This window comes from Mustela putorius, unplaced genomic scaffold, assembly GCF_011764305.1.
Source record: "Mustela putorius furo isolate JIRA1106 unplaced genomic scaffold, ASM1176430v1.1 tig00003845_pilon_pilon_pilon, whole genome shotgun sequence".
NCBI lineage: Eukaryota > Metazoa > Chordata > Mammalia > Carnivora > Mustelidae > Mustela > Mustela putorius.
In genome coordinates this window covers 57,294,518-57,438,696 of record NW_025421998.1, presented here as the reverse complement: position 1 = coordinate 57,438,696, position 144,179 = coordinate 57,294,518, and the positions used below count along the sequence as shown (strand labels likewise).

Genomic DNA, 144,179 nt, shown 5'->3' with positions numbered 1-144,179 from the left:
TAAATGACTAATAACTCATAGTATTTTCCAGCAAACATTTGTCTTTTAATGGGAGAAATAGTTGGCAAAAAGTCATTAATTGTCAAATTTCAATCATCAATGCATTAGGAATATTACTTTGAAATCAGGCAACTGAAGAGGCCAACTGGAATCCCTGATATACACATGGTATGTGCCTCAGAAGCGTGCGCCCAGCTCTTTTCCTTCCAAATGAAAAAGCAAGAGTCCTTGCTTACACCAAAAAACTATGAGATGAAAATACAGACGGCTGTCTTGGTCACCCGCTTAGGAGGTATATATAAGGAGGCTTTTGAATTATTTAGGATTTAAAACTCACCTACTTCCCAAAGGAATTTTAAAACACTGGATGAAAACTCAATTAGGGGCTGGCTCAGTCACAAGAGTGGGCAACTCTTGATCTTGGGGTTGTGAGTTAGAGCCCCACGTTGAGAGTAGAAATTGCTTAAATAAATAAAACTTTTTAAAAAGATGTAAACAGGGGCCTGGGTGGCTCAGTGGGTTAAGCCTCTGCCTTCGGCTCAGGTCATGATCCCGGGGTCCTGGGATCGAGTCCTGTATCGGGCTCTCTGCTTGGTGGGGAGACTGCGTCCCTTCCTCTCTCTGCCTACTGTGATCTCTGTCAAATAAATAAATAAAATCTTAAAAAAAAAAGATGTAAACAATCAATTTTTTAAAAACACAGAATAAAAACAGTGTGTAGTGTCTGAAAACAGATATAAAGATAGTGAAGCAATGAATTCAGTTTACATTTTCCTTCTAGAACACAGTATTATTTTTTACCTAACAAAAATTGACTGATTTTATCTCTCATAGCACTTCCCACAGTAGGTGTTTAAAATGAGCAAATTTAATCAAATTGCATCAACTTCAAGGTTTAAGAAAATTATGGCAATCAGTACATAAATTATGAAGTATTTGGTAAATTCCAAAGCAATAGTATATTCTGATAATTGTTTCATTTTTCCACTTAGCCATTTAAAGCATCTCAGACCTGAAGTACATTATGTGCATTAAGTGCTATCGCTTTATAATGTATTTAGAACTCAACAGACTCCCTTTCCCCTCACCTCACCATCAGATGATCCACATAGGTCAAATTTGGTGTCAAGCAAATTAAAAGTGTTGTTTTATTATCCAAAATAATTGTTTCAGTATTCACAGGCCATTATGCTGAATTGGTTATGCTGGTGATTGTGTCATTAAGAATGTGGGGCTAACTATTGGTTTAGCTGAATGCCCATGTTTGTGAAAGCCTTCTTTAAGCTCTCCTATAGGTGGCAAATCATTCTTAACTGGGTACTCCAAATGGTCTATGTACCACAGATGTATTTTTCTAAGCCATTAACACATTGAAACCCCTCCCCCAATTCCCCAAGCAACCATTAATTAACAGTGTATGAAAAAGAATCAGGCCTCCTGTTGCAATCTGGCTGGGACCAAACCTTTCAGCAATGATCATGCTCATAACTAGACAGTCACTGGATGAGCTCTCTTATTCACATGAAATATGCTGTCGTGAGAAGGAGGGGTATTGGGAGGGAAGGGTGTTAAAACAGTGCTTTTATTAAGAGCTTTTTAAAAAAAGAGTTTATTTATTTATTTGAGAGAGAGGGAGAGAGAGCATGAGCAATAGGAGGGGCAGAAGGAGAAGCAGACTCCATACTAAGCAGGGAACTTAACCCAGGGCTGGATCCCAGGCCTGGGATCATGACCTGAACCGAAGGCAGACGCTTAACCGCTTAACCGACTGAGGCACCTAGGCACCCCATGAAGAGCAGTTTTTAAAAATCTGCTGGCTGTGGATATGTTTTTGAAAGCTTCATGGTATCTCAAACTTGTGAGGAATTCTGAAATGAACTGCTTAACCTGGCCCTCAAGTAGTTCCAATTTCTGAGTGGAGTGCTAGCCCTATGTAAGATGATTCCAAGTACTAAGCCCTATGTAAAATGATTCAGGTATCATCACTGATGCTTACAGATTCTTGCCAGGTTTCCTATTTCCCAGATGGGGAAAAGAAGCTTAGAGAGGAGAATCTGCCCAAAGCCTCATCGCAACCTGGAAGTTACATGGAAGATCCCCTTGGTAGGCTTCTATTGCATACTGACACCCTGAAACACCACAATCTAGCTCTGAGCCTACAGTCAATGCCGGAGGGTGGCACATACCTAGAAATCATATGATTAATCATAAAACCAACAAAACCCACAGAAACACCCAGAAACAAACACAATGCGACACAGGTAAAATCTGTGTTACACACCTACAGAGGAATATTCTCACCTAAGACACAGAATTGTGAAAAAACCAATTCTCCCCCCCAAATTAATCTATATATAAAATGCAATTCTAATGAAAATCCCAAAAGAATCATCTCTGAACCTTTAAAAAATGATTCTAAAATCTATCTAGAAGAATAAACGCTCAAATAGCCAGGAAAATTCCGAAAGTGAATAGTTATGAGATATTAAAATGTGTGGTCTTGGCACAAAAATGCATGGAGCCATCAAATGACCATGGTAGAGCCCGGAAAGTATATATGGACATTTAGTACATAATAAAAGAAGCATTTTATATCAATGGGAATAAGATAAATTATTCAAGAAATGATCTTGGAAAAACTAGATAGCCATTTGGAAAAAATAAATAGAGCTGGATCCCAGTCTCATTCTTTATACTGAGTTAAATTCCAGAGGGATCAACAATTTAAATGTAAAAATTGGAACTGTAAAAGTAAGAGGAGAAAAAATAATAAAGATTTTTATTGCCAGGAAAAATGGCACTCTTTCTTATCATGAGTCAAAGCCAGAAATGAAAAGGGAAAACCTGATACATTTTATTTCATTTAAAAAAAGTAAAATCCCTGTAATAAAAAAAAGCAAATGACAAATAAAAATATTTGCAACAAACATGATTTGCAAAGAGTTAATATCACTAATCTAAAGAGTGTATAAAATCCTTTATATTTTCCAAAAAAAAATCATTTGTATTTTTACAATGAACATATACCATTTTTCTACCAAGAAGTATAATAAAGCAGTTTTTATATGTTAAATGAAATATTTCTTTAACCATGCTGATTTCCTCCAGCATATAACTTCCAATATTTAAAGGAACCAAGCAATCACTTTAGATCACACCCTGGCAACCCTAAGCACAGGTGGTCTCAAAGTTGGATGTGCTTAAGAATCACAAGGGAAGGTTTTACTGCTGATTTCAGGGATAAAGGGTTTTGCCCTTAAAATTTAACAAGCATCTTGATGTGTCTCACCTGTTCATCTCACTTTGAAAACTATCATAGTAGCATCTCCAATCACAGAACCCTTTACCCTGCAAAAAAGTACACTAAGCGACTGTCTTGAATTCAACAGGAGATGAAGAAAGATCAGGTGCTTCTTAAAACAGCTCCATTGGCCATTGAAGAATTGCTTTTTCTCTCTCCTGGTTTGGGTGGCCTCTTAAGATCTGAAGTTAAAATGTTGATGCCAAATAAAACTTATTATGTAGGTTTTATCCTCAAGCTCTCTTACATTTTATACCAGAAATCCAATTCTGGGTATGACACTATATTCTCCATAGCTCTATGATGTGAAGAATGGGCTCTGTCCTCTGTAGTTAAATGACCTTCATAAGAATTCAGTCTTCTGTATATAATTTGAATTTCATTTACTGAAGATGCTATATATGTCTACTATGGTGAAAAAAAAATTGGATTCCTTATTGGAACTTTCCTGCTTTATCTTGACAATCTGTGTTTCCCCCCCAACCCCTCCCCCACAAATTTGGAATGACTTTTGCAAGTTTCTATTGGCTCTTCGTTCCCTCCTCAGTTTTAACTTCAGTGTTAGGAGCTTCATGGGCTTTAAGTGTTGAGACACTAGTACAGTTTACAAAGCATGTGTGATTTATTCAAATCTATTTTGTCAGAACAGAAACTTAAGATTGCAAGTCAATTCATGACATGTCTGGATTTAAATGAGATCTACTCTGAGAGGTCTTCCTATAATTAGGTCTTTTGAAGGATGTGATGGGCGTTAGAAATTGAGCATTTTGGGGGCGCCTGGGTGGCTCAGTGGGTTGGGCCGTGATCCCGGGGTCCTGGGATCGAGTCCCGCATCGGGCTCTCTGCTCGGCGGGGAGCCTGCTTCTTCCTCTCTCTCTTTCGGCCTGCCTCTCTGCCTGCTTGTGATCTCTGTCTGTCAAATAAATAAATGAAATCTTTAAAAAAAAAAAAAGAAAGAAATTGAGCATTTTTTTTTCTCTTTTTTCAACTTTTAGTGACAAGAAGTTAAATCCTACCAACTACATATTTAAGCTTGCGGTCCTTTCTCTCTTCATACGCAGGTACTGACATACGAGGCTAAGAACAGTTCAGTTACTATTTTATATTTTATCTAACATTGAGTCCTTCCTTCCTTCTTCATTCATCATTTGATTAGTTCCTACTGACCACCCAGATATGGTCTGGTTACTTTGCTAGATCATAAGCACGTACAAATTTTGCGACATCAATTCTAGGTGATATAATTTTGTTCTTTCCTAAGCTTCTCCAGAAGGAGTCAAACTCCACAATCACAACAGAGTTTCAGAAATATGAAATACTGGAAATATGCAAATACTGGAAAGTTAATATCAATAATCTTAGTAAATCATGGCCATAAAAAAATTCCAGAGTGATGTCTTAGCATTCAGGCCCTCAAAACTAACATTCATCTGTTGCTCATGGCTCCCAGATGCATCCTTTGGATCTTCTGATTTTTGCTGCTATACAAATACATGAGCTCCAGACACCTGATGATCATGTGCCGGGCTCCGCCAGTTGCTCTGTCTCATACTGGTTAAGGGACACATTTGTCCACAATGACATTCTTCAAAACAATGTTTACTCTCCTCCTTGAATCTGAGAGTAAATCAATATGAAAGACTGTTGTCTGAATGAGGATTTCATGTCCCCAAAGTCCCAACAATGATTAGTGATTGCCACCTACACCCCTATACAGCAAGAATTCTCTCTCTTCATACTCTCAATAACCTTGTGCTTCTGTTTGATATCTGAGAAAATTGGAAATTTATTCTCATCATCCAGGCATTGTTCCCTGTCAATGACAATAACAAATTTGGTCTTGTCAGGAGTTCCTCTTGGAGGTCACTGCAGAGGATTCCACATAGGAGGTGATCTCATGGGAAACTATGTTGGAAATCCCCAACATCAACATGTGGAGCAGACGGCTCAACGCTGTGAGGTTTCAGCAGAGCCTCTCAGACCTCGCGCTTTCATTTGTAAAATTCAAGACACTGAACAGGGACCAGTAGGGCTGACAGAACATCCTTCTTCAATAATTCAATCATTTCATCCAACTCCCTAATCTTGGGCTAGTCCCTGGTCACAAGAGATGTTATTGTGCCACATATTTGATCCTAGGGGAAGTCTGCCTGTGTTTATTTTGTTTTCTTCTAGATGGCCTCAGATACAACGTGGAAAATCCTGAGCCTAAAAATTAGGGGAATTACGTAAAGTTCATCTGGAAGTCAGCACAGACTTAAACCAAGTCTCTCATTCTTTTGGACAAGATGAGCTGGCTAATAATTCTCAAAGAGTACTGGTGTCAGCTTGGAGGGAGGTCTCTAATCAAAAGGTCACAGGGCTCTCTCTGTCTTTAGATGTTGCCTCAGTCCAAATGTTTCCCCCTGCCACAGACGAGGCCATAGATGGCATACTTAACAAATCCTACAAAATTGTTCCAATGTATGAATCCAAGAAACAGAATACTTGACATCCAACTCTGCAATATACTTCAGAGAAACAATTTAAGCAGTTGTCTGTGCAACTTCCCGTAAAGATAGGATTTAGTTGCATCTGAAGAGTAATTATCAAAAAATTTATACTGCCTGCTATTGTTTTGTTTTCTTCTTCATTCTCATTAGTATCTTTTGGGGGGGGGGGGACTACTAAAAAGTGTATGCAGTCTTGAGATCACAGTAAGTGGCCCTGATAGTTAGTTCCAGCCCAATTATAACGAGCCACTAGCTACCATTGTAAAGGAACACCCTGAAGTATCACACAGGGCTCCTTGGCCCACAGAACAAAAGATAAAGTCCTTGCAGGCAAGTTCAAATCTTATAGCTCAAAGGCCACAGAATTTCAGAAATATATTAGAGACTCTGTAGCCTATATGTTCCATTTTACAAATGAGGCACTTTAAAGCTACAGGATTTCCCTGACTTTTGAATGCCCTACTGCAATTCAGACTTAGAGCCTGAGTGAGAACCCCACTTTTTCCTTATACCTCCCTCCCTTTATGCTCCAGAATGATTGACTCTCTGCCTCCTCGTAAGTAGGCATTGCTTTCCTTTCTGCCTCCCTTCCTCCCTGTGAGCCATTCACACCAGCATTCCCACAAAGCTTTACCCTCCTTTTGTGGTTTCCTCTGTCTAGAAGGCCTACCCTGTTGCTATGGAAACAGTTCTCTAATCATCTTCCAAGACCCAGCTCAAAGAAACTTTAAGGAAACTATTTACGCCATCAGAGTTAGTTGCTCATTGTTCATTTTGCCCGTACTATGTGAATATTCAGACTGGTTTACATCTCCCTGTCTCTCCTCTTGTGAGCTGCTGAGAGAATTAAGTGTCCGCCATCTTGAATCCCTAGCCTCAGACAGAGCCACGTATATAGCCAAGGATGTAGAGGATAATAAATGGCCAAATTAGAGCAAGCAAATAAACAGTAACGACAATTAAAACAACCTTAGGCCAGGCCTCACCCCATAAATCTGTAGAAGCCACAAAGATAACAAGACAAAGCTTTTGTTCTCAAGGGGCTTAAAGTCCAATGGAAAAGTCACTTACAACTTCTCAGCAAATATTTCCTGAATGATGAATTAACGTGATTTAATTCCAATTCCCCCATATTGATAGGTTATTATAAAATTCAACTGATCTTGGTGTGTTTTGTGGAGCAATCACTTTTTATCTTGACTAACAGGACTTCCTGCCTTGTGGTCTGACTTCTGCACCTCACTGCATTTATCAGAGCCCCGGGGGCTGGGCTCTCACCATATGGCTGTGCAGAAAACATGTTGGGAAAATTCACTCACACACAGGTGTTCCCCATGATAAACCATTGTATTAGCCTGGTGTGGGAAAATAGGCAAACATACTATTAGCCGGAGGATAAGACAGTATAATCGTTCTATGGGGTACCTGGGTGGCTCAGTCAGTTAAGCATCCAACTCTTGATCTCAGCTCAAGTCTTGATCTCCGGGTAGTAAGTTCAAGCTCCGTGTTGGGCTCCAGTCATGGAGCCTACTTAAAAAAAAAAAAAGAAGAAAAGACAGTACAATCATTCTAGTGGCCAACTTGAAATATGCGTCAACATTTTAAATATACATCTCTTTTTCCCAGCATTTACACTGCTAAAAATTTACCCTATGAACATATTTGCACAAATCTGCAAATGTATAAGTATATGCATTGCAGCAATGGTTGAAATAACATAAAGTTTTAAATGGTCACATCCATACCCTGGAATTCCATGCAATCATTACAAAGAATGCAAGAGATTAAATGTGTTAAGAAGAGACTTTAGATATATTATTAATTCAAAATTCAAAGCATTGAAGGGTATTGTTTAGTATTATCCCATTTGTGTAAACAAACAATAGATACATATAGTTGTGTGTGTGTGTATATATATGTAGATATAAATATAACTAAAAAGATATACCCAAAATATTAACAGAGGTTATAACAATGAATGGTAAAGAAGTCAGAAAGAAACAAGAGAGTTTTATTTTTTATTTATTTTTAAGATTTTATTTATCAGAGAGAAAAAGAGAGAGAGAGCACACAAGCAGGCAGAGAGGCAGGCAGAGAGGCAGGCAGAGGCAGAAGGAGGCTCCCTGCCGAACAAGGAGCCTGATGTGGGACTTGATCCCAGGACCCTGGGATTATGACCTGAGCCAAAGGCAGAGGCTTAACCCACTGAGCCAACCAGGGGTCCCAAGAGTTTTATTTTTTAGTTCATATCTGGCTGTGTTTGAATTATTTTACTATAAAATATATGATGTTTATGATTTCTAGAAGAGTCTTCCATCTTCTTACCACCTGCTTGTTTTATCTATTTCGGTTTAGCCAACTAGATTTTCTCAGGACTGAAGTTATTTTTTCCATATTTACTCGAAATTCATATGCATCTCCCAAATTTCCTCTCTCTAAACCACTTTTTCACTTTAAATATGACCTTTCCAAGGTCTTTAGCTTATTATTAACCAGATGAAACCAACAGTACGTGGACTCCACCCCCCCATCCAGGTATTGAACTGCAAAGTACATTTGGGGGGGGGGGAGTGAACTCAGTTACATCAGTGCAAACATCAACAAATGTTAGCAATGCCACGGAGTCATGATGCAGGAGGTCAAAGACCCATGCACTCTGCACCAGGAGTCACAGTGGGACCTAACTGGGGCAATTTCGGTTCTGCCTCTACTGCTAGGACCAGGAGCTCTCCAATCTCAGTGAAAGTGCATAAGACACCGCCATTATCCCCGGATCATTGCCATGGTAGACCCAAACAACTCCAGTCTATTGTGTCAATGTGTATTTGGGGAGTCTTTAATGCATGGATCATTGGCAAGCTGCACCATAAAGGCCCTGTAGGAGCCATGGCCAAGTGTGGAGTCAGTGCACACTCGGGGACGCCCCCTTGCCTGGATCATTTGCAGCGCATCGTGTCAATGCACACTCGGGGAGCCCTTACCTCGCAGCCTGTGCATGCTGAGGAACAATGTACACCAAAAATCCTTATGAAATAGTAGTTACAGTGCATACACAGTATTCACTCTTCTAAATGGCATGTCAGCAAGTTTAGTGCCCGACAAATAACTCCTAAAAGGCACAAAACACTCCTAGAGGCCCAACTTGACACATGGATGGCTGGTCCATGGAATTGTGGCATGACTGGGACAGGAGCGTGGGGCTCCCTTTAACGTGAACAAAGGGAAAGGGACAGCTAGTTCACGCTAACCTAAGCCTCTGCTTCTATTCAGTGTTTCAATAATAATCCCAACGATTTTCTAATTATTTTCTTGGGTGTCTGATTCTTAAGATCCCAGAACCTTCCCTCTCTTCCTGCCCTGATCCAAAGCACCTGCAGAGTCAGGTGAGAGGACGTGGCTGGAGGAAAGCTGCTTGGGGCTTGAGGCTCTCAACCAGCACTGCCCAAAAGAAATACAAAGTGAGCCCCAAATGTCATTTTACATGGTCTTTGTACTAACACTTTTTTTAAAAAAGGGTAAAAAGAAACAGGTTTAATAGATTTTAATAATATATTTTACTTCACACAAAATACTGTCTTTTCAATATCCAGTATTTTTAAATGATTGGGAGTTTACATTCTTTATTTTTTTAGAGGCTGTATTTTGCACCAACTGCACATCTAGATTTAGACTAGCCACATTTCAGGTGCTCAGTGGCCACATGTGGCCCGTGGCTGCCCCAGCGGACAGCACAGCTAGAGGCCCAGGAAGATGAATGCCCCCCAGTAGCTCTGGCGTTCGCCCACAACGACCTATCTTAAAGTAGGTGTGTGTCTAGTTTCCCCCTCATTTCCTTACCAGTGCTGCCGCACCTGCTGAAGAGCCTCTTCTTAGCAGCCTGAGCGGGTGGACAGGTTTTGGTTTTGTAATCATTAAAGTGACCACAAATACGCATTCAGAAAGGGGAGAGAACTACTTTAGGCCAACGTGATAATGTCAGCAGCAGGTCCTCCTTCTTGGAGAAGGAGATGAAGAGGAAGGGGGAGCGCTGGGGGAAGGAAAAGGGAGCAGGAAAGATGCCAAGTGTGAGGGTGGCGTCCTCACTGCCACTAACTTCTGCCCCAGACGTGCGTCTCGGGGTCTGTGGGGTCCCCGACAGCCGGCCGGGTGGGGTCGCTGCTGTCTGAGGCTGAGTCTTCCCAGAGACACAAAGGGGGTTGGGAGGCGGAGACAAAGGCGCGGGGAAAGAAAGGGAAGAGGGCGAGGGCGGGGAGCCGGGCCGGGGGCGCGGGCCGGGGGCCGCGCCAGGCGCAGCCGCTGCGGGGCGCGGGGCGCGGGACGCGGGGCGCGGGGCGCGGGGCGCGGGGCGCGGGGCGCGGGGCGGAGGCGGGGGCGGTGGCGACCCGCCAGACAAAACGCCCGCGGCGGTCGGGAGGGGATTCGCTCATCCGGGGATTCGCGAGCCGGCCCGCGGCGGGGGCGGGGGGCTGGGCGAAGCGGGCAGGTCTATTTGAATATCAGGCTCTGCCACACTCCGGGCGCCGCTGACAACTTCATTACCTCCGCGTATAAAAATGACTGCCGGCGAATGCAAATGGCCCGCCGGTCTCAGCCGCCTGCCTCCGCTCTGACGGGGGCTGCGGGCGGAGGTCCCGGGAGCCGCCGCCGCCGCCGCCCGACCTGACCGACGGCCCGCGGCAGAGTCCGCTCCTCCTCCCGCGCCCCCGCGCCGCCGGGACCCGGGACCCCCGCCCCACGCCCGCTCCGAGGGCCGCGGGGGAGGCCGGTTTGGGAAGAGAAATGGGGGAGAGGGCGGCTGAGAATTGCTGCTCTACTAAGATGTGCCCGTGAGTGTTAAGCAAAGGCCCTGCCTCTCAACTGCCGTCTAATTAATGTATGGCAATGCCCGGGAAACAGGACTCCGTGGATGGGATTCGTAACCTTGAACCCTGATGGGAGAGATTGGACCCAACTGGTCCCCGACGGCCCTGCCTGGTGATTAACTTGGACGAAAGCATCCCTAATGCCCCATTTGTGCCTACTGAACAAGCAGGGAAGGGACTGTGCGGCTCTCTGCTCCCCAGGCCTTATGGTGCATCTACCTGCACCTACCACCAGGACGGTGCCGTATCAGTGGGCGGAACCTCTCTCCCAGTCCAAGTGGGAATAGAGGCAAGTCTTGGACAGAAGGAAGAACAGTCCGTCCAGAGCCTACCTCCCTCCTTTGGCATATAGAAGGAGTGGAGAACTCACTCCCTAGCAAGAAGTCACCTCCTGCCTTGTGACAGCTCCAGTTATTACATGGGGACCCCTCGTGAGCTCAAGGGCAGGAGCTAGGTCATTTTTATTGATAACATCAACAATAGTAAACATCTGCTGAGGATTTATTGTGCACAAAACATTATGCCCAATCCTTTAAAAAGTAGGTCGGCTCCCCTCCCAGAGCCTATGTTCTCAACCATTCTGCAGTATTTATTTTAGGTGCCTTTCTTGCAGCTGGCACTGCTGTTCTGCACCCCCTTCTTTCAACTCCCTAGCCCATCCAAGATGGTCCTCTCCCTTGTGGCCCAGGAATATACCCCAAATCTGTTACAATCTACCGCTTCTTTTGTTGTGGGCTTGGCTGAGAGAAGAACATGTGAGCAGTCCTGGCCAGTGTCATGGGAGGGGACATCTGCTGGGGGGCGGGGGAAGGGGACCGTTCTGGGGAGTGCTTCCTTGCTCCAAAAAAGGGACACACAGAAGTGATTCCCATTTCTTCTGCTGGATGATATCTGGGTGCTGTGTATAGTTTGATGGTATCTACCACCTGGTAACCATGGAATAGCCAGGCAGCAAAACTACCTTTTGTGGAGATAGATTTGCCAGATTCAGTGGCGGGCAGGCCGAGTCCAAGGACCCAGAGGATGAGTCCCACAGGATCAGCCAAGAGAGTCCCTTGCTTCTTACATGAGAGAAATCAAATGCAAGCCAGAAAAAGTGAAAGCAGTTTATTGAATAGCATGAGTGAAAGAGGGTAGCAGACAGGGTGTCTGGAAGACTCAGGAAGGAAGGGAGAGTGAGTCTCATCATCACTTGGGGTGAGGAGTTTATACTGGAAAGGGAAGGGGTCTAGGGTATGTGTTCCTTCAGGAACTGAGGACAGGGTCCAATCAAAGGCTAGTGTCATGTGAACAATAGGTGTTATTCCATAAATTACTGAAGGTAGGGATGTTGATGCCAGTGTCAGCTGAGGTTTGTTTGAAGCTAATGTCCGGGAGCATGTTAGGGATCTGGCTGTTCTTCCATGTTTGGAAGCCTAGGACAAAACTCGGAGAATGATTAATGGTCTTGCTTCCCCCTGGAAGTGGGAACATAGCTTCCTTGGCTTATTCAGAAGCAAAATATAGAACATGAGTAAGGAGGGCCTAGCAGAACACCAGCAGAGAAGGAGCATTTCTAAAATGGAGTCCCTTCCGCTTCCTGACCTCCTCAGTCCACTCAGTAAGAGAGCTAAAGTTTAGGAAAGTCTCATTTTATTCCCATCTCTACCGGCAGTGAAATCATGCTGCCTCAGGTTTATCAAGGGCTCTATTTAAATTAATTCCTTTTTGGAAGGAGAGACAATATGAAGAAGTCAACAAAGGAAAAAACCCAGAAATTCGGTCATGTGTCTTCCCTGTTCTCTTTCCCTTTCTTCGTCAGCAAAACGACTGAAGACAGTCTGCTCCAGACGCTTAAAATGGAACATCTTCCTGGGTACTTACCTCCAACCTCATTTGGTCTCTAAGCAGCTTTTCCCCAACTCTATTTGCTTTTAAGATGGTCCTTTGCCTATACAGGCAAGACATCTCTTCTCTCCCAGAGCATCCATCTAACTCCTTTGCCTACGCAGGCAGAACATCTCTTCTCTCCCTAGACCCTCCATCTAACTGTCTTGCAAGCACACTTGCAGGTGTCTGAGCTTTGAAATGTTCTCCCCCGGACTTCAGGAAGTCTCTTTAGAGAATTTGTATCTGGTTCTGGCCATTTTCAAAAACAATGGCTACTTAACCTGTCACTTAGTAGTTTCCTTTGGCAGCTGCTTTAAAACAGAATCTAAATTAGAATGGAAAGTTGATTTTTATTGTTTCTGTTTCATTAAAACCAAGCACACTTTCCACTAAAATATGCAAAAAGCAAAGCAAAACAAAACAAAACAAAAAACACAACCCTATACAAAATACATACAATATGCTTTAACAATCCATCCAGAATCAGTATGGTGACAGGCTCCAACAGCTCCCAGTTCCCTTCGCTGAGGAAAAGAAACCCTGACTCATTAGCAAGGCATTCAAGACCCACTGCAGTCTGTATCTAACCAGCTTCCGGCTTATCTGTTTACCATCATATACTCCCAAATCATGCTCTTGCATTTCTTCTTCCATGACATGCACTTCAGTATGTTCATTGTTCACACTGTCTAGAATGCCCTTAAACCCCATCTCCAACTATTCAAATACCACTGCTCTTTCTAGGTCCAGATTAAGTACCACCTCTTCCAAAATTCCTTTCCCATTCCTTGTATTTAGTGACATAAAGTTTTGTTACCTAATGTTTGTTATGAGTAATATTTTGCAGATGTTTGAGTGTATTGACACTGGGTGATATAATAGTTTCTTGTACCTCTTGTTTTCGTTAGGATAACTTGGATATAAGTAATAGAACACCTGTCCCTACAAGTTCAAGCAACAAGGAAAATGTATTATCTCATGAAAGAGGTCTCAAGGTGGCCAGGTGCTGAAGGCTGATTAATTCAGTGACTCCATAATGTTAGTGTTGTCAGGGACCCAAGCCATCCTGGGCTTGCTGACCTTGTCCTTAGCTAGTTCTCCTCAGGGTCTCAAAATGGCTACCATAGTTCCAGGCATCACCTCAAGACATGCTAAAGAGCAACCGAAAAAGTGGGACTGTTTTTACCTTTAATTTCTTCTGAAGAGTAGGAAAATTATATCAGAAAATTATCTCAGATCTTTTCTCATATGTCATTGTCGTATGTCATCCAAGCCAGAATTGGATCCCATGCCTGTCTCTAAACTTTTACTGGCAAGGGAGATAGGATTATCATCACTGATAACTAACAAGGATTTATCTCTGAGTTATACCGGAGAGTGGGGAGAGGCAGGGAATAGCACAGGCAATATCAGAACAAAGATTAAATTTTAGCTAGTCTCAGTCATCTATGATGCATACAAATCCTCTGAAAGATTATTGGCTTACAAAAACTATTTTTCTCAAGGTTCTGGACTATGTGAGGAGAGAGGTGATTCCCACAGAAGAAGGGAGGATTGGTGAATAGGCAACTGAAAGTATCTCTCTCATGCAACTTATGACGGTTTACTTGAAAGTCAGATGTAGTCACATTTATATTATTCTTTTGGTTGTTCTTTCTACAAAAATATGTGTTCAAAATGGCATATATTAATTTGGTCAATAACAAATTGATTGGCTAATTCAACTGATAATTTTCTTAGTGGGTGGTAAAATCATGTTAGCTCTTTTGCTTTGTTTTTCCCTAAATAATGAACCATGTTATGGACTCCACATAAGGGTTTGCCATTAATAACATTAATGCTTGCTGTATTAAGCCATTTCTGCCCTAAATTCTTTAGGCTGTAGACATCTGAGAATTAAGATCAGAAGGATAGCAAATAATTCTTTTAATTTTTCAAATAATTTTGATAATTCACTATGAGAATATTACCCTTTTGAAAACGTGGAGATCACAGAAGCTTGTGAGGATAAAATTATTAAATAAGCATCCCCCCCCCCCTTTTAATCAGGGCACGTAGGAAATCACAACATAACATTCTTTGTTTTGTAAAGTCACTTCTTTGCCCTAAATAGACCTTCTAATTCTCTTTTAACTTTCATATGTGTGAGGCAAGAAATTCTTTAGTGGCAGCTATAGTTAGATTCCTATCCTTTACTAAAATAATACATGGACTCCCTTTTGTGATGATATCTTCCATCTTCTAATAAATGTATAACTGCCTCTATAACAATACCCAGTCAGATGATGAATGTTCGTATAATAATACTACTCTCCCCCCCATTTTTTTTTTCAAGAAGCTCATGGAAGGGCTTGCACAAAATCAGATGTATTTCAGCATCATCTCTGTGAATTGTAGACCATGAGAGTCGGAATCAACAGCCCTCTAATCTGATGAGCAAAGAAAGTAAGGCCCTAGAGTTCAGAGAACTTTCTGGAAATCACCAGGCCAGTCAGTGGCAGAATAGGATCTCATTTTGTTTTCTGGTTGACCATCCTCTCTGTCACACCATGGTATTAATGATTAACCTTAAGGACAGAACTAACTCTAACCAGGTTATCAGGTCAAATTCCAGAGAAAGAGTAGGCTCAGGCGCTCCTGGGCAGCTCTATGGATTAAGCATCTGACTCTTGAGCTCAGTTCAGGTCATGATCTGATCTCAGGATCAAGAGATCAAGCTCCACATGGGGCTCCGCACTCGGTGGGAAATCTGCTTCTCCCCTCCGTTTCCCCTCTCCTTTTGCATCCTCCTCACTCCATCATGCTCTCCACTCCCCCCAGTAAATAAATAAATACATACATACATAAATCTTTAATGGGAGAGTCGGTGGCACCCACTCAGCCAAGTTCCCGCTGCGGCAGGGTCTGGTTATATCCTCCACTTGTACTCTGAACCCCTAGCCCAGTACTACCTACATCCGAACCCACAGGTACGTAAGGTCTCCTCGGGTCCCTGTTTCATCTCATGTCCCAGCAGCCCGGCAAACCCAGGGTTCAAGGACTGTCCTTGACAAGGTGCTTCTCTCCTCCCCTCCCTCTCACCCTGAGAAGAAAGGGACACACAGAGGAGCACAGCTGTAATGCGTTGCTCACCATCATAGTACCATCACACTGAATTTAAAGCTGAATTCGAAGAACAGAATCTTTCAGCTCAATCATGAAAGTGGGTTTTTATTTCTCAATGTTAGTTGTATTTTCCCACCTCCAGTAATTGGATTTAGAAACACTGGACCTGTATTTTTTCAGTATAGAATTATTCCATTTGCAGCATTCACTCAAATCCACAAATTGTTTGTTCAAATCGTACATTTCTAAACACCAGAAAAGAAAATGTGCTCCAATTCACTGATACTTTTAAACAATTAAAGTACAGCTAAGAAAATGAAGCCTAATTTCTCCTCCATAGCCCTTGCCTCCTCTTCTTCTTTGACCAACAATTGCTATAATCCACACTAATGAGGTAGACTGTGTTAAGAATTTTCTTCACTTAACATTTCTCATTATTAATAAATTTTACACTGACAACTATAAAGTGAACACTTTGGATTTATGCACCTAACCTAATTACATATGCTGCATGTACGCATTTCATTATTTACTTGACAGATTCATTCCTTGATATCATAAATAATTAAACAAGAATCAAATATTAACAATCAGATACATGTTAATTCTCCTCAAATCTGTGGAAACAAACTATATTTTTATCTTCAGTTCAACAAGCACTGATTAAAATTTCTTCATTAGGCAAATTTCATAAGCAAAGTTCTTGATCTACTTTACTTTCACTGAAAATTAAACCTGGAACAAATTATTCCAGGATCACTTCATGGGGGGAAAAATGATCATAACGGTATTTCTAGCAAGACATTGGATTCGTAATCTTTCTCAAGCATGGCTGTATCTTATATATAAAACATTAATCTGTGTGTTTGTTAGGAATTTTCAAATATGGGGTTTATTATAAGCCAGGAGACAGCACCATATTGGTTGCTGATAGTATATTACCAGAGCTGCTTGTCTAGTGAGATGATGGTTTTAACCACACGATAATTTTATAACTTGTTTAAAGAATAATATCTAGCCATTCTGGATAATGGTAGAAGCAAATTTACTGGGGCTGAAGATTTACCCCGAGGTCACAGTATAGCTGGTGCTTTTTCTGCTTTAATGAGCTAGGTTTAAATTTCTTTTATTCAAGTATATCAACATCTTCATTGATCAAACTATTCTCACATTTTATCAAATTTGCTTTGGTAGAGCATACCATACAATTTCATCATTTAAAAAATATTAAAGATTCATAGATAGCCACATTATTCATAATACAAGATTAATGCCAGGCTGACAGGTTTTTGTAAAGATCTGACTCTTTTTTTCTAAGTGCATATACCATATCTATGTGAAATGTACCTCTGATGTTGCATATTGATTACTCTCTTCTCTTCTCTTCTGATGCTAAAGAGAGAATATTATGGAATGATTGTCAGGGTTAGTGTGTCTCTGACCTACACATGTACTATTAATAATTTATGAGCTGATTTGAAATACAGCACCAAGAAACCAACCGAGGACCACTGCCTCTGCCTGGAATGACATACACCCGAGGTTGACAGCCATGTGCACCCGGATTTTGAGGTTCCGTTAAAATACACAAAGAGACACAAATGCTCTAAGTGCCAGAGCTAACTGAATGGAAGAGAGCCATGCTTCTTTGTTAGAAACTTCAAGTAGCTACATTTATCTCGTTTCATCCTGTCCTTTCTATGACATTAGATTTCCTCTTTAAATTATTTAATTAGATTGTCAGGTGAGCTCATAGCCTCTAAAAACATTACAGAATCTAAATTCAAGGAATATGGAGGTATATAAAGCAAAAAGATCAGGGCTTTCTTCTTATTTCCCCCATGCGTTCACATCCAGGGGCTGTCTGACGAGTATCCTTCCAGACTGTTCTATGTTCATGTAAAGACAGAAGCAATGGAGAGTTCACCTACCCTCAAAAATGGCATCACACTCCACATACAGTGTTGCGATTTGCTTTTTTTCACTCAACCATCTATTGAAGACATGCCCTGTATCAACACATACATTTGTAGCTCATATTTTAAACAACAGTATACTGCTTCATTTTCTAGAGATTGACATAGTCCATTTATCCCTTCCTTCATTAACAGATTGTTAAACTGTCTCCAATTTTTCAAGATTAAAAAACAGTGCCACATACACTGAACATACACACTTAGGCACTTGCTCAACTATTTCACCAAAAGAGAGCACCAAAAGTGCCTAGCCATTCGCTAGGTCAGTAACTGATTTTTACAATCTCTTTGATCCAAAGTGCCTGGCCAGCTCAGTCAGTAGGCATGTGACTCTTGATGTCAAGGTCATGCATTCAAGCCTTACACTGGGTGAAGAGCTTACTTTAAACAAACAAACAAACAAAACAAAAACAAAAAACTAAACTAAAATCTCCTTAATCCATTAATTAGGCAAGAATACATAACTATTCCTCTTTAGGGTTTAGGTATAACAACATTGCATTAATAGGTTTGCACATAACATTTAAGTATGTGTTCTGACAAGTATAGTTTTTTTTAAGGTTTTATTTATTTATTTGACAGAGATCACAAGTAGGCAGAGAGGCAGGCAGAGAGAGAGGAGGGGAAGGAGGCTCCCTGCTGATCAGAGAGCCCGATGTGGGGCTCGATCCCAGGACCCTGGGAACATGACCTGAGCCGAGAGCAGAGGCTTTAACCCACTGAGCCACCCGGGTGCCCCTATAGTTTTAAAACTGGAATAATATGAAGTAATTTAGGAAAAGATCATCTGAAGTTTTAATTACGTTGATTTCATGTGTGAGTAGCTTTATGCAAAAGCAAACTAAAGTCTAAGTTGTTCCTCGTGTTTTAGCAATATGTCATCAAGCCCCATGTCTGTCTCTATTATTTTTAATATCAACACCCAAAGCAGCCAGTCTTCATTTTAGCATGTTACAGATAACGAACACTTTTAAAGTGTGTTTATGGAGTTGACAACTGTTAAACTACTGAATACTTTTTTAAAAATATTTTATTTATTTATTTGACAGAGAGAGCAATCACAAGTAAGCAAAGAGGCAGACAGAGAGAGGAGGAAGCAGGCTCCCTGCTAAGCAGAGAGCCCGACGTGGGGCTCGATCCCAGGACCCTGAGATCATGACCCAAGCCGAAGGAAGAGGCTTTAACCCACTGAGCCACCCAGGCGCCCCCTGAATACTTTTTAAAAATATATCCAAAGGATTTTAAAACATTTCATCCACAAATTCTAATTAAAAAACAGTATTGTTACATTTATTTGAAACCATCACAAGATAAGTATATTTATAGAATTTTCTGCTTTCCCCCTAAATTGTCTGAAGCTTTCTACAAACAGTGTAATGGTTACCTAGTGTGTCTGTCAAGTTCCATTATATGAAGTAGAATATGCTTTCAGAAAAGATGCCTTGCATCCGATGACAGGCACTTCCTATCTGCTAGGATTCATAAAAATTGGAACATTGATCATTTCATGTAGAGATTTTCCTTTCGCAAGAAGATAAAGGGAAACCTTGTTATGCCAAATGACTTACTAGTCAAAAGTATCCAGGACACTGAAACCTGGAAACTAGTTAATGGTTTGTAACAAGTCAGAAATAAAGATGTTCAACCAAGAAAATGACATTAAGCAGCACTGGCTACAAGAGAAAAGAGCAGCCTGTCAGAATCACGCAAGGGCTATGGTGACAGGTAGACAATAAAATGGGATGGCACCCGTTCCTCTCACGGGGGTGTTTTCAGCAGCTTTCTCTTGAGACTCTCCATGCACTTCCTTTGCAGGAGACCTTCCCTCTAAAAATGGCAGCAGACCCCTTGGAGGTCTTATTAAAATTCTCCTTCTGTGTTATACAATACATTGTATAATGCAGATGGGTGTAGCTGAAGAGTTAATTCTTCGTTGTGTAAAGGAAAGTGGGCACAACAGTCATCCCAGTAAGGGAACTCCTTAGCTGACATATTCCAGCAAAACTGCATGGGAGGCGTCATGGCACGGGAAGTGAGTCAGGGGGAAAATTAGTCCACAGCACCACCTAAAACGGTGGAGAGCACGAATCCAAACAGAAGCAATATGGTACATAATTAATATTTCATACTTAGATCGGTAGCCATTATATCTGCACATGAATTCCACATACTAGCTTAAATTTCCACTGTTGATAGTCCAACAGCAGCATTAAGATAAACACCGTTTTCATTTTTAAGAGAAATTTTCTTTCCTTTTCCTCAGAAAACCACAATGGTAACAGTGTACCTCTACTTATCTCATTATGGGCTATGAAGTCTATGTCATCAAAGAACAGGAAGAAAGCAAAGCTCCCAGCTAGTGCCCAGTGAGTTCAAGACCAGCAATTTCAAGGAATGAATCTGCCTGATCTAAAATAATACTATCAATGTTTTTTACTTAACCCCATTCTACTATAAAGTGATATTATTTCACATGTGTCTATTTAAAGTGTTATAATACCACTGAACTAATTTCCAATAGAGTAATAGCTATTAGAACAGTTCTCTAAACCATTTCTCTTTTTAAAATTCTATTCCCCCAACATATTTTAAGTTGTATGACAAAAGAAACATAGCATAACTTTTCAGCCAATTTTTTTTCCTACTAATGTCATTTCAACCAGTGGGAGGTCTATATTTTCCACCCTGCAGTTCTACATCTAAAATTGTTTCTGATATAGATTAGCTGTCCCTTAGTGAGCTCTGAAAGACAAAATCTTAGTGTCTTTAACCCTGTCTTATTTGACAACAAGCACATATTTACATGAAATAAAAAGCAAATGTGTGTTCTTTTCCTACAGCTGTCAGCACAAACTTGGGTTGTTTAGAAACTTGTTCACACACACAGAATTGGTGTTTAATACACGACCTATGATAAAAGGTCAGCGATAAGTAAAATCAAAGATTATTTAAAAAGTCAAGAGTTGACACACATTTTTGGAACAGAAGGTGATGGTGTTATGCTGTAAATTATATAGTCCATTGACAATGAGAACTTCATTGTGCGTTCATTTGATTGTTTAAGAAAACATAGGTTTAATTTTAGTTGTTCGCTTAGTGGACTATCAACTTTGGGTCTACTCTCAGGGATAGGTATAAGAATATGGTGTTTGTTACCTTAAATTATTTCCAATTAAAGTTGCTTTCAGCCCTTTCCTCCAGGGGACTTTCTAATCACTAATGAGAACATTTTCTGAAGTCAGGCAAGCTGAGCATTCCAGATACTATTGCCACCTAATCAGGGCCCCCCGAGGCACACCACCTCTGGTTACCCAACAAAGTCACTCTCTTGCTTTAAGAAACTGGTAGCTCCTGAGTATGCAAGAGCAGAGACTGACCAGAGGATGCTTTCAGGGGTAAATTTACTTTCCTCCTGCTTCCTCCTGCTTTGCCCTATCCCGAGGCCAAACTTCACTGCCCCTAAAACCACTCTGTTCTGAAGCCCCAAGGACAGAGCTCATTCTTCTTCCTGTGGACAGCGTCCCATCTGCTGAACACACATTTTAATAAGTAAACTCTATTTCCAGGGAAATACCTACTGGTATTAACAAGAAAATAGCATCTCTACAAGCTTCTCTGAAAAGAAATCCTGTCAATGCCACTCATTCTACCTTCAAAGACAAGTCCCTGTAATTACTTTCTCCTCTTCGTTTCCTTGTCTGGATAAAGCAACAAGATCAAGAGAGCCTATCCATTTTCCCCAGATACCTTCCAAAATGTGTGTCTGCTTTGCAGGCTGAGATCAGAAATTTCATTATCTGTATTTGTATTAGTAATTCACTGCACAAAGAGAACAGGGGGCAGAGGAGGAGAGCAAGCATGGAAGCAAACATCAGACAGACAATTGTATATATGCAAATGCTTGCAAATTTCTGCCAGCATCTCCATATCTATAACCAAGCAACATGGAAGCCTATTCATCCCTCATCTTCTTTGCTGCCAACTATGGTTGCGGTTTTGGAGGAAAATATTGAGAAAACGTTGAACTTTCAGCCACCAGGGCTAAATCTAACCCAAAGCCTCACAAAAGGCTAAATATAAAATGCATAAATATAATCAGAGATTTTCTAGAAAGACACGAGATAAGTATCCTCCTGGCGACAGGGGGTGGGAAACAATATGCCCTGGGAGCGGGTAGGGGAAGGGAAAGGTTGTATGCGGCTCTCCTGTTGACAGAGAACCGAAATGTTGCTTCTTGGCTTGTTCTGTGTATTTGCATACGCAGCCTGAGCAAGAAGGGGCATGGAAAACCCGGAATCAGGCATGATGAAGAAAATGCCCCAAAATCAAATTCATAAACACTCCCTTTCAAATGAGAATGCATGGTGATTGAAAAATGACAGCAAGACTCATCATGTATATTGTTTTGTCTTGAAATCAATTATAATAATCGGTATAGACGTTTCTATGACTTTCTTTATTCTTATATATTTATTCTATTCACTGCAAATCAGGAATAAGAGTAATAACTCACACATGCATATTCATTTCCCATGCAGTGATTCAGCTCACCTTCACAGTCATGTTCTGAGGTAAGGTCGGTATTATACTCATTGTACAGATAAAGAAAGCAAGGCTCAGGTGTTCAGAGATTTTCATCACTAATAAATGATGGAACTGGAACTCAAATTCTCATGATCTGCTGAGACCCAGGTGCTACCACACTCTGCTGCTGAGCTACATTACCAAAGAGAATTCATTCCAAAGGTAATGGAAGCCACCATTTTTTTTTTAAACCTCTCAGCCACATCTGACCCTGCTGCCCACCCCTGCCTTCTTGAAACTCTGCTTCCTTTATTCTTGGGAATTGCTCGTTATTGATTTGCCTTCTACCTCATAGACTTTCTCAGTTTTCTCCAAGATTTTCCCTTCCTTGACCTTCTGTCCCCTTCTCTTATTTACCACCATCAGTGAGCAATCTCACCCACTTCTGTTCTTTCATTTATTTATTCAACAAGTACCTTGGAGGCACCTCCTCTGTGCGAAGCACTCGTCTGGCCACATGGGGTAGCACAGTGATCAAGAGCCATCTCCTTGCCCAAATACAGTTTATATTGTTGGGTGGGTATGGAGGAAACAGATAGAAACAAATAGATACTTAACATGGATACAGGTGGTGAGTGCTGGGAGGGGTATAAAGCAGAGAAGAGGGGTAGGAGAGACAGTGAGGGAGTCTGAGGAGACTGCAATTTTGGGGTCAAAGCAGTCCTCACTGACTACACATGTGTGCAGAAATGATCTCTGTTGATCACCTCGCAGATGATTTCCGAATTTCCATTGTGTAGCCCCATCCCGAAATCATCACCTCCGCTCTTGAATTCACGCTCTCCTCCTCTTCCTCCTGCACCTATGTGCTCCCAACTCTAACAGCACCACCCCCGCTTGCATCACAAATACACAGTCGATAAATGTGTAAGGGACACCTTCGAGGCAAGTGCACTCTTCAAGGAGCTAAGAAAAAAGATTGATCAATAGGATCCACTTTCTTCTTAGGAGTGCTGTCTAGGGAAATCATACAAGGAAATGACTTCGGATTTATAAACAGGCCTGTGTTCAATTCCAGCTCTCCCGTTAATTAGCAGTAGGTTCATCTCCACACTGGGATAATGGTACCTACTCCTATTAATGTTCCAGTGATGAAATGCCGTAGCGCCAGGAAATTGAGTGAATGAATGACTGCATCGGTGAGTGGTGCGCTTCCGGCAGTGCTTGAGGTGGGAAGTATTCAAGAGATTTACCATGATGGCATCAAGGCCACTCTCATATATCTCAGCTCTGGGTCTCTCTCTGCAGCCTCATTCTCACGCAGCCTCCCCTTACAGGGGCAAGATGGCGTTCCGGAGTTCCTGGGTTGCATCCTCGCCCAGTCACTCCAGAGCAAGAAAGAGAGTTTCTTTTACCTGTGACTGCATAAAAATCACTGGTTCTAATAGAGTCACATACCCATTACGGAGCCAATCACTTGGGCCAGGGAAATACCATTGCTCTGATTGGCCGGCCAGGCTTGGAGGTTGAATGGGCTCCACTCTGAACTGAGAGCAGAGAGGGGTGGCTCCCGTGGAAAAGCAGACAAGACGTTCTGTCTTACGTTATGGTTAGATGCTTCCATGTGCATCTGCCCTCAGATGGAGACCCCTGAGAACAAGGACTATCTGTTTGCTTCATTGTATCCCTGAGACCCAGGACAATCCTTGAATATAGTACAAGCTCAATAAATGTTTCTTGGCATGAATTGATTCATTAAACTAGTCTAAACTAGTTCTTTTGTTCATTTTAAATTCTGTGGTGTCTCGCTCTTTTTATCACCTGAAGTTACATCAGGTTTAAACACACATACACCTTTTAACACCTTACAAGACAAGAATCCAAAAGCAGAAGCAAATAAGCCATCTTCATAATTTACATATATATTGACTTTCTTCCAAAATCATTATCTCAGCTAATTTTACACAGGTGAGAAAAAAGCAAGATTCTGTGATGTCTTTCTAAATGACTTCATTTTGCTGTTCTGTTTTTGTTCAGCAAATGTTGCATTTGCTAAAAATTCAAGACTCTTGGTAGCCTTTCACAGGGTATCAGTGTGCAATGTCATCGTTCGGTTTTTATTGCGGTCTAGAAATGTCCTTAGTCTTCCCTTGAGCGATTTCACGTCAATCTTTGTGGCCTCTCTCAAGGATCCCCCCGCCCCCCAAATCCTGTGATCTCAAGTGTGGCATTTTCTCCTCTGTCCGGGGCACGCAGCCGCCACCTGGAAGCCCTGCCCAGCCCTGCTTGCCGCTAGATGCAACCAGGTGACTGAATTCCTACCAAGCGATGCAGCAACGTCTGCAGCTTTCAGATCGCTTCTTAAAGGGGGTTGAGATTTGATTTAAAATAATCCATCAAAGGGGGAAGTTGCATTTGGAGGACATAAATGGTGTGATGGTGTATAAGTTCTATCACAGGAAGGTGACTTTGAGTGATGGCCACATGGGAGTACATTTTACTCCATTATCTTTACATGTGTATATGCTTGAGAGTTTCTATTGACAAATAATCGAAATAAATTAAAATGCAATACATTAATTTACTTAATTCATTAAAAGGTGCTTTGCCCCAGTTATTCTCACCTTTCCATCTTATGAGCTAGACCTAGGAGTGAATGGGGCAATGCTGGAAAGCACTCGTGGAAGCTGGCAGGGTCACCCCACCAGCCTGGGTCCTTCCGTGATTTCCTGGGGCAGGGCTTGCCTACCTGTGGTGGAGAGTTCCAGAAAGAGACATCGATTTCTCGCTCATGGGAGCCATTGCTCCTCGGGCTTTCTTTATGACGACAGTGTTCTCTATGTAACTCCAGCTCCTGATTTACTTACATTCTATTTCAAAACAGTCTCCTTTCCCCTAAGAGACAGTATAATTCACCTGCCTTCACCATTCTTTTACTTTTTTCTGGTTCTCTTTGGGGTCAGAAGAGTGGCCCAATTTAATACGTGTTTACCATGGCCACAGTCTTTGCTCCTCTGAGGGGCCAGCTGGACGAGCTCCTTGATGGCACCTAGACAACCTTACATTAAACTGCTCACAATCTACTTCACTGCTGAAACTTTTACAAAAATGTCATGTTTGCATTTAGAGGTCTACTATTTACAACAGTTATGGACAAACTTGATTCTGAAAAGGACCATAAATTATGACAGCAAAACTTAGAATGAAATAGTCATGTTGAGAACATTTCAACTAGAACATGAAACGTTTTTTTGGTTTTCTTTTCACATAAAATATGGTTGTATTCTATGGGGTGCATGGGTGGCTCAGTTGGGTAAGCGTCTGCCTTCAACTCAGGTCATGATCTCAGGGTCCTGGGATCGAGCCCTGCTTAGTGAGGAGTCTTCTTCTCCTTCTCCCTCTGTCTCCCGCTTCCCCTGCTTGTGCTCAATCTCTCTCTCTCTCTCTCTCTCTCTCTGATCAAATAAATAAAAATAAATAAAATAAAAACTTTTAAAAATAAAATAAAATAATTTTGTAAAAAGAGCTGTTAATCCTTGTGGTGGATTACCAAAGGACTCTTTCTCCAGGGGTTCTTAGAAATAAGATTAATTTTCACATTATGGCTTTAGGTGAATTCCCATGAAGGTCAGAGAATGGAATTGGTAAATAGAAAGTAAAAAAGGGGTGAGGAGTGCCTGGGTGGCTCAGATGGTTGAGCGTCAGCCTTTGGCTCAGGTCATGATTCCGGGTTCCTGGGATTGAGCCCCATGTCAGGCTCCCTGCTCCTCAGGGAGCCTGCTTCTCCCCTCTACCTCTGTCTCTCTTAAGAATAAACAAATAAAAATTTAAAAAATACATCCTTATAAAAAGAAGAAGAAAGTAAAAAGGGGATGCAAACTATGTTTGTAATTACTTAGCCTAAAAAATTAGTAGGAGTTTCAGGAAGCTCTATCAGCAGGGGTACACTACAGGGTTCCTCTGCTCACTTCTGTGATGGGAGAAAAATATTTTGTGAGTAGAGCCAGCCAGTCCCCACCTTCATCCCCAGCATACCCACAACCACACCACCACGATGGCCCCCCATCCCCACCCCCAACCCCGCCCCTGCCCCTGCTCCGCAGAAGAAGCCTGTCTTTGCCAGACTACATGAGCTCCGGTTATGCAGGCTGGAATTCGCGTGGGCAGGAACCAAGAGGATCAGAGATTGTCGTCACCAGTTTACACGACAGAAGAGCGAAGGATGGAATTGACAGGATAGAGAAGAGGGGGAGCAAGATAAGAGCCCATGTGGGTTGGAACTGGGAAGTTTGGACAGTCATTGAAGTTGTCAGAAGTTTAAAAAAACTGACAAGGAATGTGAGGGGCGTGTGAGTGTGTGTGTATGTATGTGTGTGTAGAGAGATGGAGACACAAAGTTTGGGGGTTTAAATTAGATTTCTTTGGTGTTTTTTTAGGAGACTTCAGTAAAACTTTAGATTACTTTTTAGTTCCTCTTTAAAAGTCAGTCTGGGCTTCAGCTTTATATAGGGCTGTATGACCAAGCAGCAGACATTTGGAGAAAACGCTAACCTGTCCACATAGTCCAATCTTTCCACCTGAAATCACCTACCAGTTTTAGGATGTCTCTCTACTATAAACACCCTGCACTGGGCACAGTGTCTTATCAGAAACAAGTTGGCCAAAAGAAATATTTTATCAAAACGTTCCATTGAGGGGCGCCTGGGCAGCTCAGTGGGTTGGACCGCTGCCTTCCGCTCGGGTCATGATCTCGGGGTCCTGGGATCAGGTCCCGCGTCGGGCTCTCTGCTTTGCGGGGAGCCTGCTTCCTCCTCTCTCTCTCTCTGCCTGCCTCTCTGCCTACTTGTGATCGCTCTCTGTCAAGTGGATAAATAAAATCTTTAAAAAAAAAAAATTCCATTGAACGGTCTCGTTGATCAATGAAAAAAGTCATCTTAAGCAAAGCATTTCTTGACTGCCCTGCAGACATCACAAATGGATAATTATGTGCCATCTAAAGGCCCACTGAGAAACAGAGGTGCTGTACCAGAGGGTTCTCATACACCCCCAGGATAACCAAAGTTTCCAAGTTCAAGGAGGTGAACATCTCTGAATTACCTGCTCCCGCTCCCCAAGCTCTTCTTCTTCTTTTGCTGGTTCTGCCACAGGAAAGGGGCTTCAAGAGGGTCTGCAGGCCTTTCGCCCACCCCGATGGCAGTAATTCAACTTTGCCTGCAGAATGTAGTGTAGGCTGGTGCTGGGTGGTAGGGAGTAGGTGGCAGAGATGAAAGGCAGTCTTCTCCTTCTAGGAGCTTCTGCCTGACCAGAGGGACAGACAGACGGGTGACCCACCATGCAGAACAGGGGGAGAAGTGCTGCCAGAAAGGCACGTGGGATATGAGGTTGGTCGGGGATCTTGCTGCAGAAAGGGCACCTGATGTGTAGTGGGTGTGGTCAGAGTCAACATCAGTCATCAGCGCTTAAGAGACAGAAAACCAGTCCTGAATAAGTGGTAGGAATGAGCCAAGCAAAAAGGATTGGGAAGTGGAAAAGCAAAGACCCTTCTAAGCAGAGGGAACGCGCAATGACTTCATCAGCACTTCACACCTGGTCTCACGTTGTATCATGCTATAAATGAAGAAACAAATTCCATAAAATTAAGTGACCTATTCCCTGGCCACTTATCTTGTAAGCAGTGAAACTAAGATTCAAAATTAGTACCACACTCCCTGCCTCTTCCTAGAACTGGCTCTCTGAAGGGGAATCCTTCTTAGTTAGTTATCATCACACATTTCTCACACCCTATCTCAGGAGCACCTAGGTGAAAGCAGGTGCCCCTTATTCATTCTGGGAAGAGGTCCAAAGTGTTACAGACTCAAAAATCATAGAATTTTAGATTTCTCTTCTTCAAACCAGTTTAAGGAAACTGCATACAGAAGCCCGCATCCCCACCCCAGCCCCCCTTACACACAAATATCTAAGAAATTAACAGTGTATATTAATATATGAAAGGAACTAACAAATCCTGCAGAAAAATTAATGTGAAATTTTGACACAGTGTGTCTAAAATGTAACTGACCGTGGAAACCTTCAACCTACATCCTTTAAAAACAACAACAACAACAACAACAACAACAAAAACAACAACCCTTATGAACATCTTTAAAGACATTCTGCATTCTGTATTCAATCTTCTCATAGCGGTGATGATGAAACAGCTGTCCAGAGGGCTTGGGGGCCACCTTTGAGTTTGTACTAGTGGCAGAGCCAGAACTCAATTCACTAGACTTCCTTCCAGTCATCACTCTCCCTAACAAATCATGCTTCAATATGTCCATTCCATACTTTCAATACATAAACAGTACACACAGCACGTGAGTTGATAACCTTGTAATTGTCAACTTACAAATTACCCTTGAAAAAAATACAAAGAAATCTGTAGGTGAGAGCTGAGATCATATATACAAGTTTGAAGTGTGTTTATATACACTATTAATCGCTCTTGTCATGGTTTGTATTAGTTATCCAAGTCTTGCTGATATCAACTGTTTATCTTCACAGCCTTCCCACTGAAATAATAATACCAATAACAACTACTTGCTTTCTCAATGAGAAGGATAACATTAATATATTGATGCCAATTTCTAGTGTTTATCTTTATGCATTCATTTAAATGGAACCAAAGCTGAAGAAATCAGTCATTAACAAGATAATCAGAAAACAAATCTTTGTACCCAGTCCTCTGTTGCTAGATCAAATTCCATTATTATTGACTAAAAAGAAAATGTTTTACTTTGCAATTCAGTTGGAATCCTGACAGCACAAAAAGGGAGGACTGGAAATCTTTTTGTTTTGCGAAGATTTATATTATAACAATATTCGTTATATAAAAATTTAAGTTTTGCTTGAATGAAAAATTTTAAAGGCAATATACAAGTGAAAGAATGCAGGCAGTGCCCAACTTTGGAGAGTATTTATGAAGAATAATGTGTTAGGAAAGATCAATTGGGCTTTCTGTCCAAAAGTTAAATATTCAGTGTTTGCTTCTGTATTTGTTACCAAAGGCTTCTTTATCGGTAAAAGGAGGCAAATGATACCTTGAAAATGTTTTAAATGCGCAACTTTGCTTATCTTCCTGTATTAATGATCTCTACAGCCGTTGGTGCATTAACCTTATCACATAGCCCAGCAATAGAGGAAAAGTATTGTGAAAGGAAGGAAAAGAAAAGACATTTAGTTTAATCTGGAGACCCTTTTTTCAACCTCGCAATTTTCTGATTGTCAAGGGGGAAAAATGGAAGTTGGGCTTCTACTGGGTTTTCTTGAAATCTCAAAAAAGAAATTAGGTATTTCCAAAGGGGTGATTCACTAGACATCACATACTGGGAAGAGGACAGAGATTAGATGATCAATGAAAGGCTCATTATGTGAATCCTGGGTTTTGTGAGGCCCACGAAAAAGCTCTGAGCAGAAGACAGTGAGTGGCTCCTGAGAAAGCCAGGCTCTCCTTCAAGGCTCTGAATTGCTCATTTGCGGATATGACATTACAAGAAATACCATTTGCCCCTCAGAGGACTTCTAGATCCTTCTTCATACAGTCTCTGTGTTCACATAGAGGAAATTCAAAGGCTCCGTCTTTTCATCCCTTTTAACTTTGACAACAATACCAAACCCGACCCTGAGACCCCTCTACCTTCTCATTCTTTCACGGTGCTTAGGAAACCATCTAACTTTATGATTGAAATTAATGTTTTCATCTGACTGCAAATGCTGGAGCCCAACACACATACCAGCAGAGTGAACACTTCTGCTTCTTCAGCCAGGTAATACACCTCTTTTTTTTTTTTTTCATTATCCCTTTAATGCAGAACAGGGCTACTGATTACAAAGAGGCAGTTTGACTCCAGCAATAGGTCTTCTTCACTAATCCTCACTGTCATGGAAATTCCAGCTGCTACAAGAATAAGAGGTTCAATCCATATTTGCCAGCTCTAATATGAAATCTGTCAGAGCCCAAATTAATGAGTTCCAAATTCCTTACATCACGATAACAGGTTAAGACTGGTCAATTAATTACATAAATCCTTCTCGATTCATTGTGCGTTTGCAGGCCAGATTGTGTCTTACATTACTCCATGACACAAGGCCTTTTGGCTCCTGTTGTTCTGCAGAAAGGCCCCATTTAAGTGGAGGCTGCCTGCCACGGCAAAATGTTAAATGTCACACGTTAAATTTGCACTTTTCTGTAATTGCTTTTGTTAAAAAAAAAATTAAATTAAACCAGAGGGCTCCCAGTACACCACGATGCATAGGGCTGGGATGGTACTGAACGAATCCCCAGGCATGCAAGTAGTCACCTTTTACCTCAAAAGGTTCACACCGTCTCTGTGCCAGGAGCTTCCCTGGCTGTGGAACTCAGAACGTGCATTTTGTGAAAATAAACCAAGTTTCCCTAGAATCTGTGGCAGCAAAAATATACATTTGGAAGATTCTTTTCTTTATAAAAGATTAAAATAGGATTCTCTACATAGCCAGATTTCCTCTTATCTACCAGCAAAATTAGGTAAGACACTGGTGATCTAATCACCTGTTCAGGAACACACGTTGTACAAGGGAGTGTGTGCTACACTTGTGTAGGTCTTTGCCTTCAGAAAAGATGTTGCTGATGGCTTTGCTATTTGGATTAGTAACTGGTACACATCTACAGAGGGAAAATCATTGAGGATTAAGAAATCCAAGGAGTTCAAAAATCATCCGGGTCAAACGTTTTTCTTTTTAAAACATCAAAATGAGTTTGGAATCACAGCTCATTTGAACTAGACCTAGAACTGTGGACTTCACCTTCCTAGGGCGGCGGGTCTTCACTCCAGTACATTTTCTTATAAAATGGACTTGCATGGGCCTAAGTGCTCTGTATTGGATGGAACGAGTCCCCATGCTTCCTGCGTCATCTTCTCGTTGAGGGCCGGGAGGTTCTGCGAATACTCGAGCAAGAAGACGATACTCCTAAACACGGACGGAAATCTATGCGCGGCGTAGGTTCCTTCCACCAGGAACCCCTAACACCACTCCACCAGGCGGACAACTCGCCAGACCCCAGGCGGCGCGTTCTTGGGTGGTCAGCCGCCGCCACGGCGCTGGCCCGGCAGCGCCCCCCTCTGTCCTTCGGCGGTCCTGCACCGGGTTATATCACCGGCCGCGCGCTCTTTTTTTTTTTTTTTTTTTTTTTTTTTTTTTTTTTCCAGGCGACGAACAGCCCCTCTTCTGAGACTGCAGCCTAAAGAGGCGGCCCACTGGTGTCTCCCCGCCTGTTCCTCACCCCCCCTCCTTTCCCCCGCACACACAGACATTAAACTCCGACCCAGGGCCGTTTCTGGACCCGGAGGCACGCCCTTCTACCCAGAGGCCCAGTCCCGCCACCAAGCGCGACGGTCCCCTCCCTCTCCAAACGGGGGGCGGCGAGTTCAGGCGACCGCGCGTCCGCCCGGCAGGCTTTAAGGTCCTGGGGAGACAGCAGAAGAAAGAGGTTAACTGCTGGGTGCGGTGCGGCCACAGATAACACACACGGGAGCGCTCGGGTTGTGCCCCACCCTCGCCGGACCCCGGGGCGCTCGCGGCCCCGCCAGGCCTCGCCGCCTCCAGGCCCGGGCAGCATGCCATCGTCCCCTCTTGCGCCGGCCGGCTGGGCCGGGGCGGGCAAGGAGGCCGCAGCGCTGCGACCATCTGCAGAACAAAGACTCGGGTCTAGACCGCGCAACCACGGGCCGCCGCCGCCTCCCTCGGCTCCGGCTCCGGCGCGGCCGACCCCGACCCAGCCGCCCCGAAACCCACCGGAGCGGCGGGGTGGCTGCTCCACGCGCGCTCACAAACCCCAGGGGCCCCAGGAGACCACTGAGCCCGGAGCCCCGGGGCGAGGTGTGTGTTGGGGGGGGGGGAGGCATTACCATTCAAAGCTCCCTGCCACACCAACCTCCCCCCACCCCCGCGAGGTCCCCATTCTCATTTTTTTATTATTTTTCAGGCAGCCCGAGTTGTCATTTTCACATTGGGAAGGGAGCCTCGCGGTGCCCACGTTGGCCGCAGGTGGGGCAGGGGAGCAGGCGCTGCAGGTCTCCGCTGTAAATCGCTGTCTTTTTGCGGTTGTTGTTCCCTCTCGCCACCCACGGCCCCCCTCCACCGGGTTTTCTTTCTTTCTTCCCCCCCCCCTTTCTTTCCGCAGCGCAGTTGCTATGGGTTACCAGGGCGGTTGCCATGGGTTACCGGACCGAGGCCGGCTGGCTCGCTACCTGCCACCCAGTCGCCGCCGCAGCCGCCGCCGCCGCCGCCGGCGGAGCTCCGGGGCGGGAGGAGGCGGGAGCGCGCGTGTGCGGGACGCGGCGCGGGGGAGTGTGCGCGAGCCGCCGAGGCGCCGCAGCCAACGGGCGGTCGAGGGTGCAGCGGCGGGAGCGCCACCGCCAGTGGGGTGGGGGCAAAGCTATAAAGAAGACCCGGAGGTAAGAAACTAACAAAAACACAACCACAAGTTACGCCCGTGCTGTGCCTCCACAGCAGCAAAGACTAGCGGTGTGGGGTTTGGGATGCATCTACACTTCTGTGTGGGAGAGAAAGGGTATTTTCCTCTTTAGCATAATAAGCCATTTGTATAGTGTCGTTAGACTAGAGTTGACATTCAGCAGAAAACCGTAGCTTAATTTTTTTTTTCCTCTTCTCTTCGGTATCTTTGAAAAAGAAGTCTTCGGAATTTTAGAGAAAGAGAGAAGGATCATTCACTACCAGAGTTTGCGCAGCTAAAATAAATTAGTGTCCAATGCGGTGTTCATAAGAATGATCTAAAAAAGTTTCCAACAAGAGTGAAGAGCAATTGTGTCTGACTTGAAGGGACAATGGTTACTCGTTTGTGAGATGCATCTGGCAAAGAACAGAGGCAAAATCTTTTGTAAATATTTCAAATTTTGAAGATAATGGTTGCTTACTTCTTCTACAATTTTTGAACCCCCTCTATTACAGTGTATTAATGTCTTATGACCTTTATTTGCAAAGAAAATTGTATCTATGCTTTGAATGTCCAACTGGGGTAATTAATTTCTGATGGCATTTCTTTCTGAAACTGTGTTTATATATAATAAAGTGAGAGAAGGTCTATATTCCAAACAAAAAGAGAAAATTATGTTGAAATAAATGGTTTTCTCCATTGAAAAGATGCTACATTGAATTCATAGGACCAAGCAATTTAAATATTAAGAAGAAAACTATTTAGAAACAGAATAAGCTTTTGTTTTGTTGCTTTTGTCTTAAAACTGTAGAGACCTTTCATGGAAAAGGATCTTCTCTTTTATAGCTGAAATACTGAAAAACGTATTTGTACCACAGTAGCTCAATAATGATGTATCCTTAAGGCACCAAAAAAACATACTGAGTTCGAAAGAGCATTCAGTTTGCTGTTGGATATAACGGTAATTGTGCCTAGGCTAAATGAATTTGGTTATGTTCTTAATAGCCATAAAAGAAATTTTATTCTTTTACCTTACTACAGTCAGGTTATGGCATATCACTTGTTTGTATTTAATTATTCAATAAAATGTGCATTAGACTTGAAAAGCTCCTACAAAATACTTAATATCTTAAGTGTCACAACTACTTAAAGATAAACATTTCTGTTCTTCCTCAGTAATTTTTAAAACTTGAAATTTTAACTGGCCATCTAAATCACTTTCTTCCAAGTGAGATTTTAAAAAAGCCCTAAGTAACAGGTTGTTGACTTTCATTGTCGACACCTCTGGGTTATGTATAAGATCAGTTCTCAAACAAAACACATAAAATGGCTTTACAGGTGAATCATTTGTCCTTTCAGAATTAGCCACGGAGGAAATACAGTTTTGCTGTATGTGAAATCATAAAGCATCCAAGATTAGAATTCCTTACATTTAAGTTCCATTAAAGATAGTTTTAAATAAACATCTATTTAATTTAGTTACTTAGGAATTATGTTCTTTTCCTAAAGAAAGCTTTAGAAAAATACACGAGAGAAATATAAGGGACTAGAAAAAAGCCAAAAAGCCACTGGGGGCTGAAGTTCACCTAAATATCTCAGCTCCAGAAAATCAGTTTTAAGAAGCCAGTGGTTAGATATCACAACCACCAAACCAAGGCTAAAAGCCTCAAATGTGCACAACTATAGTGACTCTTAAACCAAATCCTACCAAAGCTTCTCATTAAAATTTATGGCTTGTTCAAAAACACACTGAATTTAGGTGTAAGTCAGAAGAAATATATCCTCTTGTATAAAATAAGTGATCCAACAAACTGAACTTATTTTTTTCATGTTTAATGTGAAAACGATGATCTTGTGAAGTTTACATACCACAGTATTAGGCATACTTAATATCAATTTTGATGGCTATGTTACATCATCTAAAAATAATATGACAATCGGTGGCACACTACATGCTTTTCAAAAACTGCTGTAAAACAGAAATAATGTGAATTCAAATACATATTGCCCAGGAAGCTAGGGATTGCTCTTAAATGACTGGATGGCAAACTTTACATGTTAGCAAGAGAAAAAGAAATTGCTAACTCTTTTTTCCTCCTGTACTAAAACAATGAGTCTTAGATGATAAAGTAACAAGATACAGGATATACTAAATCAAAATATTCACAAAAGCTCAATAATACTCTGGACCAAACAAAAAGAAGGAAAAAGTAAGATCATTCTTATTTTAAATTGAATTTTTTTCTGTTCTTAGTTATGAGTGTTTCAAAGACTTTTTAATAATATGGTAACTTTTAAACTCCCAGTTAAAATAAAATGAGGTGAGGTAACATTTAATTAAAGCAACAAGTTATTCCAGTTACGTAAAAATATCTTCCCAGTGGTTTCAGAGATATTTCGTACCATTCAACGAAGAAGAAACTTGGATAATTATCTCAAGAAAATGCTGCCTCATCTGAAATTTGAAGTTCAGTGTAGTTTATCTAAGACCTTTTATCTTTGGGCCACTAAAAAAGAAGACATTTTATTAAATGACCAGTCCTCAGGCAGATGCCTTAAAAGAAAGCGCTTTTTAAAAATGAAGAATTCTTAAATTAGCAAGCTGACATTCTTTTCAAAATTATGGGACTATTTATTGATAAACTTACTAATTTTTAGAAGATCCCACTTATAACTTCAAAATAAGTGACAAGTGACCATCATTGACACTGGAAGTTATCTAGTGATAAGAAATTGCACATTTAGTCAGAAAATAGTTAACCCGTAAATTCTAATCACACAACGATAATGAAAACTATTTGTTTCCAGAAACCATGTGTGAATCTGGACCATGAAAATGTATTTCTGCGTCTCTAGATTGCAAATATAAGCAACATGACTAGCGCTACTTCTGTTTTTGTATAAGACATCAACATTATTTTAACATGTCTCTATTCATAAGATGCACTTTCCATCTAAGTGTGACATAAAGTGCTGGAAAGGTGAGACGTCTCAGAATATCTCAAATAACCAAAAGCAAAGTGTCTCTCCCAGGGCAGGGGAGGTGCCCACAAGACGTCAGCCACATGTCTGAGAGAGGCGGCCTGGCCTATGCCGTCAGGCTTCACAGCAGTTAAGATCATAGAGGCCGCGTTTCTGCGAACGCTGTCCCACTGATACAACAAGGAATGCACTCTGAATTTTTAAATGCAGGCTATCTATATAGCTGTCTTTTAAAACTGAGTAAAACCAAGTAGGTTATTCTAAACGTAGCTATCGTTTCATTCCAGGGCAGGATCTTGTTTTTAACCCACAATGTTTGCCTCTCAGGGGGACTTGCATTCACAGGCCTTTTCGCTTTTTACAAAAGCTTAGCCTAAATAAGACAACATAACAACGCCACTAATAAACAACCTGACGTCTTCAAGAATTTAAATGCCTAATGTCATGACAGTGAGCTTTAGGTAAGGATATATTATTAGCAAGCTTTCTTCTCCATGAGTGGATCCCATTTGCTCTTCCTAAGATGGTAACATTGGAATTATTTTTCAGGATTCCTGCGGAGCGGTGCTCATTTTACATCCGTGTGAACTGCTGTCATCACTACTGTGTCCAAACCCAGAGGATGAACTGGAAAAGAAGAGAGGGGGAAAATAATAAAAAGAGGAAATTGGTTTTCACAACACACTCAAAGCCTGAGTAACAGAGGAGAACTTTAATTATCTCCAGTCACAAAGAGAGACAGGAAATTTGGACTTTTAATTAGCCATTTGGAGTGCAGTTGGATATTTTTTTAGCTAGATAATTTAAACACGAATAATTCAAGTCTGACTAAATGAAAGTCACATAATCAGAATGCAGATAATTGAATTTCCACTGCATTCATTAATTCAGTGTGGAGGTGTGTGTGAAGACTGCTATGATGAGCTGTCACAGCTCAATAAAATCTCAGTCAATTAATTTTTTCATTATCTTAGTATTACATCAACAAAAAAGTGAAGTGTGTGTATATCTCTAGACACACGTGTATGTGCACTCTGTGTTACACAAACACATACGCATCCCGTCGAAATGCAAGGAAATACCTTTCCGAATCATAATCTATATCATTCTCTTTTTTTCCTTCTTCATCTTCTTCGGGGAAACGTCTGTTCATCAAGGCAAACTTGTGAATGGCGTCTTCTACGGAGTACTTAGTCTGCCCGGAAACGCAAGCCTCGATGTCTTCCGAACTCAGATGGCTCTGCAGGAAGAGGTGGAGGCAGCTGTCGGAGAGCAGGAGTGCATTCTGCAGGACCCTGGGGCAAAAGCAGAGAGGAGCAATGAGAGGTGGTCGGGGACGGACGATTAGAGGGTAGGGAGAGAACAAAACGTTAGAAAGGTGCCACCAAAGTGGTCCCTCCACTGTGGCAAACTCTGCGTCAATTACAGACTCTGCTTATTAAAAGGATGAAAGCATATGTTAAGTTGTATTCAATTATTTGGAAATTTAGGTGAGTAAAAACACGAAGCTAATAGTTAAGAACATCTGTTAAAAGAATAACTTCAAGGGCATTTCTTCAATTTAAACATCTGCTATGACCATGTGGATTAATTACGGAAAGATTTTGCTTGTAGTCATAGAAATGTATGCTACTTAAAAAAATTTTTTTTTACTGCCAACCAGTAGGTCTGCTCTGTGATCTTTATTGACGACGCTGTCATGAAACATCAAAACTTTCAACGACTATTAAAAACTATATTAAAAAGCCAATACGTCTCTCAGCACGTTTTACATTTTAAAACTTTACAAGTGTGCTTATATACATGTTTACAAGGGCTGATCTGAGAAGTGGCTTTTTTTGAAAACCTAAGATGGACTAGAAATCTCCATAATCTTCTGTGGCACTGTGTTTCTATGTTGTTAAAATAAGCCACCAAATAAAATTGCTCCAACAGATTTTACCATATATCCACTTAAAATACGATAATTTTGTGCTAAGTACATACTAGCCTTCCCACATTCAAGGTCAAAGTTTACAAAGTGAGTACAGACTTCAACCAGTGCATCAGAACTATATGGAAAACTAAAAAATGACTCCAGCAAATCTGTACCTGCTCACATTTATATTAACACCAAATGTAGGCTTCCCCCCCCCCCCCGGAAGTGCATGTCTCAGAACAGGAAATTAAGTCAATGTACACCCTTATTTTTAAATAAAAACTGGTTTTACCTTTCTAGGAAAAATTTTGACATATGATCATTTCTTCTCTATGAATAGTTCAATAATGATCTATTATGAGGCACTCAGACCAGACAGAGGGGACAAAACTAAAACATGAAAACCTGAGAATAATTTTGTCCAACGTGGGATTTTGCCCAGAGAACTCTATGAAACAGATTATATATTTCAGACCAAACGAACCTTCCCTTATATTCTGCATTTTTACACAAATAATTAGAAAAGTAAATCTTTTTTGGCCATTCGTGTCAATTTACTTAAAATCCAAGGTCACTAGAAGATTTCCTTTTCTCCAAAATAAAACAGAGTTGTTTCCTCAAGAAGGCAAAAGTCTACACGTGTATAGGATCACAGCCAAAAATCTAGCCTCAACAGGCTTCCCAAGTGTGGCTTGGGAAAATATTTTTACTGGCCTACTAAAAGGAAAAGTTAAACTTTTGTGCCTTTTAAAAGGGCAAAATCTCCAGCAAAGCAGCTAAATACTTGCCCCGCCCCTCCATGTCCTCTGCCCTGGCTTCTCCCAGAAGATGACCAAATCACATGGTAGAGATTAATTTACCAAGTACAGGTAGTAAAGTAGTAAATCCCTTTTACTGCTCTTTGAGATTTATTTTCTACATTTACAAATGTTTACCACTCTTGTTTTAAATACTTCAAATCAAGAGAAGATTTATAAGGCAACAACCCATTAATATTAACTTGCGTTCGCTGTGAAGTTTGCACGGAGTTTCCCATGTCCTGTCAGTGGTTTTCCTGCCAGCCACGCACAAGTAACTGCTCATAGGATTACGCTCACTGCTTTATTTCTGTTGGAAATGTGTTTTATTTTCTTTATAAAATAATAGGTAATCTTTAAAATTGATTTTAGATGGTTCGAGGCATTACACCACAAAAGTAATGAGCACTAATGCCAATGATATTGGACACAAATTCATTTTAGCTTTATTTCATGTCTAAAGCAATTCTACCGAGCCTTGAACTGCTCACGCGCGGTTATTAACTTGCTAGTAACCTAACACATGGGTACAGCAAACAAAAGTGATCAGAGTCCAGGCTGATTGGGACCTCAAGGCTACTGTCCTTTTTCTTGAGCTATAATTCAATTTCCAATTTTACTGTACATTAGACTCATTATTTCCCAGTGTTTTCTTTTCTGCTTACTGCTGCCATCTGGAGGACATGACGGAGAAAAGCAAGAGGGAGCCCAGCCCGCACACACCCAGCTCACAATACTGACGTGGGAAGGATGTTCCGGTGGCCCAGTGGCCCGTGGCCCAGGGAGACCAGATCTGAACAACCACAGGGTCCTGGAGTGCAAAAATAGGACCCCCGCTAGGCACGGTTTTGGTTACTGGAAGGCTTTCTGACTGGCTGGCTAAATTTATGCTACTGTGCTCCATGGGGATGGGTTTTAAATGAGCAAAGTAAATCTTTTAACATATTCATAATTTTTACTCTCAGGTATTTTATCTCGCAGTTAAAAATACCAAATTTTGAAAGTATTTTTCCATCTGGTTTGGTAAGCATAGCTTTTTTTTTTTTTTAAGGAATATCTGGTTTACTGTATTTCACAGAATGTTGTGACTGCCAGCGTCATAATATTAAATTCTATTTTTACCTTAGTCATATTTGTGCCACATTTTCCACCAATAAATCTAATAGCAGAAAATCAACTTCAAGCTTAATACAAAGAGTACTTTGTAAAACGGTCAATAAAATGTCATCTTTATAAGCTTCCATAAAAGTAAATGTATATAATTTTCAAGGCTTTATAAAAAGAGCACAAAACAGCCTCTAGAATTTTAAAGAAATGTCTGAAAAGATATTTACAACATGAGTCAAAAGTTGTTCCTTTCCCCCCAAACAACTTTAAACTAAACAAAGCAAATCCTGTTTTTCACTTGAACTGGACACAGTTGAAATCTGGTTTTCCTCAACATGATTTTATTAGGTGTATTATATACTAGTTCAGTTGGGAACAATATATAGCTATGCAAAACCACTTAATCCTAACTAAGGATGCCCTGTCTACTGAACCCAATATAATGATATATACATATGTGTATAGAGTGTGGAAGGTTAGCACTGGGATGTAGGGAAAAAAAATTAATTCAGTCTGTTTACCTCTTACCAAGAGAAAAAAAATAAATAAAACCTACAAATCTTCACTGAAGACATTCATGATCTGTGCTATGGTGCCCTCTATTGAACACAAAGACTTATAAAGATGTGTGTGTGTGTGTGTGTGTGTGTGTGTAAGAAACTAGTGTTTCCATGCTTTAAAAAAAAAAAACTATAATATTCCTTAAATTTTTAAGAAATAGAAAACTGTAATACAAAAGTCTACACTGAGGTATATATAGTTATATTAACAGGATGAATTCAGTAAAGAAGGAAAGCTGTCTCCCATCGCGATATGAATCAAACATTAATTAGTAGGACTGCCATGTTTATAGCTGGTGACTTACCAACACTTTGTAATTTTAGTCTATAACTTTCTTTTTCCATAACTATTCATAGAAGAGACTTAAAATTTACAATTAGCCAGGGGGTAAAAATCCAAAAGGGCAATTATAGCCAAGATTGAGAGAAAATGATTGTATTTGAAAAATGTCACCATCATCCTGACCAAATTTAGCTAGCATTTAAGAGATCCACTAATTATAAACTTGCCAGTTCCTGGAATTAATAGATGCCTCCACCTTTCCTATAATTTCCTTGTCTATAAAATCAAGATGATACCCAATTCCTAATATTATTGTAGAAATGGAGATAAAACAAAACATGTAAAAAGCTAAACACAGAGCAAGTGTTCAATAAATGGTATGACTTATTATTTGGTGCCTAGTCAAAGAAACAACTTCCCAACTCCTTTATAAAGACTGGCCTGGATATGTACTTTGTTATTAAAGATATATAATTTCACCTTAAGGTAAAAAAACAAATATATACTTATAAACACACATATGGGCAGAGACAGCAGCATTTTGTTTCAAAGGGTTTGAACATACATACTGTTCTTGGTTCATAACTTCAAAACCTCCATAAAAACCAGATATGAAAAATACATGTTAAAAATCTACAACACAAGCATATTTCCCATTTTAATGTTAGGGTGTCTTCCCTCTCAAGTTCCTAAAGTTACAAAAAAATTGCAGTGTGGGCTATTGATAGTGACCTTCCTTAACGGGCAGCAAATGGGGCCTTGGGGGTATGTCACACTGGGGTCAGGACCCAGCGCCGAGAAGGCAGAGCTGCATGCCATATCCAATTTCCCCAAGTGGGCTGGGGCTGAGGAGGTCCCGGGGGGGGGGGGGCGACGACCTGCAAGGTTGCTACTTCTACACAAACTGGACAGAGAACGGGACCGCCAGGTGTCAGAATGCGGGGGGCATAGAATGGAGGGTCAGGAGGACCCGGAGCAGCCACAGTGTCTACGCCATTTAGGTCAGGCTTCAATCCAAACGGTGGTAGTATAGACTTCTTGCTTCCTTCAAGCTCCAACCATGTAGAAGGACCAGCTTTTATCTTCAATGTGAACCCCATCAGCTTGGAGACTAGCGTTCACACACTGTAGTGGAACAAATAACGACACTAGGGAACTCGGTGTCTGCTCCACGACTGCATTTCTGGGTGACCATCCAGACCTAATTTTTCCCTGACATGGATACAGTACTTTCCCACCAGAATGGAAGCTTCAAGAGAGTAAGGATCTGGGTCCACCGTGTGGGATCCTATTTCCCCAGGACCCAGCTTGGCCCCGAGTAGACAATAAATAGGTTTCCAGCATCCTTTCCAAGTGTCATCTTAATGATCTCAAGCAGCACCTGCGTTTCATGATCGCACTCTTTACAGCAACCTGAGGCAGGACACAAGAATCAAGGGGCTTTTCTGAGGTCAGATAGCCAGAACAAACTTAGGAGCTGTGATTCATGGGAGCCTGGGAATCCAGCCCTTCAAGCTCCTGATCCAGGATCCCTTCTGCTAGGATGTCCACATCGAACGAATGCTGTCCACAAGTAGCCAAGTGGCACAGTTTGCAAAAATAACCAAGCCCACGCCTGCCCGCTCTGCGGCCAAGTGGCCTCACTCAGCCGTTAATTTGGTAGATCAGCTGTGGAAGGGAAGGTCGTTTTCAAAACAGTGAAGTAGGGGCGCCTGGGTGGCTCAGTGGGTTAAAGCCTCTGCCTTCAGCTCGGGTCATGATCCCAGCGTCCTGGAATCGAGCCCTACATCAGGCTCTCCCCTCTGCAGGGAGCCTGCTTCCTCCCCTCTCTCTCTCTCTACCTGCCTCTCTGCCTACCTGTGATCTCTGTCTGATAAATAAATAAATACAATCTTTAAAAAAAAAAAAAAAAAAAAGTGAAGTGATTCCTGGTCAAAAACACATGCCCTGTGCTTAACTCACAGTATAAATACAGAGACACATGCTATCCTTTGACCTCCAATAAGGAGACTTCTCTACAGAAGACAAGCAGCTTCCCAGGGCAAACAGCGACTGCAGGATAGGGCTGTCCCACTCCAGGCCTTATTGCCAATGGCCAGTCTGTGGCTCCCCCGAGCAGCATCTGCACTGACAGGCCGCTTGGCAAACTTGGACTCGTGGGCCACATCTTAAGGGAGACGCCATCAGCCACCTGGGTCTCAGAGAGACAACAATTAAAATCAGAGCTGTCTCCGAAGGGAATGGGCAGAAAAAACTTGACCAGGCCATTGTTCTGTCATGCCTGTGATATCCAAGAGAATACCACTATAACGGATCCTGAGGACTTGGCTCACTTAATGGGTTCTTCTGGTCTCTTGTCATTTTTATTCCTCTGGCTTCTTCTTTTCTGGCCCTTCCTCAATTTATAATCTTGGATGTTTCTGTATGTCTCCACGACCCCTTCCAAAGAAAGACACTATATCAACCTAATGGAAATAAATATTAATATTCATGTGCATACTTAATATCCAAATCCTTTATGAGTGAGCCATATGGGGAGAAGGCATTATATTATTTCAGGTTAGCTCTAAGGGACCATGCAGTGAACGCCAAAGGACATTACTTAAGATCCTGAAGTCAGTAGAAAAAGAAAGGGAGCTTAGGAAACTGGGCCCTGCCTCTAACCAGTAGTCATATGACTCAGCCCATTTCCTAATCTATAAAATAAGAAGTTCAAAAAATTAGCTCAAAGCTATTTCATGTCTAAGTGAATTAAAATAATAATGGTCAAAACCACACATTACATGCCAAAGCGATGTGCGTGCTTTACTGTCATCAACTCACTTACTCCTCTCAACAACTTACGAAGCACATACTATTATTAACCCCATTTTATGGATGGCAAAATGCAAGCACAGAGCAGGTGAAAGACTTGCCCAAGCCCAGCCAGTAAATAGCAGAGCCAAGATTTGAACCCAGGAAGTTCGGCCCGAGCGTCTGAGTGCAAACAATGTGCTGTTTCATGGCATGGGTATTCTAGCATTCCAGAGTGGAAAAAAAGAGAAATTACAGTAGTGCAAATTCGAGTTAAATTAACCACAGTACCTAGCATCAGCAAGCAATCCAGAGTTAATAACCCAGACTATTCAAACACCAGTAACTACTCCCTTATAAAACACTCTCTCCAAAGAACACAGTTAAACTTTTTCCTTAGAAGAGCCCAGGAAAGTATTCACTAGCAGCCCATCATGGAGCTGATTTTGGTCCATCAGTCCCAAGTGTGGTAAATACAGACAGTTTTTAAGAAGTACCTTCTTAATAAGGCTCGTTTGCCTCCTGGCAAATTTTACTTTTGTCAGCTAAACTCCCAAGTAATTTGGCTCTTATTTGCAGCTTCAGGGACTGTACGCACATTTATTACCAAACTCAATTAGCTCATTGTTTTCCTTCTAGAAGATGCAGTCCCGGATGTGCACCGTATGAGATAAGCCACAAGATGGCACTCTAATATAGGAAATGAACTACGGAGCCGGGCTCTAGAAGATCATCATTAGCATTTCCAACCTGGATCTTCTCCCCCACATAATTAAAAGACACTTCACTCATGCAAAGCACTTTGCTCACAACTGCTGTCTGGCCACAAGAGCTTCTGTGCACTTACTTTCTGAGGAAATCTTCCAACCCCTGACGACGCTGATCTACATGCTGGCGATTATTCATGTTGAAAAACAGGTTTTTAGATGGAAGTTCTGGTAGTTGTCTTATGAGAAAGAAAAAAAAAATTTTAAATCATCAAATCAAGGTGGTTTAGTGAAAGCAAATTACGTGTGAGAATTGTCATGTAACTATCAGATAGTTGTGTACGTACAATATGGCACATATAGTTACATAATAAGGATATAAGAAAATCAATTAACTTAAAGAAAAACCCATTTTTAAACATTTTTAGACCTTCCACGGTCAATATCCAGCTGGGGAAATTCAAGTGGTAAATTTTGAATTCAGATGTGGTAGCTACAAAACTAACTCAAGTTATATATTGCAATCAAGAAGAAAGCCTACAAAATCCTTCATATATGATGTATCTTAATGCCCGACAAATTTTTAAATGTTGGCTGTAATAATAAAGTCTCCTCAGTATCTCTTATTTAAATCACTTACACCAGCAATGCATTACTTTGGAGTCTCTGCCTCAGCCACACAAATTCTCGGTATCTTCTTCGCACACAGGATGTTTTCATGGTAAAACACATGCTATTGGTCTGTTTAAAGAAAAAGAAACATTTAAGCCTCACTTAAGGAAAAAAAAGAGTTTTTTCTTACATTTCTAACTCACTATATATACACCCATATGCCTTTTTAATAGGATTTTTAAAAACCAAAAGTAAATCTGTATGTATTTTTGTACTTTTTTTTTGGTACATCCCATCTTGTACAAAACCCACCTCTGAAGACCAGTGGGGTGACATCAATGAGCAGTGTCCTGAGTCCCGAGGTAGCCTCCTGCTCACCTATTAGTGCTTTCAAAGATGAATCATAAAAATTAAACAAATCCTGAAGTTTAAATGACCAATAAAAACTCAGGGTCGTCCCTTCCATTTTAACACCATCATTCCGTCCGTGGCACTGCAGAAGGCTTCGGGAATTAGAGAGCCCTTCTTAGAGCCCTTGACATGATACCACAAGAAGTCATCATATCCTTGATATGGCCACCAGTACAGATCACACAAATCATCAGGCATCCGGAAATCACTTTTGGGGGGGCGGGTGGTAGGGAGGAGTGAAATTACCGCAAGAGCTGCTATAGCACCAACCCAGACATTTTCCTGCACCCAAACCATGTTTATACCCTGAACATTCTCAGCAGACTGCTTCCCTAACTTATTATGCCCAGATTTTCTTCTAGAACCTATCAGTGTCATTGATCTTACTTCCAATGTTCTAACTTGTTGAATGGTGGGTCTTCTCTCTCCTATGTTTATCTTTTGTCTGCATCTTGGGAGGGTCTCCTCTGACTCTGCCGAGCTAGAAGCAGCAGCCCCCCGAGAACCACCAGGATCAAGGCAGACACGCCCACCCCGATGGGATTCTCTCTGTGTAATCATGGTTGTCTGCTGCTGTGATCAGGATGTCTGGGGGGAGTGGGTGCTGGGGGCTGACCACGGGGAGGAGAGGCTGTGTCTACCACAGCAGCTGCTCTGGCCCCCACAGGGGGCCCCACACAGCCTAGGAGTAAGTGGGGGCTGGGCTGCCTATCTGTATGCTGGGGAGCTCTTCGTCCGGTGACCTCCAGGTGCAGAGGGTCACCAGGGTGTCCTGAAATCACTTTTAAACAAGAGAATGCGTCCTCCTCTCCTATGGGATGTGCAAGGCAGAGTGAGGCGTGGTACAGAGGGACAAGCATCTGTGTGGGGAACCCACATGCCAGGCCCGGCTCTGATACGGAGCAGGACACTCAAACTCCAGTTTGCTGAACGGTAAAATGGGGATGGAGGAGGACATACCTATTTCATAAGCACCTGGCAAATATTATCTATTAATATTATTATTAGATAGGAGATGTTGGTTTCCTTCCAACTACCTTACGGCAGACTTCGGAAAAGCCATCTACGACAGAGTCCCCATCCTAAGCAAAACAGCAGTAAACCCAAGACTGAGTATTTAAGGTTTCTCCCTTCTCCTTTGTGCAAACAAGAGACTGGCAAAAATCTGTCTACTGGTTTTTCAAGATCCCTATTCTCTATATTTAATTCAAAATTCTATTTCATAACCTTTACATTGCCAAATGAGAAAACTGCTTGCCCCCAAGAGTTATATCCTTTCAAAATCGCTATTATTCTATCACTTAATAAGCACCCAGCAGTTGTTTTCATTGGCAAATGTAAGTGACTTTGGGCCAGAGTTCTTCAACTGTTCCCGTGAAACGTATGGCACAGTTCCTGCTACTCCTGAGCTTGATAAAGTTAGAAAACCTCAGAAGGCAGAGAGGTAAAAACATTTGCCTCCAAAGCAGCTACTGGTCTGAACCCCAGCACCTTTGACAATATGGCAGCAAACGCACCAGATGGAGTTTGCGGCGCAGTAATGTTGTATGTGTGGATTTCAAAGCACACCAGGGCCTCACTCTAACGAGACCCTCGGGGACGAAGACTGCAGGCCATTGACACCAGAATGGTGCCCTAACAAGGCCTGGGCAGACATCTTCTCAGTGCTCCTGCCCCAGAGAGGACCAGGCCACTGCAGGGAATCCTGACACCTCGGGTAGGGACTCGGTCCATTTCAACTCCCTTTCATTTCATGTCAATAACATGGAAGCCAACTGGAGAGCCATCTGGTACCTCCACCAGACAAAGGTCCATCTGTAAGTCCTTCAACAGCAGGAGAAGGTCAGGAGAGAATATACTGTCCACTAGTTTAAAATTCCCAATAACGCTAAGATTTCAGAGTCACCTGGTATCATTTCCCCTTAAGGTTAGTTGAAATGGGTTAACCCCCAGCTTCTCTACCTGCAAAGCTTTATGGGTCTGGCATCTGAGTGAGGCTCACGAGAGCTCTCCAGGCCCCTCCACCACCAGCCAATAAACTATAACTAGCCTGCCACTGGTCTTTGCAAATAAAGTTTTACTGGAACACAATTATTCATTTATGTATCGTGTATAGTTGCTGTCACCCTGTAGCAGAGGAACTGAAACATTTCAAGAGCAAATACATGGCCCACAGAGCAGAAGACATTTACTACCTGGATCTTTATAGAAACAGTCTGCTGACCCTTTTTCAAGATGATCACAGAAAGCCACACATCACACAACGTTACTTGAAAGATTATAATGAAGTATTACTTCCAAACAAAGTACATCATTTCTAGTTATTTACTGACATTAATTACTCAGAATCTAGACTAAGGCAAAATAATTGCACATGTTCATTTCCTCCTTTCCTATTCTCCATATAAAACCACCACACATCAGTTTTCCAGAGAGCTCTACATCCTTTCAAAACCTAAGATTTATCAGGCAATATATTACCCAGAAATATGCTATAACAGATCATAAAGAAATACCATTAATGAGCTATAAATACTCTTTAACTGTGAATTTTAGATGTATTCACATATTCATACATGAGGGCAATAAACATTAAAATATTAATATTAGCGAAGGTACAAGAAGGAACTCAAATGAGTAATTTTCCAGCTTTAGGAGCCTTCTGACTACTATGTTTGAGATACAGGCATTACTTGTAATCATTCAAATCCAGTTGAGTTAGGAACAATCGGTACAAATTTCAAGTATAAGAGAGTGTCCCATCAGATGCGTGCCACCTAAAAATTGCTATGATCTCTGTCAACATTGACTGCATACTTACATGGATACAGATCTCATAGTCAATATAGGAATGCCAAAAGTCCTCCTTCTGGATCCGAGGGTCTCGAACCCACACGCTTACAAACTCCTGTAAGGGCATCATCAACAAAGAGATGTCTTTCAGAATCGTGAGCAAGGCTGGAAAGAGCAGAGGGAAGTGATGGCACAAAAACAAAACTGAAACGAGCTGTGGTCATGAATTCTTTAAAAAAAAACAAGAAGTAGAGCTAATGAATCAGGCACCGCAGGAAGTCCAAAGGCACTTTTGCCACAAATGGAATTTTTTAAATAATGCAAAACCAAGCCAGGTGCCCTGCTTGGTAGTCTTACAGGTTATGGGATGGTAAGAAAGTGTACTCAAAAATTAGGCTGTCGTTTTTAATCATGAAAAATACGTTCAGATTTTTCTCAAATCTCAAAAGCAGCCACTTCTTACTTTCTTCATCTCTCTACATGAAAATGAAATCACTCCCTCGAACAAAATATAAAAGACTAGCAAAGTTCATATGAGAAGCAAGCAATGGGAGATGAAAATGATTTTGTGTAGGCAGCCAAGCTTCATGAGAATAAGCAGCGAGAACTTATTAAGAGAAGGATGAACACGTTTTACCCCATGCTTTTCTATTTTTAAAAATATATTTTCCCCATAGTAAATCATTTCATCTTCATAATAACTTCCTGTTATAGGTAAAAGTTAGCGATATTAAAAAAAAATTCATGGCAGAATTCATTCCTTTTTAAAGAAATTAAGATTTGGAAATACAGGATAAAGTTTAAAACACAATACTTTCCAAAAAGCGCTCTCTACTAAATAAGCTTAGTTTAAAAATAGGAAAGCATGTACAACAAATGATCACGTATGGCATAATAAATTTTAAAGTATAATTTATTCACTGGGTGATCATAAATTTGCTAAATGAATGAATTATTTTATTTTATTTAAAGATTTTATTTATTTCAGAGAAAGACCGTAGGAGAGAAAGTGAGCATGAGCGGGGGGGTGGGGTGCGGGGGTGGGGGGAGGAACAGAGAGAGAGGGAGAAGCAGACTCCCTGCTGAGCTCAGAGTCTCTCAACCCTCCCAACACCACCCCCCAACCCCATGGGGCTCAATCCTCCCCCGCTCAGCCCTGAGATCATGACCTGAGCCAAAATCAAGAGTCAGGCAATCAACTGAGCCACCCAGGCACCCCTGAAGATTTTATTTTTAAGTAACCTTTACACCCAGCATGGGGCTCAAACCCAATACCCCAAGATTGAGAATTGTGTGCTGTACCGACTGAGCTGGCCAGGAGCCCCTAACTGAATTTAATTTTAACCATTTTAACTTTTCATCTAAAAACGGGGCATCGAAGATGAAATTCTAGACATTTGTTACTTCCCTGTTTTAGCACATCTGAGAGGCAGGCTATGAACTCCAGAGCAGAAGCAGAAGGGAGATGATGGTGTTTTCTAGGCAGAGCACCTCCATTCTGTCACACAGATCATAAAACGGGAATTTTCCAGAACAGAGGGGCTTTTTTTAAAGGCAAAAAAATAGTTCACATTCCCTTTTGCCACCTATCAAGTGTCACCTTCTAAGAAAACATACACTTCGGTCTTGAATTTGAGACTTCTGCCTCATGCCCGCCCTCAGTCTACAGGGATTATAAATTAATCTTCCCCAAAGTCTTACTTTAAAATCTTTTCATTCTGTATTTTTAAAGTCATTTAGAAGACAGATAATAAAAATGAGATAATAATATAATGATGCTCTAAACATTTTTGGCCATTATTTCTCAAAAGCCCAGGAAAGTCTAAGAGAAGCCGCCTAGAGAAACTGGAACAAAATCCGGGCACGATGCCTTTGTCTGTGCACGTTTCATCTCTGTCTCCAGTCGGCGTGCATGTTTAACTCACTTCCCTGAGTGCTCTGCACACACCTAGAGTTCTTAGAAGGAATGAACCTGTCATCAACGAATCAATAAACAGAAGGTCAAACAGGTTAGGAAGAAAAGACCAGAGTCCAGAGTAGACCACACTTATCTTCCCAAATCTACCCCCCAGGCATACACTCAGGGCTGCCTTCAGACTTCCTGGGCCCTAGATACTTTGGCCTTCAAAAGTTTGATCTAAAAGTGCATATTATTTTTCTGATTTTAAAGGAAATTAAAACATTTTCCTGGGCCCCTAAAAGCAGAGCAGGCCCTGGTCACCACTGTGCCTATGGAGAGTCAGTGGAGCCCACACTAAGGCAGAAGGCTGGTAAGAGTGGCCAAGGTTATCCTGTGCCACCCCTTCCCGCCCCGCCAGCTGGAGGCACCCAGTCATCGGGTCACAGGGAACCATGTGCCCTCACAGGGTGCGGACAGCTCCATTTTTCCACTGGAAAGGCAGGAGTGCTTGAATAGACCAAAAGGGAAATTAAGTATTTCCGACTGCTGAATGTTCTACATGAACAGCAGAAGACATGTACCTATTACCGAAACAGTGGGGCTTTACACAGATGAGACAAAAGTGAAAAGAAAAGGAAACCCACTTCTCAACATGCCACAAAATTGTGATTTAAAAAAAACAAAACAAAACAAAACAAGAAAGATTCTGAACTAAAACTATAAAACCCACAGTTACTACAGTATCACAGAACCCCTGAACACTTGACACACTATTCATTGGTGATGGTGGCAATGACAAATAGTTCTGAAAAAAAATCAGGGCTTCTTTCCCCGTTTCGTTGCAACCGACCAACTGTGAACTTGGAAGCTTTGAGTAACATGTCCCTGTTCACGGAAAGAGCACTGACTTATGGTCACAAGACTAGAGATCATTTACCCACTTTCTAAATTACGAACTAATTCATGGAACCTCTGTTTCCACATCTGGAAAATGGGAATAATGCCTGTTCCAACCTCTCTCAGCTGTTTGTTAGGAGTATCAAATCATAAAACACTGCTGAAAATGCTGGGAAGTTTTTCATTTAGTGCTATGTGAATGGAGGGGTGCCTGGGTGGCTCGTTGTTTAAGTGTCAGACTCTCGATTTTCACTCAGGTCACGATCTCAGGGTTGTGGGACTGAGCCCCGTGTCAACCTCCTTGCTGGGTGTGGAGCCTGCTTAACCTGCTTAAGATTCTCTCTCTCCCTCTGCCTCTCCTCCCCACCCACACCCTTCACCCCCACTCCTTGCTTATGCTCTTCCTAAAAAAAAAAAAGTTTAAGTGTTACATGAACATAAAGTATTATCACAAAGAAAGGAAAATGCTTATAAACCCAAAGCATTGAGACCCTCCCACAGACACTGGCAATAAGCAATTAAGCTAACCAACTGTATGTATTTTTTTAAGTACAAACTATTAAGAACCCAGCAGCAGACACTCTAACTCTGTTAATTTCTCAGTGAAATATAGACTGACCTAAAAATTTCATAGCACTTGCTCAGAGCAAGCCCCTCCTAATATTTGTAGAAGGAATGGACAGCATAATGGCAAATTACAGTAAAAGTCTTTTCTTCATCTCAGTGGGTGGGAATTCTCAGACTCTACTACTATTATTATTCATTAGGTCTAATCTTTACATAGGGTAGGGGTCTGTGGAATACATATTCTAAAACTACACTGGGGAAGAAGACTTTCTGCTACAAACAGCAATGAATTTCAAATGCACACTCCAAGTTAACTACAGTGCTAAGACTGCAAATATTTTTTTCAATCTTGAAAACGTTTCACCTGGTAGGAGAGCTAAATGTCACTATTCTTTTGTGGGTGGTGAGCTTTTCCTCTCTCATTCTCTCAAACATTGCTGTGGCCCGGACAGCCACCCCCGGCTCCTGTTCTTCACACCCTGTTGCACTTCCAGGACGATGGCATCCAAGCATATGGCTTCAAGCACCCAGCATGAGCTGAGGATCTCCTCCCGGTCCCAGTCCAGGCATCTCTACACGTACGTACCCAGCCTCTTGCCTCCAGGTCCCAGGAGCATGGAGTTCACACCATCTTGCTCACCATCTCCCTTCCAGCAAACCCGCCAGAAACCCAGTTACCCCAGACTTCTCTCTCTGACTCACCTCCCAAATCCACACTGACCAAGTTCTCAAGATTCACCCTCCCTGAACCCCCACAACTCTATCCCCGCTGCTACTGCTTTGGTTCAAGGACCACTCATCCAACACTAATGCATGGGCTGCTGATGGATCTCTGGGCCTGTCCCCAGTTCATCCTCCACACTAAGACAAGAATGGCCCCAAGGCACACATCTGGTGATGTCATTTTCCTGCTCAAAGTCCTTCAAAGCCTGTCCCATAATCTTCAAGATCAAGCTCAGACTCCTCAGCGAGCACAACAGTCTTTCACGTTTTTCACTCTACTCATCTCCAGAGGTCCCCCTCCATGACATGCCAGTTCCTGCCTCCGTGCCTTTGAACATACTGTTTCCTCCGCCTGGACTGCTGTCCCCAATCCCCTTCGTGCTTTCTTGTCGCCTTCCTCTTGCCTTCATTTTCTGCTAACTCCAATTTCTTTTTCAAAATGCAACTCAGTCTCTGGCAATCCTCTCATTCACCCATGCTGATTAACCTGATCCTCCTCCAGACCCCTAATGCCTCTGGGCCCACCATCGGCACTGTCCCTACTCGGCACAGCTCGCTGGGCTGCCTGAGGCCTGCAGGCCTCCTCTACCAGATGCTGAGCTCCTTCAGGGGAGCACAGGATGGGAGCGGCCTGGCACGGCCAGTGCATTCCGTTAGTATCATTTAATGAAGAAATGAAAGCCTGCAGGAATGAATGATTCAGGAAAAAAAAAATGAGATCAAACTTCAGTTGAAATAAAATCCTCATCCACTTGGGTTCTTGGACTCCGTGAATTAACGATAAGTTATTTAGCAGCTGGTCTAAAGTTTATCTTAATTTAACAAACCCCTTCCTCTAAGGGTGTGCCAATTAACAGCATATGGCTCCATGAGCAATGTTTAAGATCTATGAGAACACACTGTTTTCGAGCACCCTGAAGAACTCCAGAAGCACCTATTTACATAGAAATAATTGAAAATCATTCTGATAGCTTCAATAACTTGGGTCCCCTAAGACCTGTACCAGACAACAATTTGTTTGCCTAGTTGGAGTTAAAATATGTACTTGAAAGTAATAAAAGTACATTTATTTTAAAATATTCTATAATTCAGATGGGCCTCCCCTCCCCCACCCCGCAATTAGTAGGAATTAGTGAAGTTTCTTGGCGCTTCCAGCTATGAATAGCACACCCAGGAAGCCAAGGTTCACCTATAATCTCTTAATTAGACGCATCCCTCACGAAGCTGCCCACCATCCTTCAAAGGAATGTTGACAGCCTGTCAGCCACAGAGGACAGCTCCAAGATCCACACCTAGAATCATATGGATTTCCTATGAAAATTGCTTCAGCAGCAGCAGTTAGTCAATTTAATAACCTTATTAAACACTTTAATGACTTCTTGGGCCTAATGACTATATCTAGTATGAAGGAAGAAGCCAGGCAGAGTAGAATTAAAAATTTAAACTAACAGATCCCTACGGTTCTCCATGTGGGAAAAGGCTTCTGAAGAAAGAGACTGCTAGACTCTTTGAAAAATCTAATTCCTGTGTTCTCTTATAATCATCGCTCTTTGATTTCGGTGCACCCTGTTCCCCACCCCCTGCCTGACACACACCACCACCCCAGGTTCAACCTTTGTCCATTTATCCCTCGACCTTGGCTTCTTTCTTTTCCTTAGCTTGGATATGAGATGAAATTAGCCATAAACATAGCTGTATTGTGTTGTTTTACACATGTTTCTCTTTAATCTTTACAACAATCCTAAAGGGTCAATAACATTATCATCCCATTATACAGATAAGGAAAGTAAGGCTTCTAAAGCTGAAGCAACTGGCCCAAAGCCAAATGGCCAATAGGCTGAGCTAGGTTTCAAACTCCCACCTTGCTCCAAACCTGTGTTCTAACATATCTATCTAGTAGTTCTTTTAGCAATGACAAATCCTAGGTAATTTCCATTTTCATTGCAATTTTATTATTTTGGAGGGGAAAAATTACCATCTTCGCTATTAGCTAAAATACCAGTTCAAAAAACATGGACTTCTCGAAGGCTTTCTATCCCATCCTTACCGCTCTAGCCTCAAGCACAGTGTTAGCACATAGTGAGGCCTCATGAAATGTTTAAGAATTAACCAACCAATTGACGACAAGGATGTTTCAAAAACAAAGGATGTGCAGATATTGTATGCTGAAAATTACAAGATGCAGCTGAAAGAAATAAAAAAAGCATATACTCCCTTGGTCTATATCTATGTGAGTATATGTCTATACCGTGTTCATGAATTGAAAGACTCAACACAATAAAGAGATCAATTCTCCCCAGTTTGATCAATAGGGTTAGTGCAATTCCTGTATAAATCCCAGTTAGAGTTCTGAAGACACAGATGAGCTTATTCTAAAATTTACATGGAAAGGGACCCTAGAATAGCCAAAACAACTTTGAAAAGAACTAAGTAAGAAGAATCCCTCTCCCTGATGTCAAGGCTCACTAGATAGCTACAGTAATCAAGACCATATGATACTGGAAGAGGTACACAGATCCAATGAACAGAACAGAAAACCCAGAAATAGACCCCTACACTGGGGCGCCTGGGTGGCGAAGTCGGTTAAGCATCTGCCTTTGGCTGGATCCTGCCCAGGAGCCCAGGGTCCTGGGATCAAGCCCCACAACCGGCTCCCTGTTCGGGCAGCTAGTCTGCTCCTCCCTCTCCCTCTGCCTGACCCTCCCCCTGCTTGTGCACGTGTGTGCGCATACTCTCTCTCTCTGCCAAATAAATAAATAAATAAAATCTTAAAAAAAAAAAAAAAGACCCATATAGTAATGCCCAACTGATTACTGACAAATGTGTAAAACCAATTCAATGAAGGATAGACAGCCTTTCAATAAGTGGTTCTGCAGCAATGACATATACAGGCCCAAGATGACCTTCTACCTGACCCTTGTATCTTCTACAAAAATCAATTCAAAATGGATCATAGACTTAAATGCACACATGAAACTGTTAGGAAAAAATATAAGAGAAAATGTCTGGGGCCTGGGCCTAGACAAGGAGTTCTAAGATTTGATGCCAAGAGGATAATCCACATAAGGAAATGGTGATACAGGACTTCACCAAAATTGAAAGTTGCCTCTGCAAAAGAACCTGCAAAGAAGCTGAAAAGACAAATGACAGACGGAAAGAAAATATTTACAAATTACACATCCCTCAAAGGACTTGTACCTAGACCCTATAAAGAACTCTCAAAACTCAACATTTTGGGGGCACCTGGGTGGCTCAGTGGGTTAAGCCTCTGCCTTCAGCTCAGGTCATGATCTCAGAGTCCTGGGATGGAGCCCCACATTGGGCTCTCTGCTTGCAGGGAGCCTGCTTCCTCCTCTCTCTGCCTGCCTCTCTGCCTACTTGTGCTCTCTGTCTGTCAAATAAATAAATAAAATCTTTAAAAAAAAAAACTCAACATTTTAAAAAAGATTTTATTTATTTATTTGAGAGAGGTAGAGAGAGAGACAGAAAACACAAGCAGGGGTGGGGGATTGAGGGAGGAGAAAGAGCAGACTCCCCACTGAGCAAGGAGTCCCAGGCAGAGCTCTATCCCCAGGACCCGGGGATCATGACCTGAGCCAAAGGCAGATGCTTAACCAACTGAGCCACCCCTGCTCCCCTCAAAAGTCAACATTTAAGAAAAAAATGAATTCAATTAGAAAAGAGACAGAACACTCAAAGAGCCATTTTACCAAGGAGGACACAAAGATGGCAAGCAAGTGCATGAAATGTGGTGCCACGTCATCAGCCGTCAGGGAAACTCAGCTGGCCACCATCATGTGATACGACGTGCCTAGCACAGGGGCTGCTGGTAGTTCTGCTCTAGCATGTTAGCCACTTTGACAGGTGTGTGTTTTTCCCTACTTTTCACTGTAGCCCAGCTTTATAGTACTGTAAACCTAATCATGTGCTCCTCATAAGAATATTTACTCAGATTACAGGGCGCATGGGTGGTTCAGTGGGTTAAAGTCTCTGCCTTCGGCTCCGGTTATGATCTCAGGGTCCTGGAATCGAGTCTTGTATCGGGCTCTCTGCTCAGCAGGGAGCCTGCTTCCCCCTCCCCTCAGCCTGCCTCTTTGCCTACTGTGATGGATCTCTCTCTGTCAAATAAATAAATAAAATCCTTTTTTTTTTTTTAAAGAATATTTACTCAGATTACAGAAAGATGAGTAAGGGGGACAAGGGCTAAGCAATAAGAAACTCTAGGTGTTAATGAGTATTAACTGTTCAGAGCCTTGATAAGAACTTTCTATCATAAAAATGAAGACTTGTTTCATTTTATGTTCGTTTTCTCAGGATATTTCTTTTTCCTCTATTCCAAAGGATATTTTACACGCTTATGTATTTAAACCAGGGACTTGTTCATTCATTCACTCAATGAAAGAGCGCCAACTCTGTCCACACTGTTCTAAACTGGAGCGTTTAACCCATGTCTTATTCAACAGGGTTCTGTTCAGGACTCCCACGTAACAATCTTAAAACTAAAATATAGCCCATTTTACACACTACATTCTTTGCAAATAACAAGCTTGAAAGCAGAAGGAATGTATTAAGTAAGCTTCCTGTTTCTTAATAATAGTTATGACAAATCACCTAAAAGACATACTACGAGGGATATTACTTGCCACTTTATAGCGTGGAGGGTATTTAAATGCCATGCTCTGGCAGCTTTGAATGATGATTTTTAGGAAAGCTTTTTATTACTGCAGGAGAAATAACAGTGGATGAGATTCACTTAGACCTGCCTTTTATGTGATTTACAACAGTTCATGCTGTTGCAAGCATCTTTACACAAGTATCATCCCAAATTAAGGAGTTACCTTTGTATCTCATAACACCTTAGGAAAAGTGTGGTGGAGAGAGTCATCTTGTGCACTAAGAAGTAACTGCCGGGGCACCTGGGTGGCTCAGTGAGTTAAGCTGCTGCCTTTGGCTCAGGTCATGATCTCGGGGTCCTGGGATCGAGTCCCGCATTGGGCTCTCTGCTCAGCGGGGAGCCTGCTTCCCTCTCTCTCTCTCTGCCTGCCTTTCCGACTACTTGTGATTTCTTTCTGTCAAATAAATAAATTTTAAAAATCTTTAAAAAAAAAAAAAAAAAGAAGTAACTGCCAACCTGTGTTGAACTACACCACAAGGACACAATCAGCAAACTCCAGTTTGTGAAAACCTCTACAAACAAAAAATGCAGTTTCTTCAACAAATAAGTTGCAAAAGGGGAAAATAACAGAATAACAGACTTTAAACAATGTATTAACTAAGTGCAACGTGTGGTCTCTGTTTGAATCATGATTAGAACAATAGAACATAAATATAAATATATATATATACGTATGTGTGTGTGTGTGTGTGTGTGTGTGTATCCCTCCCACCAATAGAATCAGAAAAACTTGAACCCTGACTATTTGATGGTATGAAAGAATTAACTCTAATTATTTAAGGTGTGATAATATGGCTTATTCCTAAGAAGGGCCATTAGTTAGACATGTGTACTGAAATATTTATAGATAAAAATACACAATGTCTAGAATTTGTTTCAAAATAATTCACTGTCTGATCGCAGGAGAAAATGGATAGTGGGGGGGGATAGTTTGGTCATGAATTAATAATGTGCTAATTGTTGAATCCCTAGGTACATAAGGGTTCCTTATATTATTCTCTCTGCTTTATGTTTAAAATTTTATAAATGAAAAGTTAAAACTAGAGAAAGTGAAAGGAAAGAAGGCAGGGAAGAAGGGCAGGGGGGGGGTCCTCCCAAGGAAACCGTTCGTTCCCTTTCAGAAAGGGAAGTCGCAAGTGAAAGCAAGTCAGAAACATAGATCTGATCTGAAATGCCAACCATTTGTTCAGCATTTATTGACACCATTAATGTAACAATAGCCCAATACTTGCCAAGCTTAAAAGATATGATTTTTTCATTATTAGAAAAATAAAACATCTATGCAATTCAGGAAAGATATATAGAAAATTTCAAAAGCAGATGAGTACACCATGAAAATAAAGCCCCCTACCTACTGGACTCCCAGTTTTTTGCCTAACAAAGGCAGGACTTTTATATATTTTTTGTATTATACATATATAATATATATTTTATATTATATCTACATTATTATATATGTTGTATATTATTATATTATATATTACTTATTATATATTGTTACATTACACCTATATTATTATATACATTATTATATTATTATATATTATATATATATACTTTATAACACAAATGAAAGCATAATATAAATACTGTTTTATACCCTGCTTTATTTACTGCACAATCTTTTAAAAAACCTCTAAATGAAGGGCGCCTGGGTGGCTCAGTCAGTTAAGTGCCTGCCTTCAGCTCAGGTCATGATCCCAGGGTCCTAGGATCAAGCCCCGAGTTGGGCTCCCTGCTCTGCTGGAAGCCTCCTTCTCCCTCTCCCCCTGCTTCTGCTCTCTCTCTCACTCTCTCTTTCTGTCAAATAAATAAATAAAATCATTAAAAAACAAAACAAAAACCAAAACCAAACCTCTGTATGTGAACATATATAATTCAGTGTGGTTTCTTTTAAAAAAGAGTGTTCATTTTAGAACAGCTTTAGATACACAGAAAAATCTCCATCTATCCTACATCTAGTTTCCCCTATTATAATATCACGTCACACAGGCAAGGAAGGAAGGAGGATGGAATAACAAAACAATTCATTGTAGCGAGTAGGAGAGTGCTCTGTCTTGTCACTTCCCTTTAAAGTCCCCCACATCAGAGGACCCAGGGGAAGGCTTGCTTATGGGATAGTCTTTAATGATATTCATTGGTTCCAGCCCAGTCAGTTTCCAATCAGTTTCCCAATAACAAAATCAGGCTTTCCTAGAACAAGCCGAAGAGGTTCCCATCAGTCAGCACAGGCATATCCCAAACATGTCAATGTTAAGTTTCCCTCATGTCTGTCCCTGCAGGGTCCCATCTCCTCCCTTGGTGGCAGGGTCCTCGAGGTGCCTGGAATTCCCCTGGGTGCACCTGGGTCTGCTCCAGTCAGTATATCCATTGCCACAGAGCTGAGGGATTTACTGCCCCTAAAGTGTCAGTAACTGGTCGTTGCTGTCCAGTGTGAAGTATGCACACTTTGAAGAAAAACCCTTATCCTAATGGCCCAGATTTCTGGAGGCAGAATTCCACCACCATGACCCAAGACAGCAGGGGAGATATACACCCTGTGCCCAAAACCCACACACACAGAAGGGGTTTCAGCCTACCCTTCCGGTCCTATCACATAGGCAGGGCCATCCCACTGACACCACAGGAGCCTGGGACAGAGGAACAAACCCAGTGCCTTGGAGGGACCAGAGTGTGGGACCTTGTGAAACACGGTCCAGCAGGAGCGAACTGTTTATTTACCCATCACAGAAGAGGAGTTCAATGTAGCAGAAAGCGAGGGTCTTTAGCAATGCAGAAAAACCAGACAGCTTTCTCTGGACATTGGAACATAAAGAAAATAAAAAATGCCTGACTCCACGAAAGACAGCCTGAAACGTGTATCCTGACACAGCCACCTGCATTTCCATTAGGATCCTGGGTTCTGTCTCATTAAACAGAAGAGTTGATTCAGTTGGGTCCATCTAATTATTCTTATTAAAATATGTAACCATAATATTTTAATTGTAAATTAAAGTTGCATGCATGAATGAATCTGAATTCATTTTAATTTTACAATGGCCTAATGCCAAGGCCTTTTTATGGGGGAAGATCCATCAGCTCAGATACTGCTCTCCTGGGAATCCAGACCAATGTGCAAATGGAACGTGTTTAACTAACAGGGGAGACTCTCGCTCCCTGTTCTGCTCTCTCTAGATTTATTACAATAATAAAGCTATTTTAACAAGAGAGACTCCATTTGGTTACCCACCCCCCACATCTATTAAAAAAAAAAAAAAACTTAACCAAACTTCTAGGCTGGAACTACCAGTTAGGTGGAACTGTGTCTCTCCTAGGCTGTCTGAATTTTAAACAAGGATGGTAAATAGGTCTCAATTCATGTGCCAATGTCAAGATTAATTAGCAAAGTCTGCAATGGGCACCGAGTGGAAAGGGGTTTACACACACTGCCTCCTTGGTCTAGATGCTAGGACAATCGGTGATGTCACATTCTGCCCTTACATATGCAGTCCGGTGGGACTGGAGTTATTTCCACTAAACGATAACCAGGCACTAGGATATTTAAAGTCTCAGCCAAAACCTCCTCCACTGCTAACTGCAGCAACTACAGGGTAGGTGGTGAGATAAAAATACCTTTTGTAATTGAGGCTTTAGAAAGGCCTCTTCTTGACTTCTAAGCAGAGGCCTAAGGATAAGCAGGAGTTAGCCAGTCAACAGGGAAAGAAGTCTGGGGGATAAAAGATTATTCCAAGCATTGAGGAAACATCTGTGAAAGCCCAGGGGCCCTGGGCACACAGGGCGTACAAGTCTGCAGAACAAGGTCCAGAATAAGAAGTGAGAAGTGCACCGGGGGAACAGGGAAGGCAGAGGATGAGTCTGGGGAAAGAAGCAGAGTCCGATCACACAGGGCCTTAGAAACCACATTTACGAATTTTGACTTTGTTCTAAGAGCAATGCGTTAGATGCCAGGAGATCATTATGGCCACAGGCAGACAATGGACTGATAGGTGATGAAAAGCACTATATTACAATACAACTACAGGCACGTGAGTGGCTCAGTCGGTTAAGTGTCTGTCTTCAGCTCACGTCATGATCCCAGGGGCCTGGGACGGAGTCCTGCATCGGGCTCCCTGCTCAGCAGGAAGCCTGCTTCTCACTCTCCTACTCCTCCTGCCTGTGTTCGCTCTCTCGCTGTCCCTCTCTCTGTTAAATAAATAAATGAAATTAAAAAAAAAAAACATTAAAAACAATAACAACAACAACAAACTCAACAATAATACATCCAGAACTTAGCCTGACTATGCTGAGCTCTTGCTGACAGAGGATAAACTTCTAAACATTTAATCTCTTTCTTCTTACTATTGTTTCCTTTTTCAGTTGAAGGACTTCCTAGTTTAAAAATTCCTTAATGTTAAAATACTATTATATAATTATTTATAGTAAAAGACTTTTGGGGGCACTTGGGTGGCTCCAGTCAGTTTAGCATCTGAATCTTGATTTTGGCTCAGGTCATGATGCCAGGGTCATTGCGATGAGGCCCCGGGTCGGGCTTCCCACTGAGCACAGAGGATGCTTAAGATTCTCTCCTTTCCCTCTGCCCTTCCCTCCACTTGTACTCCCCCCACCAAGGAAATAAATAAATAAAACCTTTAAATGACTTTTTCAAGGTCAATAAAATACTTTATGTAGTTGGTTAAAATCTGTGTAGCTTTTATTAATTAAAGTGAGCTGGTAATAAAAATGAAGTGATTAATCCAACTGAGCAAAAAATGTAAAAAATTAAAAATTAAAAAAATTTCAAGTAAACCTTCTTCTAATTGGGGGGAAAAAAAGTCTTTGTTGCTTTCATCGACAGTTTTTCCCCATAAGAGAACAACTTTCAAAATGTGCCTTTGGATGGGGTGCCTGGGTGGCTCAGTCGGTTAAGGGTCTGCCTTCAGCTCAGGTCATGATCTCAGAGTCCTCAGATTGAGCCCCGAATCTGGCTCCCTGCTCAGTGGGGAGTCTGTTTCTCTCTCTCTCTCTGACTCTCAAATAAATAAATAAAGTCTTAGGGGGAAAAAAATGTGCCTTTGGAATGTACCATTGCTCACACACCCTCACTCCCCTGGCACGGCCTGCCCAGCGGCCAGGCCAATGTAGATTAGATGTGTCGTGAAGAATTCACCTCACCCAGAGGGAGGTCTGGCCTCTGCCCTCTGCCCTTGGCCTCTGGGAGGTGATCTCCAGTCCCCTGGAATGCCTTGCCTGACAAAAGTACCTTTGCTAGCCCAGGCTTTGGCCACTGGCCAGTCCAACAATGAAAATATGATGGGGGTTTAGGACCACACGGTACCTACTTCAACCTTTGGAGGAACCAGAGACTAACAATATTAGCCTGACCCCAGGTGGAGTGGATACTAAAAGTCAGCCACGCGGGCAGTTTGTGACTGAACCCCAGTAAGAACTAGACACCAGAGGCCCTGCTGAGCTCCCCTGTGCATATCATCATACACAATGGCGGCAGCGTGACTCCACCAACTCTGTAAGGAGAGGACGAGCTGCGGCTCCACATTTGGACCTGGACCCCTCCCCAACTCTATCCTCTGCATCCCTTCCCTTGGCTCATTCTAATTTGTGTCCTTTCCCTATAATAAAGCATAACTGTGAGCATAACAGCTGTCTTTGCAAGTTCTGTGCATCTTCTTATGAATTAGTAAAACAGGATGGTTCAGGGAACCCCTGAAATTGTCATTAGTGTCAGAAGTGAGAGAAGTCATGTGGGGACCTACAGTGGGGCCAACTTCACAGAGAAGGGATTTCCTGAAAGAAACAGCCTGATCCCAGCTTTATTTAATACAGAGACAGGAGAAAAGTCTTGGTATTGTATGGGGTTAGCTCTATAGGGAGGATCGGGGGACTGACTAGAAAAGGATGCACAGTGCCTTCTGGGGTGCTGGGAACATCTGCACCTCGATCCGAGTGGGGTTACACAGATGTACACATAAAAGATAATCTGCTGAGCTATACACACAAGATTAGGACATCTGATGCATTTTACCATATATATGTTATACCCACAAAGTTTAAAAACAAACAAACCAAAACACTGTCTTTGAAAATGGGGGAGCCCCAAAAAATAGTAAAAAGAAAAATAAAATTTAAAAAAATGGGAGAGCCCATCCTAGAATTAAACAGCAGAAGTGGGTTCGATTGATGAGGAGAATCTGAACCCAGAGACAGGGCTGAAAGACACAATGTGGGATCTAGCAAAGAAGCTTCTGGAAGGATTCTCTGAAATGGATTTTTTGAGTTGTACAGTGCTTTAAACCCGGGCAAGGCAAACAAAGGACCATGTGGCTGTGTGCGTGTGGGTGTGTGTATGTGTGTTTACTCCCTAAAAGTTCCTCTGCCACTATTCAGTTTCATTGGCCTCACCTAGTGACAATGTGTGTGGTACAGCAGTAGGTAGGGTAGGACAAATGAGTACTTCCAAGGAGCACCTGGGTGACTCAGTCAGTTAAGCATCAGACTCTTGATTTCTGCTCAGGTCATGATCTCAGGATGTGAGATCGAGCCCCATGTCAGGTGGGTGTGGAGCCTGTTTAGCCTGCCTAAGATTCTCTCTCTCCCTCTGTCCTTCCCCCTACCTCTCTCTCCCTTAAAAACAAGCAAACAAACAAACAAAAAAAACTTTCAAGGGAGGGGGCTACTCAGCAAAGTGCTGGTGTGGTGATTGTCCTGCCCTCCTCCCAGTTAGTTGAAGTTCCAGAAGCTGGGACAAGAGGCCTGGGAGAACCATCAGGCTGGGTTCATTCAGGAAGGGACAGTGTTCTCTGAACTGTGTGGAACCAAGCCAACAGATCGAAGAGGCAATAAGCAAGGTAAAAGTGAAACTAATGGCAGACAGGTCCCTTGGGTTATTACCAGAGGTAGGGGAATTCACGCATGAGGCAACAGAGGAGAAAACCAAGAAAGTCAGAGGGAGGGAGTCAGAGTCTGGGAGAAATGTGAGTCACGGAACAAGATACTTTTATAAGCAGCGGGTGGGAGTGAGCTAAGAGCCAGCTCAGTCACTGCAACCAAGGAACGAGGGCTGAGGACACACCACAGCTGGGGAATGTGGGGGGCGCTGGAGGAGGCAGGCAGGTGTTTTATTTTTTCATCAGCCTTCCTCTAGGAGGCCCTGTAGTGTCTTGACTCCCCACCACAGACTGATGGTTAGTGAATGAAGAACTAACCTGCAGTGAGTCAAAATGCATGGACTATTTATTTTTGGATTTGCGATGACATACCTCTTTCTGTTGTTCTGGAAACATCTTCAGCACAGGACACAATCAATCTGAAAAATAAGACACCAACACTCAGTGATTTGAAAGTTCCAGACTGGAGCAGGTATGTCGCTCGCGGCCTCCCACCAAATCCTGAGAGCAAAACTCTCTGGCTACCCACAGTCTCTGGAAGATGAACCTCTGCTCCTTCTTCCCTCCTGTCCACTGCTGACCAGACCAAGGTGAACCTCAGGCTGCCTGGCGACGGGGAGTCCAAGATGTGGCAAACCCAAGGCAGCTGGATGATGGCAGGCACTCAGACCGAAAGGCCAGGCAGAGTCTGGCTAGAGTTGGAGCTCTGGTGAGCCAGAGGCTGGACGGGGTCGGGAGCAGAGTGGCCAAGAGGGGCTGGTTGGCAAGATAGAGAGAACAGAGATGCCCGGAGAGATCCACCATGGAGAACAGCGCTGATGGCTTTACCAGCAATCAGACCTTCAAGAAACAGGTCATTCCTGTGAAACCTAAACCACTCCAGAGTTCAGACAAGAAATGATGTGGCCCCAAGAGGGGTGCAGGTCAGCACCTTGACTGGAGTCAGTACCACCAACCTGAAGGTTGCTCTCAGGCCTTGACCGTTCCTGGGGTTGTCCACTGTATTTTAAACGTCACTTATTATATGAGCTCGTTGGAGTGTATACCTGGTCCACGTCCAAGAAAATCAAAATCCCCTGACTATATCCATGCGTATGGATTCTCACAAACTGAAAGGTGGCTGTGACTGTATGGTCAATGTCTGTCTTTATTTTGAGAATATAAGTCTGACTCCATTTTCAGGACACTTTTTACCATCCACAAATACTTTTGAGTCTACTAATGTCCTTGGCACTGTAGAGAATATGAGGAAGCAAGAACGTGAGCTTCAGCTTCCAGACCCACATGATGGTACTGCTAAGATGTCCCATAGCAGACAGAGGAAAGGACCTCCTACAGGGAGAGAGTGGACTGTGGGGACAGGCTGCACGATTTCCAAGGGGAAGATGGTTCTTGTCACCTGGAGGTCATGGAAGGACCCACAGAAAACGCAGCAATGTCAGTGTTCATGGAAGGAAGAGGGAGTTTCAAGGGAACAGAGGGGACAATCGCATGCACAATGGATGGAGAAAAGCATGATAGAGAGTCATGAGGCAGTGGGTGGGTCAGTTCTACAGAGGGAAAGGGACAGTGGAGGGGGGACTGGGTTGAATTGTTGCTGCCAGAAAAGATATGTCTGCATCCTAACCTCCAGTACCTATTTGGGAAAAGGGTCTTTGGAGACATAAATAAGAATCTCAGATGTGATCACCCTAAATTATGGGTGTGGGCCCTCAATGTGATGACAAATGTTCTTATGAGAGACAGAAGAGGAGAAAATCCACACACAGAGGAAAAGGCCTCGTGAAGACAGAGGCAGGGCTGCTGAGCTGCAGACACAAGTCAAGGACACCTGGAGTCACCAGAGGCAAGGAAGAACATTCCTGTAGAGCCTCCAGAGGGAGCCCAGTGCTGCCAACATCTTGATTTCAGACATCTGACCTCCAGAACTGTGAAAGAATCCATTTCTCTTGTTTTAAGCCACCAAGTTTGTGGTAACTTCCTTGGGCAGCCACAGCAAGCTCATGCAGAATGGGTCTGCTGGGATCCAACAGGAGAGCTAGGCTGGCACCACAGCTGTGGAGGGGGTGGGAATTCATGCGCTCATGCAGCACTCAACAAATACGGTGCTCCTAGCAGGTGCCGTGTGCTGGGCTAAGAACGGGTGCGCAGCGGAGCATGGCCTACACCCGGAGCTTGTGAGATGACCTCAGAACTATAATGTGGAAGGGACGGGAAGGGAAAGGTCAGCTGTTGCAAGAATGGAGGGACAGAATGGGATGGGGGTGCTGGGAAGGCTTCACTGAGCAAGTGGCACTTGAGTTGAGGCCCAAAGGAGGGTACGATTTAGCCAGGAATGCAAAGAGAGAAACACATTCTCAGCAGAGGGACTGGCGTGTGCAAAGGCTAGAAAGAAGAGAAGCCTGAGAGATGGGTTCTTGAAGGAATTCCTGTAGTGCATAAACCTCAGACTGAGGGCTGTGTTCATCTCAGGGCTGGTCATGTTTCCTACACATGCTGTTCTGCTCTACACACCTGAGCCGCTGCCTTCACCCCTTCCAGATCCCCTGCAAACTCCCACTGCTCTTCCATGATTCTGCTCAGAAATCACTTCCCCTCTCCTGCCCCCACTCCCAGCCCCATCACAGGTCCCCTGCCATCAGCAACCTTGCTTGCATCACAATTATTTGTATTTTCTGTCTCCCCAACTGATTCAATTTCTCCAACACAGCATTTCTGTATTTTCCCGTGTCATTAAATTTTGAAACCATCCTGTGAGGGAGATGCCAGCCTCCTTACTATATGGGTAAGAGAAGAGACAGACCAAGGTGCCCTCACACAGCTCATGAGAGAACTCCAGTCCAAGTTCATCAACTCAAGCCAGTCTACTTCCCAAGGCTGTTCTTTCCATTGCCTGAGGCTGCATCCATGACTGTGTCATATGAAAAAATGGGTCAAAGTTTGGGTCTTAATCCTCCTTAAAGAGCTTGTGCTTTTCCCACATAGGCGGAAGGACACTGCAATCCCAGTAGAGTGCCGGCCACCCTGAGATGTTACAGACCAAGTAGCAAGGAAGTTAGGAAAAGAAAGTTTAAACCAGTTCCAAAACACCACAGAGAACCACAGAGTCGACCTTTACTATCTGAAATCACAGGAAGAGAGGTAGAAGGGGGAGGACTTCCATTGTCTACTCTACAGACTTCCATATTGTTTGAATTTTTCTAGTTAACACAAATTCATTTTATACTTTTTGAAGTAACAACTGTTTAAAGAAAATTAAACTCCATAATTCAATTAGAATTATAACATAAATTAAGATTTTTATTTCATGTAAAATAAATAGCAGATTTGAGTTACAAAGAGATGCTACCTTTATAACACAAAATGTCATCTGGTATGACATCTTGCCATGGCATTTACTAATGAGAGAAGGAAATTAAATGATCGCACATAGTATGATTTGAGATAAAAGGTCAGTTGTGTATAATTACGCAAACCAAAGCTGCTCACCAGAAACTGCCCTCTGAAAAAACAATACCCACTTGGTGGGTTATATATTAGATTTGTTTAGACTTCCAAATTCCCCAGACTAGCCCATGTGTCCGTCATTATACTGTACATAGGGAACTCTTGCCTCCCTGGAAGACCTTCTTCCAACAACTATGGAACCCTGCCTCTAGGTGGCCATCAACAAGGCTTTCTTTGGAGAGAGCACATTATTTCCCCACCACCAATGGGGAACCACAGCACACCTGGATAGTCACCTACTGAGACCCATTATTCTTCCTACTTACCTTCCTAGAAAGAATTGTTAAATCTCAGGGTGTCTGGGTGCTCAGTTGGTTGGTCATCCAACTTTTGATTTTAGTTCAGGTCATGATCTCAGGGTCATGAAATTAAACCCTGAATCAGGTTCCACACTCAGTGCAGAGTCTGCTTATCCCCCCTCCCTCCGCTCCTCCCCCCAACTCATGCCCCCCCCAAATAAATAAATAAAATCTTAAAAAAATATATTAAATTTCACCACCACTCCAAACCACAGGAACGTTGTTCAGGTTAGAACTGTGTACACAGTGATGGCAGATATGGGGGTTGTCCCGTGCTGGGAAACATGGTGGCCACAGAGACTCATCTGACAGACTCAATGTATCTTCACAATTCTATCACTGCCTTCAGAAGATGATGTGCCCAAACCAGAAACATCAGGAAGAAACTGCCTTCATTTTCCCTCTTGGAATATTTCTTTTATAAAATAGAAAATGACTGTGAAACAAAGAATTCTATAGAGCGGGGCTTGGCAAATTTTTTTCTCTAACGGGTCAGATAGTATATATTTGAGGTTTTGCAGGCCAAACGGTCTCTGTTACAACTATCCAAGTCTGCAATTTGTAGTGAGAAAGCACACAGATGCCCAGTGATCTAATGCAGACGGCTGTGTCCCAGCAAAACTTTATCTACAAAAACAGGCGGCAGTCGTTTGCAGACCCTATCTAGGGAGCAATCAAGTGTTGTGTTTTCAAGTCTCTAACTTAATAAAGCTCTTAGATCAACAGGAAAAAATTTTCACAGTGTTAAGCTTGGTCTGTCTACCTGAAGGCGATCTCCACTCTGACAAGCAAAGTACTGCCTGAGTCTGTGGCCCATACATGTGGGTGGACAGAGAAGGGATTATGTACTTCTCCCAGTGGCAAATAAGGAACACAAGTGCAGTTTACATCATTCTCTAAAGTGAAAATGAGGGTGGGGGGTAAGCTTTCAACAGCAGAGTTTTGGGTTTCCCTACCATCCTGTGTCAAAGGCTGATTAAGGTGACTTGTTAATCATGAACTAGATTGGAATTTATATCAAAGCCACAAGGAAATCCTAAACAGAACAAAACTGGTTTTATCAAAGATCTACAGAGTTATTGATTCGCCGTAACAATACACAACTTCATAAACCGAACAGATGTTTCTCTGTATTTCCCACACCAAAGCGAAGAGAGATGCCATGCGCTCCCAGAAGAACGTGCAGGAAATCTTTAACTGACCTCACAGTGGACAGAGCTTTGTGATAGTAAGGGGACAGGTTTCATCAGGAAACCACTGCTATAGCTTTCTTGGTTTTTTGTTTGTTTGTTTGTTTGTTTGTTTTACTGTGTGAGGAGAAGTAATTAACCCTCAAACAACATACACTTAACCTCTTCTCTCTTCTGGAGATATGGCTGGATTCCAGGAGCTGGGGCCGGAGCCTGGAGACCGGCCTGCAAGCCGTATGCGGAAGAGCAAGTAAGCAAGTATGAAAGGTAACACCCTTCCGTTAGATGTCGCCACGTCTCACCATCTCAACTGGATACCTGGGTTCTTCGGACGCATTTCCACCTTCGTCTTAGGGCCTTACAACAATGCGCTACCACTGTAATGTGGAAGAGACGCTGCTCTGGGTCAACTGTATTTTAGGAAAGGCATCCGTCCCCATTTCCTTTTCTTTCTTTCTTTTTTTTTTTTGTCAAAGATTGTATTTGTTTATTTGAGAGAGAGATTGAGCGAGAAAGAGAACACAAGCAGGAGCAGGGGCAGAGGGAGAAGGAGAAGCAGGCTCCTTACTGAGCAGAGAGCCCGATGCAGGGCTTGATCCCAGGACCCCGGGATCATGACCTGAGCTGAAGTCAGATGCTTAACCCACCGAGCCACCCAGGTGCTCCATCCCCACTTCCTTTCCTGTTAGGATTCTACCTCCAGAGAGGGCTTTTATAAGAAAGTTAGACAAAAGCCCTGGTATTGAAAGGGCTTTCCCAGTGAGTACTGGAGAAGGATCACAGGAGGAGCTGCCTGAAGAGCCTGGGTCAGGTTCAAAGGTATCCAAGAAGGTGACAGGAGATGGAAGGATGGCTGCTTTTAGGAGTACCCAGGAACGTGTTGATCTGCCGTTCCAAAAACCTTACTGCCCGTCCTTCAAGTGGAGACTCTCTTCCTACCTACACGCCCCCTGCAGTGTGCAGGGAGGACGGACGGGGCAAGGTTCTGTCTATACCTGGGCCTCGCCAGCTCACTGCCCAGCCGGGGCTAGGCTCACCAGGGCAGGGGATTGATGCTGTGGCCATTGTGCTGCCCTGGGAAATGCCCCAGGGTGCTGAAAGCCCCAGAGAAGGCTCTGGAACCCCTAGGATGATGGTTAGTAAACACCTCCCCACCCTCATATACACAAAAAATTGGAAAAAAAAAACTTGAGCAAACAGTGATAGACATGACTGTATGAAAATTTAAACCTGTTGTATGTTTCAAAGGGATATAAAGACAATATTATATAGTACTATTTATAATACATGACAAAGGATTAATATTTAATTTATGAAAAGCTCTTATAAATCCGTACCAAAGAATATTTCTGTAGAAAAATAAGCAAAGTTAGGGGCACCTGGGTGCTCAGTTGTTAAGCCTTTGCCTTCCTTCCAGGTCATGATCCCAGAGCCCTGGGATGGAGCCCCACACCAGGCTCCCTGCTGTGCGGGAAGCTTGCTTCTCCATCTCCCACTCCCCCTGCTTGTGTTCCTTCTCTCACTGTATCTCTCCCTGTCAAATAAATAAATAAAATCTTAAAAAAGAAAGAAAGAAAGAAAACTAAGCAAAGTTATCAATAATCAATTCGCAAAACAAAAATAATAAAGGTCAAACTCAACAACGAAAAAAAAAAACAACCTGATTAAAAACTGGACAAAGGATCTGAATAGACATTTCTCTAAAGATGACATACAAATAGCCAAAAAGCACATGAAAAGACAGTATCACTAATCACTAGGGAAATGCAAATCAAAACCACAATGAGTTATTATCTCACATCCAGTTAGGAAGGCTACTATCAAAGAAACAGAAAACAAGTACTGGTGAGGATATGGGGAAACTGGAACCTTTGTGCCCATGGGAATGAAAAATCATGTTGCTCCTTAGAAAACACTATGGAGGTTCCTTTAAAAATTAAAAATGGGGTGCCTGACTGGCTCAGTTGGAGGGGCATGAGACTCTTGATCTCAGGGTCATTGAGTGTGAATCCCACATCGGGGGTAGAGATGACTTAAATAAGTAAATTTTTAAAAAATTAAAAAGAGAACTACTCTATAGTCCACAATTCCACTTCTGGGTTTACATCCAAAAGAACTGAAAGCAGGATCTCAAGGAGATATTTGTACACCTGTGTCCATAGAAGCATTGTTTCAAAAGCCAAGAAGGGTGAGCAACCCAAGTGTCCACTGACAAACGAGTGAGCAAGACGTGGTATGTACACACAATGGAGTATCAGTTAGCTGCTTCTTTTTTTTTTAAAGATTTTATTTATGTATTTGACAGAGAGAGGTCACAAGCAGGCAGAGAGGCAGACAGAGGGGGTGAGTGGGAAGCAGGCTCCCTGCTGAGCAGAGAGCCCGATGCGGGGCTCGATCCCAGGACCCTGAGATCATGACCTGAGCCGAAGGCAGAGGCTTAACCCACTGAGCCACCCAGGTACCCCTCAGTCAGCTTTTAAAAGGAAGGAAATTCTCACACATTTTACAATATGGATGAACCCTGAGGACATTAAATAAAATGATCAGTCACATACACAAAAACCGGATACTTTATGATTCTACTTATTTACCTAAGGTTTCTAAACTAGCCAAATTCATAGAAACAGAAGGGAGAATAGTGGTTGCCAGGGGAAAATGGAGAGCTCTTGTAAATGGGTGCAGAGTTTCAGTTTGGCCGGATGAAACCGATCTGGAGATGTCACACAACAACGTGAATACTAGTGAACTGTACACATAAAATGGGCGAGCTGATAAATTTTATATATACTTAGCACAATTAAAAAGTTTTGGAAAAAAGGTCAATGATCTATTTAAAATGTTCAACCTTGCTATAAACAGAAATGCAAATAAAAAATAAGATACCATATTTGTGTCTATTAAATTAGAATGGTTTTTTGATGATAATATCCACATTGGCAAAGATCATAAGAAACAGAACTGATTGCAGCTGGTAGGAATGAGAGATATTTCAATATTCCAGAAAGACAATTTGGCCATATGTTTCAAAAGAATTTCTAAATTGCTCATGTTCTTTGACTCAATTATTCCACAACTGGGAACTCAACCTAAAAAAATTAATCTGACATGTGCAAAAACAGTTCTGTATGTAAGAATGTTTCCAATGCAGGGTTGTTAAAAAAAAAATAGATCAAATAAAATGGAAACCTAAATGTCCATTAGTAAATTAGAAAAAGTGAATGATAGTAGAGCTGAGTAACAGACCAGCTTGTACCACTAGAAATTACATTATAGAAGATTATTAAATGATAGGGCCTTTTGAAGAAGTATTGTCAAGTGATTTTTCTAAGTATGTATCTTTGTTGTTGTTGTTGTTTTAAGATTTTATTTGTTTGTCAGAGAGCTCCAGAGTACAAGCAAGCAGGGGAAGCAGTAGGCAGAAGGAGAAGCAGACTCCCTGCTGAGCAGGGAGCCGGATGCGGAACTCCATACCAGGACCCTGGGATCACAACCCCAGCTGAAGGCAATGCTTAACCAACTGAGCCACCCACGTGTCCCAGTACGTTTCTATTTCTTTACTTATCTGAGAACGGGAGCCTACACAGGACAAATTAACAGTGGTAATTTCTTTTTTTTTTTTTTTTAATTTATTTGACAGAGAGAGAGAGACAGCTAGAGAGGGAAACAAGTAGGGGGAGTGGGAGAGGCAGAAGTGGGCTCCCCGCTGAGCAGGGAGCCTGATGAGGGGCTCTGTCCCAGGATCCTGGGATCATGACCTGAGCCGAAGGCAAGACGCTTAATGACGGAGCCACCCAGGAGCTCCAACGGTGGTCATTTCTGAATGGCTGGAATTCTAATCATGTTTTTCTGTATTTTTCCAGAAGTTTACAATGCATTTGTTACTTTCAAAGTCTGAAAAAGCTATATCACTTTTTTAAAAAGTAAAACTTTATATGCTCAGTTACCTTTATATTCCCATTTCCAAGAAAACAAACAACTACATTAATTTCACTGTGTTTTACTTCCTGCTATGATGTTCAGCAACTTTTCTAAATAAATGAAAACCTACTGACTTCTTACTTTCATCTCATAAAGATATGCCTCCTTGGGGTGGTTCTAGAGTCAAAGTTGAACTCCGTACCAGTTTTTCTCATACTTGTTCTCAGTACCACCTATGTCCTTCATGCTGCATTGGGCAGGTCTGGGAGGGGGGCTATGGGCCCCCAAAGCTCCTCGAGGGGAAAGCTGTCAGCCAAGGTCCTAAGGGAGAGGCAGCTCTACAGGTATCATGGCAGGGGAGGGGGAATTCCTAGACACAGGTGAGGCATCAGTGATAAGCATCGGACTCCAGTGAGGCCAGTCCACAGGTTAGTGAGGCGCCCGAGGCACAGCCTGGCACCAAAAGAAGGGCTGGGCACCCACTCCCTCCCATATTTGGTCCAGGAAGCACTGGAAGACTTGGCAGTTCCCTGAGACCTGAAGCTGGGAAATGACAAAAGAGAAAGGGAGGAGTAATGATGTCACAGCAGGAGTTCTGAGGGACCAGAGCTTGCACTTAAACAGAAGCCATGAGGAAGATAAAAGTTCTTGTGAGATATTAAAGAAACTGGCCACCAGAAAAGCTGAAGTATGGTGCTGACTTCAGCTGCTGACATCCACAGAGATGCCTGGAGCCAGTGCCTTTAGTGCCCAGTGGCTCAAGGTTTCACGCCTCCTGGGTTCCCATGTACCCCTTTACTCAAGGTAGCTTGAGGTAGATCCCAACGTGGACAATCAAAAGAGTGCTTCCAAAATGAAAAGGAAAGACAAGCATATCCTCCTTGAGAGAACACAGCTGCTCTACTGTGGTCCAGTTTCCATTTTGGTACAGTTTATGCAGAACCCCCCTATAAAGCCCGCCAAGCTCTTCTCAGTCTGAACTTAGAACTTAAGAAAGACAAACTGAGGGGCACCTGGTGGCTCAGTCGGTTAAGCATCCAACTCTTGGTCTCAGCTCAGGTCTTGAACTCAAGGTCATGAGTTCAAGCCGCATACTGGGCCCCAGGCTGGGTATGGAGGCTACTGGTAGGTATTTAGGAAGGCACATATTGCATGGAGCACTAGGTATGGTAAACAAACAATGAAAAAAGAAAATAATAAATAAATAAATAAATTTTTTAAAAAAATACCAAAATGAAAAAACAAGCAGAAATCTGAGGTTCAGTTAAAGTTGGATGCATACGGGGCGCCTGGGTGGCTCAGTGGGTTAAAGCCTCTGCCTTCGGCTCAGGTCATGATCTCAGGGTCCTGGGATCGAGTCCTGCATCGGGCTCTCTGCTCAGCGGAGAGCCTGATTCCTCCTCTCTCTCTGCCTGCCTCTCTGTCTACTTGTGATCTCTCTGTCAAGTAAATAAATTAATTAAATCTTAAAAAAGTAAAAAAAATAAATAAAGTTGGATGCATAAATAAAATTGCCATTTAAGTTTTCTGCCATTTATCACAAAAGATAAAAATTAAAGAGGATAAGACATTGCTTCTTAAGGTTTATTAGCAGTCTAAAAATACTGATTCATCATATGAAAAACAATGAAACCACTAAGTTGTTATTCTCAACAACATAAGGGTTCCATTAATGGTTGTGAAGATGATGTTGGCCAAACTGGGGGTTTAGAATTCAGGAACAAGAAACAACACATCGAATTTTAGCCTCACAACTATTTTGGTGTTATTTAGGAAAAGTACTACCTTAGACTTAGCCACTCTGGACACATAGACATGCATGTGGTGGGCCTGACCTCTACTTCCCATCATATACGAACTCAGGACAGCCACCTGAGGGACAGCTGGGGGGTGGGGGAAGCACAGAGAACATGACCAGAAGAAACAGAATTGAAGAAAAGAAGCCATTGAAAGCAGATGTAGGAGAGAAGCTGGCACTAGAGCAGACACACAGGTAATACTAGACTTCCTAACTTGTAACATCCTCTCTCCCCAAAACAAACCTACCCTCCCAGATCAAACCCAAGAATATTTTTCACATTTTCCAAATGGTCTCCTCCTTTTTCTATGCTATTAAGGTTCTTCTACATAATAATATGTCTGGGCTACTCCTTTTCCTCTTCTAGAAAAGCAGATAAATTTGAAATGGGGGGGTCAGTAATTTAAATATTAGTGTGAATTCATCCAATCAGATTGCATTCCTGTTAACCAAAAGCTGTCTACAGCTATTCACTCCCCTCTCCCACCCCATCACCACGCAATTTGGATTAGGATGAAAAAGAGGGGAAACCATTGGTACTTGGGGGTGTAGAGTTCTTTGGAGGTTGATGCATCCCCCAGTGCCATGTCACAGAATCATGAAAGACATGAGAACACAGCCCCTTGAAGAACAGCAGAAAATGCTCTGCTCTTCTTTCCTGCCAACGGTTGGGAAGACATTTTTTTCTCTAGCCCTTCACCTAGTAAGGGGGCTTTGCAGAACTACTACCATAATTTCCCATCAAAACACTACCTGAACAATAGCATCAAAAGGATAAAATACCAAGGATTAAATTAACAAAATAAATACAAAGTGTATATTCTTAAAATTACCAAAGGACACTGAAAGAAATTAGAGAAGATCTATATTAGAGAAGATCTAAATAATTGGAAAAAACATCCTGTGTTCATGGACTGGAAGACAACATTGTTAGGACAACAACTCTGCTCAAACTGATCTATAGATTTAATGCAGTCTTTATCAGAATCTCAGCTGACTTCTCTGTACAAACTGACAAGCTGATTCTAAAATTCCTCTTTAATTGCAAGGGACCCAGATTAGTCAAAACAACCCTGAAAAAGAAGAACATAGTAGAAAGATTCCCACTTCCTGATTTCAAAACTTACTATAAAGCAATAGTACTTAAGACAGTGTGCAAGTGTCACAAGGATAAACAAACAGATTAACAGCAAAGAATTAACAGTCCGGAAGTAAATCCATACATACCTTCATGGTCAACTCATTTTCAACAGGGTGCCAAAACAATTCAATGGGGGAAAAGGTCTTTACAACAAATGGTTCTGAGATCAGAGATGGCAAAAGATTAAAGCTAGAGGTTTACCTACTTTATACCATTTATAGAAATTAATTTGAAATGGGGTGACTGGGAGGCTCAGATGGTTAAGCATCTGCCTTCAGCTCAGGTCATGAGCCCAAGATCCCGGGATAGAGTCCCGCATCCGGTTCCCTGCTCAGCAGGGAGTCTGCTTTTCTCTCTCCCCCTGCTTCTGCTCCCTCTCTCCCACTCAAATGGATAAATAAAATCTTTTAAAAAAGGAAAAAAGAAATTAACTTGGAATGTATCAAAGACCTAAATATAAGAGCAAAAACTGCAAAACTCTTAGAAAAAAACACAGAGGTAAATCTTCATGACCAGGGATTTAGCAAAGGATTCTTAGATATACCAAAAGCATGAGCAACAAAAGAAAAAACAGACAAATTAGACTTCATGAAAATTAAAACTTTCTGTGCTTCAAAGGACACCATCTAGAAAGTGAAAAGACAATGAACGGAATGGGAGAAAATAATTTGCAAATCACGTATCTGATAAGGGAAAGGTAGCTAGAATACACAAAGAGCTCATCCAACTCAATAATAACAAACAAAACTTAAGGTGACATGGTGACTACAGTTGATAATACTGCATTTGTACAATTTGTACAGTTGATAATACTGCATTTGTACAATTGAAATTTTCTAAAGGAGTAAAATATTCTCTCCAAAAAGAGAAAAAAAAAAAAAAGGAAAGAAAAGGGGAAAAAAGTAAGGTGATGGATGAATCAAAAAGGTATTATCAAATCTTCACATTAACATTTTAAATATCTTACAATTTTATTTGTTAATTATGCCTCAATAAAGCTGGGAAAATAATAATAAAATAAATATATGTTTTATTATGTACATAAATATAATAATAAAATGATCTTTGATAACTAATAAAGATAACAGATAACTGGTAACTCATTTCAAAAACAGGCGAAGGATCCTCAATAGACATTCCTCCAGGGAAAATAGAGAAGTGGCCAATAGGCACAGGAAAATATGTTCAATATCATTAGTCATCAGAAGAAAGCAAATCAAAACCACAGTAAGACACCACTTCACTTCACTCCCATTAGGCTGGCTAGAATCATAAAGTCCGATAGTAACAAATTCGAGCAAGGATACAGAGAAATCGGAACCCTCATACACTGCTGGTGGATTTGAAAAGGTGCGGCCACCTCATAGAACACTCCAGCAGTTTCTCAAACCATTAAACACAGACTTGCCATTTGACCCAGCAATTCTCCTAAGTATATACCCAAAAGAAAATGTCCACAGAGAAACTAGTATATAAATATTGGCATTGTTCGTAATAGCCAAAAGGTGGAAATAACCCAAATGTCCATCAATGGACGAATGGATAAACAGACTGTGGTACGTCCATACAATGGAATGTTATTTGACAATAAAAAGGAATGAAGTAGTAATACCCACTACAACTTGGATGGACCTTGAAAACATTATGTTAGAAATGATCCACAAAAGTCCACATATTACACAAGTCCATTCACAGGAAAGTCCAGAATCAGGAACTCTTATAAAAAGAGAAAATAGATTACTGGTCGCTTAGGGTTACTGGGTTGGGTGAGTAGAGAGCAGAGGGGTGGAGTTCAGGTAATTCAGGGAAGTGATAGCTAAAGGGCAGTGAAATCAGCTAATAAAAATTTTCCAAAATTGACTATGGCTGGGACGGACTCCTGCATGGCTCAGTGGGTTGTCTGCCTTCTGCTTAGGTCATGATCCCAGGGTCCTGGGCTCGAGTCCCACATAGGGCCCCTTTGGTCAGCAGGGAGCCTGCTTCTCCCTCTGCCTGCTGCTTTCCCAGCTTGTTCTCTCTTTCTCTTTCTCTCTCTCCCTCTCTGATAAAAAAAAAAACAAAACAAAACAAAACAAAACAAAAACCTTCTAAAATTTTTTTAAGTTAAAAAAAAATAAAATTGACAGTTGTAATGGTTGTATACAACTGCAAATATACTAGAACCAGTGAAGAGTACACTTAATTGGCCAAGTTGTATGCAGATAGTTCAATAAAGCTGTTTGTTTGGCTTTTTAAAGCATTACCTGAAACTCGGAGCTTGACCCATTTTATTCATACCCCCAGGGTCCCTCATCCTGCAAATCACAATGCCTGCCAAGCTGAAAGCCCTCCAGGCATCATCCTGGGTTCTCTCATCCCTACTTGGCTGTGACCCAGCCTTGCTCTGCACTCCCTCTTGCAACCCTTCCTCCCACTAGTCTCGGGAGCTCTACTCCTGGAGCCAGCAAGTATCCCACATCCACACTCCTCTCAACAGATCTACCATAGCTGCACCCTGGCTTCTCCACTCTTCCCTTCTCTTGTGAGCCTTACAAGTCAAAGCTGCTTAGGTCCTCAGAACTCCCATTTCTAAGGACCAGTAGAAAACCAAATTCCCCCAGTCGCTACAGTCTCCAGACAATAACCTACTGACAAGTACCTAGAACCTAAGAATTTGTGACCAGCTCCCTCTTGCTCACTTCCTGGAATGACTTCCTTCTCTCTGGTTTCCTGCTTCTCCTTTCTACATTTTTAGGAACCTCCTCTCTGTTCTTTCCCACTTTTTCCTGTTCACTCTTGGGTAATGACCCAACATCTCCTGGCCTTGCCTTAGGCTATTCGTTCCTGTGACCTAAGCTCTTGCCAACAATGCTCACCCTGTGACCAGATCACAACCCAGGAATTGCTCTTTAAAATGGAAAACTAGAACTCTCCTCTGATTACCACAGCCCACCCTTCCTTTTCTCACTTCCTCTTTCTCACCCAATTTGCTCTACTGCTTGAATGAAAAACCACCAGAACTTTCATCCTACCCTTCCTATTGTCCCTCTGGACTTCATTTCCTTGAACCTTTCGAACACTTTCCCCCCAGCACCCCTCATTTCCTGTTCCACTGACACACTTCTGTCAAACTCCAAACATGGATCAACGTCATTCCTGTCACCTCTATTTCTTCTCACCCCACCCACCACTGAAGAAAAATCCTCTCATTTCTGTGACTGGTTCCATCACCAAGTATGAGTTCCAGCTTTGGCAGAATCCTCCAAGGTTCAAGAATCTTCCAGTCATGCCATCATCTTCAGACCTTCACCTCTCACCTCCTGCCACCCATCAACTCCTGGTCTGCTACCCCTCTGTCATCCGATAACTCTTACTTCCTACTTCATCAAAACAGTAAGACCACCAGATTTACATTCTTCATCTTGGTTCTCTGCCCCTTGAACTCTACCTACATATTCACTCACTTCCCTCAGTTTCACAGAAAAGGATCACACTCTCCCGTCTTCATGATCTTAGTTCTTCTACTTCCTTCGAGACATTGGTTCAACTGTCCCTCACCCTTACTAACTCTGACTGCTTCCTTCCCCAACAAACAAGCTCAGCTTCCTCTCATCCCAGTGTAGATGGGCAATCCTGGTTAATCCATTCAACCTATTAAGGACCAGGCCCTGCCACAGACATCAGAGATGGGGCACCAAACTAGATACTAGGTCCCCAGTTTCACTGACATCATAGTGGGAAGAGACTGGAAACAAATAAAGCAAATAAATGGACAAGGTAATAAGCAAGCATAATGAAAAAAACAACAGGATGATGTAATCGAGAGTGACTACAGGTACTTGGTGGGGACTACTTCACATTCGGGTGATCAAGGAAGGCATCTCTGAGCAAGTGACACTTGAACTGGAACCTGAAAAGCAAGAGAGAGCCAGGGAAAAGGCAGTCTTGGGGAAGTGCACTCCATAGTGAGGCTCACGATGGGGGAATGGGTCTTTTTCTCCCTTCTTCTGCACTGACACCCCCAGGGCTGGCCTTAGGTACACAGTGGATAGTATGTTCCTGGCAAGGGAACGAGTAGTTCTCTGGTGAGACACCGCACATGGCTTCTCAGCAGAAGCCACAGACTCACTGTCCCCTCCCACTTCCCCTTCAATTGTCCTAATTGAATTAGGACAATTCTCCCAAAAGGGCCACTGGCAGCCCTCTTCTCTTCCACTCCGCATTCATTCTGTTTTGGCTACCGCTCTCATATTACATGCAAAGAAGTCCAGAGTCAGAACTGTCTTTGAGGACAGCCTGGTCACCTCCTAGGCAACGTTTCCATGAGACCTCCTGTCAGCAGCTCTCACTTACTGTGTCCAATCCAGGCCAGCTGTAACGTGACACCTTTTCCCTGTGCACGTCTGTGGCCTTGCCAATTCCCCCACCTCATGTATTGCCCATTTTAATAATTAATCGTGTCAATATCCACACAGTGCCTCAGATGGAAATCCCAGAAACTGTCTTTGATTCCTTCCTTGCCCTTACTTTCCAAATCCAATTGGTCAGGAAGCCCCACCAAGCCTCTCTCTAAATGTCTTCTGAGTCCACTCCCTTCTGTGGGCCTCCACTGGCACTGGACTAGTTCAGGATCCTGTCATTTCTCTCCTGAACTCGAGCTGGAATAACATAGATTCCCAGGGCCCAACACACTTAGTAGACTTTTGAATAAACAAAAGAGAAGGAACAGGCATAAACGAACAAATTGACTGAGTGAACCAATGAGTGAGAAAATCACTGAATAAATAAAAGAATAAAGGCATATTATGTACAAAGAAAACTAAGAAATATATAGTTTAATGAGGGAGATACGACCAAGCAAGTACAGGGCATTAGGAGATGAACAGTATTGGGGGCGGTGGGGCAGGGTGAGGCGGGGCTAGGTGGGGTGAGGCAGGGTGGGGACTAACCCTCCTTATGTGTCTTCCAGTCCTCAAGTCCTAAACCAGGCACTTCACACACAGTTCACACGAGACTCACCCAGCAACTATATGATATACTGTGCTTCTGATGGGGAAAATGACATTCGAAGGAGTTAAATAACCATCTAAGGTCACCCAACTCATATATGGCAGGGTTCAGATTCAAACTTAGGTCTGCAGGCCCCAAATCCCATTATGGGTAATGGTCACAGGTTTACAGAATAGGCTGGACCTCTAAAGATGATCATAATAATAACCAACACACAGAGTGCTTCTGACAGAGTCACCATTCTACTAACTTTGCATAGATCCTCAAAGAAATCCTATGAGGGGCACCTGGGCAGCTCAGTCAATTAAGCATCTGTCTTCAGCTCTAATCATGATTTGGGAGTCCCGAGATCGAGCGCTGGGTCACCTGGGGCTCCCTGCTCATCGGGGAGCTTGCTTCTCCCTCTCCCTCTGCCCCTCCCCTGGCTCCCACGTGTTCTCTCTCTCTCTAATAAATAAATTAAATTTTCCAAAAAAAAAAAAAAAAAATCCTATGAGGTAAGCAAGAATGTGATTCCCCACTTTACAATCAAGAAATTCACAAGTAATTTGGCAAGGGTCATAAAGCTACGAAGTGACAGAATTGGGATCTGAGCCCAGACAGTGTGGCTCCAGCATCTGTGTGGGTCATCCCTTCAACCTTCTGTCCCACCGCCTTCATGCTGGAGGTTAAGATGGCAGAGGGTGACTCCAAGAGGAGGGAACGTGTGATTACAGGCCGCAAGGCCCAAAGGTGGGAACAGGAAGTGGTTCACTGTGGCTGGGACCGAGGGGGTGGTAGACAGTAAGGCCCCAGAGGAAAGATGGGGTCAGACATGCAGCTTCCTGTTAGCTGGTCCAGGGCCACCAGCTGCCTTGTTTGACATGTAAAGTGCCTCCGTCTTTCACAAGGCAGTGAACAGTTAGAGGCATATGTTCATTCTGTTTTCTTAACCAGCGTATTTAGTTCTCCTAAATCTGAAGGTGGAAGAGCTAAAAGGTACAGAAATAGCTAATGTGTTCAATGTCTTACCATGAACTTGCTGGTACAACCTGCCGTACTGTCCATGGAGTTGAGTGTCAGCACCCCAACCTACTGGCACTTAACTTCAATGCAGTATTAGTTTGAAAAGATTACACATATTCTTAAAATCTCTCTTTTTTTTTTTTTTTTTTTTGAGAGAGAGAGAGAGAGCGAGCATGTGTGGGAACGGGCAGAGACAGAGGGAGAGAGAGAATCTTAAGCAGGCTCCATGTTCAGCACAAATGAGACACGGGGCTCAGTGTCACGACCCTGAGATCCTGATCTGAGCCAAAATGAAGAGTCGGACGTTGAACTGATTGAGCCACTCAAAAATCTCAAATTTTTTTTTCACAGTACATCAAATGTGAGCCAATAAATTGCCATCTTTATGCCTCCGTACTGTGAAGTTACACACAAATCAGTGAGATCTAAATTTTTCTTAGGAAAACTTTTGTAGAAACTAATTAAAAGGGAGATCCCCAAACAAACCTTTCGCTCTAACATGGCTTCAGAAAGAAAAGGAGGGCAGGACTGGCAAGCCATCTAAAGAAACCCTTAGGTCATTCTGGTTCAGATTCTTATTCTCATCAATCATTGGGAAAGATCATCTGGGGGAATCTGTAAGTGCTACTCTAGTTCCTTTCTTCATGGGAATCTAGAAGGTTAAACAGTAATCACTTCAGTCTCAAGGCCTCCCAAATTGTAGGAGACCAACACAGTCATTCCTCATGGTCAAGGGGAGGGACCTCAGGACTAAGTGAAAGATCCCAAAGAAATGTTCTCTGACCTCTGAAAGTAAGTATTCAAAAGGGCTTGTTTGGCTCCATGGGAAAGGGGCAGGATCAGATCACCCAGTGCCCTCTGCCATGGGGGTGTCAAGCAGGGAGAAGATGGGAGATAAAGCAGAGGCAGAGTGACGTGAGCAATGCGTCAGACAGAAATAACCCCTGCCCTAAGCCTTGTCAGAGCCCCATGTTAAAACGTGGTAAATTACAAGAAAGCGAAGTGATTTGTTCAGCCCCTTAACATAAGCTGTGGCTGAACACAGAGAAGTAGAGGACAGCATAGTTACTAGGGTGCCCAGCGGTCAGCTGGCCTTGCTCACTCCCAGTACGTGGTTCATGTCCTGCTCCAGAAACCTGAGCCAGCTGTCACTGTTGGATCCGTGACCTCATGGGGCTCAGGTCCACCTAGAAAGGAGTCTTGGCCTGGGGAGTCTGGCTAGGAAAGGACTCAGGGGCAAGGCCTCACAAAACTGACCAAATTAAAGCTAGAGGGATTGTTTTTTAGTCAACGCTGATCTTGTGATCTTGTCAGCTATTTCAAGTCCAAAGATTAACAAAATACTAGAAGGGCAAACAGATGCAGGTGGTTGGGGAGTGGGAAAGAAAACCCAAACTGCCTTTGTTCTAGAAGCAGACTTGACAGACTCAAGTTCTCCGGGAATACATCTGGACTGAAGCAAAAGTCAAGATTTCAACAGGGCTAAATTGTTACCTTCACACATTTGAAAAGAGTAAGCTAGCTGGGAGAATCATCATGTCCATGAACTAGCTCTGTCCCGTGGCTCCAGGCTGGCACTGCTCCGCCTGCCCCATAGGCACATAAGACATGACTCTGTGTGAGTTGGAGCAGTGCTCTGACCTGAATACAGGCTTACTGACTCCAAAGCCTCATGCTCACACTGATGAAGTTCTTAAACCTAGGTGAGGTTTGGTGGGGTGAGGTTCGGAGGCAACGGCTAAGAAAGAATTCTTAAGACGTCTTTGGTGCAAAAAGGTGGTTTATTAGAGCACGGGGACAGGACCCGTGGGCAAACAGAGATGCTGCGCCAGGTTGTGAGAGATGGCAGGTTATGTACCCTGCGGTTGGGGGAAGGTGAGGTAAAGGGGGTGATGTTAGTCTCTAAGGAATTTTGGAAGCAAGGTCTCCAGGACCTTGAGGGGCTGGCTAGCTGTTGTTGGGAGAAAGGATATTCATTACTAGTAGTAAAAATCTTCTTGTGAGACCCTTTTGATGTATATCAGTGGGCCATATGCTTGGGAATGATTCTCGACACTATCTTGGAGCTCTAGAGATAAAGTTTCATATTTCTCCTATCAAGTGTCCTTGTTAGTGAGATTTGGGTTTAGAAGAAATTTAAATTTATTTAGGGCTTGAGGAACTGAGTTATTTGCCTCTGGAAATTGTGCTATTATTAGATAGCTTCTTTGTTGTAAATCTCTAGGACATTGGTAAACCAAAGGAGACTCCTGTCTTGCAGGACTGTGATCTCTGCAAATTAACTATTTGTTTTTCTTTTAGGACAGCCAGGGGTGCCTGAGGAATGTGACACATATTATTGAGGGGAGAGGGTGGAGAGGGGGGTGCAAGGTGCCAGCTTTTGCTTTGTCCTCAGCCAGCCTCCTGCTCCCTCATCAACACCTCCTCCAACCCAGCATTCCCACTTCTAAGAAGGGATCCCAGAGAAAGACGAGCACCCCTGTGAGGCTGCTCACCTGGGACCATGTTTAGAACTAGAGACGCTGAGAAAACCCGAATGCCCGCTAGTAAGGGAATGATTAAAGTAAGACACATTCGTGGAATACCTTGCAGTTGTTCAAAAAAGGGAAAGCGGAATCTGTAAGTGCTATCCGTGATGCACAAAGTGGGAACGGCGACTTGCAGAACATGTGGTGATTCCATTGCTGGGGTGTGTCCATTGTCACAAAGAAAATGAAAGGCCCAAAATGGAGTCACATATGCCAGACCATGCCAGCAAACCGGGGCTTTATACCTAACCTAAATGCAGTTTAAAGCTCCCCCAGAAATGTAGTCTTCACAGGTCAGTCAGAAATTATCTGTTCAGTACCAATACAATAATCTGTCACATGGACCCTCTTCATCCCACTCCCCCATGCTCCCCCACCCAAAGGACAGTGAGGTAATCTGCTGGTCATACCCCTACTCTTCCCAAGGGAAAATGACCTTGCCTGAAGATTTTTTTTTGCTAATAACTTCCCTGCCCCATCCTTCTTCCTATAAAAACCTTCCACTTTGTACAGCTCCCAAGAGCATCTCTCTACTTGCTAGTTGGGATGCTGATCGGTTGAATTTTTGTTCTTTAACAATATACATGCGGGTACATTTCATGCACTGAAAAGCATTCCAGAGCATGTGTGCCAAAGTGAATCCAACTGAGCAATTCTTTTTTCTACTTTATACACTCCTGGGTCATCAACAACTCTTATTTTTTAACATACATTACTTTTGTGATTTGAAAACACAGATAAAACAGATGTGTTAAATGCATAGAGAATATACAAATATATAAAATAATCTGGAGCCCCCAGGCATCTTTATTCCTTCTCTGCAGAGTCAGGAAAAACCAATACTAGGAAAGGAAACAAAGCCTGGGGAAGAGACCACTCCACTTCCTCTCCGCCCCCCATGCCCCCCAACCCCCAGCCCCAGCACTGTTTGATATTTCTCCCTCCCTTAGCGGACACATCAGGCTGTATTTGTATCCAGCTCTGACCCATCAAAAACAATGCTTAAATTTTTGAGACAGGATTCGCATTAGCATAAAAATAAAACAGGAACCATGAGCACAAGCAACCAGGTTTGGAAGCCAGTTCGGCTGGGCCCAGACAGGCTCCATGGAAGTCAGCGCTGGTATCAGGCGCTGACAGCCAGCAGCTGCAGCGGCCAAAGGTCTCCGGGATAGCCTTTCCAACTCCACCCATACTGCCTACACCCATTTCTGGGTACATTATCTCTAATTCATCCTTCCCTTGCTTCCAAGTGGACAGGAAGCAGTTCTCAAAGAGCTTTAAGGCAACAAACAATAGTTGACCAGAAGATACTAAAGCTATTAACATAGGAATTGTGATACAGATAGGAAAGAATGCGGAAGAAGGAAAAATGTTATTTTAAGTAGAAATTCCTAATACTCATAAGCATCTTTAATTTTTGGTTGATATACATCAGTGCTTTAAACTGCATTAGGTTAGGTATAAAGCCCCGTTCTGTAAAACCAAGGTTTATAACAATCAGGAAACTAATCCAGAAGAACATCACGACAATATCCACTTCCACTGACTCAGTGAATAAATCTAAATTCAACAAGCTTCCCCATGCTCTTCAGAGGCCACGGATATTTGTCATAAGCCTTTCTCATGACTGTATAAGTCTAATTAATCTTCTGACATATATTACCCTCCTGACACAGGGGTTTGAAAATCTTCAATAACTAGCCCAAAAGGCAGGATGAAAGTGTTTGGAGCTCAGATTTGGAGCCATTGACATCTGGGTTCAAATTCCAACTATGACACTCATGGCTATGTGCACTTGGACAAGTGACCTAACTTCTCTGGTCCTCCATTTTCTCACAGGGAGGAATAAAGGATTCTTAATAGTGCCTATTTCATAGGGTGAGGATTAAATCAGGAACGTAATGCACTCAAAGCACTTACCAAGTGTGCAATAAAACTTAAGTGTGACCACTGGCTGAATCCGTTGTTCCTTTTTCTTCAAAATCTAAGAACAATGAAAGATACAAAAAATTGTTAATCTTTCAGTAAAAAGCTGGATTGTATGCCTATACATGGGCATGTATACGTCCCAGAGCACAGAAAGAAAAGCAAAACGTGCCCTTCTCCAAGGATGCACAGGGACCACCAGCTCTTTAGCTGTAAGAAATATCCATGCAAAACTGAAAATGCAGCAGCAAAAATCACTGGGCAAATAGAATACAGTATTGGTACAGAAAGTACTCATTAGCCTAGCTACTCATGACTGACTGCCATGAGAAACAGAAATGTAGGAGATGTTATCTAAAAATACTGTCTTAGAATCCTAGTACACGACAACTGCTTCCAAGGCAGCCTCATCCTGAACGTGACTACACACAAGCACGGCGTTGTTTGAGCCTTTCCCATGTCTTAGATGCCAAGGACACTTGGCCTCATTGAAGACCATCGATTAATCTCCCTTTAGGCTTTTATTTTCCAAGTTAGGTATCCTCATGTATGTAGTAGCTCTTGCTAACCAGATAAAAGAAAAAAAAAAGGTTTAAACAACTATCTTTTCAAAGTTTCCAAATGAACAGAAAACACCAGCAGTAATCAGAATAGCTCCTGTTTCTGAGTGTCAGCTATGCGCAGGCATTGTGCGGAGTATGGTATGCACACCGCCTCACTGAATTCCCACAACCACCCATTTTATAGAGGAAGACACTGAAGGCTTAGAGAGGTGAAGTCGCTTGCTCAAGGTCATCACAAGGTCACCAAATGGTACAAGGACAATGCTGGAATTCAGGCCTGTTTAGTTAATCTCTCCTCACTCGTCCAATCTTGATCCCCATCTCACTAACCCAGAGGAGCTTCCCTAACTCCCTCCAGCAAAGACAGATCCCCTAGTCACACTTCCCTTGCACTATCACCTTCCTTTACAGTTCTGATCCCATTGATATTTTTACACTTACTTGTGTCAATAGTGAATCCATGTCTGTCTCCCCACCAAACTAGAAGCTCAGGCACAGCACAGCTCCTCACCGTGCTCGTTTACTTTGGATCTGACCTCTTACCACAGTACCAGGCATACAATGGGTTCTCCATACACATCTGCACCAATTGCATGAATAATGGAGAAAAACAGGACTCAGAAATCAGCCAGCCACTTGGGCACTGCACCAAGGACTGGCAGCCCAGTGGACATCCATGTGTAGGCACCACAATGCTACCTACCCATTCTCAGGGGCAAGATAACAATCTTGGGAGAGCTGGAAAAAGACCGCAAACACAAAAGCTCCCAGTGGTGAGACATAGTACCATCTTCCCATTTGAAAGAGGGTAGTACAAGAGCTGGACTCGACATCATGAATAATAAATCATGTTTCTGATTCATTCTGGTTCATTCTTTCCACTACATATGGCTTATTTCTGTTTCAGTTCCTTTTTTAAAAATTAAACAATTTTTTCTAAATATTTTATTTATAAGTATTCTCTACACCCAGTGTGTGGCTTGAACTCACAACCCCGAGATCAAGAGTCTCATGCTCCACGTCTGAGCCAGAGAGGAGCTCCCCCCACCCGCCCCGCCTTGCTGTTTTGATTCTTTTTTCTGCTATTTTAATCTGCTTTCTAAGTCCCTTCCCTGAATATCTGTTTTCTCAAAACACTTGAAGCAGAATCACATGGTGTTCACAGGCTATTTTCTTAACACTCAGCTACGAAACTGAAAGCAACTGGAAATAAAGGAAACTATATTCACAACAAAAAATAGTTATTAAATCTCAGCACTTCTTCACAAGTCACTGTCACAAGGAAAATCCCAAGGACTGTATTTGTCTTTTTTTAAGTAGGCGCAATGCCCAACATGGAGCCCAAACTCAACCCCAAGGTCAAGAGTCACATGCTCCACCAACTGGGCAAGCCAAGCACCCCGGAAATTTTTTTAAGATTTTAAGTAATATCTACCCCCAATGTAGGGTTTGAACTCACAACCCCAACATCAGGAGACATGCTTGATCAACTGAGCAAGCCAGGTGACCGTAGGCAAAATCTTTTAAGCAAGCCCTAGCACCATCCCATGTTATAGCCACTCATAATAACAAAATGTGAAACAGTAGAAGGACTGAGTCCTTCACAAGAATGGACTATATTTGGGGTGCCTGGTTGGCTCAATCAGTAGAGCTTCATCCAACTCTTGATCCCAAGGTTATAAGTTCACGTTAGGTATGGAGCCTTCTTTAAAAAGCGGGGGGGGGTCGCTTGGGTGGCTCAGTGGGTTAAAGCCTCTATCTTCAGCTCAGGTCATGATCCGAGGGTCCTGGGATCGAGCCCCGCATTGGGTTCTCTGCTCAGCAGGAAGTCTGCTTCCTCCTCTCTCTCTGCCTGATTCTCTGCCTACTTGTGATCTCAACCTGTCAAATAAATAAATAAAACCTTTAAAAAAAAAAAATTGCAGCCTTATTTAAAAAAAAAAAAAAAAGATAGTATTTGAGAAAGGACTGTATTTTTTAAAACATATCCACAGTAAGCATTTTAGTCCAACAAGACAAAAAAGGAGTAACTTTTAAAAAAAGAAAAATACATTTGCTATCTGTCAAAAAATTAGGTTTTTAAAGGACTTGGGGTCTGATTATCAGTCTGATGACAGCTCCAACTTTGCAGTGTTTTTCTTTTTTATACTGCAGGTGAAACACTGAGCTCTGAGAGGAGAGGGGAGGTGGAGACACTCCAGGCAGGCGGTTTTGTTACACAAATGTTCAGGAAAGATGGGGGGGAGGGGGGGACATTAGCCATACGGCCTTGGCAAAGCCCCAAATTCATGAAAGCACTACACAATCTAACCCTTTTTTAACATGCAATCTTTATAGGTATAGAATTCCTTCTGAATATTCTTTTCAGAGCATCACGGATATAGCAGGCCTCCCCGGCCTGGCAGAACAATCCTGGAGAACCCAGCCACGCAACCTCTTAGCCAAGAAAAGTACCGCAGGTAAGTGAAACAACAGCCTCGCGGAGGAAAGACATCAGTTTACAGGTTCTAATGCAATCACTTATCTTCTAGAAGAACCAGTCTAGAGAGCTACTGTCTAATACGGTACTCATCAGTAACAATCCCACACTGCATACTTAAAAACTTGTTAAGGGGCGCCCAGGTGGCTCAGTCAGTTAAGTGTCCAACTCTTGATCTCAGCTCAGGTCTTGAGCTCAGGGTTATGAGTTCAAGTCCCGTGTTGGGCTCCATGCTGGCTGTGGAGCCTACTTTAAAAAAAGGGGGTAGGGATTGTTAAGAGGGCAGATCTCATATTAAGTATTCTTACTACAACAACAAAAAAAATTTTTTTAAATGATCAGATATCTGCTAAGTGGTTTTCTAGTTAGTCACACAGGAAGGACTGAGAAAGAGAACTGCAGGATTCCCAAATTGTTGCACACAAAGATGTCCCTTCATGCCTCTTCTGTGAACACACACACACACACACACACGTGCACACACATGCACACTCACACACAACTAGCATCTTCCCCCTTTTGCCAGTTAACTTCTACATCTTGATTCCTATGCGGGCTTCATGGGTCTTCTTCACATAAACACTTGGCCCTTCCCCAAGAGGCAGCACCATGTAAAAAAAGAAAAAAAAAAAGGTTCTGTTTCCCAAGTCGGCTACCACCTGCGGAAGGAGTTGCTCCAAGCTCTTAAGGCCCTGCACGAGCCTATGTGTAGCCTCTACTTTGAATGAAGTAGCCCAGAGCCAGCTCTACTTACGACCATTATCATCTTGAGTCTCCTCAGATCACTCTAAGCGGCTCAAACTGCTTTATCATGACGGTCCTAAATCTCTAGCTATTCCTCCTGGTAAATATAATAAAGTCAACAGGGGCCAAAGCTTTCATCCTTTGCTGCAAAAGCCCAGTTTCTCCCTCCTCTCCTGCACACAGGACTGGGAAGGAGGGAGCCCACCTGCGCGCTCACCGTTCCTCCTGGCCTGGTTCTGAGAAGGCAGTGACGGGAAACGCCAGGCGCCTGTCCAACCACCACCCAGACACGAGCTGAAAGCCCTGGCAGAGGAAAAGAGAACCTCCACTGTGGGATGGAGGGAAAGGAGGAGCAAAGCGCTCACAGATGTGTCCCCACCCTCACCCAGAAACCCAGGAGACCTGGAGCCCAGACTGCCACTTTACCAGAAAGCCTCTGTCCGGCTAACCTGAACGCCACCGTGTACAATGACGACTTGGTCTTGTCACGGACATCGCCCTGTACCCATAAGCTGTCAGCACATATACTACTGTCTCTTGTTTGTGACTTGTCTCCACAAGAGCAGGGCGGGTATCGTGCCTGCTTTTTCACTAGTTTATACCAACCACTGCATAGGGACTCAAGAACTATGCAGCGGATGAGTGAATGAATAAATGAATGAGTGATATCCTAGTCCCACAATCCTCTGAGGTGCGGAAAGTGCTATGGTCTCTGTTTCTCAGAGAAGAAGAGAGACCTAATGAAGGTGATGACTTGTCCAAGGACAAGCAGGCCTGGGCATTTCCACACATGATCATAAAAAATCCACTCGTTAGCACCTACCTGTCCCTTTGCAAAAGTCCACTTATCAGAGAAGGTAGCAGAGAAGAGGCCTTGAAAGACGGACACTCTAGCATCGAAATTTTTAGGGAGTGAACAAAACAAAAGTGAGCGGAGAGGCAGAAGGAGGAGAGGAGTCAAGAGCACAGAGTTCTCAGGGGTGGGGAAGGAAAGACATGCTGGGGACCCCGTATTTCAGGGACAGCTCCCTGGGAGGCCCTGGGTATCTCAGAGTCAGCAAAAGGAACTGGAGCTGAGGAGAAGGATTTCCAAAAAAGCAGGAACCAGGCAGCTGGCCTGGAAAATTCAGATTCCCATTTCTACTTACAACGCTCCTCCTAGGGATCATTCTCTCCAAGAACTCCGAAAGGTTCTGGTGGCTCATCTGCTCAAGAACCAGCTCTACATGTTGAGAGGACACAGACCCCAAAAGGCCAAAAGGAACTGGACTTCCGAAAGACAGCAGGGGTAGGCCCAGGCTCACCCCTGGGCTCAGCCATTAGCCTGTAGGGACCTGTTGAGGCCACAGGGGTCAGGTTTCTGCTTCTCAACCTACGGGGACACAGAAGAGGCTGAAAGCTGGCTTTGAAGAAGTAGGTGACTGTGAGGATCCATACAGGAAAGCCAACGATCCATACCAGTGTTCTCTAGAGACCCTGAACCCTGATGAGATCCTAGGTGGGGGACCCCACACCCAAATCCTGCAGGGCGGTAGAGGGAGCGCTGAGGGGGATGAAGATGCTCATCTTGGTTAGAGGTCATGCCGCTCATTGTGAGGGGACAGAAAAGACAGGCAAGTGGGAAGATGACTCTGAAGTTAGGGCTCAGAAACCAAACCCACCTCCCCACTTAAAGAAATGTGATCAGCACCCTTGCTCTACTCAAGTCATCCTTCCTGCTGAATCCTCTGGGGCACTAGGTGGAGGCTCTTCAGTCCAGGTCCCCAGGTCACCATCATCTGGCTCTGTACTCCTAAACAGCCTTATTTTCTGCTCCTTCTCCCCATATCATTGCTCCCACCATTCAACTGAGCTTGCTGTCCTCAGATGCTCCACCATTACTAACTGCCTCTGCCTTACCCATCCATTAGGGCAAAATATCAATAGTCCACACTTCCACGCCCTTGGGATGGCCAGGAACTACCCCAAGCACTTGATACACATTAACTTACTGACTCTGCACAACAGCCCTATGAAGAGCTATTATTAGCATCCCCACTTTACAGATTAGAACTGAGGCACAGAAAGATTGTCTTTCTCCAGGCCCCACACTAGGAAGAGGGAGAGACAAGATTCAAGCCCACAGTCAGTACCAGAGTCCTTCTTCCCAACCAGCAAGCTGCACTGCCTCTCACGGCACAAACCCAGCCAGCGTCTCCTCCCCAAGCCTTTCCCGACTCCTTTGTGGACAGCTCCTTGCAATCTTCCTGCCACTTTCCACATTGGCTTGGCATGACTATTGATTAGATTCTTGTCATCACTTCCCTTCTAAATTAGAAAGCACACGAGAGCAAGGCTTCAGGGTTCTTTCTCCATTATCTCCCTGATCATTTCCTAGAGCTGTTGTAACAAATTGTCATCAGTTTTGTGGCTTAAAAACAACACAGATCTATTACCGTTTGGCTCTGTAGGTCAGAAATCCAACACCAATCTCTCTTGGCTAAAATCAAGGCAAATGCAAGGCTGGGGGCTCCAAAGAAGAGACTGCTCCCTTGCCTTTTCCAACTTCTAGAGGCTGCTGGCATTCCTGGCTCCCAGCCCCTTTCTTCATCTTCCAAGCCAGCCACATATCATATCTCTGATCCTTCTTTTGTGGGCACATCTCCCTCTGACCACAGCCAGGAATGGTTCTCTGCTTTTAAGGTCCCATGAGATTAGACTGGGCCCCCCTAGAAAACCTAGGATAATCACATCTCAAGACCCTTAACTTAATCACATCCATCCCTTGAATGCAAGGAAATATTCACGTATTCTGGGGATTTGAACATGGACATCTTTGAGGCCATTACTCTAACACAATCTTTCTAAGTATGTCTTGAACATAGTGTTCCCCTGACCAATATGGAACTGAATCCCCACCAGACTTCAGGTACACCAGCTCTGAATGCTTGATTATATGGTCCTTCCACTGGTCTCTGATTGTAGTGTGCCTCAAATGGCCAAGAGCTCTTTGAAAAAATGTCTCCCCTTTTTATAGCCCCAAACTATGATAGCAGTGGACACCTTAAGTCATTTAATAATCTGGGTATCAAACACAGCATTAATGAATCTATAGGTAGGCTCGATCCCTATCTCAAATACTGTTTTATTGTCCATTTTTGGTTTCATATTTAATATTAATTCTTAAAATATAACGCTTCACAACAAAAAAATACAAAAAGGTATAGAATTATAAAAACTCTCCCTCTTTCTCCTACCTCTTAGTCATTTCTTAGAATCCTTCCAGAATCTTAGAATCCTTCTAAGATCTAAGGATCTTAGAATCCTTCCTTCTGTGCATATGCAAGCACATACATATATTTATTTCTGCCCTTCCTTTCCTATAAATGGAAGACTCACATATGTCCTTTCTACACCTCACTCTTTACTTAACCATGTAGACTGCTCCCCAGCTGTCCACAGAGCATCCCTGTTCTCTTTTTGTGGCTGTGTACTACTCCCTTGTGTAAATGTACTATAATTTATGTTCACCAGCTCACACTGATAGACACTCTTACTGTTATAAACACAGTGAATACCGTAAATTTCTCAGAAGGGCAAATTTCTTAAAGTGAATTTCTGAATCAAGCCAGACCATGTGAATTATTAACTCTGACAAGGTGGCCCTTGTAGGAAACTAAGACACCATCGCCAAGTGTGTATGTATGAGTTCTGTTTTCCCGTAGACTCCCTAACATGGATGGTTTTCAAAATGTTTTTATCTTTGTCAAGCCCAGATAGGTGAAATGTGGTAATATTTCAGTGCAATTTAATCAGATTTTTAAAAACTACATGTGATGTCAGCATTTTTAATGCATTAGGAGCCACTAAATTATTTCCTATGGATTGTTTGTTCATATCCTTTGACCATTTTCCTATAGTAAGTGTGTTCTTTTCCTTACTGACTTGTAGGAATTTTGTATATTAGGAAAATTAATCCTTAATATATAACGAAATGCAAATATATTTTTCTGATTTGTAAACTGTCTTTTACTTTACTCACAGGGGTTCTGTTATGCCAACTGTTTTTAGGTCATGAATTTTATCGATTGTTTCCTTACGGCTTCTAAGTTTTGACCCATACTTAGAAAGCCCATTCCTACTGCAAAGTTATAAAAATATTCTCCTCTGGATTATTCCAGAAGCCAAACATCCATAAGCAGAGGCAAGTTATCTCCTACAGTCATGAATTACATCATAGCCGTAAGTGCTATTTGCCAAAATGCACACACATGGAATTTGAGTTTTTAGAGTAACTTTTATTTTCTAACATTCTGCAGTTTAGAAAGCACCGTCCTGTGACAGTTGGTGAGGAAGCCAACTTATCTGTCTCATTTTACAGAGGAGGATACCAATACCCAGAGAGGATAAATGACCACCGCAAGCCATGCCATGTGGTCTAGACTCAAACCAAGGGCTCCCAAATGCCAGAAACTGTGCTTGCCTCTTCCCTATACCGCCTCTCTTAACAAAAGGACCATATCCACATGCATTAAAATCTTAAAGGACGTCTCCAAAGTCATTTCTAAATAATTTCAAAAGAAAGCGAATAATAACTTTTCCATTCAAAAAACAGTATTTATTTAAGTGGGTCACACAGTGATCCAATTAAACAGTGACTCATCTTCAAATGCCCATGCCAATGTTCTCACCAAAGGACAGAATTCCATGTTCTAGAGTGTGCCTATATAGCATCACAAATTTAATTGAAAAAGAAGAGATGTGAAAGTTCCCAAGAGGGGTGCCTGGGTGGCTCAGTCGGTTAAGCGTCTGCCTTCAGCTCAGGTCATGATTCTGGAGTCCTGGGATCGAGCCCTGCATAGGGCTCCCTGCAGCAGGGAGACAGTCTGCTTCTCCCTCTCCCTCTGCTCCTCCCCCTGCTCATGCTCTCACACTCTCTCTCTTTCTCTCTCCCAAATAAACAAACAAAATCTTTTAAAAAGAAATAATAAATAAATAAATGCCATCTCCTCGGAGGAGTCTCCCCTGACAACGCACGAGAGCAACCCATCCCCCAGTAATTCTCTACTTTTTAATTTTCTCCTAAGAATTTATCACAGTCTGTATTATTCTTTCTATTAATCTATTTTGTTGTTTATTATCTGTCCTCTCAAAGGTCCCATGAGGGCAGAGACCTTGTCCAAACCATTCATGCTTTATAACCCAAACACTTAGCAGAGTGCCTGGCGTATAGTCAGTGCCCAATAAATATCGAGTCAATTAAATTTGACTGAAATAGTCCCAACTAATTTTCTTCATATCTGCAACACCATCAAGTTTCGAAGCAGCCCAACCATGTGGGTGGGGAGGTGGGGCATGAGAACAAGGCCCCTGCCTCCCCTGCCAGTCCTCCTCCTCACACAGGGGGGTCATCATTCACCTTGGGGTTAAAGAAAGCTTTTAGCCAGCAAGAGCCCAACAAGGAATGTCTTCAAGACCATGCATTTTCCTCTATTGTTTTCTATCTTTCCTCCCGACCTAACTCCACTGGACAGTAAAGGATGAGAATGAGGAGTAATGTTATTTAATAATCAGAATAATCAGGAATATATAATAATCACTAATAATCAGAAATAGCAATCCAAGTAAAAACAGCAGATTGCTAACTATGTGCCAGACAGTGTGAAGGGCCTGTAACATGAATTATCTCATCTAACCCTCAAGATAGCCAAATATCATTACTTCAGTTTTACAAGTAAGGAGACGGTGCCCAAGGTCATGTGGCTCTTAAGTGAAGGAGCCAGGATCCAAACACAACCAGCCCTGCGTCCCTCACCACACAGGACCCCCTACACCCATCATGGCATCCGTACTGCATCCTTAGAAATAAATGTTTAAAAGACAGCAACCAATAAATTGAGTTATTAATGTCTTGAATTCTTTAGGGGGGTGAAGTGGGGGCAGAGTTCTGTCTGTATATGAACCTGAGAGAGCCAGCAGCCAAAGATCTAGACATGCCTTTCCCATCCTCAGAAAGGATTAATACTGAGAGAAGCATAGGACATTCCCATGAGAGACCTCTTTAGGGTCTGTTAGGGGCTATAAAGGACCCTCTAAGAATCATAGAAGACAATGACAACTCTGTTCAACTCTGTTCAATAAGTAATCACTGAGCACCTATGTGTGATATTCTAGGTCTGGTCTTGGTCTTTTTTTTTTTTTTTTAATGGTCACGCTACACTTTCTGAGTTCTATGACCTAAAGATCCCCAGACACAGCTATGGAACAGTTCACTTGTAATGCAAAACTCATTGCATGGGGTGCAAAAAAAAAAAAAAAAAAAAAGATCGCACTGGTAACAAGGCTTCCAGGAAGAATAGAGAGGCTCCCTGGAGAAGGTGGGGCTTGATGAGGCCTCAATGCTTGCATTAGAACAAGCACAGAAAACAGGAAAACAGGGCCAGAATCCAAGCCCCCAGGAATGGAGGAGCTGTGTTGGTAGAAGATTGCAAGGAAGTAAGTCTAGAAGGGTTCCCATGAGCATCTAGGATGGGAAAGTCCCGGCAGGATAAGAGGAATTTGAACTTCGATCCTGCTGGAAGGCAGAGTGAGTTGCCGTGCCATGATGGCAATGACTCATCTGGGGATGGGGTGGAGGAGGGATTGACAGGGAGAGAATTTATAGGCTGGGAGCTTCAACAGGCAGTTGCTGGGATGCTCCAGCCAGCAGGAGAAATCATGGACCCAAGGTGGGTGGGGGTGGGGGGTGTGGAAAAGCACTTTAAAGTAACAAGAAGCAGAACACAGAGGGTGTTGGGGGCAGTGAAACTATTCTGCAGGACACTAGAATGGTGGACACACGTCAGACCTTTGTCAAAACTCATAGAGTGGAGGCACCTGGGTGGCTCAGTGGGTTAAAGCCTCTGCCTTTGGCTCAGGTCATGATCTCAGGGTCCTGGGATAGAGCCCTGCGTCAGGCTCTCTGCTCAGTGGGGAGCCTGCTTCCTCTTTTCTCTCTGCCTGCCTCTCTGCCTACTTGTGATCTCTCTCTGTCAAATAAATAAATAAAATATTTATGGGTGCCTGGGTGGCTCAGTGGTTTGAGCTGCTGCCTTCGGCTCGGGTCATGATCTCGGGGTCCTGGGATCGAGTCCCACATCAGGCTCTCTGCTCAGCGGGGAGCCTGCTCCCTCCTCTCTCTCTCTGCCTACTTGTGACCTCTCTCTCTGTCAAATAAATAAATAAAATCTTTAAAAAAATTTTTTTAAAAATTAAAAAAACAAAAAAACAAAAAACCTCATAGAGTGAACAGTACCATATGTGAACCTCGATGTAAAGTGTGGACCTTGGGTGATAATGAGGGAGAGAAGGCTGCAGTATACAGGCTCTCTCTGTGCTCTACCCACGTCTGCTGTGAACCAAAAACTGCTCTAAGAAATAATAATCATTTTTGTAAATGTAAGTCTATTCAAAAATATGTACATAATGAGAAAAACCTGGACCAGAGCAAAACGGGGAGAAGGGAGTCAAGGATGACTCAGCAGGCAGGTGACTGGAAAAAGACCAGTTACCCGCAGAGAGAAGTCAGAAAGAGGGCGCCTGTTTTCAGAGCTGCGTACAAAAGAGGAGGCCAGGTGTGGACGCGCTGAGACGATGGAGGACATCCACACAAAACCACCTTCAGGCATCTGACCAACAGCCGGGACTGAGAAAAAAGAACAGGGTACAGGCAGGCAAATCGGAGACAAACGTGAGCTTTATATGTTCCTCTTTCAAATGGAAAGGCAAAGTCCCTTTCAGAAAGGAAAAGTGTTGCAACCTGCTGGAAATAACAAGCGTCCCACCGAGCCGGCTGTCTCTGTCACAGAGAAGGGCCCCTCAGGTTTGGTTACTTGTTAGAAGTTTGGTCACTTGTGAGAAGAGCAACATCAGGAACTGTGATCTACTGGTCAAGTTCAAATCCGGCCCAGGTGACATCAGTCCTGATAGGAAGGACTGGCCAGTAAGGTGAGGGTCAAGCGAGAGGGGAGCTTTCACCTCCGTCTCTCACTAAGAGAGCAGGAAGGCCCGGTGAACGGGAAAGCTGAGAAGCCAGCACCCAGCAGCCCGGCTACGTGTTCCCACTCTGCCCTTGGCCAACAGCAAGCATTTAACCTTTCTGTGCCTCGGTTTCCTCAACTGTAAAAAGGGGGGCACCTGCCTACTTTGTGGATCTGCAGCAAAGATCAAACGAGCAAACGTGGAGGCATGTGCCTCAGGCTCGCTGTGTCTGCCTCCGTCCCTGTTCAGTCCTGGCCCTCTTGGACTCTTCCGAGACCTCGGAGAAAAAGTGCTGAGGTCTCTTCCTCGGGATCACAGAGCACCCACTCCTTTAAAAAAAAAAAAAAAAATTGTTCCCTTGAAGTATCTGTTTTGTCAGATGGAATAATAATATTTACAGAAGCAGAAAATTTTAGATATCTCTGCTCTGAAATTCAGCCCCACGTGGGGGCAACACATACCCTGGCCATTGCCTGCCGCAAATCATGCCCCCGGGGATCTCCAATGCCCGACCTTGATCCAAGAAAGTGAAGATAAGCCAGACAGAAAGTCCTTTTTAAAGTGGGTGAAATACCACTAATAAGTGAAAATATCTCTTATGATTTAAAAATAATAAACATAAATGAGTCTTGAATGAATGGATGGATTAAAAAATAAATAAATACAAAAGGTGGGTAAAATAGCAAAGTTATTATTCCTTAAATTATTAGCCCAAGGGCTGACTGTAATTAATCCAAGGGCGTTTAATATGGGTTTGTTTACAGGCTGGTTTAGCAAAGTTCTCAAAACAGAGGTCACAGTTGTCAAAGTTTCTCAACTGTCAGGGAAATGAGCTGACCAGAAAAAACCAGCATCCGGTCTGCACCTCCTTGTAAATCATTGCATTACTTTCCTGGCACTGGAACTTTCATGTGTGTTTGAGCAGAAGGAGGTCAGATTCTCAGGGTCTGATCTCCACAGGTGGCTGATAAAAAGGCTCTGTCTCCTGCTCTGAGATACCAGGACCCAGAGGACCCAGAGCCCTGATAATACCACATCCCACATCTCCCCACCCCCAGCCAGCAGGACCCTGGGGTTGCTGCTAGGACACCTGCCTCCCCCCCCCCTTTCTTCCCTTCTCCCCAGCTCTTCCAAATGCCACCTGACAATAAGGACAGCTGCTATGTCAGTAAGAAAAGGGAAGAAAACTATCACGTAATTGAAAACTCTTCTTTGCGTGTATCTCTAAGTCCTAAGGAGCACATGTCCCCAATACACAAAGCGCCCTGTTGTGCCCTGTGCTTTGAACTGTTGGGTCTGTAAGTTTGAGGAAGGAACTGTGGAGAAGCCACAGTCATAGAGGGGAAAGCCTGGAGGTCAGTCAAAAGTGAGGAGGGCGGGAGGGGCCGGGCTCAGACACAGAGGGAGGGCAGGTGAGGAGCTCCAGGGGCTGCCTTCTCCCTAACCTAGTGAAGTCTCCTGAATGAGCAAGGCACATGGGGGTGCGGATCATCACCGGCATGTCAGGGCCCACACCAGTGTAAATCAGAGAGCACCGGGGAGCCCTCTCCCACTCGCACCCTAGGGAATTAGCAGAACATCTGGGAGGACTTCGGAATTCCCCAGGCCATGGGCTTGTGGGTTCTCACCAAGGTTTATTAGTTCTCTAAGAAACAGGAGGCCCCAGAAGCCACCTAGCTGAAAAGAGAACGTGCCTTCCTTCCCCAAAACTAACTGAACCGTCTGATTTTCCTACTTAACATGGAAACACCCCAGGAACGCATCCCAAAGCAGAGCATGAAGGGAACATCCACCCCTATTTCACTTGAGCTCCACAGGTCTCACGTGGCACCCAGGTTCTCTCCGTGAGAGGTGGCAAACTGGGACAGAACCAAACCAGCAGTCGTGGACAAGGAGAGACAGGATCAGAAGCTGATTAAGGGGGTGCTGGGGCAGAAAGCGGAGCATAGATAGATGGGAAAATCAGCCAAGACCTTGAGAGGGCTCAGGGAGGGGGGAGAAATGGCTGTAGGTGCCAGCCTGGACAAACAGGCGGATGGCAGTAATAATTTCTTCAGGTAGGCAAGGGAGGAAGACGGCTTGGTTGAGCGTGGGGAACAGAGGCAGGATCAAGAAGTTAAAGAAACTCCAGTTTCTGAGGCCACAATCTACACAGACACCTCCGTGGTCCTCTACCATATTTTGCATTCACAAGGCTTGTTCTTTTTCTTAAGGAGGGCCCCCAAACTGCCCAAGTGTTCGGCCCTACGAAACCGGGGAGGGGATGATCAGTAGTGTTGGGCAGGTTAATTAAAAGATCTGCGACACATCCAAGGACTCAGATTCAATGTGAACTGTGTAATCTGGACCTCGCAAGAAAGCCAGACCTGAGCATCCAGGTACTAGGGGTTTAAAGTCACAGAAATGAATAAAACCAGGTGGTCCAGTGTTTTCATTGCCTCTGGATCACGTGGGAATCAAGATACAGATTCCCAGGTCTCATTTCAGACCTACTGAATTAGACTCTTTGGAATTAAGGCCCAGAAATACGCTTTAACAAGTTTTCCCAGATAATTCTTATGCACAAAAACATTTGAAAACCACAGATCTCAGGAGAAAACGTGGAGAAGGAAGAACACCCAGGATGAGCCGAGGAGCTGCCACCTGGAGGGCTCAGTGGGGCCATGGAAGAACATGCAAGGCAACAGATCACTTATCTGGTCATTAATAAAGTTAAACATTTTTTTAAAGATTTTATTTATTTATTTGACAGACAGAGATCACAAGTAGGCAGAGAGGCAGGCAGAGAGAGGGGGAAGCATGCTACCCATTGAGCAGAGAGCCTGATGCGGGGCTTGATCCCAGGACCCTACCGAAGGCAGAGGCTTTAACACATTGAGCCACCCAGGTGCCCCAAACATTTTTATATACATATGTGAATTACCTATTAAAGGCTTTGCCCATATTTCTATTGGATTATTCTTTTTTTTTTACTGATTTCTAAGACTCCATGTCTGTTATATATTTTGCAACTATTTGCTTTATTGATTTGTCATCTGCCTTTCAACTTTGTTTCTGACATCTTTTTTTCTTACAGAAGTGCAATGTTTCATAAAGTTAAATCAATAATTTCCTTTATGGTTTTTGAGTTTCATTAAAGTTGTCAAACTCTGATAAATAAATAACTCCAAAGTTATTTTTTAAAACCATCTCATATATGTATATATTTTAATGCCTATAATTTGGTTTTGACATTTAATCTTTACTCTAAATGGAATGTGTTTTTATGAATGGTGTGAGGCAACCGTCTGAATAGACTTTATGGAAGTCGATTCCATCATACTTTCAATCCCTGTCTTCACAACAGAACTATTTCTGGACTCCCCACTCCTCATCCTACAGGATATATTTTGAAATCTGGCTAAACAGTACATTTCAAAATGTATTGCTTATTAGTACAAAGCTACTTTTTCAGGTAAACTTTACCAGTTTGTAAAAATTAAATGAAGTCACAGAGCTGACTTAAACTCATAAAGATCTCATGACCTTGGGGCACCAGGGTGGCTCAGTTGTTAAGCATCTGCCTTGAGCTTGGGTCATCCCAGAGTCCTGGGATTGAACCCCGTGTCCAGCTCCCTGCTCAGCAGGAAGCCTGCTTCTCCCTCTCCCACCCTCCCTGATTATGTTCCCTCTCTCGCTTTATCACTCTCTCTCTCTCTCTCTTTCGCTCACTGTCAAATAAATAAATAAAATCTTAAAAAAAAAAAATCTCATGACCTTTTAGTCTTGCTTAGTCATTGGAGCATCAGCCTTTGGCCAGGAAGTGGCCCTACTTCCTAGTGACTCACTCACTACACAGAAATCTCAGACTTCATGGAATTTTGAATTTACAAACCTCTCAGCAAAAATATTCTAACACCAGGGGCGCCTGGGTGGCTCAGTGGGTTAAGCCGCTACCTTCGGCTCAGGTCATGATCTCAGGGTCCTGGGATCGAGTCCCGCATCGGGCTCTCTGCTCAGCAGGGAGCCTGCTTCCTTCTCTCTCTCTCTGCCTGCCTCTCAGTGTACTTGTAATTTCTCTCTGTCAAATAAATAAATAAAATCTTTGAGGAAAAAAAAAAATATTCTAACACCACATTTCTGCCAAGAGGCCCACATGGCCTCTTTGTGACTCAACCAATGCAGGTTCTGACTCTTTCCCCATCTTCTCCCCCATCTTTGGGCTCCCAGCTCATACCTTTCAGAGTTGCTGATGCCCACTGTGAATTGTAGTAAAGCGGTTCGATTAATAACGTGACATACTAAAGGATGCTATATTTTAAGAGGCACTTCCTGGAAGCTTTGCTGGCCTCACTACACTGGGGCAGCCTCGAGGGAGAGCAGGGAGTCTTTGGCATCTCATAATTTATTCACCTGGCACCACTTATTCCAAAGGGAGATATGGGCGTGTGATGGAAAGATGAGACCAGGGGACCCGAGTTATAGCTCCCTTTCTACTTTGAATAAGCTGTGTAGTTAAGATTAAGTTATTCCGCCTCTCCACGGGCCCTCCGCTGCCTCATTTATAACATGAGATTATTGGAAGAGAATGGGCATTTCTAACCTTGCTCCCCACCACAGGTGACCCTTTAAGAATCAGACGTAAGTTGCAGATTCTCTCTCCCAGAATAATGCCCCTTTCCCATAAGTATAAAATCAGACATTTTCAGAGGGTTCACAGATCCCCTAAAGCCTATCTGTATTCCTAGGATCAAGATCACTGAGACCTACCGCAAGCTATTAAAAACAACAGAGAATACACAAATGTACACAACAGAATCACAAAAACTTAAGCAATGTGAATTATTTGCAGAACTAAGAGCATCTCCCCTGCAGATACTAGGAGGGGGGAGTCGTTATTCGGGGGAAAATAAATGAAAATGCCTATGAGACTTGCCCTTGATTGATGCCTGGCTTACCCCTTTACCTACATTCACAAGGGACTAGGTGAGACCTCCCCTTCCAGAGCCAGGCTGCCCAGTTCAAATTCTGGCTCCATCAGTTACTGGTTGTCTGCCCTGGGCTCTGTACCAGTTTCTTCATCTATAACAGAAACAGGAGGGTAAGGGGGTAGAAATTGTACCAATGTCAAGGACTGTTAATAATATACATACAGTATTTGAAACAGGGCCTGGCCTACAGTAAGCCCTAAATAATTATCAGCTATTACAGAAAGGTGGAACACATTTACTGAGTGGTTAAAATTGCGAGCTGTGAAGTTTAGGGAAGTCTTAAATACCTTGATGCTTTAGTTTCTCCAGATGTAAATAGGATCTGCTCTATCGGTTTGTGGGGGGGATTAATGCGACTGTCACATAAAAACTCTCTCACAATGCCTAGCACATAGTAAATGCTCAATAAACGTCAGCTGTTGCTATGAACAATTCTGGGAGGGAAGGTTATCACTACCTTTTTTAAAAATTTCCAAATAAAAGGTAAGTTGAACAGTGTGCCCTGCTGATTGTACCTCAGATACCGAATGACTGTGTTCAAGACTTCAATCTGAGGAGTCTGAAACCAGAATTTGTAACCACGACCCTGTACTATCTCTTATCTGAACAGGGCTAAGAGAGCATAAATGCTGATTCATACCTACTACGTTACCAAGAGAAAGAAAGCGGTGGGTGATAGCAGTCTAAAATTTGGGGTATTCTCCATGGAGGTGAACCCTGACTTAGGCAAAAAGCCCCTCTTTGCCACTCTTAGAAATGAAAGACTACAGTAGCTGGACCCCTGACTCAACCACTTCTAAGCCTTTCGCAAGCAGTTGTTAAACCACAGCAATGACACCGAAAGAGGAAAAAAGAAGCCATTTCCCATAATAGCTTTGCTAACAAACCGAACCCTTTAAAATGAAAGTAGAGATCCTAAGGCTGAAAAAAGCTATCAAGAGGGCTCTGAAGCCACCTAAAAAATTGCAGTCTAGAACACAAATGTCAGTCTTTAATTAACAGGTTTTTATTTAGAAAGGAATGACAGTTTATATCTATTTTTTGGATATCAAACTCTAGGAGGTCTTCCCCTAAGTAAAATAAGAGGAAGTTCCCACCACAAGCCAGAGTGGTGGGGAGAGAAGTGGAGTGCCAATCAAAAGACCCCTTGGAGAGGAGCAGGGACACCTGAGCAGGTCCCCACTCTTTGCACACCAATTTCCTCACCATTGAAACGGTAGGTACAGCTGGCACTGAGAATTTCCGAAACGGGCTGCCAGGAGAGACAGGATGATCAGTTAAACACAAGTCGGTGCTAATCACGTTGCTTCCCATCTTCATATACTGACCTCTAAATATATTTTATTTGTGTACCTTTATCCCAAACATCCCCAGTAGCCGATCTTAAATCTACCACTGCTTAGTGAGGGATAGCCACCCCTGGAAGCGAATGCCGAAGCGGCAGGAGCCCTCACCTCACCTACCTGGTACCTCCTTTTTGGGACTGAGGTCGGTCCTCACTGGTCTCTGCGGCGTCCACCTTACCCGGTGGCCGCGCTCAGTCCCAGGGAGGACCGCTAGTCCGGCATTCCAAGCCCGTCCCCGCCCCCCCCCGCCCCCGACCCCTCTTCTTGCCCCGAGGGTGGGAGTCAGAAGACCACCGGACTCTAGGCCTGTTTCTGCTTCCATCTGGCTGAAGGGCTCCCCTCCCCGGGCCTTAGTTTCCCTGTTCTTAAAACGAAAGGTTTGAAGGCGATCACGTGAAAGCCTCGTTTCTGCTCTAAATTTCTAATTCCATCATTCTTACAAGTAAACGGGTCTTGCAGAAATAGACGCCCTTCCTCTCCAGCAGGACAGGTTGCCCTACGTTCCCGTGACCATCCCCCTCAAAAACCCGTGCGACCTCACACAAGTATGATGCATCAGAACTGGAAAACAGGCTGTTGCTTTCCCGAGGCACCAAACCTGCTTATCATCATCAGTCAATGTGGATTTTTCTCTCGGGCCTCTTCCCTCAATCCCGCAATCCTACGAAAACCCCTGCCTACCCTTCCCAATTTCTAAACTCAAAGCTACCCATTTCGTGGGTTCAATAATAATAACAATAATAAAATACCCACCCAAACCCGGCCTGGTGTAGGGTGCCACAGCACTTTTTCTGGCATCCAGGATTCCCCCTCCGCCCCACCCTCTCCCGGGGGGTCTCTTGAGCCCCGAACCCCTGGACCAGTACGCAATACCCCGCAAGTCCTCCCCTGGCAAACGGGCCGACCATTTCTCCCTCCCCTGCACATCCCGGCTGCGAAGGTAGCAGCTCCCCGCTCCAATCCCGGGCACCCAAGCTCCTCCCAGCCCGCAGGCAGCGGCACCTGGGGGCAGCGGGCCCTCTGGGGAGAAAGGGGCGGCAGGCTCGCCCTCGGCCGCGGTCCCCACCCGGGCGGCGCGGGGAGGCCTCCCCTGTAGGGCTCCTGTCACTTACGGACGGCTCCTCCCGGCAGGGCCAAGCCGGCGGGCTGGCAGGCGGCGGAGTTTGCTGACTCAAAGGCACGGCGGCGGCGGCGGCGAGCGCCCAGGAGCGTACCCGAGCGCAGCCCCGCGCGCCCCGCGCACGTAGCGGCCCCGCGCCCGCGCTCAGCGCCCGCAGATCTCGTGGGGCTGCCCGGCCTCCCGCTTCCGCCGCCCGGGCAGTCACCGCACCGCCCAGTCCCAGGTGCGGCCCCCGCCGCCGGCGAGCCCCGCCCTCCCGCCCGAGGAAGATGAGGCGTACCCTCGGCCCGCCGAGCTGCAGCGAGCGGTGCAGCCGCCGGGGGGCGCCCCGGAGCCCTGATTCCGCTTTGAGCGTCCGCCTAATCCGGGAGGGAATACCGGCGCTTGCCGGGACGCTAGAACTGAAGGTATGCAAGGGGCATCCTCTGGAATCACCACTTAAAAGCCACCTGGAGTTTGTTAACCCCGCCCCCTTAGTGCGGGGGGAGGATTCCTGAATGGGGGAGAGATGGATAGAAAGTGCGATCAGAAAGAAAGATTGAATGTTAACGGTAGAGGATCGGTGGTGGACATATGGGGCGTTTACTGTAAATTTCTTTAAACTTTGCTGTATATTGGAATTTTTTCATAGTAAAACCTCTAGGGGAAAGAAATGAGATCTGCCAAGGGGCCAGAATCGGGAAACCTTTTCCTGAACGGCACCCTGCCCTGAGTGTGACCCCCCTGTTTGCATGGAAGACCCCAAGAATCACTTAAACAGCTCCTGGATGCCTAAAGGCCAGAATAATAAGATACTTCATTTTTCAAGCACGAATTTTCCCATTAGACAGCCGGCTGCAGATTATCTCGTTCAGAGCCATTCCAGGCCCACCAGAAAATGTGCCTATCTAACCTCCACACCTAGACGGACTTTGCCTAACAAAAGTTCTGTATCTACCAAGTGGTGGCTTAACTTGGATCCTGAACTTGCAGCTCTGAAGCTTGAAGCACTCACTGGTGTTAAAAAAAGAGAAAAACGAAATTTAACAGAGTAAATTTAAAGATCTTATTGGCTTTACTCACTGACCACGAATCTGGCGGCATCCCAACTTTCAGACGGAGAGCAGCTCTGAGGAGCGGACAATCGGGAAGATTTTTTAGGCAGAAGGGAACAGAACAAGTTATAGGAACAAAAAGCAGGTTGGTTGCAGCCAGGTAACTTTCCTTTAGGGTTCAGCTGGGATCTATCAGGCAGATTCCCTAGCCAGTGCTGACCAGGTTATTTCTGACTGACTGGTTTAAGATTCCATTTCTGGGAGACACCAAAACTGTAAGGAAGTCTCTGGCGATGTGGGGATTTACATAACCGACTCTTGTTTTTTTTTGTTCTTGTTTTTTTGGGTTTTGGGTTTTTTAAAGATTTTATTTATTTATTTGACAGAGATCACAAGTAGGCAGAGAGGCAGGCAGAGAGGGAGAGAGGAGGAAGCAGGCTTCCTGCTAAGCAGAGAGCCCAATGTGGGGCTCAATCCCAGGACCCTGGGAACATGGCCTGAGCTGAAGGCAGAGGCTTTAACCCACTGAGCCACCCAAGTACCCCTGTCTTGTTTTTAACATTACTATTTAATTTCTTAAAATTGCACCCAAGTCATAATACACAAGTGAATGTAAACTTGATAGCTTTTGAAAATCAAATTAAAGTGTGATTTTCGAAGTCTCATTCCTTTGCTCCACAAAGAAAAGCATTGACTGGAAAACAAAATGCAGGACATGTTTAAGATCCCAAGAGATTCTGGAAAATTAAAATCTTTCTGAATGTATTATTGTCAAAGCACAACCTTACAACTGTAGACAGAGTAGCAAAAAAACCTTTGGAGGATCTGCAGAAGGTCATTTAAATATCTGTTAGAATTATGACCCTAACAGAGAGGGAGAATATAAAAAGAATTCAGAATAGAATGAAGCAATAATGGAATATTTTAATCCACTCCATGTACGGTGTTACGGGTTTAAATTATAATGTGCAGCCTGAATCCAGAGGCTGGAGCTTAGTGACCACCACCTTTTTAGGTTCTGACTTTGTTATACCATCGGTGGGCAAGTGAAAAACCAGGACTTTCTGGTGCTTAAGAAATTCTAACCAGCTGAGAAAATCATCATAAAATTGCTTTTAAGAAGAATTTGTTTTAATTGACAAATCCTTCCTCGACTGTGGCTGCTAGGATCCTGTTAACTGAGTTTAAACCCTAGCTTTACTACCTTTCGTTTTATGAGCTTAGGAAGAGAACATAAACTTTCTGGGCCTCATTTTCCCATATAAAAAAGGCGGCTGGTAAAAATAGCACCAGCCACGTAGGGTTGTTGTGGGGATTAGGTGAAATAATCTAGGTATGGGGCATCTGGCTGGCTCAGTCAGTAGAGCATGTACTCTTGAACTTGGGGTCATGAGTTTGAGTCCCCTGTTGGGTGTAGAGATTACTTTAGAAAAAAGGTAAAATACTTCAAAAAAATCTTTTTAATAATCAGGTAAAGTTCTTGGAACTGTGCTAGGTACATAATAAGTGCTCAATAAATATATTTATTATGATGACATTATTATAATTTTATCATAACTGTTATTATAATTTGATACTCTCCTCTAATCTCTTCCATCTCCAAGCTACCCTTAGTAGCCACATTAAGGAAAGCCACCTCCAGTACACTGCCTCTAGCTCAAAAGTCAGTAAGTAGATACTGAGTTCTTCCTCCATCCCCGGGAAAATTGCAAAATCTACAGACAGTAAAAATGGAAGTTGCCTGGACCCAGTGCTCAGAAATTATAATTAGCTGATACTATAAAGAACAGAACATTATATTAAAAACTCTTTATCTTTAAATGTACATGAATGGTCCTGCCTTCTTGAGAAACATTGTCATGGTAGATACAATGTACAGAAGATGGCTTTTATCATTCATCAAACAATAAGGGACATGAGTAAAAAAATTAAACCACAAATAATTTGGATTTTTGATTTGTTACAATCATAATCTTTTTTGAATAGTATGAGGACAGATTAACATGAATAAAAATAACCACTCTTGACCACTAATCTAACATGTTTTTTTCAAAATACCTCTCTTATGCACCCCTGCCAAATAATGACTAAAGAAAACTTTTGAACCTGATTACCTATTTGTAAGATAAAGTGGTTTAGATTTCTCATCTATCTACCCACCACTCCATCTTTCCTAATTTTTATTAGTGGACTATATTTCTCTCAGTTAAAGGCCGCAATCCTATCAACTTTGACCTGCTCCCTTCCCCAATCCACAAAGATCCAGCCCCATGCATTTCACTGTGGTCAGATCTTGGTGTTTCCTCGCCTTCTGCTTTCCATTCTCCTATCCAGTTCTTCACTCTCTCAGAATCCTACAACAGCCTCTTTACTGTGGTACAAGTTATTGATTTTCCAATGTTTTTAGCAAGGGATCCTTTTTTAAAAAAAGAACACCCTTTTTAAAACTGAGAAAAACAGAATTGCATTACTATGCATATATTTGAAAACTTTGATTTTGTAACATTTGTATATCATAAAGAAATCCAGGACCACCAGAATCTGCTTTGTTAAACACCAACATTTGAAATCAAGGATTTGTGAACAATTATTGGAATCTCCTATCAGGATCAACATCCAATTTATTTCTGTATTTGATTGCTCAGTATGGAAAAAATTCTAATCGACTTAGAAAGGTGTTTGTAAATAGTCACAGTTCATGAACAATTTAAGATCGTCTTCATTCTAAACTATTCAGAAATTTAAATGAGGGATAATTGAAATTTTTGTCTCAAAGATGACTCACTAAGTATAACACATCCTTATGTCTTATTGCAAATAGAAAATGGAGGTCAGGGGGCGCCTGGCTGGCTCAGTCAGAAGAGCATGCTACTCTTGATCTCTGGGTCATATGTTCAAGTCCCGCACTGGGTTTAGAGATTACTAAAAATAAATAAATAAATAAACTTTAAGGGAAAAAAGAAAAGAAAATGCAGGTCAGAAGACTAGTATTTACAGTGGGTGCTAACATATGTATAATGGGAATTATTGCCACACAACAGGCTATGTGGTCACTTGTCTTTACAGAACTATATAAGAAAACACCCTCTTTCCTCCTTTACTCCAGACGTGTGGGTTTTCCAAGCAATTCTGCAACACCAGATGGGTGTCCTACGATTCATTTCAGTTCTGATGCTGTCTCCCCAGAGCTAGCGTTCTGTCCCATGAAATTGCCTTAGTCCCGTTAAGACTTCAGATGCCAGTTCAAGTTCCAAGTTGTCACTGTATGGATGGTTCCTGACTTAACGATGGTTTGATTTAAGATTTTTTGACTTAACGCTGGTGCAAAAGTGATAGAGCTTCAACAGAAACTATACTTCAGATTTTGATTTTTGATCTTCTTCTGGGCTAGTGATATGTGGTATGATCTCTTGTGACACCAGTCCCTCTCCCCTTCCCAAAGGCTAGGAAGTGGAGTGGAAAGTTCCAAGCTGCTAACCAGGGTTTGGTCTTTTTTGTGATCAACCTCCATCTTGGAGCTATCCAGGAGCCCACCCCCAGAGTTACCTCATTAGAACAAAAGGCACTCCCAAGGATCTTGGAAATTCCAAGGGATTTAGGAGCTCTCTGTCATGAACCAAAGGCAAAACTATATATTAGAACAAAAGATCTCCCAAAGCTCTTATCACTTAGGAATTATAAGGATCTATGCCAGGAACCTAGGGCATAGATAGATAGATAGATAGATATATGATTTAGACTATATATAGTATTATTAATATATATAGTATTATTTCACAACAACCAACAGAGGCACACCAGGTTTGATCCTGGCATAGGACCAAATTGGATGTTGGGTACCTTGCCTAGTATTCCACAAGACCCACCTATGGATGTATGCTGCAGAGATGTACTGTCATTCTGATCAATGAAAATAGCTAACAGCTTCATTCCCTAAAAAGGAAAGAAAGAACCAAAGAAAGTGTTGCATTATTAAGAACTTTATTTTATTTTTTATTTATTTTTTAAATATTTTATTTATTTACTTGAGAGAGAGAGCAAGCAAAAGAGTACAAGCAGCAGGGAGGGGCAGTGGGAGGGGGAGAAGGAGACTCCCTGCTGAGCAGCGAGCCTGATGTGGGGCTCTATCCTAGGACCCTGGGATCATGATTTGAGCCAAAGGCAGACACTTAGCCAACTGCGCCACGCATGCACCCCAAGAACTCCATTTTAAAAGGATTGGTTTTACTAGCAGAATTTTACAAACTAAAAAAAAAAATAAATTGGTTGGTTAAAACTGACCAAAAACAAGGAACAAAGCTTAGCATTACTGAGCATATCTTGAACATAAATCCAGTCCTGAGACACTTAACATCCAGAACTTTGATACAAATAGCAGCATGTATAATTAGCACCAACAGTCAACCAAAGAGCAGGAGAACAACAGAGAAGCCACCCTCCCAAATGGAGGAGCTCGGAGAGGTTCCTGCTCTGCAAATGCTGTAGCGTCTATTTCGTACACAGGGTGCTAGTTCTAGATTATGGGTGCATTACAGTCAATAGCCATAGGGAGGTAGTAGATCGCAGTGGTTACGGCTCCAGAGCCAAAAACTCTGCTCTAATCCCAAAGCTTTTACTTAGTAGCCATGTGACCTAGCAAATCACTCCAAGTCTCAATTTTCTTATCTATAAACTAGTATGTACTCAAGGGTTGAAATTAAGAGATAATACATATAAATAACTTAACCTGATACTGCAACAGAGTGAAAAGGAGTTTCATAAGCATTAGATATTGCTTCTTTTTTGTTTTGAAGATTTTATTTATTTATTTAGCAGACAGAGATAGTGAGAGAGGGAACACAAGCATGGAGAGAGGGAGAGAGAGAAGCAGGTTTCCCGCCAAGCAGGGAGCCAGACGCCGGACTCGATCTGAGGACCCCAGGATCATGAGCTGAGCCAAAGGCAGATGCTTAACGACTGAGCCACCCAGTCACCCCTTAGATGTTGCCTCAAATGCACACCTCAACCTTCCTAAATAAATGGTTGCCTAATATCTAAATTTCATTGTGATAACTCCTACAGAAGAGGATGGGCTTACACTCACGTATACAGTTTTCTGTGAATGGCCATACACACGCCTACATTTTTAAAGATAGCCAGTCTGTGTGTCTGTGTGAAATATCTCTGAAAGGGTACACTTTGGTGAGGAGAAATAGGGAACTGGGCCAAAGGTGGGAGGAAGATTACTTTTCCCTCTATATCCTTCTGAACCTTTCAAATATCAAAGAGCACATTAAAAAATATGTAAACAAAGAACATGAACAGACAACTCCACAAAAGAAGTTCCAATAGCTAATAAACCATAAAAGGAGAATCCATTTTCAACAATTAGCTTAGTTTAAAAATTGTAATTGAGGGCACCTGGGTGGCTCAGCCGGTTGAGCGTCTGCCTTCAGCTCAGGTCATGGTCCCGGAGCCCCCCGGGATGGAGCCCCGAGCCCCCGGGATGGAGCCCCGAGGTGGCCTCTCTACTTGGCAGGGAGTCTGCTTCTCCCTCTGCCCCTCACCGCGCTCCGGCTCTCTCCCTCGCTCACCCTCTCTCAAAAAAATAAATAAATTTTTTTTAAATGGAATTGAGAGTATTACACATTGACCATAGATATTTTGATAGTCTATGCATGGAGTGTAAATTGGAAAAACAATTCCCAAGAGCAATTTGTCTGTGTCCTATCAAGTAGCAGATATCCCGTAGACCAGCAATACCACTTCTCAGCCTCCCTGCTACAGAAAACCTTACTCATGTAAGGGTTTACTCATGTGATTGAGTGAGTACCTGCAAGGATGGGCATTGCAGCATTGTTGGTGACAGCAAAAAACTGGAAGCAAGTTCAAGGTCTCCCAGTAAGGGAATGTTTAAATAATCAATGGTACATGCCTTTAGCAATGTCTGACATAGTAAGTGAAAAAAGAAATGTGGAAAATAATATAGTATGCTACTATTTATATAAAAGAAGTTTTAAGCTTGTAAACCTGTTTGTGTGTGTTTGTGTTGTGTGTGTGTGTGTGTGTGTGTGTGTGAATAGATAGTCTAGAAGAACTAAACATTTATAGAGATTTCCTCTGGAGAAAAGAAAGCCCCACACCGCTGCAAGCCCTTTGCTAGAATTTGTTAAGAAGCTCTCTTTCACCAGGACACTTTACAGCCACCTGCTGCAACACTATCCTCTAAAATATGTGAAAACTTACTAACCCATGAAGAGCTCCCCCTAGTGTTGTTCAAGGGTGCAACCCGTATAATCCTGCTCTGTGGCCCTGGAGGACATGCCCTTTATGTGTAACAATTGAACTTTTTTTGCAGTGAGAGGAAATCAAGTTTTATTCTGAGTTCTATTCAAAATAAGGTAACAGTTAACCTTGGCCACATCAGGAACACCAGATAGTGTTCAATACGTTAAAATTTAGCAAGTAACACATTTCAGTGTGTGAAGGTAGCTAAATGACAATGTGATGGGGTCTGTGAGTTATGTCATGGCCATTGTCAGAGACTTACTGCTTTCAGGGCACCTGGGTGGCCCAGTCAGTTAAGTGTCTGCCTTCAGCTTAGGTTGTCCTGGGATCGAGCCCCCATGTTGGGCTACCTGCTCAGAAGGGAGTCGGCTTCTCCCTTTTCCTCTGACTGTACCCCTTGCTTGTGCTCACGCACATACACATACTCTCTCTCTCTCTCACAAATAAATAAATTAATTAAATCTTGAAAAAAAGAGAGAGACCGACTCAAGTGCAGGGAGGATTTGAACAGGAGCAACTTTGGTTATCAGACCAGACAAATTAATCACCTCTCAAATCCTTTCTTTTAGATGATAACAGTGTAATAAATCCCGCATAACAAGGTATCATTTCTCAGTAGCACCAGGCATCCATTTTCTTGCTTCCCTTTATATTTCAAACCATGTTTTGAAGGCGCCAAACATTGGTGCGGTATTTGCAACAATTGCTCGTGGCAGTTTAGGATGTTTTTGCAATATTAAGCAATTCAAAGAGCTGTTAAATTTCTATGTGGGTGTAGATAGACAAGGGTAAAATGTGCTTATTTATAGTGGCAATTAAATTGGCATTGAATATTAAAATTGTGAAGAATTTTGTTGTATGAAAATATTAAATATTTCATTAATTTTCAAAAAGTCAAATAAAAAAGTACCAGCATATGTAAGTAATTTAATTAACAAATTTTATGTTTAGTATATATCCTTTATTTTTGCTTTTTTAGTTTCTCATGTGTGTTTTTTGCTTTGGGGTTTTTTGCCCATGGTTTTGTGTGTCAGGAATTCAAGTAGGACTCAGTTGGGTGACCCTCCATGTGTGTTGCCTGGGGCCATTCACTTGGTTGTATTCGGCTGGTGATTTAGCTGGCCTCTCTGACATGTCAGTCTCAAGTCACTTAGCCTCTCTAGGTTGGTCCTTTTCTTCCCATCTCAGGTCTCCCTGTTGCCAGCAGCCCATGTGGAGCCCAGGGAGCTTGCTTGGGCCCATTTCCAGGAGAAATCATGATGTCTCCCAGGGAGAAGTGTTTCAATGTATGCAGGCAGGGCATAAGGCAGTCAATGTGCAGCTCTGTAGCGAGGACGCATCTGCCCACCACAGGGAGCTCAGCTTTTCAACCTGTGGTGGGCATCTCTGGCCACTCCTGCCACTGATTCCACCAGCTTCTCAGGGTCTGTTTTTGCTTTTTAATTTTAACAGGTGATAGTGAATGTTTTGGAAGGAATAAGAACTTTTAGAAAACATCTGAAACTTTCTATTCAAATTTTGGTCATTTGGACTGTAATTACATATTTGTTTGGTCAGTTTTTGTTTTTTGTTTTGTTTGGCATTTTTTTCTTTTTTCTTTTTTTTTTTTTTTGACTATAGTTCCATCTTGTTTTCCATACTTTAGATCGTGACTGTCAACAGAAAACAAATAATGTGGAAATTCTTCATTATAGTAATAAAAGTAATGATAGCCAAATCAAAGAAAAATAACTTTATGGGGTAAATATGTAATAATTTATGAATTGTGAATGTTTGTTTTATCCCTCATATAGACATCACCAGTCCAACAACAGAACACCAGACATGCCCAATAATTATTAAATTTAGTCATCTTGGGTATTTTATAAAGCGTCAATCACATAAAAACATGACTATGAACATATTTTTCAGTTTTGACATTAAAAGGTAGATCTGCCAAAGTAGAAGAATTATATTTCATTCAACAGTTTGTCAGCTTGATTTATAACTTGTAAACATTTAAAAATACACTATGTATATCACCATTATACACTTGGCCTGGGACCTATAAATGTTAGGGGCACATTTATGAAAAATATATATATATTTACATTGTGTGTATGTATGTATGTGTATATATATATATATGTATATATATATATATATAATGCATAATAAAATTACCATCACACCACACGGAAATATCATTTCAACAAGCATGATAGACCTAAATGTCAAAGGTAAAACTATTAAGCTTCTTGATGAGCATTTAGGATACTATTTGTCGGACTTAAACAGGACATAAAAAGCACTAACCATCAATAACAATTGATAAGTCAGACTACCTTAAGATTAAGAAGTTCTGTTCATCAAAGTACACCACTAAGAGTGGAAAAATTAACCAGAGTAGAAGATACTGAATATGTGAAATCTAAAAAGGACTTATATCCAGAATATATAAACAACCCCTTAAAATCAATTTTTGAAAAGCCAGACAGCCCAGTAGGAAAATAGACAAAGTCTTGAACTTCCCAGATGATGTTATTCAAATAAACAATGAGCATATAAACATATAACAAGGTGTTCAGCCTCAGAAATTTTCAGAGGAATATACACTTAAAATACCTACCAGAATAAGACTAATAATACTAAATTTTGCTGCTGATGAAGAGCAACTGCAACTGTCATAATCTATTTTGGAAAATCCTTGGGTATAATGTAGTGAAACTGAACATACGCATACTGTATGGCCCAGTGAATGCACTCCTGGCTCTGGGCTCAACAGAATTGCACATGTATGTTCACTAAACATGAATAGGGATGTTCATAGCAACGCTATTCATAATATCCCCAAACTGTCAACAACCAAATGACCATCAACATTGGGAGAGGTGAATTTGCAGTGTATTCGTACAACACTGACAGCGAATACACCCATGGCTATGCACAATGATGTGGACAACTTTCCTAGCGTAACATTCCATGAAAGAAGCCAAATACAAAAGAGTATATTAAAATCAGTCAAAAGTCATCTGCAGCATTATTAGTCAAAGCAGTAGGAAGTTGTGCCCGGAAGGGACCTGACATCATGGTCTCTTTCTCGATCTGGCTAGTGTTCACACAGGTGCAGATACGGAATGGACGAATACATCGAGACAAAGGGTGATGTGATGCCCCTCGCATGCCTTGAGGCTTAGCCCCTTGCCCAGCCAAGACCATGCCGTGTTATCTCCCTTGTGTAGACTCTTCACATTCCTGGGAAAGGCTCTTCCTAGGATTCCCTCTTGGGAATGAGAGACTGCTGGCTCCAGTGAAGTGCTTTGGTGATTCTCTAGGACTAGGTCCGTAGGGAAGATCACATGCCACACAGCATCCCACTCTATGAGAGGTCTTCCCCTTATGTCCTATCGTACCCCAAAAATACCACTGAAGTTGAGTCTCTGGTTTTGCTGGACCTGACAGTGGTCCCAGCCTCTCCTTCACATTACGTCAGTGTTTGGCAATTTTCTTCTAACTGCCTCTTGAGTGTTCTGATAAAGCATCATTGGAAGATACAGATGGAGCTTCAGGAATCTCCCTGCCCAGCATTTATGTAAGCATGAATTGCAACAATAAGAACTTGAGCAATGGGACTTCCGTGCAGATCTTCATTCACCACAGGTAGAATTTTCCCTAGGTTAACACAGCCTGGCTTTATAGCCCCAAGAAGCATGTGTGAGCCAATAATGACTGGTTTTATTTGGATGAATCCATCAAAGGGGATAAATGGCTTTTGTGAGCAAATGTTCTGCAATCCCTACTAGATGTGACTTTTGCATTAATTCCTGCATAGTGATGCATTTTTTCTCATTTAATATACCCTATATGCAGCTTCTTGCGTGCCGCCAAGCCACCCTGCCCTCTTGACCCAGGGACACCAGTGATAACCTACTACAGTTCATGGTGGCATCACTATCATTATTACTGAAAGCAGAAGCAAGAACAGTGTCCTGGAGCAGACACAAGGAAAAGAATGTAAAATGAAGCAAGGCTCAGTGATGGGTGGGTTAGAGTGTAGTGTAATTTGTGTCTAGGACTCTATTTTTTTAAAAAGAAAACTCAAATTTAATGGTTTGTTATTTTGTCTGCATGAAAGTATGTTATGTCAAAACATCAGTTTCAACTAATTTGCATCAAGATAATTATGTCAACAAGGTCACACCCTATAATAATCTGATTCCTTTTTTTATATATATTCTGATAGCTTTTCTTTTTTTTTTTTTTTTAAGATTTTATTTATTTATCTGACAGAGAGAGATCACAAGTAGGTGGGGGGGGGGGGCAAGCAGGCTCCCTGCTAAGCAGAGAGCCTGATGCAGGGCTCTACCCCAGGACCCTGAGACCATGATGTGAGCCAAAGGCAGAGGCTTAACTCACTGAACCACCCAGGCACCCCTTCTGATAGCTTTTAAATCTTACTTACACCTTCCTCTTCCCTTCCAACCCCATGTCTTGACAAGCTGATAGAAAAGTGCGGTGCTCCCCCCTTTGGCAACCAGGAGGAAGTTCAGACACACACATGGAAACCTTACCTGGATTTACCCCAAACATAATAAAAATACCCTCAAGCCAACCTCTTTTCCCTGCTCCCTCAAATTGTTTTTGAGACCTGCGAGGGAGAGACCCTACTCTCCCCAGTGAGCAGTAAACCTTTTCATCCCCTTTTGGGATATGTGTGCCATAATCAGTCTCAACATCCCAACCAAATGCTTAGGTAATTAATTTGGACAGATGTGCTACAGATGCACTAGGGTTTAAAATAACCACCAGTGAAGGCCCCCAAGTGAGCGCCATCTGTAAAGTTTTTTAAAAAAATGGTAAACCTGCATTAATGCCCAAATCCCAACTCTTTGAGTTGTCACCGACTTGAGAACAGACCTTCAGCTTCTCTCTTCCCAGACCCCTCCCCTCCTTGTCTCTGGAAGCCCCGAAATAGGTCCTCATGTGCAACTGTACACCTGCCAGCCTTTGTCTCCATCTGGAATCACCAATTCTTTCTCTCCTGCTCCAAGACTCACATGCTCCTGTCCACTGTCTATGAGATTAACTTCAGGAGCTTCCCATTCATTACTGCGGTAGAGGCAAATTGGAAGAGAAGCTCTGCCTCTTCTCATGTGAGCTTCCGCCCTGACCCAGCCCACACGTCCTCCCACGTTGCTCTCCAGCGCATGAGACAGATGACCACAATCCAATCCACCTGCTGCCATGTCGCTGGACGGGAGAAGGCCCTTTCCTCATACAAGCCGGCCTGGAAGAGCGTCTCAGGAACTCATACAACCTGACAGCTTCAGAATGGTTTCCAGTGAGCTTCCCCTGATGTGGTTTCCTCTCCATACCTTGGCTGGTGCTACCACTCTTTGAGAGACCTTCCCCAGCAGCTCCTGGTCTCTGTCTCCATGGCAACGGGCAGGCCTGAAGGAGTACAGTCTCCAGCTTCCCTCCAGAGGACAAAATTAGGGTGCTCACCAGTTAGTTCACTACAGAAACAAAGACAAGTAGCTCAAGAGAAAGTGGGATAAATGAAGGGGGACGATTCATCTGAACGATGACCGAGATGAAGTTAACAAAAGTAAGAGAAAATATGTAAGGATGGAAGGAAGTTCTTGATATAAGAGCTAAGGAAAAAAGACAGTTTATAAAAGTTTATAAAATATGAAAATTATACTTTCATATTTGTTTTCTTCAAGAAGGCACATATAGGTAGGTATAAAGTGGCAACTGTGACCTTGTTTTTTTTTTTTAAAGAAATGACCCATTTCTGTATTTTGTTTATGAAAATAAATTAGACTCTAAATTCTACTGCCCTGGGTCAGTGGGAAAGTTGATTTCAGGTATTAGATCACTTCCCCCCAACCCAATACCTGCCTCCCTGACAGGCTAAAAAGGAACCAAAGGCCTTGCTCAGAGCTAAATATTTAAAGAAGCTTCAAGTCTCCAGGCTCCACGGGTCCCCACTGAGATGCCCATTGTCCGAACTCTTGTGGCCCCTTGTTGTTAACCTCTATGCCATGGGAATTTGATGAAGCTCTCTGGAAAAGGCATTGTCTGCTCTCAGGACCTTAAAAGAGACAAATAAAGGAACAATATCCATTAAAGGGGAAAAATTAAAAATCCAAAAAAGGAGAGAAATGAGAATAATCAGGTAGACAAAAGTATCAGTTGAAACTCTTAGGAAGGAAAACTGTAGTCATGAAGTTTAAGACTCAGCATATGACATAAACACCAGGCTGGACGCAGGTGAAGAAAGGATTACTAAACTGGAAAACGTAATTGCAGCATTTGCCCAGAATGCCTCCCAGAAACAGTTAAGAGATACGGATAATAGGTCAAAAGACTCCAAATCACTTACAAACGCTGCTCCAGAAGTCACTGAATTGAATGGCAGAGAAGCAATGTTTCAGGCGGTGACAGATGGAAATTATCCAGCATTGTTGAAAGGCATGATTGATTCTTCAGAGAGAAATTGTACTTTAAAATACAAGAAGGAAAAAGAAAACTAAACCTTCGCTTAGACCTATAAAAGCGAGACTGCAGAACATCAGGGGTAAAAGAAAATCTAGGAAGTTACCAGAGAGAAGAAGCTGTTGCAGGAATGATCAGTAATGGCCATAGGCTTCTCATCCACAGTCACAGATACCGGAAATGCTGAGGGAAAATAGCCGACAACCTAAACTTTTTACACAGTTAAGCTGTCATTCAAGAGTGAGATCAAAATTTGAAGCACACAAAGATGAAGAGAGCATACTATCTCAAAACAAAAATATCAGGGCTCCTGAGGGGACCCAAGCTCTGGTCCACAGTGAGATCAGGTGTTGCTGAGAACGCACGCTGGTTTTGAAAACAGTTGCCATAAATCCATATCCCAGGGGCCTGCATTCGTATATACCATCTTGCTTAGTCCTTTGACATCCTTGCCATGGAAGTGGTCGACATACACGAATGTCAAAGAGGTATCAGTATTCCTTGTTATACGTTCCTTTGCCTCTGTAATAACTCCTGTAATAACTTGACATCTTTGGAGAACAAAGTGTTACACACTTTCCAGATGAGATGAAATAAGGAAGGATGACACCCCTCTCACCTAGAGGATTCTGGCCAGCACAGTTGTCTGCAACAAAGCTCCATGGTTATTATAAGGGATGTACAAGCCTCATTATTAAAGCCCAATACCTGACAGGGAGGAGACCCCGAACACTCAGTTGGACCCCTTTTCCTTTTATTTACTGCCAATTCTTGAGTAAACGGTAACCCAGAAGACAGAAGGGCAGGAAATGTTAGAGGTAGACAGGACGACACCAGAAAGGAGAGAGAAGGACATTTTATTTATTTTTTTTAAAGATTTTATTTATTTATTTGACAGACAGAGATCAAAAGTAGGCAGACAGGCAGGCAGAGAAAGAGAAGGAAACAGGCTCCCTGCTATACAAGACTCGATCCCAGGACCCTGAGATCATGACCTGAACTGAAGACGGAGGCTTAACCCACTGAGCCACCCAGGTGCCCCAGAAAAACATCTTAAAAGTAAATCTGAAAAGATCCCTGAAGTTCCAATACCACCACAAGGCCGATGTGTACTTTCCCTGCTGGCCTGTGAGCTTCCTGAGGACAGGGACTGTGCTTGTATACAGTAGACTTCTGCAGTACCAGACACAGTGCCTGAAACACAGGCAATAAATAGTCATTAGGATAAAAGGGTGAGGGGACAAAGGAGGAAAATAAAGGTGGAAGCAAACTGGGGGAAACAAAAACAAAAACACTGAAGAAACCCAAGAAAGACCCAGTCGGCTGATCCTAAGGTGAGTTGAGTACATTTTCTTATTTTCTGTATTCTTGATGCTGAAGAGACTGTTCCTCCCATGGCTAGCTACTTCCTAGAGATAGCAAATGACTCCCCTGCCAGTGTGCATTTGATACATAAACCCACCAATCCAGAGCCCACACCCTCAACCATCTCCTTTATCAAACTCTCCCACACCAAGCCAAATTCCTCTCACTCGAAACCACCCCAGGGCCAGGTACTAGACAACTAGAGACCGCCCCTAGAGCCCAGAGTTTGCCCAAATTATTCAAACCATCCCATCCTAAACTGACTCACTGGACCTCAACCTTCCTTGGTGGTTTCTTCCAAGAGAGCTCCAGTGAAGGTTCTGGGCCATGCTCAGCCCTCTTCTGTTCTTCCACCTCCTGACCATCCCTGGTCCTTCCTCCACGTAGCCCTCCATGGCATGGCATGCCTCCTGTTTCAAGGGATCCCTGAGTATAAACCTCTTCCTTCCTGACAGATGTGTCCATGTCTGCTGTCTTACCACACCTTACCAAAACAAATCTGGCTACATTTTTAACACATCAGAGTAACCTTTTTTTCATAGAAATATATCTGGAGAAGACAGGCAGGATATATGGAATTTTCTTTTTTTTTTTTTTAATATTTTTTTAATTTTATTTATTTATTTGACAGAGAGAGAGAGATCACAAGCAGACAGAGAGGCAGGCAGAGAGAGAGGAGGAAGCAGGCTCCCCGCTGAGTGGAGAGCCTGACGCGGGGCTTGATCCCAGGACCCTGGAATCATGACCCGAGCCGAAGGCAGAGGCTTAACCCACTGAGCCACCCAGGCGCCCCTGGAATTTTCTATTATCTATTGCATAAAGCGTAGGGAGGCTTGCAAAAAAAAAAAAATCCACAAATTTATAAGATGAGAACAAACAGCCCATATCTTTTGCATCCAGTCAAAGATATGAGCCATTCTAGGACAAGTGTCCCTTCTTTCCTTCCTCAGGTATACCTTGGTCAAGCCCTAAAGAAATTATAGTTTGATCCTGGAATTTTATTTTATTTTAGCTTCTAGAATTAAAAAAAAAACAAAAATAAACAAAAAACTTTACTATCCAGCAAGCCTGTTTCAGTTTCAAGTTGGGAGAAAATGAAATTAACAATAGAAATGTTCATTCTTTTTGTAATCAATACAAGGAGTATTTAATTGGATGAGCAGCAACGAGACAAAGTTAATCACAGTTTGTACTGTTCCAGTAGCTCATTTAGAATATTTCTCTTTCTTCAGTCTCACTGTTTGTGATTCAGTTTTCCTGGAAATGACTGTGGACCAGATGAAGCCAGTCACAAGCTGTCCTAGAGTATTTTTCCTAAAGAAACATTGATATACTTTGGCTATCTACCAATATCTTAGTTATAAAACATCACCTCCCTACCTACTTATTTTAAAAACAATATTGAAATGTTTTTCTCTGTAAGAAAGGCCATCAGAGTAGACGCAGAACCATAGGTGATCATTACCCTCTCCTTTGCCTCTGCTTTGGTTTCTACTTATCTTCTTAAAGTTTGCTCTTTCATTCAAGAGGCATTTATCGAGTACCTACTATGTGTCAGTCCACAAGCTAGTTTGTTCACTAGATATTGTCCCTTTTCTCATGGAGCTAACAATCTAATAAGAGTGATGGATGTTAATCTAATAAAAAGAAAAACTAATAATTAAGTGTAATCTGTGTTAAGTGCTGTGAAGTTCAAGTACTAAATGTTCCAATAGCAAAAACCAAGAGAACTGACCTGGAGGTATCACAGAAGTTTTCACTGAGAAAATTTGAAATTTGACACAAGATCTAGAAGGATAGGGAAAGAATGCAGGAGATTGTTCCTACCGTTTGGAATGTGTGCGTATCCAAAGGCCCTGTGGCTGAAGCACGGGCTGGGAATGACAACAGGAGATAAAGCTGCAAAGCTGCAGAGATATGTAGCCAGGTTAGGGATTTGGGGTCAAATCCTAAAACATCATAAAGCCAGTGAGAGGTTTTAGATAGGACAGAAATATGATCAGCTTTCTATTTTGAGAAGATCACTCTGGATTATATTTGGAATGGGGACAGGAGTGGGAAGAAGAGAGAATGCAAGGAGACTAGTGAAGAAATGACTACAAATGTTTAGGTAGGAGATAACGGCCTAAACTGTTGGCAGTAAGTGTGGAGAACACAGAAAGTTTGGAGAAGTATTTAGAAAGCAACACTGGCAGTCTGGGTTAACTATATGTGGATTGCTTGGCAGTAATTTCAGAAGAGTATCATTCTCATCATGCCTGAGAAGTAGAAAGTTAAAATGAGAAAACCTGCTTTGTGGAAGGAAAAGTATATTCATTTTTTAACTCTGCTGCTTTTTAGCTGTGTGGGCTTGGAGTTTTTATTTAACCTTTCTGAGCTTGAATTTGGTTGCAAGTAACCCATGTTAATGTCACTCTATAAAGTGAAATGTGTGAGAAATATATTGACTTTCTCCAAATCAACCAACTGACTCTGGTTCCCCATTTCATTTGACTTGTGGGAAATTCAGCCTTTGTTATTTTGGGGGCTTCTTGGGTGTGGTTGGGCAAAAGTCCTGGAGTGTTACACAGTGTCAAGGCACCAGGGAGGCCTTGGGTCATCAGATGACGTATCTCCTGGTTATGACCAAGCCATGCCTTGTTTCAGAGTCCAGGATCTGCCACTCTTGTACCTGTCAGATGGAAAGGGTATCTTTGATGAAGTCCAGAGGTCATTTTCCAGGAATCGGCTTCCTAAGCAGGCCTCCTGGATCCCAAAAGATGAAATGCAGCCACCCAGTCCTTTCAGACAGGGATCAGAAAGTGGGGTGGTGTGCAACCAGGACAAACTACCTAGACTGCAGTCTGGAAGCAGGTCTGGGACCCAAGCACCCTCTCAGGGGAGCCTCACTTTTTTCCTACCAGTCAGAACAAACTTTCAATGGGCCTTCTCGGAGGACTCACATACTTTCCATCTGGGGAAACTTTCCTGTGCATTTCATGGCATCTCAAAGCCCCTCCTTCTTTCAGTCCCTGTGGGACACTCGAGTAGTGTCTCCATCAATGATCTCGCAATGAGAACACCTTCTCTGGGTAACAGGTAGATCCAGCTAGAAGTCTGACACCTTTAGATTCTGGAAAGGTGATAAGTTTCAAGAAACGGGGGAAAAAAATGTAACAACAGAACAATGTACTACAGATAGTATTTCTAAGGGCAGAGACAAGATCTAACTCTGCCAACCTTGGCTGAACACAGTGGCTGCCGGGACCTCATGCTGTGTGTGAGAACCACAAGAACCAGATGAACAGGGTCCTGTTGAGGCCAAGGTTAATTTCTACCAGTTGGTGAAAGAGCAGTTGTTAAAAGAGAAAGTTCAGGGGCACCTGGGTGGCTCAGTGGGTTAAGCCACTGCCTTCAGCTCGGGTCATGATCTCGGGGTCCTGGGATCAAGTCCCGCATCGGGCTCTCTGCTCAGCAGGGAGCCTGCTTCCCTCTTTCTCTCTCTGCCTGCCTCTCCATCTACTTGTGGTTTCTCTCTGTCAAATAAATAAATAAAATCTTTAAAAAAAAAAAAAAAAAAAAAAAAGAGAAAGTTCAGTAAGGCCCGAGTCTTCGCAGACAGAGGGTTAATCCTGACAGGAAAACACAAAGAGCCAAGGTAGGGTAAGGGTGAAAGATGAGCACATGTGTGTAATTTCTTTCCAGTAAGTATCACTCTCTTCCTACATGGCAGTATCTAGGCAGTTGGTTTTCTCCCCAGCAGTTTAAACCCAACAGGTAAAGTTAAGGAAACAGATAACAGATTTTTCCAGACTTGTTTTGAATTCCAGATGTTCTAGTCAGTTCTCAGCCCCTGCTCCACCACTGCCCCCATACCTGGGAGTGTGGGGTGGGGAGTGGGGAGTGGGGGAGAGGGAACAGCACTGGGCCAGAGGACTACACACTGGGTGAGAACCAGGCCTGGGAATTAACCTAGATGCAGGGCTGGCCTCCTGGCTCTAAGCTGCAGCCATAATGATCCACTGTGACATTTATTAACTTGTGTTCTTCCTGTCCCTCTCTTTACCTCTTTTCCATCCAGTGTTTTCCTTTTCTCTCTCTCTCTTTTCTCCAATCAAACAAAAATCAGAAATATCATTATGTCTCCTGGCTTTGGTTTCCAAAACTCTAACCCCACTGAGATTAAACTAAATGCCCCCGAGTGAAACATCAGGAGAACGAGGAATAGTTATTAAACATGGCGTTTGTCTCAACAATCAGTGGTTTAATAAAGAGGAGTTTCTTTTTTTTCTTACACAGCAGGAAGTACTGAGGTAGAGCTTTGTTCTTTGGGTTCAGTGGCTCGTTGATGTCGAGTTCCGAGTTCTGGTGGGCAGCTCTGAGTTTTTTCTGCTTTCCCATCTTGGCTGCAGCAATGCTGTCAGTACCCTACCCATAACCCCCTTGGCATGTACCATGTTCATGAATGCGGACCCAGCCTCAAACTGCTGGTGACCTATCCCACCCACGCTCCTTGCTGAGGCTTCTCTGGCCACTGGAACCTCTGGGATCAGCAATCAAGCCAAAGCTGATGGGAACAGCTGAGTAAATCCCACTCTTTACCCTTGAAGAGGCAGGGGCTCACTGTGAAGTTATATTCTACATTGCTTCCCAGTGAGATTATGCCTCAGTTACCTACAAGGGAACTTGCCTGGTAACTATCATTTATTGGCTTCTTGCCTTTCGCAATGTCACTTCCCCAATCCCAATCCATGTTGCCTGGGAACATCTTCCAAACCAACTCCCGATGCTCAAGGGCTTGTTTCAGAATCGACTTTGCGGGGAGCTCAAACTAGAACATGGCCTGAATGAGGACAGCAACTGAAGCTCTCTCTTCCTGCTTCCCTGACCCGGGCTGAGGAGCTGATCCTCTCCCCGCAAGCCGAGCCCTCTGCAGACTCCCCTGATGGCCTATTGGCCCAGACTGGGTCACGTGGGCTCTCCTGTCGGAGAGGGCCAAGAGCCCGCACCTGGCTCAAGGTGGGTGAGAGATGCGGGCAGGGCTGGGCCTCGGCTGTGGCTTTACCCAATGCATCGGTTTGGATGAAGCTCAGCAACAAGGGACGGGAAATCCCAAACAAGAATGTTGTTTAGACAAGATAGAAATGTATTTCGCTCTCTCCCATAAAAACGGAGAGGCGGTTGCTGCCTGTTGGTTAGTGGACCCGACTTCTTCGTTGCTCCACGAGGCACGGCTTCCAGTGTCCACACCAGCACGTGGTTTTCGGCGCAGCACGCCCTGTACTCTTGTCTGCATTACTTCGTATAATCCTCTTAATCTGGGAGGTAAGTGCTCTTTTTTCCTCTGTTTCACAGGGAAGGAAGAGGAGATACGGAGAGGTTAAGTTACTTGTCTGCTGCTAGGGGGCAGAGCCCAGGTTATTCTGGATCCAAAGTTTATGCTTTTCAGCTACGTTTTTAAGACAACATCTTCCTACCCAGGAACATGCTTATCTCTGCATTTATTTAGGTCTTATTTAATTTCTTGTACATCTTTTATTAAACTTACTAGCCTCTCTATTTTGCTGTGGTTACTGGCATCATTTTAGAAATTAACTACTCTTTGTGGCTAGGTTCATTTTTTTGTGTATGGACTTGATATCCAGCCATCTTACTGAACTTGTAATTATAATTATAATTTGCCTGAAAAATCTCGAGTTTTCTAGCAAACATTTGTTATCTGTGAATAAAACCAATTTTGTTTCTAACTTTTCTACTCCTGATGTTTGTCTGTGTGTCTTCTCTCCATTCTCACTCCCTCCCTTCCCCTCTGCCTCTTCCTCCCCTTCCTTCCTCCTCTTAACTGCACTGGCTACAACCCCTAGTGTGTGGAATAGAGGCGGTAAAAGAGCATCTTTTTTTCTGTTTATTTGGTTAAAGAAATTTCTCTCCATTCCCAGTTTGCCAAGGATTTTTCACAAATGCTTTTTCTTTCTTTCTTTTCTTTTTCTTAAAGATTTCATTTATTTATTTGTCGGAGAGAGAGAACAAGCAGGGAGAGTAGCAGAAGCAGAGAGAGAAGCAGACTCCCTGCCGAGCAGGGAGCCCGGTGCGAGCCACCCAGGCATCCCCACGAGTGTTTCTTCTACAATTATTGAGAATATATTATTTTTCTTTTTTTAATCTGTTAATGTAATGAATTACATTACTCTGTTAATGTAATGAATTACAAAACTTAATACTAAGGGGCACCTGGGTGGCTCAGTCGGTTAAGCATCTGCCTTTGGCTCAGGTCATGATCCCAGGGTCCTGGAATGGAGCCCCGCATCAGGCTCTCTGCTCGGTGGGGAGCCTGTTTCTCCCTCTCCCTCTGCTGCTCCCCCTGCTTGTGGTCTCTCGCTCTGTCAAATAAATAAAATCTTTTAAAAAATTAATAAATAAAACTTAATGTTAGATGAAACTTGTATTCCAGGGATAAACTGGACTTGATTATACTGTATTTTCTTTTGTCTACATTCCTGGATCACTTTGCTAATATTTTGTTTGGGATTTTGCACCCATGTTCAGGCATGATACTGTCCGTTCTCTTTCTGGTACCATCTGTCGTATCTAGTCTTGTTACCACAGTGGCTCCAGCCTCACAGAGTGAACTGAGGAGTGTTTCTTCCTTTCATATTCCTTCGAAGTCTTGTATTAAATTTGAATTATCTGTTCCTTGAAAGCTTAGTAAAATTTTCCTGTAGGTACGGTGATTTGCTTTATATTTTAAACATTGTCTTCATTTTTGTTTTTAAATAATTTCAGCTTATAGAAAAGTTGTAAGTACACTACAAAGAACTCCCATATATTCTTTACCCAGATTTCCCAGTTGTTAACATTTTATATTTACCTTGTTATTCTCATTACAGTACATTTTTCTGAACAACTTGAAAATATGCTGTAGATGTGGAGTTCCATTACCTCTTAATACTTTAGCGTATATTACCTAAAAACAAAAACACTCCCCTGCGTAATCGGATAAAACCAACAAAATAAATGAACAGATCCTGTATTTTCGTCTATCCACGGACTATTTTCAGATCTCACTGGCTGTCCCAGTGATGTCCTTTACTGGTCCAGGATCCAATCCAAGCTTAGAATTGTACCTGGTTGTTATGTCTCTTTATTCTTTTCAATCTGGAACAGTTTGTCTGTCTTTCATAACCCTGACGTTTTGAAAAAACAGGCCAGTTACTTTGTAGATTGTGTTGAAATTTGGGTTTGCCCAAATGATCCTTCATAATTAGATTTAAGCTATGCATTGTCGGCAGAAAAAAAAACAAGCAGGTGCTGTGTTTTTCTCAGTGTAAATAAAAAAAAAGCACATAATGTTGATCTGTTCCATTGCTGGTGACATTAGCTTTTTATTTTATTTTTTATTTTTTTTAAATTTCTTTTCAGCGTAACAGTATTCACTGTTTTTGCACCACACCCAGTGCTCCATGCAATCCATGCCTTCTCTAATACCCACCACTTTGTTCCCCCAGCCTCCCACCCCCCCACCCCTTCAAGACCCTCAGGATGTTTTTCAGAGTCCATAGTCTCTCATGGTTCACCTCCCCTTCCAATTTGCCTCAACTCCCTTCTCCTCTCCATCTCCCCATGTCCTCCATTTGTTATGCTCCACAAATAAGTGAAACCATATGATAATTGGCTCTCTCTGCTTAACTTATTTCACTCAGCATAATCTCTCCCAGTCCCGTCCATGTTGCTACAAAAGTTGGGCATTCATCCTTTCTGATGGAGGCATAATACTTTACATAGTGTATATGGACCACATCTTCCTTACCCATTCGTCCGTTGAAGGGCATCTTGGTTCTTTCCACAGTTTGGCGACCGTGGCCATTGCTGCTATAAACATTGGGGTACAGATGGCCCTTCTTCTCATTACATCTGTATCTTTGGGGTAAATACCCAGTAGTGCAATTGCAGGGTCATAGGGAAGCTGACATTAGCTTTTGATTAAGCTAAGATCTCCCAATTTTTGCCACTGTTAATTAGTATTTCAGACTATTGATTAATAAGTAATCAATGACTATTTTTGTGAAGAGATACTTTAGACTATATAGACATCTTGTTCTCCATTCAACTTTCACCTATACATTTTAGAATTTATTGATGATTCTTGTCTGTGTCATTTATTACTATTATGGTAGTTGTCAGTTGGTGATTTTCTGATTCTGTCATTCCCTCCACATTTATTTGTTGGCATACTACTAAAAGATAGAGCTTTATTTTGCCATTTGTTTATCTGTTAATTTATTTGTATCACAATAGACTCTTGGATTTTTATTTTATTCAATAGGTTATAATCTGATGCAAGGGCTTACATAAATCAAAATTATTTTTATAGCATAAACTATACCATATTTGAGTGGGAACCCCCTAATACTGGCTTTATGCCCTGTTGACATGCCCCCATAATTCTTTGAGCACTTCACTGTTTCTTGGCACAATAGGATGTTCCAGACCTATTTCTAGTTTCTCTACCCCAGCCCTGGAATCAGTCATTTCTCATGCAAAATGGAGAGGACAGAACCTTCCAGTGACAATAGGCATGTCCTCTATACATTGTGCTCCTTTTCTTCCCAGAGGACAGAACTATTGACCAAAGGTTTCCTTGAAAAATGGAGTCAGTGTATGGATTGTGAGGGCGAGGGGGGTGTCAGACTGAAGATGTATTTATTTAATCTATGAAATGGAGGCACACATTTGGTGGGAATAACAGATTGGTATTCCTTGGAAGTAAATTAAACTTAAATCTATTAAACATTAAAATGCACATATCCTTTGATGTAAGAATTTTCACTACTAGGAATATAATGTCACTTTCACTTGTGCAAAGGACTTACATCCAAAGATATCAATTGTAGTATTGTTTAGAAACAATCTAGAAACACCCCTGGGTGACTCAGTTGGTTAAGCAACTACCTTCGGCTCAGGTGATGACTCTGGAGTCCCAGGATCCAGTCCCACATCGGGCTCCCTGCTCAGCGGGGAGTCTGCTTCTCCCTCTGACCTTTCCCCTTCTCATGCTCTTTCTTTCATTCTCTCTCTCTCTCTCTCTAATAAATAAATAAATAAAAGAAAAAATCTAAATGCCCATTACCAAGGGACTGGTTAAATAAAGACACAGAATATCAGCTGATATTCAAAAGAATAAGTTAGTTATAAACCAAAGAAGAATGACTTCCAAGGTGAAATTTTTAACCACTTGTTTAAAAGTTATACAGAAGGGGTGCCTGTGTGGCTCAGTCAGTTAATCATCTGCCTTTGGCTCAGATCATGATCCCAGGGTCCTGGGATCGAGCCTCACATTGGGCTCCCTGCTCAGTGGGGAGCCTGCTTCTCCCTCTCCCTCTGCCCTCCACTCATGTTTGCTCTCTCTCTCTAGTTCTATCTCTCTCCAATAAATAGATCTTAAAAAAAAAAAAAGCTATACAGATATACAGAAAAACTATCCATATATATATCTCCATTTATCCATCATCCCAGGAAGGACATATAAGAAATGGTAATAGAGGCAGTTGTGGCTAAACCACTTGGGGCCACCCCTACTGCTGAGGGGGCCACACCAGCTCAGGAGTCTGATAGATAAAATCTGCTTAGCATCACCTGTGATAGGAAAAAATGTGCAGTCCTTTAGCCCTTATCCCTTTGTGTCCAGAAAATTCTACCTTACTACCATGAAAAGAATTGAGAACAGCATGATCAGATTAAGCAAAAGGGCTGGAAAGCCAGGCTGTCTGGGTTGCACTTCCAGGTCCACTGCTCATAAATTACGCAACCTTGGGCAAGATACTGAGCTTCTCCGTGATAAAAGGTTGTCTAGAAATGAGGATGGTGAACAGAACATATTCAGAGAATTGTAGGGGATTCGAGTGAGTAAATATATGCAGGAAATCTGGTTTCTGGAACACAGTAACCACTAAAAAAAGGTGAGCTATTATTAGTAGTATTATTAGGCCCAGCGAGGAAAGAATAACAGTCTCTAAGTCTGACAATCTTTTTTTAAAAAATTTGTTTATTTTTATTGTGGTCAATTAGAGAACTCCAGCAGTGTAAAGGAAACTTGCTTTTCACTGTATAAACACCAGTCATTTTTCATTGTTGTTGTTGTTGTTATATCACGAGCATGATTTCCTCTAGGGGAAAAAGAATTATTCTGCTGGATTTAAAAGAGAAAAGAAGAGAAGAAAATCCAGTAATAGTAATTCAGATGAGCTCCCCAGCTCCACCCAAAGGTACACTAGGGCAAAGCATTCATTCATTCATGAGCATGAGGGCCAGGTTCCCTCTTCCCTGCATAGAATTGGTTAAAGGCACCCAAACTTACTATGCATTTCCCCCCTTTTTGTTAATTCTGTCCAAAACCACAATGTAAGTGATTCACTTGGACCTGTCTTAGTTCGATCTGCATCAGGCCACAGTGCCCTGAGATTTCGTCCGGATGATCTTCATTGGATTTTGACTGCCCGGCACCCTGCAGTCCCGTCCATCCCAGCCTCACAGCCTGTTTCAGACCTGAGCACTTCTCACCCGGTCTCCAGGTCTCTACGCCTCTTTCCTCAAGTCCAGCCCTCGCACGGACAAGCAAAATCCTTTCCTGCTCAAAAGTTTTGTTGGCTTTCTCGATTACATGTAGAATTAAATACTGATTAAAAGTGAAATAAAATAATAACAAATTGAGGGTTTTGTGTGATACTCTGGTAAGAATTAAAAAGGAAAGACGGGCCCATTTGGGTATTGATACTGAGAAACAATTCTCATACACTGTTAGTGAAATCAACCATTTCTTCTGGGAATAAATCAAGGAATATGGATCAGTGTTTTAATGTGCATGTCCTTTGCCTCAGCAGCTCCCCTTCTGGGAATTTAACTTAAAATAATCTAAGTACAAGGGCACCTCGGTGGCTCAGTGGATTAAGTGTCTGCCTTTTGCTCGGGTCATCAAGTACCCGCATCAGGCTCTCTGCTCAGCAGGGAGCCTGCTTCTCCCTCTCCCACTGCCTGCTGCTCTGCCTACTTGTGTGCTCTTTCTGTCAGATAGATAAATAAAATCTTTTAAAAAATAATAATAATCTAAATACACAAAGATGTATACATAGGATACAAGGATCGAATGTAGCTTTAAATGGTAATGACGGAGGACTGGTTATTTCTTTTCTTTTCTTTTCTTTTTTTTTTTAAGATTTTATTTGTTTATTTGACAGAGATCACAAGTAGGCAGAGAGAAGGGAGAAGCAGGCTCCCCGCTGAGAAAAGAGCCTGATACAGGGCTCGATTCCAGGACCCTGGGATCATGACCTGAGCCAAAGACAGAGGCTTTAACCCACTGAGCCACCCAAGCGCCCCTGGTTACTTCTTTATGATGTATTATACGACAAAGCACTATGCACCCATTAAAATGATTATACAGATTTATATTTATTGACATGGAAAATATCTATTGTATAAAACAATGTGTGGCACATGGTAGATGTTCAATAAATGTTTATTGAATGAATGAATGTTTATAGTAGGTAAAAAAAAAAGTTATGAAATGGCATATACATGCTCCTATTTTTTGTTTTTAAAAATCCGTGTCTCAGGGCACCTGGGTGGCTCAGTGGGTTAAAGCCTCTGCCTTCGGCTGGGGTCATGATCCCAGGGTCTTGGGATCGAGTCCCGTATTGGGCTCTCTGCTCAGCAGGGAGCCTGCTTCCCCGTCTCTCTCTGCCTGCTGCTCTGCCTATTTGTGATCTCTGTCTGTCAAATAAATAAGATCTTTAAAAAAAAAAAAATCCTTCTCTCTCTTTTTTTTTTTTTAAGATTTTATTTATTTATTTGACAGAGATGACAAGTAGGCAGAGAGGCAGGCAGAGAGAGAGAGGGAAGCAGGCTCCCTGCTGAGCAGAGCCTGATATGGGGCTGGATCCCAGGACCCTGAGATCATGACCGGAACCAAAGGCAGAGGCTCAACCCACTGAGCCACCCAGGCGCTCCCAAAAATCCATGTCTCTTGATGTTATATTAAATATATACATTAATCTTTCTTTCTATCTACATTTGTCTATCTGCACCTTACTATCTGAAAATACCCTGGAAAGATATTGACAAAACAGTGGAAAGTAATGTCAGGAGAACAGGTCATTTTGTTGTTGTTTTTTAAAAAGATACTATTTTTAAGTAATCTCTATACCTAGCACAGGGCTCAAACCCACAACCCTAAGACTGAATGTTGAGTGCTCTACCAGCTGAGCCAGCCTGACACCCTAAGAATAGGTTTTTCACTTTCTACTGATGGGACTTTGGTACAGCTTTAGTTTTTTTAAATCACGTATATTAATTTTTTAATATATTTTGATGGTGAAAGAGTGAGTGTGGGTGGAATTTACAAATAATAAGGAATTTACTTGGATGATGGAAGTATAAATTCCTATCATCTTGGGATGCCTGGGTGGCTCAGTTGGTTGGACGACTGCCTTCGGCTCAGGTCATGATCCTGGAGTCCCAGGATCTAGTCCCGCATCGGACTCCCAGCTCCGCGGGGAGTCTGCTTCTCCCTCTGACCTTCTCCTCGCTCATGCTCTCTCTCACTGTCTCTCTCTCAAGTAAATAAATAAAATCTTAAAAAAAAAATTCCTATCATCTTTACTTGGATAATTTGACATTGTGTTTCAAAATTCTTAAAAATGTACATACCACCTGACAAGAAAAATCCTTCTTTTCAACAGAAGAGAAAAATACTTACAAGGGTCAAAAAAACAAAGTATAGTATAGATAGATGAGAGTGAACTCAGAGTAGACAGTCAGGTCTTCGCTTTCCTCCCCTCAGCCCTGGGGAGAGAGAGTGAGATTTAACTTCTGCTCCTAGATGGAAGGGGCTTGAAAAACAATAGTAAGTTTAATTAAGCGGAAGAACTTAAAGAGTTGTAATTCTTGCATAACTGAGTTTTTATCAAATATGACTAATTCTAAGATTTTAAAAAGAATGCATGAAAAAGATTGAAGAATATATACCAAAATATTCACGTAGTGAATTTTTAAAAATGTATCCATTTCTTTGATTTCTTTTCTAGAATGAATAGGAATTACCTTCGGACTTGAAAAAAAATAGTTCTGTTAGGAATGCTTCTGAGCATGACTTTTCCTGCTTTGCCTTTAAAAACATTTTGTAAATCTGTCCACTTTGCTCCTACTGTGAAGGTATTTGTAATCGTAGCTGTTGACTTTGCTGAGCTGATCTTTTCCACTTTATATTAAATCTAGTTTTTTTTTTTTTAAAGATTTTATTTATTTATTTGACAGAGAGAGATCACGAGTAGGAGAAGCAGGCAGAGAGAGAGGAGGAAGCAGGCTCCCCGCCGAGCAGAAAGCCCCATGCGGGGCCCGATCCCAGGACTCTGGGATCACGACCCGAGCTGAAGGCAGAGGCCCCAACCCACCGAGCCATCCAGGCGCCCCTATATTAAATCTAGTTTTATGGGGATCTTTCTCTCATTTATGCTTTTGTTTTCCCATGTTCCCATGGTGAAGGCAGAAGTCGGCTCTAGAACCCGTTGTCATGGATATAGCTAGCACTGAGTTGGCTTAAAAGTATGTGATGGCAGGATAATGCAACTATGCAGTCTTGAGACAAAGTAGTCTTCTTTTTAAAAAATTAAGTGAGTGGGGAAAAAAAAGTGACAGTGGTTTCCATAGAACGTGTTATGCTTTCATTGTTCTTTATTCAGTCACATGGCTATGAGGAGAGATGGCAGGTGGGATGAAGGTCAAACCTGGAGGTGACTCGGAGACCTAGACAAAATTCCAACCTGACTTCCAACACTCGTCTGGGGGAGAATTAGTATTCCCATTAAACAGATGGTAAATCAAGGCACAAAAAACATTTGTGATTGCCTCATAGGCCATAGTTGGTAAAGGGCAGATCTCAAGTTTGAACCCCAACCTTCAGGTTCTATGTCAAATATTTTTGCATGGATTTTGAAAAATTTTGAGCATTAACATTATTCTTAAAATGGTACTGTCTGAACGTCAGAATGTTGGTTACCTCTGGGATGGGACTGAGGATTGAATGGTAATGGGCATGAATGAACTCTGTAAGAAGGAAATGTTCTCTTTCTTGATCAAGTCCTAGAGTTACATCCACATGTAAAAAGTCACTGAATTGTACACTTAAGATTTATGTATTTTACCACATGTATGTATATCTCAATAAAGAAAACCACTTAAAGAAATACCACTTCTCGGGGTAAAGAATACCACTTCTTGGGGTACCTGGGTGGCTCAGTGGGTTAAGCCTCTGCCTTCCGTTCAAGTCATGATGTCATGGTCCTGGGATCGAGCCCCGCATCGGGCTCTCTGCTCAGCCGGGAGCCTGCTTCAGCCTCCTTGCCTACTTGTGATCTCTGACTCTCTGTCAAATAAATAAATAAAATCTTAAAAAAATATTACTTCTTTGGGCGCCTGGGTGGCTCAGTGGGGTTAAAGCCTCTGCCTTCGGCTCGGTCATGATTCTGGCGTCCTGGGATCGAGCCCCACATCGGGCTCTCTGCTCAGCAGGGAGCCTGCTTCCTCCTCTCTCTCTGCCTGCCTCTCTGCTTACTTATAATCTCTGTCTGTCAAATAAATAAATAAAATCTTTAAAAAAAATATTACTTCTTGTCCTATCCTAATGCAACTATGTGATGTGTTCTTTTCCACTTACTTTGAAAACACTTTTCCATGTTGTTGCATAACATGCTTATTTGTCATTTTAAAATGATGATGATGACAGTTTCATAAATATTTTCCTATTCCTTTCACTTTGATGATGATGATTCTTTTTTTTCATTTTGATTCTTTTTTTTTTTTTTAAAGATTTTATTTATTTATTTGACAGACAGAGATCCCGAGTAGGCAGAGAGCAGGCAGAGAGAGAGAGGGGGAAGCAGGCTCCCTGCTAAGCAGAGAGCCCGATGCGGGGCTCGATCCCAGGACCCTGGGATCATGACCTGAGCCGAAGGCAGAAGCTTTAACCCACTGAGCCACCCAGGCGCCCCTTCACTTTGATTCTTAAAGCCCTTCTGCAAGGTAGGAAGGGCCAGCATTATTATCTTCATTTAGTAAATAAAAGGAAGTAAGACTCAGAAATTAACTAATTTTACTTGTGATTTATTTTCAAGATTTTTTCTTTTAAAGATTTTATTTATTTATTTGAAAGAGAGAGAGACACAACAAGAGAGGGAACACAAGAAGGAGAAGCAGGCTTCCTGCCCAGCAGGGAGCCTGATGCGGGCTGGATCCCAGGACCCTGGGATCATGACCTGAGCTGAAGGCAGAGGCTTAACGACTGAGCCACCCAGATGTCCCTCAAGCTGTTTCTAAAAAATATTAGAGGTGGCCATTAAAGGGTTTGTTCAAAGCCATGAAGTGTTAGGGACAGAAGTAAAGTGAGCTTTGGTTTTCGTGCTCATTCCTCTGGGCCACAAGTTCCCATAACTACCTCCCATCTGTGCCTCTGACAGAGGTCAGTACTGGGGCTCAGTTCAACTGTCCGCATGCCACCTGGCCTCAAACTGGCCTCTGGTTCTAAGAAGAGAAGAAAAGAATATGCAGCACAGTTCCATATCTAAGATTCTCATCACCTTTTTAAAATTACATGAACTATACATTTTAATTGTAGTAGAGTCTGGAATACAGGTTAGCCAAAAATTCAAATAATAATCACCAAAACAGCACTGCTCACACATAGCTACTGTTAATATTTTGGCATACATCCTTTTAGACTTTCCACAGTGTTATTGTATCTGCATAACTCTTTGCAATTTCTTTAGCTTAGCAGCCTATCAGCAACATTGGTCCATATTTATATATATAAATCTTCATCACCCTTCACAGAGTTCTCATGATATAACTACATATTTCTCAGGATGTAACTGGCCCTCTATTTTGAACAGCATAGATTATTTCTAATTTTTCTTTATTACAAATAAGGCTTTTGAGTAACCTTTTTTTTTTTTTGAAGATTTTATTTATTTGACAGAGAGAGATCACAAGCAGGCAGAGAGGCAGGCAGAGAGAGGGGGAAGCAGGCTCTCCTTCAAGCAGAGAGCCTGATGCAGGGCTTGATCCCAAAACTCTGAGATCATGACCTGAGCTGAAGGCAGAGGCTTAACCCACTGAGCCACCCAGGCACCTCCTCCTTTTGAGTAATCGTGAATGTGCATTTTTCTAATGTTTGATTATTTTCTCACAATGCATTCCTAGAAATAGAATTGCCTGAATCAAAGTTCTAGTTTAAATTTTTTTGAACATTTTAAAATTACACTAAACATATTATATCAATAGTAAAGACGATTCATGAAATATTATCATTTTAATTCTAACAAGATTTTCTGATTTTTTTCTTTTCAAATCTTGTCTCTAAACATAAGTGATTTATGTGGTTACAGCATACTTACTGTTTTGTCTTTTTTATTATAACTTTTTAAAAAAAGTAATCTCTATACCCAACATGGGGCTCAAACTCATCACCCTGAGATCAAGAGTCTCATGTTCTACTAACTCATCTAGCCAGGTGCTCCTATTATAACTTTATTATAATTTATTAGCACCTACTTTTTATAATTTTCATTTTTCATGGCCGTATACTAGTTTATCAACTTCAGACAATTTTAACAATCCCTTCTTGGGCATTCAGATTGTTTTCAGTTCTTCAAGTGTTATGGTATAATAAATACCTGAGGCATTTAACCTTTTTTTTCTTTTTTCTTTTTTAGAAATTTTGTTTATTAATTTGACAGAGAGAGAGAGAGAGCCCAAGCAGGGGGAGTAGCAGGAAGAGAGAGACAGAGAAGCAGATTCCCTGCTGAGCAAGGACCCCCCCCATTTACCCCCACCCCCAGATCATGACCTGAGCCAAACGCAGATACTTAACTGCCTGAGCTACCTAGACCTAGCTTTTTCTTTTTGAGAATGATTTCCTTATGGACAGTTACTCCAAAGTGATATTACTGGGTTCAAGAACATTATTTTTAGATCATAATACATTTTACTAGATTAATCCAAAGAAATGATCCCACTTTCCAAAATACCAACAGCACTAACCCCATCTCTCCCTGGTAAGTCTTCTCACTGACATGCTTGGTTGTAAGGATTCTTCTCTGCACCATCCTTGGTGGGGTCATACTATGGTGTCCTACCCCTATTCTTATCCCAGATCCAATCCCAAACTCAGAAAGAGTCACAAACTCATGTGTTGTCCCTATGGCCCCTACTTCACAAAGAAATAAAAATAATTTGAAAGTTTTAAAAAGGGAGTCATGAGTAGGAGTGCAGTAGGTGTTATATTTTTGCTGATTCTTAATGTATACAGCAGGCCCTTCTGCTCCAATCTGTGGAGGATACAGTCTAAGACTCCCAATAGATGCCCAAAACCATGGATAGTACAGAACCGTAATTATATTGTGTTCTTTCCTATGTATACACATCTATAATAAAGTTTAATTTATAAATTAGGTACAGCAAGAGCTTAATAACAATACTAATAAAATAGAATGAGTATAATAATATATAGTAAAAGTTATGTGTATGTGGTCTTTCTCACAGACTGTCAGACTGTACCCTTCTTGTGATGACATGAGATGGTAAAACGCCTCCATGATGAGACAGAGTGAGGGGAGTGACAGGGGCACTGTGATGTGGATTCAGGCTACTGTTCATATCAGGAGGAGGATGATCTACCCCCTGACGACTGTTGACCCTGGTCACTGAAACCTCAGAAAGCAAACCACAGATAAGGGGGACTGTGGTGTTAGAGGTCTGGTTTGTCACAGACATCATTCTGACAGTTGTTTGTGTTTTGCCATTGGGATGGTTTACTGGGCAGAGAAATATGTCTTGATTTTTGTTTCTTTTTATTATAAAAATGATATGTGCCATTCAGAAGACATAGCAAAGCAAATATCCACCATTTAATAGTTTTATAGAAGTAGGAGTTCAATAGATAATTGTTGAGTGGGTCCCCAACCTCCTGAGGACAGATGAGAGGAGATGCTCAAATGTTTTCTCTCTCTTCTTTCTCAACAGACATCCTCAGCCTCGTATAGTGTCATGGGTTCAATGAGACTATATGGATGTTAAAACTCCTTTAATAAAGGGATAAACACTATAGGAACTCTCGAATGAGATGCCATTCCTCCTTTAAGGAATATTCATTTGTTTGATTTTCTCTCCTGGATTTATGTATTTTTCCTCCCATGTTGGTGGTCTAGCAAAACAAGATTCTTCTTGTTTTCCAAGAGTTGTCTCATGGAAATCAAGGAAGACATTTGGATTAGGTGTCTATCACTGCAGAATGAATTACTCCAAAATGTAGCAGCAAAAACAGACGTTGCCGTCTTTTACAACCTAATCTTGGCAGGGGCACACCATCCCTCTGCCGCTTGCTTGCTTTCGATCTCACAGACCAAGGCTAGTACCAAGTGGAGGAGAACTACCTACAGGTATGAATGCCAGGAGACAGAGTCGGCGGGGGCTATCTTGGAGGCTGGCTAGGACAGCAATGAACCAATGAGGCTTGCCTATGCCTCCAGAAGATCAATAGAAATGGGGGAACACAATTTTATTGTTAAATAAGCTTTCTACTTAAGTACTTAAGCTTAAGTACTTTCTACTCAGTCACTTTGGGAATTACGAACTTACCCATGGTTTGCCAAGCCCTGTGTGGTTTATGGAGGCATATACTGTGGGAAGTGGATGTTTCCTTGCTGTTTGGTGATATTTAATTGGCATATTGACACATTTTTTGTTGTGCTTATCTAACATTGGGATGTTGTCTACAATGCACCATTGGTATTAGTTACTTCATTATAAGGTTTCTGTTTCTCTACTATGGTAACTATTGTAATAGAAGTTCCTCTATCTATCTACTTATAAGATTACTGGTGGGGTGTGTGTGTGTGTGTGTGTGTGTGCGTGTGTGTGCTTTATACCTTATATCATTTTTCTTTTCCCTGAAGTTAATATTAGAAACATGTTAATAGGCGCTAACACTAATAACAATTATGACATCTTTTCATAGAGTCTTTGTTTCACTGTGGGCTCAAATTCACATGCTCCAGCATGTACTGGAAAAGAAATATACATATCACTGTGGGCATTTGCATGACTATAAAAATGCTGCTGTAGAGTTTACTCTTAAATTTGCCTCTGTGCCTAAATAAATGTTCCTATTAGGTAACATACAATGTAACTTAAAAATCTATGGTTGAAAAGTATTTACAATTAATATTCTATAAACGAGGATGAAAGATTATGGAAAAAGTATTAACACTTTTGTTTTCAGCTTGTATCCTGTGGTCCTAGGATTCTGTTTCTTGTAAAGGATACAAATGCCCTTATATAAAGGCTATTCACTGTGATGTTAATAATGCAACCTTGGGTTAAAAAGGAACTGTAAATAGAAACTGACATTCTGTTTGCTTAGTGGTGTAGTTTTCTTTTTGTTTTCTATAATTTTGAATAATTTGAGTATTACTATATGCCATCCAAGGAAATATACCCACTGTTGCAGGACTCAAGGAATTCCTTTCTGGGCCTTTATGCAAATGGAGAAATGACTACTGTGTTGTTTTTGTTTCCCACCCCCAGACAATCAGCTGTCCTTATTCTAGAGTTCTGTCATATAGCCAACAGTGTGTTATTGTCTGCTCAAGTAAGATAGTGCTTCCCCTAAATCTGAAACAGCCACACTCACCATCGACCTTTGACCTTTCTTCTACGAGCCCATTCCTATTTCCCCCATTAACAACTTGAGCTATCCTCCGCTCCACCAAGTCTTCCAGGTGGGGGGCACCTGCTGACCTTCTGCTTTAGTCTCTTTGTCCTCCACCTCCAGTCATTAGCCCACCTGAGTCTGACTCAGATCATCATTTCCTCTGCCCACAGCCTCCCCTGCAATGCAACCCCCTGCAAGGGAGCATTCTCACCATGGAATGTTCCTCCCAACTCCAAACTGTCTGGGCTCTCATGGTGGCATGGACGACCTGGTGTATGCCTGTCTTCCAGCCACCACTTACTTACGATGATGGACACGCAGCTTGGTGCCGTTTCCTGTAGGTCCTCTCCCACAGATTAAACCATAGTCTCCTTAAAGCAAGAAGGGTTGGGAGAGGAATATACCTGGGATGCTCAGCCAGGAAGTGATTCCCCCCCACCCCCAGGGAAAAATGGCAACGTCTGGAGATAGTTTGGGTTGTCAAAACGGGAGGTACCATGTGTGGAACAGGCTGTTCCATAAAGAACTGGGAGGCTCAAATGTCACTCATGCTAAGGTTGAGAAACACTGTCTCTAGTGCTTGCCAAGGCCCAGAAGGATATTGTCCTCCTCCTTTTCCACACAAGGACACTTTTCTTTTCTTGGTTCTCTTTTCCAGGAACTGAAGCTGAGAACAGTTACTTGCCCTACTTCCACCATATAGTGGAATAAGAATTTGCACCCATGTATCTCAGCTTAGAGAAACGGTGGCCTTTCTTCTGCTTGCTTCTCAGGGAGAAGGTCTCCACTGACTGCCAGTTAGGAACTTGTGGGGCAGGACAGAGAGGACCCAGGCCAGTGCTGTTCAAACTGCAGGTCCCATCTGTTAGTGGGTTGTACATGAAATTAGTGGTGGTGTGTGACCAGCAAAATAATAATTATTATCATAATAAAAGACAACAAAACAGATCAGAAAACATGTAGAAGTATTATTTTGTGAAACTGTAGTTCTGGACACATGTGCAGGGGGGTACATATGCTGTAAAATTTCCTATTAAGATTTGCCATTGGGGAACCTGGATGGCTCAGGCGGTTGTCTGCCTTTGGCTCAGGTTGTGATCCTGGAATCCCAGGATGGAGCCCTGCATTGGGCTCCCCGCTCGGTGGGGAGTCTGCTTCTCCTTCTGACACCTCTCTCTTGTGCTCTCTCTCAAATAAATAAATCTTAAAAAAGAAAAAAAAAAAGATTTGCCCAACAATGTTGACAGATCTGCTCCAGTGTTGCTGAGTTGTGGGTATAGTCCATTAAGAAACACACACACACTTTATAAAAAATAAAAAATTAAAAAAAAAAAAGAAAAAAAAGAAACACACACACACACACACACACACACACACACACACAAAAGAAACACTTAGCCATGAGCCCCGAGGGTATGTATGATTGTCTGTACCCCAAGGCCAGCTTGACTCAAGCCAGGGAAGATAGGAAGGAAAAGGTGCTGCTGAGTGTGGAACTGGAGCCAGTCCTGGCTCTCATTCATTCCCCACATATTTGCCAAGCATCTGCTTGTCCTTGGGCTTATTCTAGGCGGTAAAGCTTAGTGGGCAGCACAACAGTTAAACTCAAGTGGACTCATATTCTGGTGGGGGAAGGCTGGCCGTAGTGAGGCAGGGAGAAGAGGGGAAAGTCCTGGCCTGTTGGGGGACTGCTGTGCTTCTTGGGCCCTTCCTGCCCCCTCCACTCCCACCCACTCCCAGGCCACACTGGGCGCCCCAGGATTCCATTTCATGTCTCCCTTCACACTTAATGCAGCAACCAACCTCAGTACCCATGGAAATGAGAAACAGGAACAGGTAAAGAGAAGAGCCGGGACTGAGACAGAGGGAACAGGTAATGTGATTCCCCAAACCTTACTATTTACTGGAGTTTTTAAAAAATACCGTGAAGATGCTTCAGAACTGCCATCAGGAGATAAGTTGTAGACCTTTTAGCCCTCTAGTTAAAAATTAGACAACTTGTCCTTTCTCCTGTGGGTTTTTTTGTTGGATGAGTGGATTTCTTCCTCCCCCCCCCCCTTTTTTTTTTTCCTAAAGATTTATTTATTTGACAGAGAGTGAGAGCACAAGCAGGGGGAGTGGTAGGCAGAGGGAGAGAGAAAGAGAAGCAGGCTCCTGGGAGCCCCATGCGGGGCTTGAAGCCAGGGATCGTGACCTGAGAGGAAGACAGACGCTTAACCACTGAGCCACCCAGGCGTCGCAAGTGGATTTCTTCACAGGTTTTTGGGCATCCATCTCATGTTTCTAGATGTTGACTCTTCGCGAACAATGGATTCTGTATGTGGGAAGAAAAGGACTATGAATTCCTGATGTGCTGTCTGTAAATAATCAGAGCAGGGCTTCCTTTGTTGCTGGGATGTAGTAACACTGTGTGATGCACAGGCACTGCTGTATTAGAGATATTATTTGGGATTTTGAGATGTTACATACATACATGAACTGCATCTGTCTAGGGCTAAATGTGTTTGTTTTGTGAAGTGAGTTGAATTTTTAGCTAACGGTTGGTAAGGACATTGCACAGCTTGAACCTATAAAGTTAGATGGAAATGGTCTTTAGGCTCTGGGAGCACATGGCTGCATGTGGTGCTTGAACAGGTAACTAGTTGAGATTTTATTCCTATCTTTGACAAATGGTTAATCAGAACAGGTTGGGTGTGGGCTAGGAACAGAGACTCAGAGAGCAAGAGACAGTTCCCGCCTCCGTGGAGGGCTTGTCATAAGACAGAAGATAGGAAGACAGTTATAATACTGTGAGAGGTAAGGGGATTTTTGGAGTGGGCAGGAAGCTCACGGTAGGAAGTCTGAACTCAGAAATGTATTTTTACGGGGAAAATGCAAATTATAGACAGTAACTGCTGGCAGAAAGAAGTAGGTAAGAAGTGGGGGAGGTTAAGTTAAAGAAGGGAGGGGAACTGAATGGCAGGGCAGCCATTCTGTTAGACTTCAGTGGGCTTGTTGTAGCATCTTGAGCATCTTCTATGCTACAGATGGGGGTACTGCAGCAATCATACAGTGTTTTTTTTTTCCTTCTAAATTTAGTCAGTCACTTTAGTACAAGGGTCCTTTCAATAAGCATGAAATATGAGGACTTCCAAATTTTGTCAAAGTCTAAGGACTTATGGCTTACAGTCTTCTAACTAGTCTTTATTTGTTGCTGCATAAGTAAAAGTTGGTAATAATAGTTAATTTGACATTTTAGGAGAAAGAATTCTTGAAATTCACCAGGTTGTTTTAGCTATTTATTTCGGGGTCTTCTTTGAGCTACCTTAGATATTGCTCTGCATTTTGATTTTGGGATTTGTTTTCTGGAGGGCAAGGAGAAAACAGTAAAAATCAACCCATGAACAAATAGTGAATAATGGGTTATTTTAAAATTTTCTGATGGAAACCTGCAAAATCTGCTAAAGTCTGGGAATCTTTGGAAGATGCATTTCATTCCGATTTCTTTCTCTTAACTGATACTTGGGTTTCCAGTCTGCAGGAAATCACTGGAGCCCCAGGAGGGTCAGAATAATCTAATGGGGGCCCCAAAAGACCAAGCCAGAATAGTACTGAATTCCAGTCTATAACCAAGAGTGAGGCTGTGAATGGAAAGCAAACTTGGGCCCCCTTGCTGGTAACATCATACATAGCATCTGGGTTCTCTGTGGCCTAAGATACTAGACTGTATCTCTTCATCTCCCTAATAACTGAGTCGGAAATCTGCCTGAAAGAATTTGTTACCCCCAGCTAAGCTTTGTGGAGCTGAGGGCTTTCCAAGACTCAAGTGTTTACTCAATTCAGGTCACTGTGTGCCAAACACTTTCATTATAATTCTGTTAACTCTGTGAGATGGATAATATCCTGTTTTACAGATGTGACATCATACAAGCATGTGGAAGGGAAGACATGGTGGCAAGAGTAGAACAGAACATTTCGAAGGCCGAAAATGATGGCATGGTCAAATTGAAGAACTTCCGAAGAAAAATAAGAGGTATGATTTTCCTCTTAAAGTATTTTTTTTTTTAACTAAGAGCCTTCTTATGCCTCAGCTCCCCCCCACCTTTTTCTTAAAGACAGCTTTATTGAGGTACAATTTACACACCGTACAATTTACTCATTTGATGTGTACAATTCAATGGCTTCAAATATATTCGCAGGTTTATGTGACCAGAGGTATGGCTCTTAAATGTGGCATAGTCTTTCGGGCTGGCTGAACAAGAGGTCACAATTCCGTGTGTTTTCTTCAGTCCTTTATTTTCAGGTCAACTGAGTGTTCTTACCAGTGCCCATCTTAAGATGTAAATGTCACCAGTCAGAGGTATCTGTCTAAAATAGACCTGGGTCCAACATCTAGGGCAGTACTGAGCAAGAACAGAGCAAATAGCCAACACTATTTCATGATAATTGTACCATTTTTAATGTGAACCTGTTTGTTAAAAGGAACCATCACGGATTTAGTTTCTCCTTGAAAATGAACGTATGTTCACAATCTCTGGGCTCTTCTCACCGCTCCTCCCTTCCATTTCTTTCAGGTCAAAATAGGA

At 42.6% G+C, this 144,179-nt stretch overlaps 1 protein-coding gene across 3 annotated transcripts; it reads right to left on the bottom strand.

Moving 5' to 3' along the window:
* Positions 1-34,417: 34,417 nt before the first annotated feature.
* On the bottom strand, positions 34,418-104,958 carry SNX10 (sorting nexin 10). Of its 3 annotated transcripts, XM_004762527.3 has the most exons (8): positions 104,723-104,958; positions 85,505-85,568; positions 63,579-63,625; positions 47,592-47,678; positions 44,388-44,488; positions 43,888-43,986; positions 36,665-36,877; positions 34,418-36,209 (listed from the first exon to the last, which is right to left on the bottom strand). In XM_004762527.3, the coding sequence occupies exons 3-8, from the start codon at positions 63,600-63,602 to the stop codon at positions 36,128-36,130; spliced, it is 606 nt and encodes a 201-aa protein (XP_004762584.1). In that variant the 5' UTR covers positions 63,603-63,625; positions 85,505-85,568; positions 104,723-104,958; the 3' UTR covers positions 34,418-36,127. The 3 variants fall into 3 exon arrangements, with proteins under 3 accessions (XP_004762584.1, XP_004762585.1, XP_044918741.1); XM_004762528.3 differs by lacking the exon at positions 85,505-85,568; XM_045062806.1 differs by lacking the exons at positions 63,579-63,625; positions 85,505-85,568; positions 104,723-104,958 and adding an exon at positions 44,672-44,746 and having other exon boundaries at positions 47,592-47,668.
* Between the last annotated feature and the right edge of the window lie 39,221 nt (positions 104,959-144,179).

Coding starts and splice junctions, on each gene's coding strand:
- SNX10 (XM_004762527.3), bottom strand. CDS start 63,602: ATGTTTCCAGAACAACAGAAAGAG. Junction 36,878..43,887: donor TTGGAAGATTTCCTCAGAAA/GTAAGTGCACAG, acceptor CTTTTGCCCCAG/GGTCCTGCAGAATGCACTCC. Junction 36,210..36,664: donor ATAGATTATGATTCGGAAAG/GTATTTCCTTGC, acceptor CTTCTTTTCCAG/TTCATCCTCTGGGTTTGGAC.